Here is a 140808-nt window from a genome sequence, read left to right as displayed (position 1 = left end):
ACCCTGTAGCGGGTAAATATAAGGTTAAAAATATGCCGCTTTTGCTGGAATATAGTACATTTTCTTAACTATTTTATATAACATGCACAACTGAAAATTGTCGATTTTTTATTTACGACGTTCTTAAAAGGAGTGAGCGACTTGTTCACAGGATTCGACCTAACATACAAATTAAAGAGTTTCTGCTCAATAAAAGGCTTCTTTCATCTCAACAATATGTCTCTAGTGAAATTCTAGTGATTCAAGTATAATTTTTCGAAATTGGATCACATACATATATAGAGCTTTCGAGAATTTGAGTAGTGTGGTTGTCGATCATGGGTAGAAATGGTGAATGTAACACGTGTGTAAAGTGATCACTTAAGCCAGCCTATGACGGTCGTAAGCTCCGTAAATGACCAGAGTTCCATATTGTTCTTAACCTATGTCGACATGTCAAAAGCTATATGATATTTATATAAATAGTAAATCTTCTAGTGGAACGGAAGGTCTGCTGATGGCAGTCAACAGTTCGCCTTCTCCTGAGGAGTTTTACGTGGTTTCCTCCCAGCAATGAGCAAATGCTGAGAAGTTCCTGTTCCTCCACACTAGATTATCCCTCCTTTTCCCAACACAGATTCAAATAAAAACATATTTATTAAGTTAGAATAAACAAAAATCCACTTTATGATCTACAAACCTTGTACATAATAGCAAAAGTAAAGAGCAAAACCCTTATCCGCACCCCAATGGTGCATAGGGCACTGCGTCATATAAACGCAGCGTTATCTTGATCGTTTACACATGAAGGAAAGGTGTTCAACCCTCCGCTTCAGGTACCAGCCAGTCCAGGTTAATATTGAATAAATATTCTTCAAACCCTTATCCGCACCCCAATGGTGCATAGGGCACTGCATCATATGAACGCAGTGTTATCTTGATCGTTAACACATGAAGGAAAGGTGATCAACCCTCCGCTTCAGGTACCAGTCCAGGGTAATATTGAATAAATATTACAGTGAAAAAATCACTCATATTTATTTGACCCCCTTTGGGAATCGAACCCAGGACCTCCAGAACGATTACATACATAATAGTACATAATAAGCAAGGTTAATAATAAATGCAATTTCCATCTAAAAAAGGAAACAAATGAGAATTAGTGATTAGTCACATTTTCTTATTTTGTTTTTACCTTATGTTTTTTATATTTTCTCATTTGTTATATTTTCTCATTTGTTATATTTTCTCATTTGTTATATTTTGTCATTTGTTATATTTTCTCATTTTTTATATTTTCTCTTTTGTTTATTTTAAATATGCTTCTAACCTAATGTTTTTCTAATTTATTTCTTTTAAACATGCTTCTTGTGCCTATTTATCATACCTGTTTATTGTTTTTATATTTTGCCATATATTAGTATTAGTTTTGGTTATTTAAAAAAATCATTTTTTTTTTGCTTTATTATTCGTGTTCCAGTCTTGTTAACCTTAATCCCATGTCCCAAAATGAGAAATAGAAACTACTCATCAGGAATATTATATGTATATATGACTTATGTATATAAAATGTTTTGAAATAAATAAAATAAATAAAAAGAAAATATATCTAATCAGTAACACAAATATATAAATAAAATAATAATAATAAAACCCTTATCCGCACCCCAATGGTGCATAGGGCACTGCTTTATGTGAACACAGTGTTATCTTGATCGTTTACACACGAAGGAAAGGTGATCAGCCCTCCGCTTTAGGTACCAGTCCAGGGTAATATTCAATAAATATTACAGTGAAAAAATCACTTATATTTATTCGACCCCCCTGGGAATCGAACCCGGGACCTCCAAAACGGTAGCCGAGCGTGCTGACCATTACACTATGGAGGCAGACAAACATATAACAAAATCAGTAACACAAATATATAACAAAGTATTTTTTCAGTTCATTAATTTTGAATCCAAGATATAACAATGTAAAATATAAAGGTTCTGATCCAATTAATGGTCAATGGAGTATGGAGTACTGTTCTCTTGTCGTCTTCGTTATATTGTGCAAGGCGTGGGTCCAGTTGGCGATGGGCCAACGTCATTTTCTGTTGTTGCACACATTTCAATTTGGCGCGCTTTTACCCGTCTCCCGAATAGGAATCAACAAAACGTGTAAACAATTTATTATGTCTTCATTGTCTTAAGGCTTAGATCTCAAATCATAGCAAACTTTCAAATTCAGAATGCGAACGGCAGCGTTAAGAGCCGCCAGTGTCTCTGTGGTCGTGTATCGATTTAAAAAGATATATCGCTCACTCCTTTCAAGAACGTCATAAATCAAAAATCATCATTTTTCAGTTGTGCATGTTTTCGGAATGCCCAGAAAATGTACTATATCCCAGCAAAAGAGGCATATTTTTAACTTAATATTTACCCGCTACAGGGCAGAAAGTGTTGTTTTTGCATTTTGAAGAAAAGGCATTGTTTAATTATTTTTTGAAATATACTAAATATTTTTCAACTGGAGAAAAAACCTTCAGGTTTTACCTAAAAAGATTTGTTGCACAATAAAAAGTTTAATAAGTGGCTTAATATTTATTGTTAATACATTGTGTTATATTTTTAAACTTTAAAAACATTCTCCTGAAAAATCAAGTTTTTTGATTTATGACGTTCTTGAAAGGAGTGAGCGATATCTACATATATTGGAATGACTTTTTTTGTACTGAAAAAACATTTTTATAATTTTTTTAAACTGCTTACCTTTCAATAATTCTTTTCATTTCAAATCTATATAATTATTTCGAAGAAAAACTTATTTTTTTAATGCAAAAACAGCGTTTTAAGAAAAAAAATTTTTACGTAAAATGTTAGCTGAATTTAAACAAAATTAAGTTGCGACTTTACATTACCTCAGCACGGACGATGAATACTTTCTACGTTACTTGTATATCTCAGGATTCAAGGAAGATTAATTTATTCCTAACCATCACATTTACTAATTTATTTTCATTTGGTGAAAAAAAAGATAGTTTATATTTTTAACCACCTGCTACCATTTATAATTTCGTGAACAGTTTTAACTGTTCATGGTCACTTTCAAGATTCAAAGAGGTCAAAAAACTTTTGAAAGTCTTGGCTTGCAACTGATAGTAGTACTTTAAGCTTTCAATCAGCATCTTATGAACATTATATGATCTTTACAACATTTTGAGGGTGTCCGAATACTTGTTCACAAATCTGGATTTCCACTTAGGAGTTATTTTTTACATTTTTAACATCTCAACATAGATGATGAAGAATATGGACGTCTGGGAATGTACAGGGCTTACTACCTTTCATAGGCTGGTTAAGTGATCACTTTACACAAGTGCAACGTTCACCAATACTCTTCGTGATTGACAACCATGGGTAGAATTGGTGAATGTTGCACGTGTGTCGTTGTCAATTCGTAGTACGTTTTTTTTTGCATTTTTGGACTAAGTAGATTCTACCTAGTCCAAAAATGCAAAAAAAAGTACTACAAAAAAATGTCCCTTACTGTGTTTTAAGTTTGGACAGCCGAAATGTCAATCATGGTGAATTGGTAAATGTTTCACGTGTGTAAAGTGATCACTTAAGCAGGTTGTAAGCTCTGTAACCGCCCATACTTCCATATTCTTCTTCATCTATGTTGAGATGTCAAAAATTTTATGATCTTTATGAAAATAGTAAATTATAAGTTTTAATTTTTTTTAATGGCAGATAAATTACAAACATATCACAACACTGTGTTCTTTTAAAATATCCTTCATGAATATGTGAACTAAAATAATTGTAAACATGTATGGCGCCTGTGGGATAAGACATGTCCATTATGTTACTTTTATTGTAGACAAAAGTAGCGACAACAACATTTACTATTTTAATTTTGGCAAGTTCTCAAAACATCCAAGACGTTATTATTTTATTTACAATATTTTGAGTGCGTCCAAATACCTGTTTGTATCCAAATCTGGATTATCTCCAATTACAGGAGTTATTTTTCAAAATATTTTTTGACATCTCATCAATGATGAAGAAGAATATGGAAGTCTGGGCATTTACGGAGGTGACGACCGTCATAGGCGGGTTTAAGTAATCACTTTACACACGTGTAACATTCACCAATTCTACCCATTATTGACGACCACACTACTCAAATTCTTGGAAGTTCTATATATATGAACCAATCTTGAAACATTATTTTTGAATCACTAGAACTTCTCTAGAGATATCTATTGGTGAGATGAAAAGAAGCTTTTTACTAAGCAGAAACTCTTTTATTAGTATGTGAAGTCCGAATCGTGGATTATAATCACACACATGAGAAACGCCAGAAAATATCATTTAATTTTTTATTATTTAAGCTTATAATTTGACCAGATAATTTATTTACAACATTTGAGTGTGTCAACATTTTTTGACATCTCATCAAAGATGAGATATCAAAAAATAATATGAAAATAACTCCTGTCATTGGAGATAATCCAGATTTTGTGAACAAGTATTTGGACACACTCAAATGTTGCACATATTTTAATATTTAACAAAACTTGTATTTTTTATTTATCTTGCATTGGAAATTTTAAAAGAATAAATAATTTTTTAATACAATTTTTTTAAATGAAAAATAAAGATGAAATTGGTGAATTATAATTTCATTTAATTTAATGCGCTTTACTTTACTGTTTAGTGCAAGTTACTCGTTTTGAATCGTACCGCCATATTTTTTGTTACACTTTTGTGAATTCCCTTCGCTGTGTTCATCTATGACGTCACAGTCCTACGTTAATAGTAGTCAGCGGTGCGAAACCTTTTCAAGGAAATTAAATCATATCAAAAAGTATATACAACAGCTGACAAAAAACATAATAAAATCGATATTGCACAAACATGGGAAGACATGGATAGTAAATTGGTTTATTTAATACATAATTTTTGACCTCAACAAAGACGAAGAAGAATATGGAAGCCTGGACATTTACAGGGCTTACGACCGTTTTAGGCCGGTTTGAGTGATCACTTTACACACGTGTAATAATTCACCAATTCTGTGATTTTTTTCACTCTTACAATATATTTATTCAAGATTACCCTGGACTGGTACCTGAATCGGAGGGCTGATCACCTTTCCTTCGTGTGTTAACGATCAAGATAACACCACGTCAATACCATGCAGTGCCCTATGTACCATTGAGTTAGGATAAGGGTTAGAAGAAAAAAAAGAAAAGAAGTTTTTTTTACTATGAATCTTGAAAGAACCCAATTTTGATGTTTGCCTCAAAGGTTTTTTTTATTTAATTTTTATTTTTAATAAGAGATCCACCTGGCCGCCTTATGTGTTTTGTCAGTGGAGCTCTTTTTAGCATCGATGTACGTCACAGCTAACCACTGCTTTTGCTACGAGGCAACCACATACTAGTTATAAGTCATAAAGTTTATATTCGGCGAGATCTTCTTTATCTTTAAACCCTCATCCGCACCGGATGGTGCATAGGGTACTACATCATATAAACGCAGTGTTATCTTGATCGCTAACACATACCTTCCGCTTCAGGTTCCAGTTCAGGTTAATATTGAATAAATATTACAGTGAAAAATCACTTATATTTATTTGATCCCCCCTTTTGGGAATCGAACCCGAGACCTCCAGTACGGTAGCCGAACTTGCTGACCAATACACTACCTAGGCGGACAATCGTTGAGTTCATACTCGTAACATCTTTCCTCCATTAATTTTCCCTCTCCTCCTGCCCTAAACTCCATTTTTTTCTTTGCCATCCTTAATATCATCATTTGTAATATATGTTTTTTTAAATATCAATTTGTAATTTATGTTTTTTTAATGTTCAAGTACTATCCACCCTCTGATTGCATACAACTATATATGGTATCAAACGTTTTGATCAATATCAATAGTCTGTTTTTGGTTGGTTGGAAAATATTGCTTTTTAGCAATTATCCCGCCAATGTACTTATTTCTCACATGTACATGAAGTTTAAAAAACAAAAGCATTATTTGTTGTTTTTAAACCAATGGTTGAGGATTAGTGTCGTAAAGTATCGAGCGAAAGTTAAAGAACGAAGATAGGGGATGTTTCACAGTGTTTCCCCTTCGCATCTCCCTAAACCTCGACCTAGTGTAGCTGCCTTCCCAGACGCAAGGGAGGGGACCTCACCTTGGCACAAATAAGGCGGATCGAACATCCGAATGGTTCTATTAATAATTCATTCTCCCTTATCAGCAACCCTTTTCTTACAGGTATTAATAATCGCAATAATAGTAAGTATTTATCAAAGTCCTGCTTATTTTTAATTATCATTTATTATTTTATTATTATATTTTTTTACAATACGTTATACAATAGTTTGATATAATATTTTAGATTTTTTGGATGAACGCTTCACTAAGGATAGCCCATGATAGTCCATGACGAGACGATCTTTTACATTATTTTTGAAAACATAAGAGTATATATATATATATATATATATATATATATATATATATATATATATATATATATATATATATATATATATATATATATATATATATATATATATATATATATATATATATATATATATATATATATATATATATATATATATATATATAAAGATAATACTAGAAATGCAACACGAAACAAAGTAAATTGAAAAAAACAAAATTAGAAAAAATTATATGAACAAATAACTGTCCGCTGTTTGCTGTCTCTTATAGGATAGCCCATGATAGTCCATGACGAGACGATCTTTTACATTATTTTTGAAAACATAAGAGTATATATATATATATATATATATATATATATATATATATATATATATATATATATATATATATATATATATATATATATATATACATATATATATATATATATATATATATATATATATATATATATACATATATATATATATACATATATAATATATATATATATATATATATATATATATAAATATATATATATATATATATATATATATATATATATATATATATATATATATATATAAATATATACATATATATATATATATATATATATATATATATATATATATATATATGTATGTATATATATATATATATATATATATATATATATATATATATATATATATATATATATATATATACATATATATATATATGTATATATATATATATATATATATATATATATATATATATATATATATATATATATATATATATATATATATATATATATATATATATATATATATATATATATATATATATATATATATATATATATATATATATATATATATATATATATATATATATATATATATATATATATATATATATATATATATATATATATATATATATATATATATATATATATATATATATATATATATATATATATATATATATATATATATATAAAGATAATACTAGAAATGCAACACGAAACAAAGTAAATTGAAAAAAACAAAATTAGAAAAAATTATATGAACAAATTACGTCTGCTGTTTGCTGTCTCTTATACTTTGTAATAATGGCTTACTTGGGTAGATGCTCGACTGTGAAACTGACGCGCGGGATCGATTTCTGTCAATTACAAACGTGAAAATTATCAAAAGTATTAATTAAAAATAGTAACCGGTTACATGACGCTTAAGTTTGGTTTATTAGGAATGAATGTAAGAGACATTCAACAATAAATTACTACTCCGTAAACAAAGCCTGGCGGGTGCGGGGTGCAGGGAAGTAAGTGCACTTGACTTTTTCGGAGAAGGGCGTCGCGTGGACGAATGTTTAGTTATCTAGGGTTAAACATAAATACGTATTCCAAATTTACTGCCATGATTCAGAGGAATTCGATAAACGTCCAATTGATGTATATTGGGAAAACATTCAGTACTTCATGACGGTAGTTCTTTTGGCTCCTTGCCAATTAATTTACCATAACTTATGTAAACAATATAATCAACGTCGATCTTCTATTTTAAATATCCGAGTTAAATAAATTTTAAAATATAAATTTTTTTCCACGTAGCGAAAAAGATATGAAAACTCTTTTTAGTTTTCAGATTTATGTGGAAATATGAAGACATGAAAACCTTATGCTTGTAATTATAAAACTGATATACCTGAATTAAAAAATAAATTAATATGTTTATATTTATATATATATATATATATAATATATATATATATATATATATATATATATATATATATATATATATATACATATATTTATATATATATATATATATATATATATATATATATATATATATATATATATATATATATATATATATATATATATATATATATATATATATATATATATATATATATATATATATATATATATATATATATATATATATATATATATATATATATATATATATATATATATATATATATATATATATATATATATATATATATATATATATATATATATATATATATATATATATATATATATATATATATATATATATATATATATATATATATATATATATATATATATATATATATATATATTATCACTCTTTGAGTGTGTCCTTGTACTTGTTCACAATTTTGGATTATCTCCAATTAATAGTTATTTTTTAAATTTAATTTGGACACAATCAAAATGTTTCAATAAATTAACTGGTCAAATTATAAGCTAAAAAAAATTGAAATGGATGTTTTCTAGCGTTTCTCATGTATGTGATTATAATCCAGGATTCGGACCTCACATACAAATGAAAGAGTTTCTGCTCAGTAAAAAGCTTATTATATCTCACCTAGTCTGTAGTGAAATTGCTTCGTTTTTGAACAATATATATAGAAGTACCAAGAATTTGTGTAGTGTGGTTGTCAATCATGGGTAGAATTGGTGGATGTTACACGTGTGTAAAGTGATTACTAAAACCAGCTTATGACGGTCGTAATCCCTGTAAATGCCTAGAATTCCATATTATTCTTCATCTATGTTGAGATGTCAAAAAATAATATTATTTCTTTCAACAGCCAAGAATGTCTGAAAACTTATCGTCTAGAGGAAAATTGTTATGAAGTATTTTGTACACTATGAGCTTCAGTAAATACATCCACGCCAATGTAATAAGTTTTACTGTTTACTATATGTTCATAGCTTATTTATAGCCAAATTACGAAATGCTGTACCAAATTCAGGTCAGATAGACTCCGAAAATAGTAAATGTAGACAGGAGTAGATCTAATACCATTATGATTTCTTGTTCTGATCGTTTTGGCATACAGCATCCACACACTCAGTCAATAATAACTTTATTAGGTGTATTCTATGAACGTTTTTAACAAGTATTGTCAACATAGCGAAAAACAAATTAGAAAGTGGATTTTTTTAATATATGGTATAGACACATATATCGTGGTCGTACAGGAGAAAGTGACCAAGTGCATTTGTTTACAAAAACGTGATTATTGACTATTTTATATTATACTAGCTTAATATTGCCCTGAAAAATCCCAAAGCGATTTTAAATGTGGAAGTATAATAGACTTGTTAAATATGACTAACTGCATTGATGTTTATTTTCTTGCCAAACAAAAGTGACTTAAATGGCCCTGCTGTACTTTTTATATTTTGTTAGTTGGTCACTTTCTCCTGTACGACTACGATATATTCATATTATTTTTTGACATCTTATCAAAGATGAAGAAGAATATGGAAGTCTGGGCATTTACGAGGCTGGCGACCGTCATAGGCTGGTTTAAGTGACCACTTTACACACGTGTAACATTCGCCTGTTCTACCCATTATTGACAACCATACTACTCAAATTCTTGGAAGTTCTATATATATGAACCAATTTTGAAACATTATTTTTGAATCACTAGAACTTCACGAGAGACATCTATTGGTGAGATGAAAAGAAGCTTTTTATTGAGCAGAAACTCTTTTATTAGTATGTGAGGTCCGAATCCAGGATTATAATCACACACATTAGAAACGCCTGAAAATATCATTTTCATTTTTATCATTTAAGCTTATAATTTGATCAGATAATTTATTTACAACATTTTGAGTGTATCCAAATACTTGTTCACAAACTCTGGATTATCTCCAATTACAGATAATTCTGCAATTGGAGATGATCCAGATTTTGTGAAAAAGTATTTGGACACACTCAAAAGGTTGTACATATATATTCCTTATAGAGAATACTGTATTATTGTTTTAAAATATCACTTAAGTACTGAACACTCCTTGAAGATGACCCCTACGATGCAAGAGGAATCTCTGGCGCGGAGGTTGGAGTCAACAACCAAACAATGTACCAGTATAAAGCATAAATCATACTATCTTTACTCTATGGAATGTTGAGTTTAATTTAATAATTGAGTACAAAAATAAAACATATAAGACCATTGTTCTCATCAGGTAACAAAATAACGAAGTAACCTGTTGATGAGAACATCTGTGGTCGAAACCTTGCATTATTTATGTTAAAAACCAATATTATCGCGTTGTATATCATTTGAGCCAATTTTAGTCTTGGATTTATATATTTTTTCTTCTTATTTTTTCATTTTAATTTTTGTATGCATCTTTGTTAAATAAAAATGGTTGCTTATTGTAACCGGATGGTATGTTACGCATATTATTAATAGAGGGAGTTTGTAGGTAGGTACTCATTCTAGACCAGATACCTTGTGCTTTGATTCAGCATATTAAAAACTGAATTCTTCTATATCTTTTATACCTATACTACACCAGCAGGGGGGCCTTCCGTATATACAGAAAAGCAGTGCCTATCCTAACTTACCCGCGTGACATATAAAAGCGCAACCAATACCTTCCCTACCTCATTAAGTACAGTGTGTGTAGTGTGTGTAGTACCTACCAGCTTACCTTACTACCTACCTCTACTGCCTACCCTAATTAATTCACTGTGCACGCCACTGTATACCAGCACAGCAAATGAGCCTCTTTATCAGTCATATTTCAATAATTATCTATATTAAAATGTATATATATATATTAACTACATACTGTAAGATAGGTAATTATCAAGTACCACCAAGCATCAGAGCGACTGGTCTCGTGAAATTTCGATACAGGTTTTTCCCATTGTTATTACAACCGAATGTGTCAACGTAATGCTAACGCATTTTGCAGAATTCAGCAACAACTTCAAGTCCACTTTTATTGTACCGTTAAATAATTCATATAGTTCTGCCAACATTTCGGACCGAAATAGCCCTGCTACGAGTCGCCCGCGTTTGCCAAATTGGGCCGACTCCGGAATTTTTCGCTTGTTTATCTGTCAGTGTGCCAATTTCCCGGCAAAAACTTCGGGGCTGGCGCTCTGACGTCAGTAAAAAGGATGTTTACGCGGGAAAATGGCAGCGTCTCGCGTCAAACAAAACTTATGATCCACAAAGGTGCTTTGAGATTATTTACGGCAGTTTTCACTCTTTTAATAGTAAGTTTAACGTATTCAAGAAGGGGGGATTTTACATTTCCATTTGAATCAAGGTTCAAGCATTCATTTGCGCGTAATTATAACGAGAGTTTACGTCAGAGGCGGGGAATCAACAGGGTGGCGCAAAATTAATCACCCTATCAGATGATGTTGTAATTTTTGCAATTGGCGTCGTACGTCATATTTGACACTTGTAAACTAAACAGCTGCAGTATACAAACATATTGATGAAACAAATGTGTATCAAAACTGGCGCCAAGTAAAATTTTCTACAACTCGAAACCATTTTTTTATTGAGTAAAAGAATTATTCAAAAACAAAGTTTTATTTAAGTATTTTTTTTTGTAAACTGCAGTTGTCTAATTCATAAATGTCAAATACGATTGATGTACGATACCATTTGTAAAAATTATAACATCTTCAGATAGGGTGACTAATTTTCCGCCACTCTGTATTGCATTAAGGCGAGAAGCTTTGTATTGCAGAAGGTCCGTGAATGTGACGTTTTACTGAATCTAAGAATAAATTCTTTTATGTTAATTAAAACTCACGAATTTCTTTTGAAATTCATTGTAATTTGCTTTGCTTTATAAGCGTTGTATCAAAATATTTAATTAACTTTAGCATTTTAAAGCCATATTAATTCAATTTAATGATCAAGGGCTATACTTCAAAACATTATATGTATTCCAAGTCTATTGCTTAGAAACACATATTGTTATAGAATTTTTAAAACACGTAACCCACGGTTATCTTTCATGTGGTAAGTTTAAAATCAATTGATAATTGTAGAGTTAAATAATTATTATGTTTGATTGTAAAATAAAGCTTTAAGAAAAATAAACACATTACGACTTATTTAACCAAGATCAAGAAAAGTAACAGTCACGTCGCAAATCTTTGTGAACTGCGTTCTTTGTGAATCGTAATACAATTTTATTAACAATAAAAACTAAAATTAAAATTGTCATTATAAACATAACAAGAACGATAACGATTCCAAGATTCTTAAAATAAAGCTGAATCCATTACCAAGGCCAACCTTTTTCCTCGACATTTCGAATGGACTTGTCGTTATGTCACTAAAATACAACAGCTGTTGTTTGGAATATCGTATTTTTTCCAAGACCCGCTGTATTTATTTTTGATCTTTGCTTCGTTAAAATATTATAAATCCCGATATTTTTATTTTTGTTCCGCAGTCGAAATATAAATGTAAAATATAGAAGGCTTTGAAACCAATAGCCATTTTTTAATGTGTAAGAAAGGGCATCTCTATACATTAAAATAAGGCAGACGTTGAAAAAATATTTAGGTAATATTTTTATAACTTAGAATAAACTTAATATTGACCGTTTTCGAAGGAAACACCTTCTTCCTAATGACTAATTAATACGAAAAATTATCTACTTTGCAACAACAAGAAAACATTTGTCATTTAACCGGGCATTTTATGTGCAGGTACAGCGAAAATAAAAACATTTTGTAAGTAATGTAACGGAAACTTACAAATTAGGGCTTCAAAACTATATCTTAATGTTATTTAATCCATCTATTAATGTTTTAGTGGTGAAAAGTGCAATTTCAACCAAAATGGATTTGTTTTTCAGCAATTTTTGGTACACAGGTACCAGTTTTATTAACAATACATGGTGAGTCATTGTTTATTACAATATAATGACGTCAAACGATGAGTTCTTATTTATTTTTTATTAAATCGAATAAACGTCTCCACTAACCTTCCAGCGGACGCGCTGTCGTAAAATTTACGACAAATTCTCCATATCGCTTCCTCCACTCCTACCACTTAGTTGCAAGCATTGAGTTCCGAGCTATTCGAGGGTCACTATCTCTCTAAATTAACCCTTCACTGCATAGAGTATCAAATTTGTTACATACCCAAAAGTTAGTGTTAAAACGTTCTTTAATAATATAAGCAACCATTCTTTGTTGTTACTGATTAGATACATTCATAACTCACGTATATAGTTCATAATTTAGCCAAAAGACGCGCTATGAACGCCAAAATAATAACTTCGCTTGTCTCTCGAAGACGAACTGTCAATGCAGTCATGCAGTCATGCAAAAAAAAAAGTCACGCAGGGTTAAAGACGTAGGTACCTGGTGTACTTAGAAGTTGTCGTTATTCATTGATATTTGGAAATTTCTGTTGAGCTTAAATTTAAAGAAACGCTCCTTGAAGCGTTAGTTTGTTAAATAACTCGAAAATTACGATTAAATTTTCCAGCATACAGGTAACATCGTTAACAAATAACCTTCCTGGTACATATGGCTTTAAACTTACTTTTTTTCTAATGACTGTGGCATCCAGTTTTCGATTCGATATTGTTTTTACCAAGTAGAAGTATAGTTTAGTTTAGTGTTAACTTCCGTATGGAATCTCAGCCTTGATCATTTTGTATTAATAAATCAACACAAAATAAATACAAGCATGAAAAAATGTACTTTTTGAGGTCCTTGGATGGCTCCAAAGAGTGCGATTTTTTTCCAAATGACAGCAGATTCTCTAAAACAAAGCGTGCTTTACCTAACTGGCGTGAACGATATTTTAGGAAAAAAAATCTCGTATTCTTTATTACCCACCATATGTGCACTATACACAGTATTTATCTTATCGAATATATGTTCACCCTTGTGTAGTATGAATTTATTTTTAAAAATACATATTTTATCGCTCCCCGATTAGATTCATCGCAGGCGTAATACTTCACATGTGTGTTAAGTAGGTACTTACGTCGCGTTATTTTGTTTTTAATTATAAATTAGTGTGATACATGAGGTAGTAGCTAATCCATCAACAGATTACAACAAATTATTTAACTGTGGTCACAATGGAATTAATATAAAAAATTAGATCATTCATTGTACTGCGCTTTGTAACTGAGTTAAAAAATCGGTTAATTATGTAAATATTTAACCGATTTTTTTACTCAGTTATTTTAACACTGTTTTCAGTGGGTTCAAATTTTTGGATTCATAAATTCAGGATTTATCTACATTTAGGAGTTTTTCATAATATGTATGTATGTTAATTACAGTATGCAAAATATTTCAGGAAATCACAGAATTTCACGAAGGTTCCTGATAATAAAAACTTACTAATTTAAACCAAAGTTGTCCCCAAAGAAGCAGCACAATTAAGATCTGTTTTGTATTGTTAAAAATATTAATAACTTTGTGGTATGGTAATATAACACTCTCCTTATCATTCATCGTTCACTTCGTGTTTTACCGCTTAGAAAAACACTACATCCTGACTACCGGTTTCAGAATAATCATTCCATCATCAGTCTAGATTTGAACTGATGATGGAATGATTATTCCGAAACTAGTAGTCATGGAGTAGTGATTTTTAAAAAAAGTGGTATTACACAAATTGAACGATGAATGATAAGGAGAGTGTTATTTCACGTAAGATCTTTTCAATTGAATAATAAATATAACTTCCAAAATTCTAATATTGTGGTTTTCAAACATGGGTAAAATGGTGGTTTAAGACATGGTAGTTTAAGTGATCACTCAAATCACCCTGTGGTGATAGGTCGTAAGTTTTTTAAATGACCAGACGTCGATATTCTTCTTCAATCTATATTGAAATATCAATGGAAAAAATTGGAATAGTGTTTAAATTCATATATATATTTGTTTATTTATTTATTTAAACTTTATGCACAGAAAACAAATATGTACATTGGCGGGCTTATTGCTAAAAATCAATATCTTCCAACGAATCAAAAACAGACAAGTTATATTGATCATTACGTTTAATACCTCATATAGCTGTTTGCAATCAGAGGGTAAATAGTGCTTGAACAAAAAAAACATAAATTACAAATTAATGCTGTGTTAATTAAGCAACTATATACTGTTTTAATTATTATTATTATTTTTTAAATATTTATGAAAATTACAAATTGATGATAATAAGGAAGGCAAAGGAAAAAGGGAGTTTAGGGAAGGAGGTAGAGGGAAAAGCTAAGGGATGAGGTTTGATGGACAATTAGGATTTTAATGATAGATAGTAATGTCTCAGAAGTTCACCATGTATGACGTATTTTACATTCAGGAATCAGGAAGTTAATATAATTTGATTAAAAAGCAGAACACGATGTAGACCATGTTGATCACTGGAAATAGAAACGGAAATACAAAATTAATATACTTAGCTCGGCTCGAATAAAGGTCACACATGAATGAATGTCTCTATAGAAGAATACTAATTTCCATAGCGTTATAATATTGTTTATTCATTTACCTTTTAATTCTTACCATTTACTTTGCTATATTATATAAAGCAGAGAGAATACAGGTAATGGTGCTTTGAGCAGAGTGATCGCAAATAAAAAATATATCCATGGAAGACGAACTGGCTGTTCACAACAAAGTGCTGGTACCGACACTGATGTATGTAAGCAAGTCATGGAACTGGCAAAGGAACGGTGAAATCAGAGTTAACCCTGTTGAAATACGCTCCATCAGTAATATGTGTGAAAATCATTGTATGACTGAATTAAAAACGAAGATATAAGAAAATAATGTAAGGCTGAACTAGGGATAATTGTAAAGATTAAGAAGTTCTTTAAGGTGGTATGGACATGTGGAGTAATTGGATATGACTAAAAAAATACATATATGGTGAATGGGAGAACAGAACGAGGACGGTAAAAAAGATTTGGCACGATCACATCAATCAGAACCTAAAATCTGGTGATGTCAAAAGTCTGCGTATTCGGAGGGCATGTATGACTAGATGTATGAATGTAAAGGAAGCGAGGAGCGTATGTCAGGACAGAAGAGTGTGGCGTTCCACCCTCTCTGCCTACCTTTGCGGGGAAACAGCGTGATGGTAATAGTAGTAACCCTTTAGTAAAACCTGTGGGCTGTAATCTTGCCAACCAACTATCTACATATCAAGACTGGTCAAATATTGTATTCTAAATTTAAGACGTGATAATCAATTTTTCCAAATATGGTTTTAAAAAAAAGGTAATTGAAAGGTAAGGTATTATTTTCATCTCAACCTTTCAAATCTCAAATATTGATGTTATAAGATCTGATTAGATTTTTAAGGTCATATGGCCGCACGAAAATAGAAAAGGTAATAAAAGCTTTATTACGTTGTACAATCTGAAAGACGGAAATGGAGAGTTTAAAAATGCCCTTATAAATATTTTCTAGTACTTATAATTCGGGGTTAAATAAAACTAAAAATAGAGTAGTTTGTTTGATGTCTATAACTTAAAGTACTTGTTTATATTAACTGCTGATTAAAAATCTATCACTCTAATACTTAAGTAATTTAAAGAAAAATATATAGTTGGCATGAATACAATAACAATTAAGTTTTTTTTTTAAATAAAAGAAAAAGGTTTCATAGAATATAATCAACTTAGGCATCTCTCCAAAAGCTATCAGTGTTTACTTTTGTGTCCTTTTCTATATGTGTAGTACCTGTGATAAATACTACAGAATTTATTTTTTATTTGCCTCCGTGAGTGGTACTCGTAGTAAGTGAGTTCAAACCAATTCTAGTATGATTAAATGTTTTAAAAAATACCATGAACTGAATACTCTAAGGAACATATCGCTCACTCCTTTCAAGAACGTCATAAATCAAAAATCGTCAATTTTCAATTGTGCATGTTTTCAGAATGCCCAGAAAATGTACTATATCCCAGCAAAAGAGGCATATTTTTAACTTAATATGTACCCGCTACAGGGCAGAAAGTGTTGTTTTTGCATTTTGAAGAAAAGGTATTGTTTAATTACTTTTTTAAATATACTAAATATTTTTAAAATGGAGAAAAAACCTTCAGGTTTTACCTAAATAGATCTGTTGCACAGTAAAAAGTTCAATAAGTGACTTGATAGTTATTTTTAATACTTCGTATTATATTTTAATATTTAAAAACGTTCTCCTGAAAAATCAAATTTTTTGATTTATGACGTTCTTGAAAGGAGTGAGCGATATCTGGTAAGAGTCTACGAGGTAAGACAGATATGCGAGATCCAAGACTATTAGGTGGGGAAGACAACGAAGAAGACAATGTTATGCACATGCGAAAGAATGGAACCATCCAGACTCCCGCACATCGCACCTCGCGACCAATCCCAAGGCAGAAGACTCCCGGGCAGTCCGCCAAAGAGATGGATTGACAGCCGGGAATCAACATCGCAGGAGGCTAATCCCTCTTAAAAACTGGTAACAAGGCTTACGCCAAGCAGAAGAAGAAGAAGAAGGAATAAATAAAAATAAGAAACTGCTCCTACATCCTTTATCGTCCCAAGAACAAACTAAAAAAAATAGACATATCTTCACATACTTATTGGAAATGATGCCAGTTGCATCGTAACACGTGTCACAATAGATTTTTAGAAATAGTGGTATTTATCGAGTAAAACTTATATTATAAATGGATATATTACCAGGGTTTTTTTCATGTAACGCGGTGGAACGGCGTTCCGGCACCTTATTCCACGGATAATTTTTATTTTTTATTTTACATGATAAGAAAAGTTGCTTTAAATATTATTTAGCTGATATTTTAATATTTTTTATTATTATTATTTATTTGTTTTAGTGAAAAGCTTGATATGAAGCGTGTTCCGTGACCTTTTTTGTTTAAAAAAAGCCCTGCATATTACCACAAAGTGAGTGTCGAATCAATTTTCATTCCAATTCCATCATGACAGTTGTGTGTTATGTTGCAATCGTGATTTTCAATGTTGACATCACTATTGACCCGTGTCCTATTTTCGAAATGAACTTCTGAGAAGGGGAGATTGTATTTTGGGGGAATGCGGGAATCGAGGTCTTCCCTCAAGGTAATTCCACGAATCCACGGTCATAACCGCTCGTAATACTGGATCCAATGGAAATAATAAATTTTAGATTATTTTTATAATGCGCGACCTTCGCAGTGCCAGTGCAGCGTTTAACATTAAGATATCAACATTAAATCTCGAAAATTAATTAACTAAATTAATTGAAAGAAATATGTACCTGCGTTATAAGTTATGTTTTCAGTATAACTATGTTACTACAGACCTATACATGTATAAACACCAGTGGCTCTGAACCTTTTTAAAGTCAAGGATCACTTTTGATCATAAGGAATATGCGCGGTACACCAAAACTAAAGATTTAAAAAAATCACACAAAGATAACTTTTGTAAAAAATAAAACTGATTATTTTTATATATTTTCATTAATGTTTTTCGCAGATACTTTATGGCACATTTTATAAACTTTATAAAATTAAACAACTTTGTTTAACCACTTTTTTATTTTTAAAAGTGGTCAAAACAAAGTTGTTTGATTTTATAAATTTTTATACAAATTCGTTAAAATATTTCAATAATAAAAAAATAAATAAAACACAAATACTCAAGTGATACTTTTTGCGGCGAAAATTATTTAATGTGACACCTGAACTTGTCGGTTTTTAAAAATTTCAGCGATAAAAGCTCTAATATTTGATACTCTCATGACTGCATCCAAATTGCTAAGCCTTCGCGTATCTTTGTTTTAATATTGGTTAATGTCGAGAAACCAAAAATGAGGTTGAAAACTGTAATAAAATTTTCAGTGCCCTTGTGAGTATTCGTCTAGAAAATACACAATGCATCCAAAGTTATTTCTGAAAAATTTATTTTTGTGTCTCTGGTGGAATGAATTCTGTATTTGCGAATATCCCCTTTTAAGGGAAATATCTAGGAGTGATGTATATTTGATCGCAAGACATACGTGGAGGAACATACTGTGAAGGATAAAACTGTTTTAATTGAAAGGAAATGAAGGAAAATAAAAACAGAAATTACTATTTGCAAACTCTTGAAAGTTGGACAAGCATTGATAATTTATATAGTCCCTTGAGGTATAAATATATAAAACCTAACATTACTTCATTAAAGTAATCACAGAAGTTGGAAGCGATACATTCATTGGATCCAGTGTGAAGTGTATAAAATATAATTTTCTCATGACGCAATAACTTGAATCGCTACTAATAATGCTGACGTTAGTTGTAATAATGGAATCAGCACTGGATTGAAACTTTTCACTTCGCGCTTGTAATTATTACTTTACCTATTCCTTTGATACTTGATTACCATGTATTCAACAGAAATATAATAAAAATATGGAAAAATTCGTTTATTCAAGACTTTATCATTATCTGCTCACGTAGTGGAGTGGTTAGCTCGTTCGATAACCATATAATTCTATGGAAGGTTAAATCAAAAATTTTCAGACGTTTTTCTAACTTACGTTTTATTTAATATCCACCCTGAAAAAATACTTAGAGTACTGAACTGATCACCTTGTCTGCATTTATTTATTTATTTTATTTTTATTTTAATGTAATCACATCTCGATGAAATGCCATATGTACCATTTGATGCATAATAGATAGAGGAAGGGAAATACTAGAAATTAATGAAATGACCTATCTTGTCATAGGTAGATACTGTTAAAAAAAATATCAATCAAAAGTTTACCACCTACCTATATATAATGAAAAATAATTCATTATTTATTTGTTGAAACTCTACTTAAGTATTTAGAAATCAGTATTTAGTATTTAGAAATAAATAAAAACATTCGGAAAATGTCCAATCGGCAAAATATCCTTCGGCCAAATTTTCAAACACGTTTTCCTTCTGTTTTGTATTATTAGATACGTTTCACTACCATCCATGTCGATATAAATAAAATATTTTCATGACACCATTATAACACAAATCAATACCCCTTGCACCAATTGGTGTCGATACGGAGAATAAGTACTTTTTATTTACACCGTTTATTGATTTTTAAGTAAATGAAGTGTACGCTTACAACGCTTTCTGGATGAGTCTTCTTCTTCTTTATGTGCCATGTCAGTTCCCCCTGGGTCGACTACTACTTAAGAGTATGTGTTCCTTTTTTGGGCAGCTGAGGCAGCTCTAAACAGCGCCTCAACTGTTCTGATCCCCGTCCAATATCTAGGAGATCTGCCTTCTGACCACACCTCACAGACATTATATTTTGCCTTTTATGATTCTGGATTAGTACATCCTTTTATTACTTCGTTTCAGACTAAATTGAAGCATCCATCGTCTGAGCTGATGTTAATAACTTTCATCATCGTTTCATTCAAAATGCATTCCATATCATCAATTATAAAAACACCAATAACTACGTCCTACGTATCTCAAACAACATCCGGTTTTATCTACTTTTTTATTATTTCATAAGCGATGCATTTTTATCATAGGTTTTACTATAGTAGGTTACTTATCTGCATAATTAATCATTTTTACCATATAAATTTATAGCACTTAAGATTGTGACCAAAATATGAAAAACATGTTAATCATATATAAACAATAATTGCATTCTATTAATATCTTTTATCGCTGGAGTTGTTTTATTACGTTTATGTATTTTTTATTATTATTTTCATTTATATTTATCGTGATATCGCCCAGGTAGGAAGGGATTCGAAAATAGAAACTGACAGAGTCCGCGACGCTAACCACGGGACAAAAACCAGTCTCAAATTCTTAAGAAAAAACAACCTGAAAAGCGCAAATAAATTTGAATAAATTCTTTCCCCAAGAATCGTACGGCTTACGGCGAAAGGAGTGCAAGACATTAAATAAATGGGTAGAACTACTTAATGTCGTTTATTTTTATTTTTAATTATTTAATAAAAAATCTAAACGTTTTTCTTATTCTTCTTCGTCTTTAGCCTTCTGTCCTCCACTGCTAGATAATGGCCTCTTCCTCTAACATTACTAACGTTTTTTTTTTTAAAGTAAAAAGTAAAAAAGAAAATGCCTCAAAAATGCCCCAAAGTAAATGCCTCAAAAATTAATAATAATATAACAAAAATATAATTGTCAAGGTAGTATAGAAATCTTGCTTGGGAAAAATCATTTGAAGCCGTGGAATATATCAATATACATACTTATGTATACACAAACAAATGATTAGCGTTCTTTCAACGGAAACTTAGAAAAAAAAGTTTAGTAAAATTTTCAATTTACTAAATTGATAATTCGAAAACGTTGTAAGTGATATTTTCGGTTGTAAATTAGTAAATATGAACTAACAAACGTAGGTACATCAAATAAAAGTAACTTTTTTTTCGTAGTTTAATCCATATAGGAGTCACTGATCGCTCCACTATTTTGCATTTATGCCTGTCGTTAAATTTTTTTATCACTCTCCATTTACGATGGGCCACGATGTTTTTATAATGCTCTACGGAAATGCAGATGGCTTATTTATTGTTACTTTAATCATAATGTCATAAAAAGCTATAATTATTAAATATTAGTGCTATAAAAAACAGTAGATACAAATTAAATTTCAACGCGTTTAACGAACTTTCACATAGTGTCCATTTACAAAAAAATATCATTTCCTGTACGCAAAATAAAAATATAAAAGTATACGGATGAATTTCTAAAAATGACACAACTTTTCATTTTTCACTTTTTTATATTTTTTACCGGAGAGACATTCATCACTATCCTGTAAAATTACAATTGGTCGACTTATAACATTTTGAAAATACATACAACACTCAATCATTTTTGAAGACGAATCATTTCAACTCGTGACCTTGGTCATTTAAATGAAAAGGTTTCAATACTATAAATTAACGCTTGATAGTAATTTATTGTTCGCCAAATCTGGATATATCTGGCGTTCACCAGTTGGCCAATTAAATCCTGTAAAATGCCAAATGCAAAATAATAAAATGAAACGAAATGCTCAAAAATATTCATCCCATTAAATGAAAAGTCATTCCATACTAGGAATACCATGAAATAGTTTAAATATTAATTTTACCCTAACGTCTTTTTTTATGATCAACCCAGGAAACGTTTCCGCCAGATGTCATGAGATGTATCGATCATTTTCGAAGTTTCTAAGTAAGTTTCGAAGTAGTATTAATCTGAAATCGGAAATGTGAATAATTGATTATAAAACTATTTTTAAAACAACAATAAGCTTAAAACGTATTTTTACGACATTTGGTTGACGTAAGGCGGAATATTCGATACCCAGTAACTTAATTTTCTTTTAACCCAGGTAACATTTAACGTAATAGATTTTTTTCTTAAAACACCATTTTTCTATTAAAAAAATAATTTTTTGTTCGAAATAAATATATGATTTTGAAAATAAAAGAGTTATTAAAAGGTTGCATGAACGTGGAAGAGGCGAAGAATGTTTGCAAGGACAGAGTGGTGTGGCGCTCTATTCACTCTGCCTACCCCTGCGGGGAAGCGGCGTGATGGTTAGTTAGTTAGTTAGTTTTAAAAGGTAAGGAGTTCAAAAAAAATTATAAAAATGTTTTTTAATATGTATCCTTAAAAAAAACATCGTGTTGTTATTTCATTGTATAAAATGCATTTCCATCAAGAAATGTCACTACAAAACTAAAATCTTTATGTTTAAAATTACTATAATTTCTTGTAATAATTCATGAGTGAAAATTCTAGGTAAAAACAGCCGAACACGTTGCATTTTTAAAATACCCCGCATGCAAACGATGCACCTGAGAATATTGAGTTTACCTCAACTCGTTTCGATCTATATTTTATTATTATTATAATTAATAATAAAGCAGCGGGAGTAACGATCTATTGTTTCAACAAAACCGAAGTAAGGTTATTGATTTCATTTCATAATTCATAACATAAGCATGAACGACAATTGAATGTCAGCAGTAAACAGTCGTATTTTGTATTATAATCACCATTGCATGATGTCAGCAGTCTTTTGAAGACGTAGCCAATCTAAAAACAAATTAATTGAACATGTTCAGTAGAGTGAAACGTCGCCATAAGTAACATAATGTCGGTACCTACATTTTTTATTCATGTTGGATAAAGAATCAATCACGTATTTTGCTGATTATGCTAGCAGATTGTTTACAAATGCAAAATTAAATAAATGCTATTTCAAACGTGTACACACCTTAAACACACCTACACATTAACTGTTTACATTGAGAACATTTTGAGTGTGTCCAAATACTTGTTCACAAATCTGGATAACCTCCAATTATAGGAGTTATTTTTCGTATTATTTTTTGACATCTCATCAAAGATGAAGAATAATTTAGAAGTCTGGGCATTCACGTGGCATTTTTTGTTACACTAGTGTAAAATGATCACTTAAACTAGCCTATGACGGTCGTCAGCCCAGTAAATGCCCATACTTCCATATTCTTCTTCATCTTTGATGAGATGTAGAAAAATAATCGTTGTACTGGTTAATATGGCTAAATCCCATTACCAAATTGCCATTGAACACATTTTCAATTACCGGTAATTTCCGTAAATTATTTTTCTAACTTGCTAACTAACCTTAACCCCCCGCAGGATTAGGCAGAGAGGATTGAGCGCCACACCAATCTGTCTTTGCAAACATTCTTCGCCTCTTCCACATTCATGCATCTCCTCATACATACCCGCCGATTATTTCGATCCCTAACCTGACCGCTTTCGAGTATTTGACATACCTGATCGTGACAAGTTTCTCAGTCTCCCTGTGCGTATGATTTATCACATCTTAATTTATTAAATGATCATATTTTTCAACTAGGTATTATATGATGATCTTGGTAGAAAGTATGATGAAAAACCGTTATGTTGTATGGTTCATTTACATACATTATTTTTTTTATCTGTCGTAATAACAAAGCGCGCACGCGACATTTTTATCGGAAATCGGAACTATGTTTTACTGCTTATGGTTTCCGTTTTATGACATACATATTTATGTTGTGATTTTTCTATAGTTCAAATATAACTTGAAAAATTACCTACTCAAATATGTTTATTAGTGCTTATTTTTTATTCAATCAATATTTTTAATGATTTGATAATGTCATTTTCTAGTCATTTTATATGGTTATTATTGACCATGACCATATGTATTTATATACTGTAAACCCCCACGAGGTTGAGATAGGTACCGCTTTATCGGAGGGAACGTTATAAGGGGTAATTTTTTTAAATTGTATTTTTACGTTTTAACTAGCGGAAATTACTGAAATGAGTTATTTAAAATTAATATGAATTTAAAAATTAACCCCCTTATAATGTTCCCTCCGATAACGCGGTACATATCTTAATGTTATAGGGGGGTTTACTGTACACTCTAAGGTACACTTCCGACCACAAGTATTTGTAGGGTATTTATAAAATATCCTTATTTATTATTATATTTAATTTTGAGCTATTGAAATATTTTTAATAAATTGTTATCCATGTTATGCATTTCAGAGTCACACCCTTAATAGTTGAAAATAACCCCAATATGTTGAGAGTTAGTTATAACACGACCTACGAAAATTTAAAAATAATATTTTTTTAAAATTATAATTATTACTTTTTATTTATGAAGTATTTTTCTGGATTTTTAAATCATCAATCAATGATCCCCGATTGCATTACATCAGTTGCATTCAGATGGAAATCCCCAGGTTGATGAATCAAAGCTTCCATGATGCATCTTCGCTAAATCTGGCGTTTCGCCAGCCAGACAATTCGACATTGACGTCTCAGACTTTAAATGGCCGTGAAAAATTATCTTTCATGACTGAAAAAAATGCTCCTAAAATTATATCGCATGGCGTCTCTCGATACAAATCAACTCGCATATTGTGCACTATTTCTGCACATGCGCCGTGCGTCAATTGTTGTGGAAAATTCCTATCGCTCGGAAATGTTCTGGACTCTTCTCGCGCGCGCCGGTCCCCAGCCCTTTTGCTATGCCCATCCCGCTCTTTCACGAGCTTTGGTTATCGACGTAGCTAACAAAATTGGTTCGTGTATAACAACTCGTACTCTTTGTTAAATTATAATAGTACCTACTTTATTTAAAATTGTGCCTTTTAGGTTGGTACCGCGTTAAAATTGGAGATTTTTTTCCCCTATTAAACTGAGAATATTGGAATGGGGCACGTTTCAATACTAGTCTTGAAAAGTTACTAGAGATAGAGGGTGACCTCTCTTTCGCTCGCAGGCGTTTTATTCAATTTATCCGCTTTTGCGCTGTTGGCGGTCGCTGCCATGATGAGGGTTTTCTCTGTCTTGTGCCGTGGGCTTGGTCTCTATCCCTTTCGTTCTTGCATGAGAGGTTTATTGACCCACTGGGAGCAGAAAACCGGTTTGTTTAGGTTACGTGGGTTACGCATTGGTTCTCGTGTGCCTGACCTCGTCTACTACAGGACCTATGACATTACAAATGTCACGTGCGAAAATTTTCGTACTTCCTGATTTGATAAACCTTTTCCACGTGAATCATTTTTTAACAACACCTTAAACATAATATGTATTGAAATACCATATTTTTGTCAATGTTTTGTAACATTTATTTATTTCAAAGACCAAGTTCACCTCTTTAGAATTAGGTACATATTTCCTTTAACAAGGACCGAGGAAAACTAGGTATTGCGAACACTTAAAAGTGGTCAAGTCAGGAGTCGGAATAATCGGTGGGTATGTACGAGGAAATGCGTGAATGTGGAAGAGGCGAAGATTGTTTGTAAAGACATATTAATGTGGCTTTTATCCTCTCTGCCTACCCCTTCGGAGAAGCGGCGTGATAGTAAGATTCATAAATGAAATAAGTAAATTTCTTTTATTTACCTACTTTATATTTTTTTAATCATATTAAATTTGAAAGATGGTATCAAATAGCGGAAGAAGGTAATTGAAACTAAAATATAAATTATTACTTTATAAAATAAATTAAGGTAAAAACGGTATTGAATAAAAAATGGTATTGTACTGTATTAAGCTTATTTTTTGTGAGCTTATTTATTATACTCTTTCGCAGCGATCTGCGCCGGGGGTGTAACTCAGTGGTAGAGTGTCTGCTTCGCATGCTGAAAGTCCTGGGTTCAAATCCCAGCTCCTCCAAAGCGTTTTTTTTTACTATTTGTAACTAAAAAGTTTTTATAAAAATTAAGGATTAAATTTTAATAAAATTCATATTTTTGTTTCTAAAACTAGGATAATTCGAAATGATTAATATATGCAAGGTAATGATTACCAATTTATATTTAAAACAATATTGCCGTATTATAAAAATCTTATTTTATTAACAAAATAGTATTTATTACAATGTATTTTTTAATATATATAAGATACATCGCTCACTCCTTTCAAGAACGTCATAAATTAAAAAACTTGATTTTTCAGGAGATCGTTTTTAAAGTTTAAACATATAACACAATGCATGAAAAATAAATATCAAGCCACTTATTGAACTTTTTACTGTGCAACAAATCTTTTTAGGTAAAACCTGAAGGTTTTTTCCATATTTGAAAAATATTTACTACATTTAAAAATATAATTAAACAATACCTTTTCTTCAAAATGCAAAAACAACACTTTCTGCCCTGTAGCGGGTAAATATAAGGTTAAAAATATGCCTCTTTTGTTGGGATAAAGTACATTTTCTGGGCATTCCGAAAACATGCACAACTGAAAATTGACGATTTTTGATTTGTGACGTTCTTGAAAGGAGTGAGCGATATTATTACCAGCCGGTGTGTATACAAAAAATATGACACAATTTATGGTAAACATCAAAATTATATGAAACCGTGTTATACGAGGCCCAAGTGAATATTTTTTAAAATTCAGTCTTGAATGGTTTGATGATTCGTCTTTCGTCCCTCGATTACTTGATTGTTCGTGCGTCAGTCGTGACTATTTTCATCGACATTGATTGATTAAAAACAAGAGTAAATTGTTCGAAATGAACGTTTACCATCATAGCTCGTCGTTCATCATAAGTCTGAATTGAGAAGTCATACATACACTTCGCTCGCGGTTATTGGACATACGAACTAAACAAGTGATTCGTTACACGAAACCAGACATTTCCAGTTGGAACCACTTTAGTATTAAGTATCACAAGCTAGCTACCCCTATTAGGTTTTATTGATTTCTAACGACCAACATACGCACTTGCAATAAATATCTAGACAATATAAAATAAATTGTAGATATACCTACCTATGAATGCATAATACATATTTCACACTATATAAGCATATCGTGGTCGTGAAAATGACCAACTAACAAAACGTAAAATGTTCAGGAGGGCCATTTAAGTCACTTTTGCTTAGCAAGAAAATAAACATCAATGCAGTCAAATAGGCAAAGTGAACAAGTGCAGTTTTTGTAAAAATTTCACTTGTTCACTTTCTCCTGTATGACTACGATATATGTATTTTAATATCAATAGCTTTAAACATAAACAGGGGTTGTATTATAAACGCGTTTAACAACGTAGTGTAGATAAATTTGTTTACAACATTTTGAGTGTCTCCAAATACTCCTACCTCACATACTAATAAAAGTGTTTCTGCTCAATAAAAAGCTTCTTTTCATCTCACCAATAGATGTCTCTAGTGAAGTTCTAGTGATTCAAGAACAATGTTTCAAAATTGGTTAAAATATACAGAACTTCCAAGAATTTGAGTGGTGTGGTTGTCAATACTGGGTAGAATTGGTGAATGTTACACGTGTGTAAAGTGATCACTTAAACCAGCCTATGACGGTTGTCAGCCCCGTAAATGCCTAGACTTCCATATTCTTCTTCATCTTTGATGAGATGTCAAAAAATAATACATATAAATTTATGTTATTTATTGTTTCGGCATTCATCTTGTGGTATAAATAGTTGGAAGCATCTGAAGCTTTCTAAACTATTTATAACAAAATTACTCAAGTGATTAAAAACATATTTTTTGTAATTTATTGAAGATAAATTTAACTTTACGGTAGAAAATAACTTTTCATTAAAAAAATCATAAACTCACGATTTTATTTTTATTTTTACTAACTTTAATAAAAAGTATATACTTACAGTACAACCCCCTATAACGTTAAGATAAGTACCGCATTATCAGAGGAAATGTTATAAGTGGTTTAATTTAAAAAAAATATTTTTACTTTTTAACCATCGGAAAAGACTGAAATGAGTATTTTAAAATTGAAATACAATTTTAAAACATTAACCCCCTACAACGTACCTATCTCAACGTTATAAGTGGGTTTACTGTATTTGGTTTTCTTTTATGAAAAATAAAAAAAATATATAATACTAACCCAGGATACTATATACTGGATGAAATGAGGAGATGAGCTGACAATAAATAATATAATACCACATAAAAGATAAAAAAAACCGAATCCTGGAACGAGAGTTTTTCCAGACTGTATGCTTCATTAACAGACTATATAAATATACGTAGATGATAGTCAATAGTTACATATTATAGTCTGCATATGAATATAAGATTTATTTTAAGTAATAATTTTTAAATAAAACAGATTTTTTGAGTCTACTAAGTTATATTTTATTTAAAAACAATACATAAAAATTAATATTGTGACAAATTTTTCGCCTAGTTATGGCATTTTTAAACGAATGTGAAGATTAAATGGACTGACGGTCCTTATGTAGCTATACAATTCTAGGGTAGTTTTTTTAAGCAGTAATAATTTATGGGAGACAACTTAGTAGACTCAAAAAATCTGTGCTTGATTTAAAAATTAATACATAAATTAAAATGGAGTTCTACAAATTAAACGCCAAATCAATAAATATAATATATAAGATTTATGTTACAAATACTCTGGAGACCTTCCAAACCCCTTTAAATGAATCATAATAGAGTTCAAATAATCAATGGAGTTGGTCCCGTGACAATTTTGGCAACAACATATTGCTGTTGAATATTACGCTATACGTTATTATGTACATCATACATCACTAATTATATTGTATTAAAAGAAGTATATTACGACCGTTATAGTTGACAAGTAATTTATTATTGCCAATATCGATAGCACGTGCAGTTTTATGACGACATTAGATTTTTCTTTTTTTATACTCAGATTGAAACACAGGACAGCAAAGTAAATACATGACTTTCATTAATTTATTTGGTAGTCACTTTGTAGTAAATACATCCATTTTTTAATTGAGTTTTACTAAGTAAATACCACTATTTTTAAAAATCCATTCTGACACGTGTTTCGATGCATTCCGCATCATTTTCTTCTTCTTCAAACCCCTATTTGCACCCGATGGTGCATAGGGCACTGCGTCATATAAACGCAGTGTTATCTTGATCGTTAACACATGAAGGAAAGGTGATCAGCCTTTCGCTTCAGGTACCAGTACAGGGGAATATTGGGTAAATATTAGAGTGAAAAAATCACTTATATTTAATTGGTCAGCACGCCCGCATCATTTTAAAACACCAATATTTATTAAAAAATATAATATAAATAATAAAAATAAATACATTGCAGTTATATATTGTGCAAAATTTTAAGCAAAATATTTTTTCATTTATTGTATGGATGAAAATCTTTACTTATATTGGAACACAAGACAGTAAAAAAATACAGAAATTAAAATTTGGCTTGTATAATCATAACGATATTTTTTCGACAATTATTATTTGTGTTTACCACATGCGTGATATATTGTGCATTATCTGTTAGTTATCTATGTAATTTATTTTACCATACCATACATAATGATACGTTATGTGTTGCGTTATCATTATCATCAAGCTGTATTTTTTTCCTTCGTTTGAAAATAATAATGTTCCTTAGTAATGATATGTTCCACTTTTTTACAATGGTTTGCCAAATATTGCATTTTTTTAAGAAGCGAGTATTAAAAACATAGTATTTATTTCAATTTTAGTAGATAATAAGGTATCTCATATTTTCAATACCATTAAATCGAAGACCGAATGGATATTTCATGTAGTCAACAGAGTACAGAATACATGGTATTTTTAATTACAGTCGATTCATAGTCAGTCAAAACTACGTACCGTAATTTTTTTTAGTACTTGGTTACACTATTACCATGAAGGCCCAACATTTGCAACTCAATTCTCTCCAAATCCAGGTAACATTTTAAGTAATTGATTTTTTCTCAAAACACCATTTTTGCATTGAAATAAATAAGTTCTTCGAAATAATTATATGGGTTTGAAAAGAAAAGAGATATTAAAAAGCAAGGAGTTAAAAAATATATTTTTTGACATCTCATCAAAGATGAAGAAGAATATGGAAGTCTGTGCAATAACGGGGCTGACGACCGTCATAGGCTGGTCGTCCGCCCCGTAAATGCCCAGACTTCCATATTCTTGTCATCTTTGATGAGATGTCAAAAAATAATATGAAAATAACTCCTGTAATTGGAGGTAATCCAGGTTTTGTGAACAAGTATTTCGACACACTCAAAATGTTGTAAGTTATAAAAAATATATATCCTTAAAAAAAAAATACATTAATTAAATAATCGGGTGTCAACAGACATGTGACCTCTCCGGTGATCTCCACTCAAGATTTTAAATGAAATTTACAGCGTATTTTAAATTGCAGTCGATACAAAATCCATACTGTGAAACTACACTAACGTCACTAATGTTAAGTGTATGTTATCAGTAAAACTGGTCATACATATTTCCATGATCTCGGATTACTCGGTTTGTATTTGTGCTTCATGGTGCACATAAATCGATACTACGAGTATAATAGTGAAGAAAACCACTCCAGGCAAGCGCATTGCACACAGCACACGTTACACTCACATTATGTACGTAGTACATGCATGAGAGCACATATCGCTCACTCCTTTCAACAACGTCAAATATCAAAAATCGTCAATTTTCAGTTGTGCATGTTTTCGGAATACCCAGAAAATGTACTATATCCCAGCAAAAGCGGCATATTTTTAATTTAATATTTACCCACTACAGGGCAAAAAAAGTTGTTTTTGTATTTTGAACAAAAGGTATTGTTCAATTATTTTTTAAATATACTAAATATTTTTCAACTGGAGAAAAAACATTCAGGTTTTACCCAAAAAGATCTGTGGCACAGTAAAAAGTTTAATAAGTGGCTTGATATTTATTTTGAATACATTTTACTATGTTTTTAAACTTTAAAAACGATCTCCTGAAAAATCAAGTTTTTTTAAATATGACGTTGTTGAAAGGAGTAAGCGATATGAGTAGTCCACTTGCAAACCACGTCATGTTACAATTTTTTTTAGCAAATGGCACCAATTGGTAGAAGATTGAATCTTCTATCAATTTGAGCTTTCTTGAGAGATTTTTGAAAGTGAAATGTCGATCGGCATACGAGTGTTGCAAGAGTATTGATTTTTCTATTCCATTTATTTCCTAACGAGTTTTGGCAAATTATTTTAAAAATAGACGTTAATATTTTAAATCTTCTACCTACTGCCGCCATGGCTTAAAAACTTAATTTTTAACATAATTTGGTTTGCAAGTGGACTACTCATATTATGTGTTAGTAAGGCTGAGATTACATTTTACTAGTTTTATGTTTTGTTCCCAGATAACCTTATCATAAAGGTATAGGATAAACGTATTCAATGGAATTACGTGATTCAGACAGTTATATTTTGATACGTTCATTGTATGATTGTGATACTGCGATTATCATTATGATACAGGCGCTTATTATCGCACCTTGAACATGTTTAGTTGCCACAATTAATGATATAAAAATATGTATATTCATTAAAAATCTTTAACGATATTTTTATCACATGTAAACCCAGTAGCCTAATTTCTAAACCTAGGAAAAAAATTAATTTGTGGCTATTTTTTAAAACTTAATATGGATATTCGATTTTCCTCCACAGTAATAACCATAAAAGGTTATATTTTTCATTCATTTTATGATTTTAAACTTGTCATTGATTTTAATTTTTTTTAGATTTCAAGATTATAATGCTTTAATATTAAACTATTGTTAGTGATTTATATGCCCAACTTACACAAGCTTGTAAAAGTACAGGTATGCAGCCCCAAATGCCTTGGTCATTCTCGCTACTCCTCTTTCCCTCGTCTTAATGAGTAATACCTACTATGTTTCCTCCATTTTTATAGTATTTTTTTTGTATTCTGTTTTGATATGGTACACAAGACTGATGCCTGCATATAATTACAGGTGAAGAAAAACATAGTGTTTCAATAAAATATAGAATTTATACAAAAAAAGTATGTAAAAAAAACAGTTTCATGTGTCCGGTACAAAGCAATTGTTTTTCTTAAAATTTTAAAACAAGCAGTAAGTACTCAAATATTAAATGAAGGGTGATGTATTTTTCACATCATCCTCATAATTTTTCTATTAAGTAAACTGCACACAAGTCTCTAAAATAGAGACTTTATGTGTTATCAATAAAAATAAAAATAGAATAATAAAGAAAATACATATTTTTACCGCTAAATTATTATTTTTAAAGACTAATATCATTATTATTAAAAGAAAACGTTGAATTAGTATACCGCGCAATAAATTGTTGGTTGTAGGATAAAATATGAAGAAATAAATACGTTATTAGGATAATTTACCCAAGACCTACGATTACGTTTTATTGTGCAAGGTCTGGAATCCATACAACTTTTAATGATTCATGTTATGTATTGTAAATTCCGCAATAATGACATTATTATAATATTTAGAAGTTATTATCATAAACACATTATTTAATGTAGATAGTGTCATTAATCGCGTGTATTAAAGTATTGTTTTTCAAAATAATTAAGGGAAAACAGATTCGTGTGCTTAAAATCAATGTAAACGCAGTTTATACAAAATCCATTTCTAAAATAAAATTATAAATTTTGTTACTTAAAACCTTTACCATAACTTGTAATGTAATTATTATTATAATACAATACTTAAACTCGTTGCCTTGTTGTGTATATAACATAGAATTTTGTCTAGCCTTACACCAGTCTGATGATGTCGATTACGGAGAAACCCGGTCGCCGATCTAATAAAATCAATGAGGAAAAAACTACATAGTTCAAAATAATAATAATAAATTTATATAGCGCCATTTTCGTCAAATACAACATTTTGAGTGTGACCAAATACTCAAATTTATCTCACCAATAGATGTCTCTAGTGAAAATTCCAATGATTCAAGTGCAATGTTTCAAAATTGGATCATACATATAGAACTTCCAAGAATTTGAGTAGTGTGGTTGTCAATCATGGGTAGAATTGGTGAATGTTACACATGTGTAAAGTGATCACTTAAACCAGTCTTTGCCGGTCGTAAGCCCCGCAAATGCCCAGACTTTCACATTCTTCTTCGTCTATGTTGAGATGTCAAAAGACTACATAGTTGTTATTATATTCTACAATATAAACGCAGTTCTTTTCGACTATGGTAAGACTATGGAGTAACTATCTTTTAAACTGCATGGTGGACGGTGATTGCTTCCATCAATTAGCACTGTGAGAATAGAACAAAGCGCTACATTGTAATATTTAACATACCTACTTGTTGGAAATATAAAACAGATGCCATAAAAATGTTATAAAATCATCGTGAAAGAATGCAATGAAAAATTCTTTGGAGAACATGATTATACTTTAAATTTACCTTGAGAAATATTTGGCTGGTTATAATAATATTTACTTTTATTTTATTTATTTTAATGAGCTTGAGCGTATTTGTAATGGTATATACATATCGCATATATATATATATATATATATATATATATATATATATATATATATATATATATATATATATATATATATATATATATATATATATATATATATATATATATATATATATATATATATATATATATATATATATATATATATATATATATATATATATATATATATATATATATATATATATATACATATAAATATATATTTATATGGCAGTTTATATAAATAATTCCACAGATTTTTTGAGAAAAATATTCCATCAATTGATATGTCGAGTCTCGTTGAATAAATTCCACATTTTATGAATAAGACTAATCATTTCAACAAACTAAATCTTTATTTATTAATAAACCTTTGGAAAAGGGAAAAATATGCAGAATACGTATCAATTATTTATGTTCCAGCTATTTTGCATTAAAATGCATTATCAAACATATGATAACGCCCTCGAGAAAGCGAAACAACAAATTTCAGTAGAATCTTAAATCGTCTTTTGATTTATATATATTAAAACAATTTTAATAATAAGTCTATCATATTTCATAGAGAACAATATTCAATTAACTTGACATTGGCAAAAGCAATGTATTTCATGTGCAACGCCATTCTATATTAAAAAATATATATTAATTCAAAAAGATTATGGAGTTGTTATTTGTGCTGGGTAGAGCTATTTCTATAACATTATGTAGACAAGCAAACATTACGTATCTCTTGAACCATTTTTATAATTCATATTATCTTTGTACCTTTATGTCATATCGCTCACTCCTTTCAAGAACGTCATAAATCAAAAATCGACAATTTTGGGTTGTGCGTGTTTTCGGAATGCCCAGAAAATCTACATTATCCCAGCAAAAGCGGCATATTTTTAACTTAATATTTACCCGCTGCAGGGCAGAAAGTGTCATTTTTGCATTTTGAAGAAAAGGTATTGTTTAATAATTTTTTTAAATAAACTAAATATTTTTCAAATGCAGAAAAAACCTTCAGGTTTTACTTTAAAAGATCTGTTGCACAGTAAAAAGTTCAATAAGTGGCTTGATATTTATTTTTAATACATTGTATTATATTTTTAAACGTTAAAAACGTTCTCCTGAAAAATTAAGTTTTTTGATTTATGACGTTCTTGAAAGGAGTGAGCGATATGGTAATCATTAAAATTAAAATATATATTTCTTCTGTAAAAGAATGTTTAAATGTTGCACATTTAATTACGCTTTAAAAGTTTAGCGAGTACACAAAACAAAGATATAAATTATTGGTGTGATGTTTTAGTATTATAGTTACAGGAAGAATGAGTCGAACTTCCTGAACATACACAAAGAACCACGTGAAAATCACTTTCACAAAGGTACGAGAATACTTCACGTGTACAATTAAGGATATTCCTGGTACCACGTTCTGTCTTCCTCGCTCTTGCATTATTTTACATCGAATGAGAGATGAATAAGAAAGATATGAAACAAAATTAGCGAGGCTAAAACGGTCTGAAACACCGCCGCGACGTACCTACCATACATTACGTTTTTATATCATGTAAAACTACTTAATTTTGACAAGTAATCAGAAATAAATACAGTTTTCCCGGGATAATTTTAAAACTCCTGCGGGCATTTTGGCACGCTTCCGTGGAGACAAGACAAACCGGGATACGAAGGAGACTTACAATGTAAACAGAAAAGAGGGGAGAGTTTCTATGCCAAAATCGTTGGCTAACTACGAAATCGCAAAACATGCCTACGTGACACGACACAGGGGATTCGGAACAACATAGGACAGTACGTACTGTTGCGCACATTAGGTCATTCGTGTACCAAAATTGGACTATGTATGAGTAATGGTTGTCATTACGATGCAGGTGATTGGTCGAACGCCTATTCAACTACATAGTTGAAGCTAATGATAATAATAATAATAAATTTGGATAATTTATGTAGCGCCATTTTCGTAAAATACGTCTTCAAGGACGCTTCACTGTGATTTAATTAAGGAAAAGGAGATGGTGGAAATGATTTTGCAAACAAATTCGTATAAACGCAACATTCTTTTGATCCATTAGTTACGTGAAAAATATACATTTCTAGTATAATATAATTACGTTTGTTTGAAATACTTGAATGTGGTTAGGTCAAGAATAATCACCGAGTATGTATGAGGAAATGCATGTATGAAAGAGGCGAAGATCGTTTGCAAATACAGATTGATGTGGCGTTCTATTCTCTCCGGGCAGCCGACACCCTGGAGACAGTTTGGAGATACGGTATAAGAAGAATACCACGACAATTCGATGTGGTTCGATGCATCCTTTGAGTGCATATAGAAGAAGAAAGATGTTTATCACTTGTGCGTAAATCTAAAAATACTGTAAATGCATTATTTAAAAAAAAATGTTGTGGAAAAATACCATATTTTCGTAATATTGATTCCGTAAATCGTTAGCAGCTAAATGACCTCCCTTTATAATAGCTTAATCATATTTCCGCTCGTAAACCCGACAATCCGAGCCACAGGCAAAGTGCAAGAAACCAGATATATCTGGTTTCTGCATCTCATCTAATAATAATATCTCATTATTATTCATTACTGAGATTACAGGTTAAAATCGGATGTAACAGGGTGATGCAAAATGAATCACCCTATCGAAAGATGCTGTATTTTGCAAATGGCGTAATACGTCAATCATATTTGACATTTGTGAACTAGACAGCTGCAGTGTATAAACATATTGATAAAACGGGCACAAATGTGTATCAACACTGGCGGCAGCCACTTGACGGATATCACCTTTTCCAGTGTACAGAAAAAAATTACAAGGTCCAAATAAGGATTTCCATTGCTTAAAATATTTTTTTTTATTTAGTAAAAAAATAATTCAAAATCGAAATCGGATAATTAATTTTTGCCACACTAAATTTGTTTATATACTGCAGCTGTTCAATTTACAAATATCAAATATCGTCCTTATACAGGTGAAAATGACCACATGCATTTTTTACAAAAACGTGATTATTGACTATGTATTTGACATCTTACTAGCCTGGAAAAAATCTCAAAGCGATTTTAAACTTGGAAGTTTCATATTTAGACTTGTTAAAAACGACTAACTGCATTGATGACAAAAGTGTAAAAACGGTTAAATGGTCGTCCTGAACATTTTAAGTTTTGTTAATTGGTCACTTTCTCCTGTACGACTACGAAATGATTGACGTACGATACCATTTGAAAAAATTATAACATCTTCCGATAGGGTGATTAATTTTGTGCCATCCTGTAGTATGCAGTACTTGGGTAAGCACCTGTATGTGTATTATATAACTTTACCGTGACCAGAGATATGGAAAACCTCATGTTTATGAATTCAAATATAAAATAGATGAATATCTAATACTTACATATTCCATTTTTAAACAAATTGAATCGAAAATATGGATTGCCGATATTAATCCAATACGAATGCAAGATGATATATAACATCATTAGAAATAATCGGAGCCCTTCCGCCGCCGTAGTTTGGTGGTTAGCGAATTTGCTTCCGTTCTGGAGGTCTTGTATTCGATTTCCAGGGCGATCAAATAAACGCAAGAACATATTGTTGTCATTATACTACATATTTAAAAACACCCTGATCTCGAAGAGCTGGACTGATCACCTTGCCTTCATGTGTTATGATGATTGATACGATGCAGTGCCCTATGGACCATTGGGTGCGAATAAGGGTAAAAATAATAATAGTTACTATTTTGGATAATTTATACAGCACTATTTTTGTAAAATACTTAAGAATAATGTATTTATGAGCTAGAATTTTAATTAAATAAATATGATATTCAAATGAATATTACTATCAAACACTGTTTATTTTTTAGACTCCATTAGGAGCTCACGACCTTTATCAAGGTAGCTAATCGCGCTTTATAGAATATGTAGCTCCATAATAATTAATCATTATGATTATTGTTTACACCTTGAGACATTTTATTTATTTCACATCTATTCATATTTTTCTATATCCGCATAATATATATTATTACCACAGTGCTATTCAACCCTCAACCCTATATGACTCTCATCAACTGTTGTCCTTGTTTTGTTATTTTCAGTATGAAGGGGAAAACTCGATAAGAGTAGAAAAACCTAAAGAAAATAATATCATCAAACAGGCTCTTGTATACTACTGCCATCTATTGTCGAGTAGCAAAACAACTTTAGGTATAATTATTGAAAAAAATCATGGTCAAGTTGTGTTCTGTAATAAAAATATCGTATGAAATTTAAAAAATACATACGAATATCAATCGTTAAAAAAAATCATTTATGATTTTCAATAGTAAGTTTATTTAATACTTTGCCGTCCGCACGTCTAATTGGGATTTTAATGACTTCTCAATCCTGTCCCTCTATTTTCACGAAATTACAAGTATTTTAATAAATGTAAGATTAAATAAATGTAATGAACGATAATGCGATTCCACAAAATTTACACATTAATGTTGTTGTATTTTTTGTTTTTGGAACATGCATGGCACCTTCTTCCTGTTGTTTGTCGTTATCGGAAATTTGTATTAGCTGGTGTATGTTGCTTTAGCTTCCCGGAAAGTCTATTGGTTGAATCGTGATTGGAAGCTCGCGATTTAGTAGCGACCTCCGAGTTCTCTCCAGTAGCAGGTAAATGAACCTTTATCCAAGATTCGCATATTTTCAATAAAAAAGAGACTCCATTGAGATTTGCGTATAAAGCGCAATTGAACAGGCATAACGCCATTTTTTTTAGGACGATACTGACGCGGTGTCACCGACATTTCATTTTAATTCATGACACCAACGTGGTGGCGCTGGACATATCAATATGATTTTTTTTATCGATGATATATATTTTTATACTAAACATTGCGTGAAGCCCGCACCATCCGGTATGGTCTAGTGGCTAGGATACCTGGCTCTCACCCAGGAGGCTCGGGTTCGATTCCCGGTACCGGAATTTTTTTTATGATTTATTCTTAATACATTTTTTTCATGACATTTAATTTTTCAGCAAATATGCCGTTCTTTAAGTCATGTAACATTATAACCATTGTAGGACAAGTCCATATTTTTGTTAAAATTTCAGTTGCTAGTAAAATAGTTATTGCCGATTTTTCTTTTTAGAGTTTTCGATGTTTTTGATTATTCCAAAAATATGCGAGTACGTATATTATAAAATAACCTAAAATGAATCATTCGCGTCCTTAGTTTAAATAATGTAGGTGACATATTGTCACCATATTGGACATATTGTGCACCCAAATTTGCTTTATTCATGCCCGAAAGCAAAAAGACAGGTCCCACCGAGATTTGAACTCGGATCGCTGGATTCAGAGTCCAGAGTGCTAACCATTACACCATGGAACCGCGGCGGCGTTTTGCCAAATATTGATATAAGAATACAAAATCTACTTTTATAATAATATATTTTTCCTCTAAACTTTTATCAACAACCTATCTAATTATCACCATGAAAATGTAGCTTTCTTATTTTTTTTACAATATTTGAAAAAGAAAATTTAAGTTAAATAAAAATCTTACTGACATCTATGAATGAAACTGAAAAAATCAAGTCAAAGCTACTTCAAAGTAAACTATGTCGCCTTTTATCTGTACTTCGCGTTGTGCAAGATGTATAGTTACTATTTTTGTCGATAGGTAGTGATGCTATGCATCTTTGACCTCTTGTAGGTAACCTATGGCGGATTGCTCAATATTTCCGAAAAATCATTGCTGAAAATTAGCATATGCATAAATTAATGTACTGTAGAAAGACACAGAAGCATTAAAAATAAAAGATAGTCGCACCGTTGCCTTTACAGTTGTCACCACATTCATTCTCGGAATTCACTGTTCGTCCTCGGATTTTCATGGTATCACTATACCATTGATATCATCCCTAAGCTGGCAATACTGAAGAAATCCTGTTGGCCTCGTTCCATTTGACGAGAACAATTTGAAATCTGTAACTGCAATTTTTTAAATCTAAATCTACATTAATTTGGCAAGACAGGTTAGGGAAAGAAAAAAAAGTAGTGTTATATTATACTGTATACAACCGTACCTTAGTAATCTGTACGACTGTTTTAACTGGTACGGGTATGCAATCCAGAGTGACCTCTAGCCATTGTTGTTATTATCCTTTACCCATCCTGTGGCACTCACTATTCCTCCTCCATATCTTCCAATATAGCAAATATAAAGGGTATAACTTCTTTTTGTCTGAATCTGGATCGAGTTAACACCGGGTAGATTCGATGTAGTGCCCTACGCACCACTTAGGTGCCGATATGGGTCAAATTATTTATTTATATAATAATGTGTTTAAATTATACATTATGATTACGTACGGATTGAGTATATGGGTAATAAATAAAATATATCAAAAAAGTTTGCTCTAAAATAAATTAGAAATGCAATGTCAGTTTTCTTATTACATTGAAAGCAAGAAGTTATCAAGTTTATCGCTTATTCATGACTTTGCGATTTATGACAATATCAACTCGCTACACGACACACTGTCATCACTCGATCAATGGCCACGTGTCGTGTCGTGTGGTAACTCCCCAGTTAGCGGCTAAACACGTGTAGTGTAAACTAGACTGAGTGCCAAATGATACAGTACACTCCCGATTTTCCGGAATGGATGGTGAAAAAATTCCCGTATAATCGATTTCCCGGTTAATAATATGAGAAAAAAATATAAAGAAATTAAATTTGTGCGCTGTGCGCGCATATGTATATACCCAGGGGCGTGCCTTCCATGAAGGCAAAAAAGCAGTGCCTATCCCAATTTCCACGCGTGATATATAAAAACGCTACCAGCACTTACTCTACCTTACTAAGTAGTAGCAGTTTACCTTACTACCTACCTCTACTGCCTATCCATGCCTACCCTAATTTATGTACACTATGTTTGCCTCCATAGTGTAATGGTCAGCACGCTTGGCTACCGCTCTGGAGGTCCCGGGTTCGATTCCCAGGGGGGATCAAATAAATAAAAGTTAATTTTTCACTCTTATATGTATTCAATATTACCCTGGGCTGGTACCTGAGCGGAGGGCTGATCACGTTTCTTTCATGTGTTAATGATCAATATAACACTGCGTTTATATGATGTAGTGCCCTATGCACCATTGTGGTGCGGATAAGGGTTTACATATATATATATATATATATATATATATATATATATATATATATATATATATATATATATTTATATATATATATATATATATATATATAATATTTTTTAACTAATTACGAGCCCTGTATCCATTAAATACTGATTGGCTTACTTTTAACGCAACGTTAAACAGTATTGTAAATAACTTACCTTCCTCCTTTGTTACTTCACACCTCTGCTCAATTGTTACTCCCCCTCGCACGAAATGCCAAAAGCTCCATAAAATTGCAATTTCCATACAATAAGTACAATGTAATCACTTGGCCCACTACTTTCACGCCAGTTTGCCCCATTACGTAGTGGCCTCCTGTTCCCCCCATTTTTATTTTAGTAGGTATCATCCTAATGTAATAAAAAATTCCATCCAAACGTGAAATACATGTGTAATTAAGAATAAAAAAATAAACATGTGTAAAGTTAAATAAAATAAGTGTCAAGTTGATTTTTTTCCTTAAATCTTAAAAAATACTATAGAGGTTTACTTTAAATAGTTTATTAGTCCATGGACGTAGAGTAAAATTAAAATTACAGCTGTTTATTTCACAGGTTAAAAAAAACGAATGAGGTATGTGCTTCATTTTTTCAGAAAATATCATTTATTTCTAAAGTTCCTTAATATTACATTGACCAATATATTACATTTATATTCGAATATTTACATTACATAGTAAATTCTTTACCATTTGGTATTTGTACATCTCTAACTCTTATCCGCACCCAATGGTGCATAGGGCACTGCATCGTAGTGGCGCAGTGTTATCTTGATCGTTAATTGCATGAAGGCAAGGTGATCAGCCCTACGCTTCTTGTACCAGTCCAGGGTGATATTAAATAAATATGAGAGTGAAAATCGGCCATATTTATTTTGACCCTCCTGGGAATCGAACCCGGGACCTCCAGCACGGTAGCCAAACGCGCTGACCACTGCGCTACGGAGGTGGACAATAATATTTGTAAATAAGTATATTAAATTATCCACCATTTTTTTGGAACAGAATGTTGGGTTGGCTAGAATTAATTCCTGACAATATACCTCAAGGGTATAATGGTGTAAAGGTAGACATACATAAAAAAAGAGAAGAATTTTAAAAATAGGTAGGTACATAAGTGTGAATTATTAGTATATGGACAGTTTTTTTTTATAAGTACTTCCCTGTGTATGAAAAAAACTCATTCGAATGGTTGGTGGTTCAGTTTGAATTAAATTACGTAGAGCCACGTGACCTCGTTTGACCAATTAGCAATCGAGGGGTGGAGTTGGAGATTACCCGCACAACGCGCCCGAATAAAGGCGGGAATAATCGCTTCAATTGGAGCCAAATTCAAATACCGGATTACGATCGATTACAAATTAATTGGCCGAAGGGCGGGAAAATCCGGCGGATGAATTAGAAATGTGTTATAAAAGACATGTAAATGCAGATCTATTGTCATTCAGAAGGATCAATATGGTGAAATTGCTTACCGTAGATTTGAAGTACAGTGAAACCTCTCATAACGAGGATAATTCATTCCAGAATCTTACTCGTTAAGAAACATTTTTTTTAGGACTTCAGCGCCAGTCGAAACTTTTTTTTTTGTTTTGACTGGCGCGTCCTAGCTCACAAGTTAATGTCACGAAAAAGGGACTTGATCTTTCTCTATAACTCGTTATGCGAAATGTCGCTCCTTAAGGAAGCAACTTTTTTTGCTCGTTATGCGAATTAATCGTTATGAGAGGTGCTCGTTATGAGAAGTTCCACTAAAGTTTAAAAAAAAAATCCTTAATCAATATATTCTAAATGTACAAAAAATATGGTGAATCTGCCGCCAACGACCATACCATGTTGAATGCACCGGTTCTCGTCCGATCACCGAAGTTAAGCAACATTGGGCGCGGTCAGTACTTGGATGGGTGACCGCTTGGGAACACCGCGTGCCGTTGGCCTTCTCTTTTTTGCCATTTTTAAAGCATTCTCAACATCTTCTGCCTTTATTCTATCTATAGAATGCTTTGCATTTTGTTGTTGTTCTATTCTTATATTATTTTTGAAGAAAATCTTTATATATGGCTCCATCTTCCAAGGCCCATCGCCAACGATCGTACCATGTTGAATGCGGTTCTCGTCCGATCACCGAAGTTAAAAGCAACATTGGGAGCGGTCAGTATTTGGATGGGTGACCTCTTGGGAACACCGCCTGCCGTTGGCTATCCTTCTTTTTTTTTTTCACAGACTGGGTTGAGGATACTTATTGGTCTTTATAGAATTTCTAATGTTAAGACCCAACATGAATTGAGTCACAACTTAATTTTCTCTTAATCCATGTAACATTTTAAGTAATTGATTTTTTTCATAAAACACCGTTTTTGCAAATATTTCTTCGAAATATGTACTTATAAGTTATTATAATTGTTTCGAAACAAATTGAAAGGCAACCAGTTAAAATAAAATTAAAAAATATATTTTTCTACATATATTCGAAAAAAACAAAAATATACAGTATACATTAAAAAAACGGACGTAAATATACATGGAACCTGGTGATCTTCGGTGGAATGAAAGTTTTTTTTGTTGTTTTGTTTTGTTTTTTAACTTTTTTAGTATTATATTTTTTGTTGTATAAATAATTAATCGGTTCATTTGAAAGTTCTTAAAAGTCTTCTTTACTTATAAAATATTTGATGAAATACTAACGACGATAGTTACTGATCCTCCAGTCAAAAACGTTCTGGCCTGATACATAGAGAAATGATTTTCAAATTACGATTTTATATTTTCACATTTATTTTGTTTTCTATTTCTTAATCGCCGTCTTCATATTAAAACAACATTATTCGCTGGATACAGAATAATACAGCCCCATTGCTAGTAGCTAGTACCTATTACGTGCCGTTGACTTAAGGATGGGTTAGGGTGAGGTGACGCAGGTGGCTATACCCCGAGCCCGAGTACTCTGGGAGCATTGGGAGGTCTAACCAGAAGGGACAGCAATCATTTCCCGACCAATAAAAGCCACCCATATTACATGTTCTCCGGGTAGATTTTCCAATTTTCACAAGGAAATGTTTTACAATGACAAGGTACTAAAAACAGTTTTTAGATTAAATTTATACAAAGTTTAAACAAAATAGTGTTTCTAGTGGAACATTAGAAAACGTAGTGTGTATGTATTCTAATATTTGTATATTTTGACTTCTAAAATTATCAGAACAATAAATCAAGTTTATATTTAAAAAATATTCAATCGTGATATGTACAGTAAAACCCCATATAACACTGAAAAAGGTACCGGGTTATCGTAGGGAATGTTATAGGAGATTAATGTTTACAATTGTATTTTTACATTTTAGTCAGCGGAAATGACTGAAATGAGTCAGTATTAAATTAAAATACAATCTAAAAACGTTCCCTCCGATAACGCGGTACCCATCTTAACGTTATGCGAGGGTTTACTGTATATTATATGAATAAAGTTACATTTTAATTATAAAATAGAAAATCACAAAGTTAGTGCTTCAAATAAAGTATATACAAATAATTATATATTTTTTCTTTCTTATAATATGTACCAACATCAGTTAGTAACACGCACACTGCCTGCACGCAAATTATGTTGATTTATGGCTTTCAAAACTCATGATTGAATTTACGACCAATTATGTAAAATTTTAATGTTGTACATTGGAAAACAATTTTCAATCATACTAATTTCAAAGTTAGACACGAAAATTACTGTAAAAATAATCTGTAATCATAGAACTATAAATAGTAAATAAATGAACAGATTAAAATACTCTAAGAAGATAAATGCTGCATATATTTTGCAAAGTGAAAAATAACCTTTAATAAAAATCTTATCTGATATTTGATTATAGAAAGAATACAATATAATTGTAATATTATTATTATTAACTTTAAAATTACAGCACAAAATTTCAGCTTTATTTTTAAATATGGGCATTTAAGTTAAGATTATAATTTGAGGTACCTATCTGTCAGCTAGTAGTAAAATGAAATTAAAAAATAAATCACCCTAAATATATGATGTACATATTTTTTATTACTTCATCAATATTTTCTTCTTCTAACCCTTATCCGCACCCAATGGTACATAGGGCACTATATCGTATTGACCCAGTGTTATATTAATCGTGACTTACATGAACGCAATGTGATCACCCCAGCGCTTCAGGGACCAGGGTTATATTAAGTAAATATTAAAGTGTTAAATCACTAATATTTATTTTTACCCTTCCCCTAGGAATCGAACCCGAGACCTCCAGCACGGCAGCTATACGTGCTAACCATTACATCATGGAGGCGGGAATATTTTTTTTATATACAAAAATTATGGTCATCTTTTCGCCAACGACCATACCACGTTGAATGCACCGGTTCTCGTCCGATCACCGAAGTTAAGCATCATTGGGCGCGGTCAGTACTTGGATGGGTGACCGCTTGGGAACACCGCGTGCCGTTGGCCCTCATACTTTTTGGATTTTTTTCTTTCTTTTACATATTATGTAGAGGATAGCTATTGGTATTTACAGAATTTCTATTAATTTCATTTGTTTGTTTTTTTTTCAATTCATAAATCAGTTCAATTTTTTTGGACTTTGTTCAAAATGCGTAACAGACTGGTAAAGAGGATGGTAATTGGTTACTTGGTTAGTTTTTTTATGTATCGTAATAAAAATGTAAAATAATTTTTTTCTGAAAACATTTCATATAATCCGTTTAAATAAACATCATTTTATTTTTCTTACATATTTATTCTTTACAAAAAGTATTCATTATAACAAAAACATTACACTGCATCGAGATAAACAATTATCAGGTTTTATACAAATAATTTGTAAAATTTACACTTGTAATAAAAACAATAATAAATGTAAAAACCATTCAGGGTATAGAATTGAGCCTTTATTCGAAAATTTGTTTTTCATATTTCAAAAATTGTATATTGTGTACTTACTTGAAATGTGAGTGGACCAATGCTTATTTTTACTTTTTTTCTTGAGGATGAAACAGACCGCTAATTACAACAAAAATAAACTGAAAATAATTTTTAGTAGATTTTATTAAAGGAATAAAAATTAATTATAATTTATACACATATTTTTGAAAACCTACAGTTTAAAATTAATATCCTACTAATATTATCTACAGTTTAGTTTTTATAAATGACTAGATGCACATATTATAAAGAAGATAACAGAATAATGGTTCGAGAATGCATTACGAGAATGCATTATATCAATTTATGTTTTTAACCAAACATGTTCGAAGTATGTGAAAAAATAAAAAAAATCCATTAATAAATATCAATAAATTTCAAGCTTTAAAAACAATGCAAGAATTCTAAATAATAAAATAAATTAGTTACGGTGATACTTAATTTTTAACATTTCGCGTTGATACTCGATTTCAAGCCTCGTTCAATCATTACAATATTTTTCGAGACCCCGTCGGAGAATTTTGATATTAACTGTCCGGAAAAGGGGGTTTCTGCTAAAATATGTTAAGTTTTGAAGACATTCAGGATCTAGCTATAATTCTTTTCAGGTTTTCAGGATTCGTACTCCTCTGTTTTTTAGATTTTTAGGAACCTTCAGTACCTTAAAATGTGCAATTTTTAAATATTACCAAATTTTAAAATTTTGTCACTATCCTCCAAAAATAATATTTATCGTTTTTCGACTAAATATCGTGACATATCGCGTGTCATCAGGACATTATTACCAATAACGATAACTTGTCGACGAATTGCATCCTCAATTTATTTTTATGCGCTTTAATCTACGTGATTTATTTCTAAACAAGGTTTGAAGTTTCGTTTGATTTTATCTACATTTGTTTATTTGTTTTATTTATTTTTATATTACTAAATTAAAATAAAATATTAAAACTTTACAAGCGTATAAATGAATTGGGTGACCAATCCAATGTGTGTGAAGAATAAGTGATAATGAAAAATATACCCATGACAGTGTGGTTGTCGATGGGTAGATGGCCTACAGGGGTTACGACCGTCACAGGCTGGTTTAAGGGATCACTTTACACACGTGTAAATTCACTAATTCTACCCATGATGACAACCACACTACTCAAATTCTTGAAACTTCTTAATGTATTGATCGAACTCGTAACACAGCATGCGCAAGAAGGGATAAATTGTAAATGCGAATTTTCTTGAATGTTTTTCGCAGATACTTTGTGGCACATTTTATAAACTTTATAAAATAAAAATAAAACTTTGTTTTTAACCACTATTGTATTTGCTGTGCATTGCTCAATAAAAGCGACATTCAGGAGTTTTTTTTAATCACATGTTTTTAAAATTCTTTTTCATATGGTGTACGGAGTGCTTGGAAGTTTTTGGCATCGTAAGGGAAGGGTAATTAACTATAACCTAGCTATGAGTATTTCAATGTTTTAGAATTAGTACATAAACCCCGATGATGACAAGGTTCTTGTCGAAACTGGTTGGAAAAGGTGTACCAATAAAAAGTGGTTAAAAACAAAGTTTATTTTATTTTATGAAGTTTGTAAATGAGAACACTTATTTTTACACCTTGAGTAAAACAAGTGTTCCATTTACAATTTAATCATGTCTTACCAGAAAATGAATGCCGAAATACTAAATAAAACGCAAGAAAGAATATGGAAGTATGGGCAGTTACACTATTAATACCCCTTAGCTACGCGTCCAGGACGTGGTTCAGATACGCTATGTAGCAGATCGCCAGCCTGAGGATCTCTATCTTGGAGAGCTTCTTGTCCGGCGGCAGTGTGGGCAGCAGCCTGCGCAGCTCGCAGAACGCGGCGTTGAAGGCCTCCACGCGGACGCGCTCCCTGCACGCGTGCGCGGTGCGGTACTTCTGGGTGGCGCGACGCCGCCGCCGGCGCTCCTCGCGCGACAGCGCCCCGGCGTCAGCGTTTCTGAAAGAAAATAAGCTTTTTCATACTATCCAAGTAATATGATGTTTGGTACTAAATACCAAAGACAAGACTCGATGTTTTTCATAGCTCCAAAACTATTTAATTCATTCCACAAAGACTATATCGTACTCGTACAGGAGAAAGTGACCAACTGACAAAACGTAAAATGTTCAGGAGGGCCATTTAAGTCACTTTTGCTTGGCAATAAAATAAACATCAACGCAGTTAGTCATTTTTAACAATTCAATATATTATACTTTCAAGTTAAAAATCCTTTTGGATTTTTTCAGGACAATATTAAGCTAGTAAGATATCAAATAGTCAATGATCACATTTTTGTAAGAAATGCACTTGGTCACTTTCTCCTGTGTGACTACGATATGATAGACATTAATTACCTAAGTTTTTTTTCAATTTAAAATTTTGCTTAAATCATTTATTTAAATAAAAATCGGATCCAAATACTTTCTTCTTTTAAACGTATAACTCATATAGTACATATTTGCTAACTTTTTTCATTTTCATCATGTTGATATTTTGTTTTCTGATTAAATCAAATCATTGAAGTTTATATTAGCACTTTTAATCTAATTTTATTTCTGATATCTATCGTATTCTTGACCATTTTTGTTATAACCAAAAATAAAATGTATACCCACACACAGGCCATCCCTTTGTGGGATATTTTTTTGTACGTAATTATAGTATATTGTGAAATGCAAAATAATTTAAAATAAAGAAAAAAATGAATGTGCAATGAAGCGTTTGACAGTCGGACGCTCTGATGCTTAATGGAATAGACTTACGTCAATATTGTAGATGTCACAACAACTACAATATTGACAACATTTTGAGTGTGTCCAAATACTTGAATATAAATCTGGACTATCTCAAATTATAGGAGTTATTTTTCATATTGTTTTTTTTTAAACACAGCAGATAAAGAATAATATGGAAGTCTGGGCGTTTACCGGGCTTACGACCGTCATAGGCTGGTTTAAGTCATCCCTATGTGGAGTCAGGGCTTAAGCGATTACTTTATACACTTGTGTAACGTTTATCATTTTGCCTATTATTGCACATATATATTGGATTAATTCTTGAAACCTGTATATATGCTATGGTTGTGGAACCTTTCACATGTCGATACGGTTTTCAATATATTTAGTTTAATTATTACTTAAATTAAGTAGTATTTTCCGGCTAAGCTCATGAATTTGAATGTTAGATTATTTTAGTTTTTAAATAAATTTAATTTTTTCATATTTTCGTTGCATTTTTGTCTTTTCCTTGTTGTGTTTTAAATGAAAAATGAGATTTGTATGAATATTTAAAAAGAGTTGGTATTTGGCATTTATGTAAAATATTATATTTCGCGATCATATCACAAATGTATGTAGTAGGTACCTACTGTACAGGAGTGTGATTTGAAGTTTAGTTTTCCATGTCTACTTTTAAGAAAGACCTATTTAGAATATTTTTATAACCGAATAGTTCTAATCTCCTCTGCTGCTCCACTGTTCCTCATTTGAAATTTAGCACAGTAAAAATATTGAAGTAGGTATTTATGTTTTGTTCGCCTCCGTAGTGTAATGGTCAGCACGCTTGGCTACCGTTCTGGAGGTCCCGGGTTCGATTCCCAGGGGGGGTAAAATAAATATAAGTGATTTTTATACTGTAGTATTTATTCAATATTACCCTGGACTGGTACCTGAAGCGGAGGGCTGATCACCTTTCCTTCATGTGTAAACGATTGAGATAACACTGCGTTTATATGAAGCAGTGCCCTATGCACAATTGGGGTGCGGATAAGGGTTTTTATTATTATTTATGTTTATTTTTATGATTACAGAGATTGTTGTGTATGTAAAATAAATTTATGTAATTACATAAATTTATTTTCAAATATAATTTTGTCATGGTTAGTAATATAATTAATCGATGGGTAATTCATTTTACAAACGTTGCGTGACTCGAAATAATTATTTTCATTTGTCGTATAAAGTGAATGATTAGAGATTTTGTCATTTTAAAAATAAAATGCGCCTTGTAAATTTTGATTTAGAGGTGATATTTTTCAAAGGAAAACCTGTCTTGTTTAATTCATAAATAAAAAAAAATTATCATATTAAATTTTATTATGAATATAAAACAACAATAAATAAATAAAAGTAATTAAAATATAATAATAGTAATATCACATGAAGAAATCAGTTTGAAAATTATACGTAAGATTTTAATTCAGGAATTAAAGGAAGTGTAGCGGGCAGGATCAAAGCGGAAAGTCTTCCCCATTACGAGTCCTGCTTCCGAATGTGCCGGTTATCAGTATGTGGAGAAGGTTTGGAGTCCTTCATGAAGTGACAAGTCCTGCGAACCTTCAGGAACCCCTGTCCCTGCGAGTTTAGAGGCCTCCTCCAATACACGGTCTGCAGTGCGTTTCCCGCGGACACTAGGCGGGTTTCACTCTTTATCGTGGCCCTTTCTGTATCCATTCTGATCTATTCAGATACAACACCAGGAAGAAGAGATACTAGTTTTTCTGTCTTGGCTCTATGTCTTCCCAAAAAGTATTGAATGACTTTTTAATATATATCAGGAGTTTGCGTCACTCCTGTTTAAATGGTTTACTCTGGCTTCACTATGAGTCCTTATCCAATGTGAATACTGTTAAGATTCTTTTAATTACACCACTAATTACGATTTACACCACTTTGCCAAATTTGCTCAGTGGCTCTTGGATATGCAGAAACAGGTAAGATTCTTTTAATTACACCACTACGCACAATTTATACTACTTTATCAAATCTTCTCAGTGGGTTTTTGGATATGCAGAAACAGTAAAGATTCTTTTAATTACACCACTACGCACAATTTATACTACTTTATCAAATCTTCTCAGTGGGTTTTTGGATATGCAGAAACAGTAAAGATTCTTTTAATTACACCACTACGCACAATTTATACTACTTTATCAAATCTTCTCAGTGGGTTTTTGGATATGCAGAAACAGTAAAGATTCTTTTAATTACACCACTACGCACAATTTATACTACTTTATCAAATCTTCTCAGTGGGTTTTTGGATATGCAGAAACAGTAAAGATTCTTTTAATTACACCACTACGCACAATTTATACTACTTTATCAAATCTTCTCAGTGGGTTTTTGGATATGCAGAAACAGTAAAGATTCTTTTAATTACACCACTACGCACAATTTATACTACTTTATCAAATCTTCTCAGTGGGTTTTTGGATATGCAGAAACAGTAAAGATTCTTTTAATTACACCACTACGCACAATTTATACTACTTTATCAAATCTTCTCAGTGGGTTTTTGGATATGCAGAAACAGTAAAGATTCTTTTAATTACACCACTACGCACAATTTATACTACTTTATCAAATCTTCTCAGTGGGTTTTTGGATATGCAGAAACAGTAAAGATTCTTTTAATTACACCACTACGCACAATTTATACTACTTTATCAAATCTTCTCAGTGGGTTTTTGGATATGCAGAAACAGTAAAGATTCTTTTAATTACACCACTACGCACAATTTATACTACTTTATCAAATCTTCTCAGTGGGTTTTTGGATATGCAGAAACAGTAAAGATTCTTTTAATTACACCACTACGCACAATTTATACTGCTTTACCAAATTTACTCAGTGGCTCTTGGATACGCAGAAGCAGTTTGTACCGCACTTGTGTTTTTCTGTAGACTGTGGAGTCTTAACACTTGTGTAGAAAGAGAAACTCAATAGCGTTCAGCAAACGATATAGAGGTTGAAAATGCTCAGTGCGCAAAGCGGTTGTTACTATCGTATCAATGACTGGATACTTCCACGCTGACTTCTTAGATTCTCGACCAATAACGGATATACTGTCTTTTATAAGTTTACTTCATCACTTCCCAATATAAATTTTGTATATAACACCAATTTATATCACTTCTAGTACTCAGTATACTGCATTTATTAAAAAAATAATGAAGAGAAAACTTTGATTGAAATATTAAAAAAAGTTGTAAGTTTTAACAATTATACTATAAGTGATACTGATTGTACTACGACTCAACTATAAATGGATGATTATGTTTGTAAGTTCTAATTTATATTTGATTTGATTGTGATCTCTTATCATACTCGTTATTAATATAATCGATTTCTTCGAGTCATCTACTATTTATAACTTGAAAAACCCGTGGTATTTTATAACAATTATGATTAATTTATTTTTTCCATAAATATAGTAACCTGCCTTTATTCGTTCGAAGGGTAGAAGTAATTTTTTGAAGATTTTTTAATGTTTTCTATTATTATTATTATTTTTACATTAAATGAAACGTAATCTTTATCGATGCCGACCAAAATATGGATGATTTTATTATCTCCGTGTAAGTCGCGATTATTTTATCCCGGGACTTTTATTCAAGCACTTCATATTAACTAAGGTAATACAAAAGATTTTATAAAAAAAAATTACTTAAAAATGGTACCACAAAGTGACTGGTGAATCAATTAATTATGAAAATAAATGTAATATTTTATTCTCTTAATGGGATAGCCTTCCTCAATAGTGTAGTTGTTAGCTCATTTGATAACCATAATGGAAGACACGGGTTCAACTACTAGGGGGGTGAAAATAAAAAAAAGGTGATTTGATAGACTAGTGCCTATAATGACTGATCACCTAGCCTTCATATAACATATTATCAAATGAATATCGAATCCATTTGATGCAGTGCCCTATACACCATTGGATGCGTATAGGTTAAATAGTAATAGTAAGAAGATATAATATATTTTTGTTTTGTTTTGTATGCAATGTATGGTAAATACTGCTTTTAGGACTTTCCCATGAATCACATTACAGCAAACAAACATATTAATTGATGGAATTTCTCTATCGCTATGTATTTTAAGCAACAATTTTCCATTTTCAAGTGTTGATTATTATCGACTCAAGTACTGTAGATTGATGATATGAATGAAGTGATACTACTCGGAAATAACGTATTGCATAATTACAGTTCATATATATATATAATATATATATATATATATATATATATATATATATATATATATATATATATATATATATATATATATATATATTTATATATATATATATAAATATATATATATATATATATATATATATATATATATATAAATATATATATATAACATATATATATATATATATATATATATATATATATATATATATATATATATATAATTTATGTATAAATATATATATATATATATATATATATATATATATATATATATATATATATATATATATATATATATATATATATATATATATATATATATATATATATATATATATATATATATATAACATATATATATATATATATATATATATATATATATATATATATATATATATAATATATGTTTAAATATATATATATATATATATATATATATATATATATATATATATATATATAACATATATATATATATATATATATATATATATATATATATATAATATATGTTTAATATATATATATATATATATATATATATATATATATATATATATATATATATATATATATATATATATATATATATATATATAGTCATAAATTTTGAACAAAGATTTAGACACATTTAAAATGTGATATTTCAAAGTGCTTAGCGAATTTAGTTAATAATTAAGTGAGTTTACGGTATATAAATAAATAAATTAATCAATTACCTGAAAACATGATTATTAGTTTATATTAAGTTGCTTAAAACTTGACCAGTCAATAATTGTGAACAAAGATTTAGACACATTTACAATGTGATATTTCAAAGTGCTTAACGAAGTTAATAATTCAATAAGTTTAGTTTAGATAAATAAATAAATGAATTGTTTTTTTTGTTAGTTGGAGCAAAATATATTTTTTTCCGCGACGCCAGTTTCGGGCGTCCACCCACCCAACTTCACCACGACGCCGACGCTTTGGTGAAAAATACATAACAAATTTATTTTTAAAAGCTCGAATTTGTCGATCTGTGTTTTACGTTACTGAGAAGGGTCGATATATACGATGTACGAGTATACCTGTGCAGGTAGGAACTGTCACGATATTTATGAGAAACGCAGGACATAAGTTATAGGGAAGGAAAGAAAGCGTGACAGGTGATTTCGGGATATTGAAAATATCAAGAAATATTTTACGAAAATACTAGCATCGTCGCCAGCTGCTCCGACTTTATGTATAAATCGTTCGTGTTCTTCTTTCTTTCTTGCAAATTTATAAAACATATCTCTAATTTCACTTATTTTTTTTAAATTAAACTCACAATTCTTTTAACCATGTTTATATAATGTTTTATTTTTATTATTACATTGTATTTTGCATAGTGTTCATTCATTCATTCATTCATTCATCTTCTTCTCCAACCTTTATACACACTGAATTTTTTATCACTATTCGTTAAGTCTCAACTTAATTTTCTCTAAATCCAAGTAACATTTTACGTAATTCATATTTTTTAATACACCGTTTTTACATCGAAAAATATTTTTTCATTGAAATAATTATACAGTTTTGAAAAGAAAAGAGATATTAAAAATTCAGGAATTTTTTTTTCTTCTATATACCATATGTTTATTCTAAAAAACAAAAATATATCCAATATACATTCTTAAAAACTCGGACGTAAACAAACATATGACTTTTCCAGTGGTTTACGTTGGAATAATTTCTGTGTTTGCGAATATTCCCTTAATGATTATTTATATGTCTGATCAAGTCTTATCAGGTGCAAATATTAGCGCGTCATTATTTGACAAACCATGTCACCTCCCCTCCGGGCGGGGCAACTTTTTTAACTTTCGGGAATACATGTAATCCATTTTGTATATTAAAAACATTGATAACTTTGTGGTATGGTAGTAAAACATCTAAGGTGCCTTAATAATAATTTTTCAGAATTTGCTAATCATATATATTATACCTGAGGCCCATAATTTTGATAAATCTTTGTTTAGATAATCTAGAAAATTTTGAAATAAGTAAAGGAATAAAAAAAGTACCCATTAAATTTAACCAACTAAATTTAACTTCATCCACTTTAAAAAATATTCCCATTGTGATTCATTTGTCTTTGTTCTCTCTTTCAAAATTTTATTTTTATACATATCGCTCACTCCTTTCAAGAACGTCATAAAAAAAAAAAACTAGATTTTTCAGGAGAACGTTTTTAAAGTTTAAAAATATATCACAATAGTATTAAAAATATAGTATTAAAAATAAATATCAAGATACTTTCTAGGTAAAACCATCTCTTTAGGTAAAACCTGAAGGTTTTTTCTGCATTTGAAAAGTGTTTAGTATATTTAAAAAAATAATTAAACAATACATTTTCTTCAAAATGCAAAAACAACATTTTCTGCCCTGTAGCGGGTAAATGTTGAGTTAAAAATATGCCTCTTTTGCTAGGATATAGTACATTTTCTGGGCATTCCGAAAACATGCATAACTGAAAATTAACGATTTTTAATTTATGGCGTTCTTGAAAGGATTGAGCGATATGTGTGTCGTAATAATTTTATTTTGTTGATCTGATGACCGAATGATTTTCCGAAACCGGTAGTCACGAATTGTTTATAAAAGTGGTATTACACAAAGTGAACAATTGATGGTAAGGAGAGTGTTTTGTACATGTAATTAGTATATTTGCATATATGTATAGTATGTATATACATATTACAAAAAAAAAAACAGGTCGGACTCAGGTTTAAAAAAATAATATTAAAATAATTACCTCCTCCTGGCTTGCAGGGCCGGCTGGGGCGGGGGCGCGCGCTGCATGCCTCCCCCGCCCGCCCCCTCCAGCAGCCCCGTGCCGCCCCCCCACTCCACCCCCTCCCCCTGCCCCGAGCCCACCTCCCTTAAATCACCCCCACCGACTAAACCCTTGACATTGGCAACACTGCAGTCTATCAATTCTTATTATATTTTAGTATACGAGAATTTAGTCTATTTTCGCTTTCAGTTAAATCAAACAAATCATTTTATCATTTATAGAATGCATTTTGTAAAACACAAAGTCATTAATTTTTTTTAAATTGTACCAATTGACTTTTCACTTTAGCACTCATAAAATATAATTCGGAAAAATATTTTTTCGCCAGTGTTTAGTTTCGGACAACTCCAGATCTGTAATAAAATAAAACAGTATGCTTTAATCGACATAAACTTTTTGAACAAACAGCTAGTACAAGGATTATTAATATATTTTAATATTTATGGCATCTACTTTATGGTTAAATTGATTTAAAAAAAATAATAATAATATAAAAGGAAAATTTCAATTATATTCCCATAAGAATTCAATTGTTTACTTCAGGGCCTTTTTTAATTTTATATATATATATATATATGTATATATATATAATACATATATAAGTTAAATTGAAATTTGTTTGCATTACAATTAAAATTTGAACAATACTGGAATCTTAATGATAATTATTCCGTTCAATGTAAAAATTAAAAAAAAAAAACCCCTAGTAAACTATTGAATTCTTATGGGAATAATCGAATTAATGATAATACTTTCGATTTGGAAAAATAACAAAATAATTCGATAAACCGGGAATACATTTGTTTACAATATTGGCAATATTTCCCTCATCTTTTGATATTTTATTCACCCTGAGGGTAGCCGACGTCCCACGGGACCCACTAAATAACCCACCCTCTGTACAATGACATGCCCCTCTGTATGTTTTCACACTTGTCAATATTGTAGCGAAAGTGTTATTAATAAAAGATCGACTTTTTATGATCGTACAATTGTCGGGAATAAATTACAAAAAAGAAAAAAATATTTATATTCGTTCATTCATTACTGAGATTGCTTTTTACTTAAGAAATTTATAAAATGGCAATTATTAATAAAATATCTATTTTTATGATCGTACAATTGTCGGGAATAAATTACAAACACAAAAATATATATATTTATTTATTTGGGCATTACTGATATGGTGTTTTACTAAAGAAATTTATAAAATGGCAATTATTAATAAAATATAGATTTTTACATACAACTAAAAATGTTGCATATAAGTAATTGAGATGTTGCGAATGATTTGCGTAGTATTTTGTTATATAATGTAGAAAAACTAGATGATTACTTTTTCATTTTTAGTTTTAGTTTTACTTGTTAAATACCACTATTTTACAAGATTTCAAATAGTGGTATTTATCAAGTAAAACTTAAAATTAAAAATAGATATATAATATATTACCACAAAGTGACTGCCGAATCGAATACTGAGATTACCTTTTCATCTCGGATGCAAGTATGAAAAGATATATTTTATTAGTATTATTTCAAAAAGAATCCGCGTTTTTGTATATTGTACTCGTAATAACAAATGATGAAAACACTATACGTAGGAAAAACGACAAATAAATACAAGTAAAACAAAATCAACGCATACTCGATTCTTAAGGGGTCAAAATAATTATTAGTGATTTTTTCCACTTTTAAATTTATTTTATGGTTTCCCGGATTGATACTTGAAGCGCAGTACTGATTATCTTGCATTCGTGAGATGAATTATCATGTCAACACAGTGCCTTATGCACCGTTGGGTGCGGATAAGGGTGCGGTGTAGGAAGAATAATGTTTTTTTTCAAATCACACGATTTGGGATATTGACGTGTGTACTATGCAGTTAGATGTGTCTACCCTATAAACGAGTACCTACAATCTAGTCAAATTATAATCATTTACCATGCATAGAAAAAATACACAATAATAGCATTTATGCGCAAGGGTTGTTTATGACTTAACTCTACATTTATAAACAATATAACCACCTGTTTAATCAAAAAGGGGTGAAATAAATTAAACGCCCTCTCGAATCTCGGGGGATGCTTAATACTCTGGGAATAAGCCGCAGCGAATGGGTTGAGTTAAGGGTGAAATTTGGCGTGACTGGGTGGATATTATATTAATTGTATTAAACAGATATTGGAACAAAACTGAAACATTGGTTGGTCGTCAGATTTGCGATAGAAGGGTGAACTTTGGAAGAAAAAATAATCATTTTAATTTTTTGTTGTTCTAAAAAAATATATTTTTAAAATTATTATTATTTATTGCTGCTTACATTTTAATCAAGGAAAAAAATTGGGTAAAGTTAGATTTGATTAAGATTTTTTGACATCTCAACATAGATGAAGAAGAATACGGAAGTCTGGGTATTTACTGGGCTTATGACCTGTCATGGCCTAGTTAAGTGGTCGCTTAACTCACGTGCAACATTCACCATTCTACCCATGATTGACAACCACACTACTGAAATTTCTAGAAAACTTCTGGATATATTATTAATCTCACGACAGAGTACACATGAGTTCACAACAGCTATCCATATTGGATTGAGAAAGCTTTTATTAAGCAGAGACCTTTTAATTTGGATGTTTGCACGATCCGAACCCTGGATTATTTTTAAATACTGGGAAAAGCTTGAAAAAATGAATTGAAAAAAAAGTTGTAAAAAATGATCTAAATCATTCTATTAATCGAAAAAAATCTTTACATCAGCAATTCTACGTTTATTGGATAAGAAATCAGTACTATCTGGAAATGTGTGAATTTAAATGCAATACACAACTGCCAAATCAAAGAAGAAGGGTGAGGTTTTTCAATATTTAATGACGTAGACCACATTTGATGTTTTACTACAGTAGGGTTGCGATTACTTCCGATATATATTGGGCGTCGGTATATCGATGTTGACAGTGGTGACGCGACGTCCGTGATCCAACGATTAAGAAAAGGTCCCAATATTTATTCGAAATAATTAATTACTTGGAAATTTCTGAAATATTCTAAAGATGTAACTTAAAAAATGTTTTTTTAAAAATTACCAAGAAAATTTGTGAAAAAAAATGTCTCTGAAGTGGATTTAATAAAATTTATATTGATAAGTGCTTTTCGTGTTTTCGCTTTCATATTGTTAATTATGTTTTAACGTTTATTTTTGTTTTCAATTGTTTCCTATTTTAAATAAAATATTCTATTCTTCAATTTCCTTCTTTTTGTCTGTTTTACTTTTAACTTGCTTTTTTGCCTAAACCCCAGTAATTTTTTTCTCTCTCTGTCTTGATTTTTCATTAAACTTGGTATTTTAAGATGTTTTTAAAACTTTATACCATATTGTGCATTTTAAAACGGTAAAATTACTGGCGGTTTTCGGTGAAATTGACAATATTTACGTGACTCTAATTTTCCATCAATTGCCTTCAATGAAAAGTTGCAAATTACAATGACGTCAATTGCCTCTAAAAAAATCAATGGGTCGTATCAAAGAACAAAAATGATGTTTAAATACTTAAAATAAAATACAATTTGGCTGATCGCCTTCGAGGCGAGTCAGTAGCTTGCTTGGGTCAGCCCTAAATTGAGAAATCGCTGACTAAAATCACGCACGATTGACGATTTATTGAGAGTGTGTAGAGTTTTTCATAAGAGCCAAAGGTCTCATGAATGATTCAGAATGAAGTGTTTTATTGGAAGGTATGTATGAATAAGCTAACTTAAGAAGAACATGTGTAGAGGTATCTGTTGTTTTGCTCTGACTGACAGAATTTTTATGAAGATGAATGAATGAAAAACAAAAATCATAAAACCCTTCAAGATATATCAACATCATTTCCTCAAAATCAGTTAAAAATCTATTTTTTTGTTGGTTATACTGAAAGTAATTTTATGAAGATCAATGAATGAAAAAAAAAACATACATACCTTATAGATATATCAATGCTCTTCAAAACCACTTAACACAATTAAAACCAAATTATTTTATCAAGTTTAGATCGTATCTACAATATACGTATCATAAAATCATATTCATTTTTAATTATATACCTATTTGATACTATTTATATGAGATTGATAATGTTTAGATAAAATTGCGATGTGTTTTAAAGATGTGGTGAATGATGGTTCCGCGTGTCATATCAGATGACTACTGGTAGAGAATATATCCAGCATCCCCAATATTTATATGTCGGAAAATCATCCCTTCCAATTTAGGGGAGGTTCGCTTTCGGTTTGTCGAGATAAACATACAGTATGTTTATTTTTATTTTTATAAAACGTCATCAAATCATATGCAAGAGTAAATTTTTATTAAATTATGTGAAGATATATGGAATGAAAAATTAATTGACACAAGTGACAGAAGTTAAGTATTTTTATTTTTATTTTATTTTTTAAAGGGAATCATTTTCATGCTATTTTTGTGAGCCTAAGCGGCTCATTATTAGAAAAAGGTATCAAATTGTGGTAGAGTGGGTTCGAGAAACTCTGACTTAAGAGTCCGCGACACTAATCACGGGACCACAACCCAACACATTTATTTGACTTTATTAATTATTATTTTTAATTCACATTAGCAGGTTACATTAAAAAAAGAAACTCATTGAAACGACTGCACTGTTTACATTTTTTGACATCTCAACATAGATGAAAAAGAATATGGAAGATTGGGTAATTACAGTGTTTATGATCTATCAAAGGCTGGTTAAGTGATCACTTAATAGTGATCACTTAACATTTTACACACGTGCGATATTCAACATTCTTCCCATGATTGACATATAACCACACTACTGAATTTTTTGAAACTCCTAAATATATCATAAATCTTATGACGCTGTACATATGAGTTCAAAAGAGCCATCTTTGTTGTATTGAGAAAGCTTTTATTTAGCAGAGACCGTTTTTTGGATATTTATGCAAGATCCACGCAAAATAACTCATAAATTTAGAAAACCCAGATTTGTGAACAAGTATTTGGAAACACTTAAAATGTTGACTGGACTATTGTCATATTTTTATGACTTCACAGGACTAGTGCATATTAGCAGTGGCTTTTCCAACTTGCACATATTTGTACGAGTACGAGTTTGAAACCTCGAGCACTATTGGCACTTTATTTCTTTTTGTTTTTAATTAACAGTGTCCACTGTTCCTCCTCTATTTCCTTTTCCATCTATCAGTAATGTCCTTCACCCTGAGCTCTTTCATTTACGTCGTCTATAATCAACAAATGTGTAAATTCTTAACACAGGACTGCCAACTCTACTTTTAAACCATATAATTAACTTTATATGTAGATTAAAAATACACCCTGTATGATTTCTTCTGTTCTATTGTGTTCAACGATGCTGTGATTCTACAGGACACGCCTATTTTCTCGTTCACCCTATGGGAGGTGTTCATCCGAAGCCACTCCTACCGATCGTTATTAGAGTAGGCACCACTTGACCAAAAAAACTTAATTAAAACTATGTATTTTGGCGAAAATACCAATATTCGAAGGTAACCACATAATAAGGTACCTTAGTAAGCAATAAGGGAGATTTATTTCATGTGTAATACGTACCTACTTGAGGAAAACTTACAGGAAAATTTAACAATAAATATCGTCTTCCTAGTTTTAGACTATTTAAAAGTGGTAATTCTAGATATACGGTTTTGAAATTTCTTTTATTTTTCCATGGATATACACATTTTGTGTTTAAAAAAATTATACTCAAATTAGTGTTTAATTTATTTAATTAAATTATAAAAATGGAATTCTACAAAATAAACAAGTCAAGTCCAAGTCGATAAATATATTTCTACTCGTTCGATTCATTTTTATTGTCTAGGCAGGTACTATGTAGGAATATATCTATATCTATGTAGCAATTTGAAAAAAAAACATTGAAAAACTCTCATTACTCTAATATGTATATTATGCAATTTTGCATTGTTTTAGATTTTAATAATTAATAATTAAAAATGATAAACATGAAAGATACCTTAAAGAATAAAAAAGAAAAGCTATTTTAAATATATTTAATTTGTACATATAAGCTTGGTTCCCACTTATCAATACAGATAAGGATCCACCATAATGTAGTTCTTGACTAAAATAGCAATTCATTTCCAACCCCAAACTTTTTATCATGCAACGAAGTCGTAGATACTCAACAGCCTATGAAATATTAACATCGATTTAACGAGTTTTCTTTGTCATTTTCTTTTACCTTCGGGGGGTGGGAAACTCTGGAGTAGAACCCTGAACTTCCTGTTAAGGATGTTATTTTCCTTTATATCGTGTATCCATAGTTTCAGTCCTGTTTAGCCGATATATATCTGCTCAAATCCAGACGGGAATTTCATGAAATTTTCCGAAGTTTAGTTTTTCATTTAGTAAGGCCATTTGCAGTCGCTCGGTTATTGAACTGTTTTCACGCGTGCATTTTATGAACATACCCCGATTATTTAAAAACCGAACTTTTTTGAGATCAAACGCAAGAAAAAATATTCATTTTCAACTGTCAAATTTGTATTGCAGTATTCATATTTCTTTTAAAAAACTTACTTGCTATATTTCTTTTGTGTGATTCTTTCTTATAAACCTACGAATTCTTTTGTTACCATTGAAGTGTTATTAATAACAGACCTTTTCAGTGATAAAATAATAAAAAGTTGATTGAAATCTTGTGTTTTCAAAATGTCCTACAATTTTCGTGCCGGTCAGGTAAGTTTTTAAATGTCCATTAATTGAATTTTTCTTTTATATTATTATAATATCAGCTTTTTCTTTGAGTCGAAGCAGATTAGGTGTCGAATCTAGAGCCTCTAAACCAAAGTCCACGGCACTAACTAAGGGACCACAACCCGATGTGAGAAAGTCAACTCTTTTTTCGTCATCTTTACCTTATTGACACTTGTCAAATATACTTTCTTAACCATTCTCTCAGTCATACTTCCGTTACTTTCTGATTTTTTCACATTCCACACATTGGTCCAATGTCCAGGCCTTAGACTCTAAGGGCTTGCAATTCAAAAAAGGATAGTTAAAATTGATCAAAAGTACAGGGCATAAAAACCACTCTTGTAAAAATGTATTCTTCTAATCCTTATCCGCACCAAATGATACGCATAGGTCACTGCATCGTATTTATGCTGTGTTCCAATAATCGTAAATTACTTAAAGATGATCAGACCTGCGATTCAGGTACCAGCTAGGGTTATATTCAATAAATATTGCTAACCAACTAACCGTCACGCCGCTCCCGCAAGGACATGTAGAGAATTCTCTCACGACACACTTATCTCTCTTTGCAAAACAATTTTCGCCTCTTCCACATTTATGCATCTACTCATACATACTCGCTGATTATTCCACCTCCTGACCTGACCACTTTCAAGTATTCGAAATACTTGATCATGTCAAGTTTTTAAAATAAATATAAAAGTGAAAAATCACCCGATGAATGAAATGACTCCCTGGGAATCAAACCTGGGACATTCAACATAGTAGCGAAACGCGCTAACCTATACGCTGCGGAGGAAGACAAAAAATGTATTCTCTTTTAAACAATATTTTTTTATTTATTTATTTGAGTATTTGGCTCAGTAAGGAATACATTAAAAACACAGTCACATAAATATACTCACGTATAACCATTTTTTCTTGTTATTTTAATTATTTATCTGTAGTATATTTTGTCCGCCTCGTACCTCGTACCTCGTGGCTTTGTACCGTTCTGGAGGTCCCGGGTTCGATTCCCAAGGGGGTAAAATAAATATAAGTGATTTTTTCACTGTCATATTTTTTCAATATTACCCTGGACTGGTACCTGAAGCGGAGGGCTGATCACCTTGCCTTCATGTGTAAACGATCAAGATAACACTGTGTTTATATGACGCAGTGCCCTATGCACCATTGGGGTGTAGATAAGGGTTTTATTATTATTATTAGTATATTTTCAGTTATTTGGCGATCAGATAACAATAGGTCGATCAAATACAGTGCCCTACGCACTATTAAGTGTGGATAGGGGTCAGAAGAAGAATATATTGTAATAAATTGCAACCTGTTTTTAATTGTTCAAACCCGTCAATGTTCCCCATCATTTGTGTAATCCTCTCAAAAAACGTACTGTGAGTTCAACAAAAGGAATACAACACTTGTTGTATTATTGCACAGAAAGAGGGCTCTTTTTATTTTATTATTTGTAAATAATAAATTCCCTTAAGCCCTCTGCAGTGGCGGCATGTGGCCCTAACCAAAATGATAAAACCAACGAAAAAAGTTATTACATTCTTCATTTAAGTTCAGATTTAAGTATTTAAACAAACACGCGATCTCGTATACGTACAATAGGTATTTTAAAAATATATCAAGGTTTTATTCAATGATGATACCTTATATTTCTTATGTTTAAACTTGATCAAAAATAATTGGTTATTGATCGGAATATTATGAAGCTTCAAAAGGGTAAAAGTTTATATCAAAGAAGTTGATTTATTCAGTTCAGTTCTGAATAAAAAGTATTTATTTTTCTTTAAAAATACATGTATTCAATTTTGTATACCGTTTTATATTTATTTTATAATAATATTATGATTATATTTTTTTAATGTTTATTGTGAAAAAGTTACAAGTGTAAAATTTATTGTTTTAAAAATAATTAAACGAACAAAAAAACATCTGCGGTTTTTATTATATGGAAATTTTACTGAAATGAAATATTTATACGTATCGTGAGAATACACACATTTAACATAATTTTTTACCATTTTTATTTGGGAATTTTTTCTAACATGTTTCTACAAATATCCTGTCTTCTTCAGGGACGGATAGTTTATCGTATACTAGTTACACTGTACCTCTTGAAAAAAGAGACATAACTCTTTTGCTTGGAGAAGGAGTTCCACTAAATATTTATTTATTTTATTTAATGAAGGATTTAAGTCTTTTTTTAAACTGATAAAATAGAATTTAATTAAAATTTCGGGCATTGCACGTATGTCAAATAAATAAATAAAAATACATTGATATGTGTATAAAAAAATAATAAGTGAAAATTATATTTTATCATAAGATTTAATTCAAAATAAAATTAAATACCGAAACAATAAATAAAAAAATAATCATAGTAAGTATACATAAGCGTGTATAAATTAATTTTATATTTATATTTAACTGTTATTTCACGTGAAAAAGACCTGAAGTATACGTAATATATTATATTCGATTACGTTTTATATATCGTAGTTGTAAAGGAGAAAGTGACCAACTAACAAAACGTAAAATGTTCAGGAGGGTCATTTAAGTCACTCTTGCATGGCAAAAAATAAACATCTATGCAGTTAGTCATTTTTAACAAGTCAATATATTATTATACTTCCAACTTTAAAATACTTAGGGATTTTTTTCAGGGCAATATTAAGCTAGTACTATATCAAATAGTCGGTCACTTTCTCCTGTATGACTACGATATGTAAGGTTATGGTAAATAGTTAGAGCCGCCACTGCCTTGTATATTTTTTTGTAGGTAGCAAAATGACGCGACCCTTCAATGTACGATTGATAAAAAATATAACTTTACCCAAACAATACTACAAGGATTAGTGATACTCATAAATCACGGGCTGGTGTCATAACACATACAACTACAGCGCACAGCAGACAGTGATTATGTCGTTTTGCTATAGATATGACATATTTGCGACCATTAGCAGCGAAGGTTTGTAAACATGCTATAATCCAGGATTATACTACACATTAAGGGGATATTCGCAAAGACAGAACTCATTCGCCGGCCAACCGCCGAATAGGTAACATGTCTTTCCACGCCCGAAAAAATATTTTGAAATATATTTTTTTAACTCCTTACCTTTCAATAATTCTTTTCTTTTCAAAACCATTTAATTATTTCGAGGAAAAACAAAAACTATTTTTTAAGAAAAAAATCAATTACGTTAAACGTTACCTGGATTTAGAGAGAATTAAGTTGCGACTTAACGAATAGTGGGCCTTAACGTGTGTACGAAACATACAATGCTAATAGTTTCTACGGTAAAACTTTTGACTTAAATATATTAATAGATTTATATTATCCACTGACACTTCGTGATGGAATTGCATTTTTAATTTATTATTAGATTAAAACCAATATTTTTAGCTTTTCCACTTTTTTATTTGACCAGCGACCGGGTTTCGTCGTTACCGACATCATCAGACTGGTCTGATGATGTCGGTAACGACGAAACCCAGTCGCTGGTCAAATAAAAAAGTGGAAAAGCTAAAAATATTGGTTTTAATCTAATAATAAATTAAATATATTAAATACCACGACCAGATCGATCAGAACCTAAAACTCGGTAGTGTCAAAAATCTACGTAATCGGAGGGCATGACTAGATGTATGGATGTGAAGGAAGCTAGGAGTGTATGTCACGAAAGACGAGTGTGGCGTTTCATCCTCTTTGTCTACGTCTGCAGGGAAACGGCGTGATGGTAGTAGTAGTACATTTGCCTTATGGGGCGTATAAAATGATCACTTAACCGGCCTATGATAGGACATAAGCCCTGTTTACTCAATACGACCATATTCATTTTCATCTATGTTGAGATGTAAAAAATATAAAAATAACTCGTAAGTGGAGAAACCCAGATTTGTGAACAAGTATTTGGACACACTCAAAATGTTGTGGATCTGCATACCCTTTGCAATTTATTTTGTTTCGTACTGTTTAAATTCTCCGATGAAGAGAATTGCGTATCTGGCAGATGTTGGAACAATGTTGATAGTTCCAGGTTATACCGTATTGCAGTTCCATTGATTGTCGAGTGGACTTGAGAGTTCTCTTTACACTTGCTGTGTTTCGGGCCTTACAAACAGGATTACAGGATTAAGGGTGAAATATGGCTAAATGGGAACATCCCACCGTGCCCTATACATCCCCAGTCCTCAGTCTACGAAGGGTAGATCATATATATGTATTCTAGTCCCTACTTGTAAACTTGGTGTAATATATTTAAATATTATACATTAAAACAACTGTTTGATTAAAAAAATATATTACGATGTTTTACATTCAAAATAATTTTCTATAACTAAAGATAAACAATACTTAATCTAAAATAAATTCACATTTATCAATGGTAAATAAACGTTTTAATGTGTGATATTATTGCACATGGTATATTAACATTTTTTACAATTTCTGCTTAATACTATCTAATAATTTTAGTTGCGCTGAGCCTCTCCATAAAAGAGACAGCTCTTTGCTTGGAGAGGGACTTTTTTCTTCTTTTTTTGTTGGTGACATGACATTACAAAAAAATATTACTGGGGAACATATTTTTTTATGCGATGCGAGTTATCATGTTTAGTTTTTTTTTATTGTATAGTCTGTATATGTTTATAGTGTTCGTTAAGTTTCTTTTTTCGAGAGTTTGTGTCTTTTATATTTTTAATTTGTAAAGAAAGGCTATTGAATTTTTATTCCTAATTAGATGTAATTTTGTTGGCACTGTTTTGTGTTGCATTTGGGTGTTTTAAAATTTTAATATAAATTAAAAATCGCGGGGCTAAAAGAATCGCAGAACAAAAGTGAAATTGGGCAGGTCGTGTGGCACGTATGTCTGAAGATAGTTGGACGAAGGAGGTGCTTGACTGGAGGCTTAGAAAAGGATGCAGAAGCGTGGGTAGGCCCCAGACAGGGCTTACGACCTGTCATTGCTTTACACACTGCATAACTCATCATTCTAACCATGACTGAACAAACATTAACAATCGTAGTATAACTTTGGTTTTTCCAAATTGTTGTTATTTTTTACATAATAAAAAAACCCCATTTATTTCGTCGTTACCGACATCATGGGACAAGTGATGTCAATAACGACGAAACCCGGTCACTGGTCAAAAAAATTAAAGTATTTGTGGAGGTCCTCACCAAAAAGTTACATTTGCAATACTCCACAAAAAATCCTTTAAATGCAAATCTGTTTTGTTTACTGTATTCTATCAAAATCTTAATTAAAGTTGCTACAAAACGTGACCAATCCTGTGTTAAACCAATATGAAATCATTAAATCGCACCAAAACGTAACAATTTTACAAGCTAGAATTCCTGATTGCTTAAAATCATTTATAATGGAAATGTAACGTTTTGGTGAGGACCCCCACAGTTGTTGTTTTAATATATAAAACGCAGTTCCACCAAGAAATGTCAGTTCAAAATATAAAAAACAAGGGATCAATTCTTTCAGTTTAATTGATTCAATAGTCGAGTGTTGTATTTTATTGACTGATCCCTAACACGAATCAATTATTTAGATATTTTACTTATTTCAATACTCGTATTGTTTGACATTACAATGGGACATTTGCAAATTGAAACGAACCGCGGAATTGCAACGTGCGTGTCTGTCGGCAATAATATCTCGTTCGTTGTTCGCCGCTAGCGATCTACTCAAAAATGATTTCTATGACAATCGAAAAACAATGCTGTCGCGTGCCCTGGGTAGGTTGTCTTTTAGGTCCGTCCGATCACGAACCGGGCACCGTTCGTCCTGACGCCAGCCCATTCTAGGCTTGAAGGACATTCAGGGCAAATTTTTAACCCAACCGTATTATCATGAAAGATAGTTTTAAGGGCATCTCGACTTGATATGAAACATGTATCATTCTTCATTCTTCCCCTTTTTTATGAAAGTCGTAGCATCCCAAGCTTTACGACCTGGCATTTGGCTGACTTTAGCGATCACTCCATACACTTGTGTAATGTTCACCATTCTTCCCATTATTGAACAAAATAAGAATGATACGTGTTTTATATCGAGTTGAGACACCTTTAAAATTGACATCTCATCCGTAGGACGAATAAACCAGTATCTGACATAGTAATAATATTAATATTGTTAAGGGTAGTTTTCCCTACTTCTGACCCTTGTGCGGTTCTGACGCTTATCATCAGACTGGTGATGTCAGTAATGACGAAATACAGTCACAGGTCAAATGAAATATAAAAATGAAAAAACCATATGCATAGTTGTTATATAAAATTCAAATCCACCAAGAAATGTCAGTTAAAAAACTTATTTTTGTCTGATCATAGATCATTTAAAATATTGATAACAATCCCTCACATATGGAGGTCCTCACCAAAAAGTTACATTTCAAATATTGCACAAAAAATCATTTAAATGCAAATCTGTTCTGTTTGCTGTATACTAACGAAATCTTAATTAAAGTTGCGATAAAACGTGACCAATCCGGTGTTAAACCAACATGAAATCATTAAATCGCACCAAAGCGTAACAATTTTACAATCTAGAATTCCTGATTACTTAAAATCATTTATAATGGAAATGTAACGTTTTGGTGAGAACCTCCACAGATGTAAAATCCAGAATTTGAGTTCAAAGATTTAGACATATTTAAAATACTGTAATGCGTCTGACCTATAAATAAAATCGAAATAATGTTATAATTAATTCTTCCAAAAATAGATCCGTACCGACGGCGCTTGGTCTAATTCACAACCAGGTTTTTTAATCCATTTAGATATGTCAAGTCACTTTTGTACCTGCGTCTCTCCCCTATTTTACAATAATGGTTCGCCAAAATAATGATAGTCATGGGGATGTTCTGGAAAACGGGTGCCTGGTGATGTAAGGGTACCAAAATCACAAACGCAGCCTTGTTGACGGCCGGAAAAAGTAGCAGACACGCGCAGAAATGTCAAATTATACATAAGAGAGATTGAGAACACCCGTATAATGTTTATCTTCCTTTTTACGATTGTCTCGTTTCACCCCCGGCGAGCGTGTCATCGTGAACAAATTCGATTATTATTATTTGTACATCGGCACGCAAAGGAGATATACAGTTGTGTTAAATGGAAGGTCGTGCTGCCGCTATTTGAGATTTTGGATATAATTCGATAGGCTTATTAAGATACATGTATCGTTAATTACGTAACGTAATTACTACCGAATAAATCCGGCAGAATCACGCAGAAAGTTTTCCGGCTTGTAACTTTACACCGTACGTTAGAGAGGCGTCGCGGCACCGCGCTCGCTGTATATTTCAATCTGCTTTTGTGGAACCCTAATATTCATTGTGAAAACTTTATTTATTCATAATTTAATTGTTTTTTTTAAGGCTGAGATCTCAAACGTTTAAATGCAATCTACTGCGCCAGAATTTAAACGACTTACCGTGCTCAATTTCTTAAAATAATATACGTGGGTATACAAGCAAAAAACGTTAACTGTAAAATATGACATTTTGACTTAATGATGCATATTATGAAATTTTCAACGTTCTATAAACTGTAAAAATAAACTAAGTAGTTTGAAATGTCATATATATGTGGTTTTAAAAGTATATTTAACTTTAAGTTTAATAGCGAGTATTTTATGCAGAATAATCCCTGTTCTTTAAAAGCTTTAAAGAACAGGGATTATTCAAACAGGGATTTTAGAGTGAACGTTTTTTGATAGTTACCCACGATATATTGGAATTTTAACTATTTTAAAATACAAATTGAAAAAACACCACCCTTTACCTTTCGATAACTCTTTTCTTTTCAAAACCATATATTTATTTCGAAGAAAATCTTATTTTTTCTTGTTTTGTTGAAATTCTGATTCACGTTTGAAAAAAAGGGCCCCAACAAAGAGCCACAGAATAGCCTAACAATAGTTTTCAACTTGATAATTATTTTTGCCTCCTGGACGAATGTCTTCATAATCATTCGGCATTTTAGGGTGTGACAGGAGCTTTTTAGTTACAGCAGCGTACGCTGCGGCGGTTAGTGTTGTAATCAAGAATAATCACGCGACACGTGGCTAAAGGGTTGTTTCCACCCCTTACCCCTAGTTCACTCTCAATAAAAATATTCAATATTCTGACGCCGTGGTTTGATACACATGGGGACAATAAATAATTTATTCTCGTGATTAGTTGCAATAATAATAATTATTTTATGCGCACGTGGGAAGAAGCTACGAAGTGAACGAGTTTGAAAGTCTTAGTGTTTTAGAAACTTTACAAAAAGTACATATTTAATATAAGATTTTGAATGTATCACACTTCAGTGTGTTGTATTCAAGACAATGAAATGCATGAGGTCTCTACATGAAATAAAATTGTCTTTTCTGATATATACATACGTGGAGTTGGCAAAGGTAGGATGAAAGTAGACTGAATGTAATAAAAATGTGTTCTCTCAGACGAATGTGCATCAAAAGTTGTATGATATTCGGATGGTGATTGATATAAGGAAAGAATGGAGGGCATAATAAGATAAGCATTATCGATAAAATTAAGAAAGGTGTGGTGAGATGGTTTGGGTATGTGAATCGAATGAGTGAAGAAAGAATACACATTTAATAAGTAATAGAAGGAGATATATATATATATATATATATATATATATATATATATATATATATATATATATATATATATATATATATGTATATATATATATATATATATTTATTTATATATATATATATATTTATATATATATATATATATATATATATATATATATATATATATATATATATATATATATATATATATATATATATATATATATATATATATATATATATATATATATATATATATATATATATATATATATATATATATATATATATATATATATATATATATATATATATATATATATATATATGTAATAAAATAACTAGGTACCTACCTATACATTTTATTAAGTACTTACAAATAGTACCTACACAAAACAGTTCTACCACCAGATGTCGCATGCGTCGCTCAGAATAAAACAAAAGACTTCCGATAATATTATTAACTGTCAGAATCAGATAGATAGATAGATAGATAGATATAAAAATTATTATAAAGATAAATTAAGAATAAACTTTAATTACAAAGCAACACATTGTTTATTTTATTATTATACACCCACTTTACATATTATTTACACTTTTCAAAAGGAAAATATTACCACGTTATAAAACGACAATTTTGTTAATTGGAAATGGATTATGAAACATTAGATGTATTAAAACAATTACTACAATATGTTCGGAGTGAGAGAGAAAAATTAGAAGATGATCAAAGAAAACGATTAGAAGATAATCAAAGAAGACGTGGAAATCTAAGAACTAGTGATAAAATTAAAGATAAAAGTCCATGTAAGATTTGTGAAAATTTAAATAAGGGAACTCGATATCACTCTGAAGAAACAGTGCTTGAAAAATGAAAATAAAAATAAAGTAGAAAAAACTTCTACGAAAGATAAAATAAAATTTACTCCAGGAAAGAAGAATTTAGAAGTAGATTGTCTAAGCAGGAATCCAGTATTAAAATCGAATGAAAATGCAGATGAACAATTAAAAGTTGTAAATTTGGTTAAATTAGAAGATATTTTAAAAGATCAGAATAAAAATGAAGACATACAAATAACACAGAAACAGTGCTTGAAAAATGAAAATAAAAATAAAGTAGAAAAAACTTCTACGAAAGATGAAATAAAATATACTCCAGGAAAGAAGAATTTAGAAGTAGATTGTCTAAGCAGGAATCCAGTATTAAAATCGAATGAAAATGCAGATGAACAATTAAAAGTTGTAAATTTGGTTAAATTAGAAGATATTTTAAAAGATCAGAATAAAAATGAAGATATACAAATAACACAGAAACAGTGCTTGAAAATTGAAAATAAAAATAAAGTAGAAAAAACTTCTACGAAAGATAAAACAAAATATACTCCAGGAAAGAAGAATTTAGAAGTAGATTGTCTAAGCAGGAATCCAGTTTTAGAATCGAATGAAAATGCAGATGAACAATTAAAAGTTGTACATTTGGTTATATTAGAAGATACTTTAAGAGATCTGAATAAAAATGAAGGAATTCAAAAGAAAAAAACAAATGGATTGAAAAAAACTGTGTCTACTTTAAAAGGGTCAAGAAAAAAAAATACAAAAAAAAGAAAGAAAAAAAAGAACGGAAAAAAGAAAAAAAAAGAAAGAAAAAAAAGAACCGAAAAAAAGAAAAAAAAAGAAAGAAAGGAAAAAAAAAAACTTTATCATATCACTAAACTTATACCAGTCCCTTCACTACAAGAAGATGATCCGGAGGACGAGTGAAAATTTTACTATGAATTTTCATTCCCAAGGGGGGAGATGTAATAAAATAACTAGGTACCTACCTATACATTTTATTAAGTACTTACAAATAGTACCTACACAAAACAGTTCTACCACCAGATGTCGCATGCGTCGCTCAGAATAAAACAAAAGCATTCCGATAATATTATTAACTGTCAGAATCAGATAGATAGATAGATAGATAGATATAAAAATTATTATAAAGATAAATTAAGAATAAACTTTAATTACAAAGCAACACATTGTTTATTTTATTATAATACACCCACTTTACATATTATTTACACTTTTCAAAAGGAAAATATTACCACGTTATATATATATATATATATATATATATATATATATATATATATATATATATATATATATATATATATATATATATATATATATATATATATATATATATATATAAATATATATATATATATATTTACAGGGTTTACGACCTGACATTACTTACCATTATTTCCATAATTGAAAATCCATATATATATATATATATATAACGTGGTAATATTTTCCTTTTGAAAAGTGTAAATAATATGTAAAGTGGGTGTATTATAATAAAATAAACAATGTGTTGCTTTGTAATTAAAGTTTATTCTTAATTTATCTTTATAATAATTTTTATATCTATCTATCTATCTATCTATCTGATTCTGACAGTTAATAATATTATCGGAATGCTTTTGTTTTATTCTGAGCGACGCATGCGACATCTGGTGGTAGAACTGTTTTGTGTAGGTACTATTTGTAAGTACTTAATAAAATGTATAGGTAGGTACCTAGTTATTTTATTACATCTCCCCCCCTTGGGAATGAAAAATAGTTTTGCCTCTGAAATCTATTAGCATTTTCAGCCGAAACAGTTTTCAGCATTGACGGACTTTTGCTCGCAGTTTAAAAGGAGACCTTTCACAGGAAGGTTGCGTATTTTGCTGAATTTTTACTATCGAAAACTGGTGAATATCGCGTCGAGTTGAGGTTTATATTTTTGATATTTTAGTTAATTTTTATTTTTAAATAAAGAGAAATATTTGTGTTTTCATTATTTACACAAATATTTCCATTTCATACATTTTCGTGAACCTAAGCGGCTCATTATTAGAAATAGGTTACCAAATTGTGGAAGAGTGGGTTCGAACCGAGAAACTTAAGAGTCTGCGACAGTAACCATGGGACCACAACCCGACACTATCTTAACTTGATATCATAACTTTTTAACGGTTGGGTATTAGAGTAATGTATTTTATATTACAACAGTATTGTTAATTTTGTGGTATGGTAATATAACACTCTCCTTATCATTCATAGTACACTTTGTGTAATACCACTTAAAAAAACACTACTTCGTGACTACCGATTTCGGAATAATAATTTTATCATCAGGTTAAACATAGACTCTACTTAAATGTAGAATTTTACTCAAATGGAGAGTCTCCATTTATGATAGAACGATTATTCCCAAGCAGATAGTGATGAAGTAGTTTATTTATTTTATTTTTTATATGGTATTCAAAGTGAAAGATGAATGATAATGAGAGTGTTTTAATAGAGTAGTGGGTAATTTTTTGATATGGTTACCACTGTAACTTTTCGACTTAATTAAGTGGATTTTAAATCTTCTTATTTTTAATACTAAATTTAAACTATTTTTGTATTATTCGTAATTATGAAATGATTTGAGTGTGTCCATAAACTTTTCTTTCCAAATGCTGGATTTCAGCCCACACAGAGATTGTCATCAAGATAGTGAATGTTATCTCCTCACAGGTGAAGAAGTTATTGAGATGGGTATACGGAAACATGAACCAGACAATAATGATGGGTCGTAATCCCTGTACGTTTTCACAAATTTCCATATTCTCATTTTTATAACTTCCTCGTCTATTTTGATATTGCTATTTTGGGCAATATATATAGAAATAATTGTATAATGAAATATGTTCGTAATGATTAAATATGTACCGTGTATTTCCTCAGTGGGTTTTCTCACAACTATTTATTCTTTTAACCCTTATCAGCACCAAATAGTGCATAGGGCACTGCATCGTATCAACGCAGTGTTACAATAAATTTAAATTACTTGAAGGCAAGATGATCAGTCCTGCGGCTTAGGTACCAGTCTAGGGTATAATGTTGAATAAATATTAGATTGAACAAAATTGATAACTTTTTGACCCCCTGGGAGTCGAACCCAGGACATTCAGCATGGTAATCAAACGCGCTTACCACTGCGTTATGTAGGCGTACAAAAATCACATTAATATCTCGAAATTATGCAAGCTTGTTGGAGTACTCCAACATATTGTTCACTCCTTTCAACAACGTCATGTATGAAAAATCGTCAATTTTCAGTTGTGCATGTTTTCGGAATGCTCAGAAAATGTATTATATCCCAGTAAAAGAGGCATATTTTTAACTTAATATTTACCCGCTACAGGGCAGAAAGTGTTGTTTTGATGAAAAGGTATTGCATAATTATTTTTTTAAATATACTAAATATTTTTCGAATGGAGAAAAAACATTCAGGTTTTACCTAAAAAGATATGTTGCAAAGTAAAAAGTTCAATAAGTGGCTTGATATTTATATTTTTAATACATTTTATCATATTTTTAAACTTTAAGAACGATCTCCTGAAAAACCTTTTTTTATTATATATTACGTTGTTGAAAGGAGTGAGCAATATGCAAAAGATGCAACTATTCCCCATATATTTCATCTCCCATATAATAATGTTCTTCATCTTGAGCTACTTAACGTAGGTTATCTATCTTCAAATATATTCCAATTTAATATTTAAAAAATCTGGAGCGCAGGACTGATCACCTTGCTTACTTAAAAATGGACGATTCATCAAATTGATAATTATTTAATATTGATTTTCAATTCAGTACGAGCGTCCATTCGCTCCGAAGAGTCTCCGCAACTGGGAAGTGGCCCGCTGGTTCCCCCAGCGGCCGCGAGCGCCCCCCTCGGGCCCCACCAAGTTCCTGAGCGACGAGCAGGGCCGCCTGCTGCCGCAGGCCCCCCGGAACGGGGCCCCCGCCTGGAGACACTACCCTACGGCGTGGGACTACCCGGACAACATAACCAGAGAACAGGGTATCTACAATATAATATTTCTCGAACTTAAAGGACAGGGTCTTCCATACTCCGCAAATATGCAGTGCCAGCTCACTAATCCGAACGCCCCAATATTTTTTTTTGAATTACCTAACGTCCAAGTGACTGAAATCTAGCTACGGCTTATGCAACACTTATCATGACCCTACTCAGGCTTCAACTTTTTAAGTTTTATAGCGTATAAAGTGCATGTTGATCTTCGGGTCGACCAAAAATCGCATGTGTTAGACATTTTGTGTAGTTTTGAGTGAGTAAATGGTATTATGGTGGTGAAGGGTGGTATTGTTTGCACGCTGTGGTAGTGATTGTCCTGATGAAGAGACGGGCACGTCTCGAAACCGGTAGACATAAAAATCTCGGTGAGTGGTTATATACTAATATTATTAACATTTTTGTAAAAAAATAAATTAGTAAAAATGACTAACCACAAAATAAATGCTTTAAATATGAATAAAATTGAGAATATTTTATAGCGTATGCCTACTCGTGAGTGGATTTACTCTTTATGTTTAACCACCCTACACATACGAACGTACGTGATACGCGCGGTTTTTCTTCACCATTCCGCGCTAACACGTATGACCTACGCGCGCGAGAAAAGATACAAGTTCCAAAAATATTTAATGCGTACCGGATACACTGACAATTTTTTGTCAGGTTTCATACCTGACAATATTTTGTGACAACAAACGTTGTGATTTTTTGCTTGTTTATAAAAATATGCCTGAAAATAACCCGAAGGTAGGGTGGTTAAAGTAACTATGATTTCATGGAATTCATTACTGAATATTCTAGGCAAAAACACTCGTTACGCTCCCTAATCCGAACGACGCCAGTTTAAAAAATTCACCTTATGAAACCGTGAAAGCTTGACTACTCGAAAACATCACCAGAGAACAGAGCATCTAAATATTTCTCGAATTGAAAGAATCCGGTCTTCCATAGTGCGCAAATATGCAGTGCTAGCTTGCTAATCCGAACGCTCTGTAATCCGAAACGCGCTGCAATCCGAACGATGCCAGTTTAAAAAATCCGTCTTCTATTATTTCTATAATTCATTCATACTGACATTGACTTTAAACGGTGTAAAGGGCACTGCATCATATATTTATTTATTTAAACTTCATGTACAGAAAATAAATGAGTACATTGGGGGGCTTATTGCTAAAAAGCAATATCTTCCAACCAACCAAAAACAGACTAGTGATATTGATCAAAACGTATTGATACCATATATATATATATATATATATATATATATATATATATATATATATATATATATATATATATATATATATATATATATATTGCGGGTCTGAACGATTCGAAGTTTACGAATCGAGGGTTACACTGACGACATGTCTTCAGCATAATTTTAAATATTTTTTTTTACAATTTAATTTATTTTATTTTATTATTAATTATATAATGGTATGTATATTTCAGCTTGTGAATTGAGTAAGGAGCCGCCACCGGGACGCTATCTAGACTGGTTACCCAAGTCTACCGATAATTTAGTGAAAAATGATGGAATAACGGACATAATTCAACTAAAATCCGCTCAGGTAACATTAATTTCTTTACTCATAATTAGCTTAAGTACCACCAATATGAAATTAGTTCCTCACATTGCAAATCATAATTTTAGAGCATCAAAAAGTTTGGTTTTTACTGAAAAGGAAAACCACAGAGAATAAATAATTTATTAGACAGATTGTCAAAACAGAGTAACGACTGATTTTTAGCATAACGATTTTTTCAAACGGCTTATCATGTCATTTGGTTTGATGGCTGTCAATGTTTGATATATTCAGAGAATAAAATGTGAAATTTTCATCCATTATTGGTCATGAATTGAAAAAGGGTACGCAAATGATCACACTATTTTCGCAATAATACTCAGGGTTAAACATATTTTGAGATCGTTAAAAATGTATAAACTCAATTATGATATTTAATGGAAACTCTCATAAAATAAAAGTCTTAGTTATGCATAAAGTTTTGTAAATCTTGGCAGTCATGGGTATTGAGCATAATTGCGATTATATTTTATTTAGACTAGTTTTCCCAGTTCTCTGTTAACATTTTCCATAAATGAAACTCATAATTTTACAATAGTCTTCCTTTAATTGAGTCCGTTACCCCACAATTTTTCACAAGTCCATTAGTAAAACGAAATCAACTACTACTACCATCACGCCGTTTCCCCGCAGGGGTAGGCAGAGAGGATGGAACGCCACACTCTTCTGTCCTGACATACACTCCTCGCCTCCTTCACATCCATACATCTAGTCATACATGCCCTCCGATTACGCAGACTTTTGACACCGCCAGATTTTAGGTTCTGATTGATCTGATCGTGCCTAGTCTTTTTCGGTCGTCCACGTTCTGTTTTCCCTCTCACATTCTCCACATATATTTTCTTAGTCATTCTCTCGCTATCCATTCGCTCCACATGTCCATACCACCGCAAAGAGCAAACGAAAACAAGATCATGCTAAAGTAGATATAACCAAATTACTAAATACTCATAGCACACAAGAAACTCATATTACCGTAGAACGGGGCTACTTGAGCTTTGATGTGTTACTTGAGCCCAGTACAAAAAAAAATTTAGATCGTGGTATCGATCGAAGTACCGTGACAATAAGTGTCACAGGTGACAGGTCAGGGAAACAATGAATCATGTCGATACGTTCATTATTATAGACCAAATACAAATTTATTTATTTTTGTACTGGGCTCAAGTAACACATCAAAGTTCAAGTAGCCCCGTTCTACGGTACTAAATACTCATGGTTCAAAAGCCAAATATCATTCTATAAGTAGTTTATTGTATTTTTTTTTTGCTACCAATTTAGCACCGTTATGACACTTTTTAATTTTCTTTATTTTGTTGCAGAACTCATGAATGATAATTATAAAAATACATTTATTTTTTTGGATTTAGTTTTGTACACAAGTTACACCAAAATAAAGTGCGATAAAAATATTATTTTGCAGTTTTATTTAATATTTTGCTAAGCATGCTTATCAATCACATTACAAATTATTATTTGGTACATTTAGGATTAAGGTTCGGCATACATATACCTGGCAGGTAAGAAATATTTTTTACTCATTTGGTAAGTGCACCGATTTATTCTGTTACATTTGGTATTTTAAAATAAGCGAGCTAAATGTCTGGAGAGTAAAATTTTAATGTTAAATTTGATACTTTTTACACAGGAAATAAAAAAGAATGAAAATGATAAGGAATATCAAGCGGGTTGTTTGACTGATCCGAAAAAGAAAGTTGATATTCCTCCGCTGTTTTCCAAAGAGAAAGCTCTCGAAGAGTTAACGGATGAGATTGAAAAAGAAGAAGAATTAACAAGAATTAATGTTATAGAAAATAGCAAAATGCGTGACAAAGTGTATAATTCCTCTCTTGATGATAGTAAAGAGTGTATGCCAATACCTACGGTCGATGCAATAACTGGATTCCATTATGCGCGCAAAATGCACATGGATAATCTTCTACACCATCCTTTACCAGATGCAATGGCGGCGAAACATAATCGAAAACATCTTAAGGAGCCCGGAAAAGATATAGACATCAAGCCGTATTCGTCAGGATGGAAGGGATCGTTCCCCGAAGAACATCGCCCTGTGACAAGCGGGGGAATGGCGATGCATAGCAAGCACGACTTGGATCGTATTCTCTTGATCAGACCCGCAACGTCCGGAGGCGAACAAAAGATTACTATTAAGAATACTACTCCCATGGACCTCGCCATTTGCTGGGACTATAGGGCGAAAGATCCTCGAGACGAACCCAAGAGGCCTAAACGTATAGATGGCTCGAATGGTTCCAAGGCACCGGCCGTGTTCGCCATGGTACATTCCCCAAATCAGGATCCGATAACAGAGACTGGAAGATCCAACGCTATATTTTCACACAACGCTATATCAGATAGCTCGGAGAGTGACAGAGTTGTGCCGTGTTTCGATAAAGATATGTCGAAATACAGAAGGAAGGAAGCGTGCGATGTACCAAAATGTGAAGACCATTCCAGGTATGAGAAACAAAGATCTCCTAGTGTCGGTCATAACTCTAGTAAAAGGGAAAATAAAAACTGTGATTCTGGTAAAAAAGAAGGAAGGGCCCAGAGTGAAAAAAGGATTAAGAGTGGATCGTGTGACGGTATTCACGGCTGTGGAACTCCAGAAAGGAGGTCATCACGCAGCTCTAGGCAGTCGAAAAAAAGTGAAAGTGCAGAAAATCAAAGACCAATTAAAAATGCCTGGACTGAAACATCACATTCTAAAAACAATGGGAAAGAAAATATTACCGAAGCAAGTTATAAACAACACAATAAAAGCTATATAAACCCTAAGATTCTAGATGAACTCAATAACAATGGCAGCTCTATAGAATCTTTTAAGAAGAACCAATTATGTCAGAGTTCTCTAAAAACTTCAAAAATGAGTTCCGAAAAATCTAAAGACACTATTTCTTGCAGCAGCCAGGAATACATGAAATCGGTTCCAAAAAGCAGCAAAAATTATCGTCCTTGCGTAGCATGCGACGAAACAAATCACGATAAAGATCAGTGTTTTAGCGATCACAAAAAAACAGATTACAAGATGGCTTTCAAAGCTGGAAATCCAAATTCAACGAGTTCCGATGGCAAGAATGGTGAAATTTCAAGTAGTAATACCAAGGCATCGTTCAGGATACCAAAGATGAGAGATCCCTATAGTAAGAAGTCTTATGCGATACCGACATTAGCTCCTCCATTCAGTAGGTGGAGAGATACTACTGGTTATCCGGAACATTGGAGGCTTGCGAGCGTGTACCAACATGCCTATAAGAATCCCGAAGCGAGGAGGCATCCGTTCCTGCCGGCAGTTTACCGATAAATCATTAAAGAATGTATTAAATTGGGATAAGAATAATGAATTCCATGAATGGAATAATCAACATAACACAAACAGACCCGGATGGAAGACATTACTACCAAAAAGTGACAGTAGGTATTCTTTACTATATGTTTGTGCCAAATTGACAATGAAAACATAATTTTTAAAATATTTTCATGTTTTTTATAGATGAAAAATTGTAAACCTCATAATAGATGTGATATATGTAATTTGTCCACACGGTTATGTTACCTCTAGATTCAATAGATGAAATGTAAGATAAAATAATGAAAATAAACATATAAACTGTTTTTTAAGCATTTTATTGACACAAAATACATAATAATGAGTCATTTGTAGATGTAGGATGTTAGACATGAATTTTTATATAAATTCCATTTTGAGTGTTAATGTGAACATTACATACCATGTTTATGATGTAGTTTTCACATCTATCTTCCCTATCCTTACCTGTAGATGAGCTTCTAAAACAGAGGTGGGTTGTTCCTTGAAAAAGAACAATCTAAACTGATAACATGGTATATTGTAGATTTATATTATCCACTGACACTTCGTGATGGAATTGCATTTTTAATTTATTATTAGATTAAAACCAATATTTTTAGCTTTTCCACTTTTTTTATTTTTTTTATTTGACCAGCGACCGGGTTTCGTCGTTACCGACATCATCAGACCAGTCTGATGATGTCGGTAACGACGAAACCCGGTCGCTGGTCAAATAAAAAAGTGGAAAAGCTAAAAATATTGGTTTTAATCTAATAATAAATTTAAAAAAAATGGTATATTGTCTTTGTAAAATTTTGTAAATTATTATGACCATTTATTTCCTACTTTCAAATGAACCGATGTTACACAAATATATATATATATATATATATATATATATATATATATATATATATAAATATAATATAATGTATATACACCTGGGTCTCTTTTTATGTGATAGATACGTTCCACGGGGAGTCGCTTAAAACAAAGTTTATAATAAAATCATTAAAATAAAAACAGAAGAGCTTTTTCCTTAATTAAATATCCATATATGGGTAATCGTTTTTGAGATAAATCTTCAATCCAAATTATAAGTCCTTTTTCTTTATTTTCCAATAAAGTACATATCTCTTGAATACAATGTAAGATTTGAGCTTAACTTTGTGCCAGTGACACAATCACACTTTAACGGATGTGATCTCCACTAGTCTAAATTTTAGATTTTTTTTATGTGAATTTGTATAAAAAAGACTTGAACTACATACAAAAATAAGGGATGGGTTCAATTAAGGTGGAGACTGACCAGAGCATTTCGTCGTAACGTAACACGTTACAATGCGAGCATTCAGGCAGTCAGTACACCGAGCCGAGCGCTCCATCCATAGTTTCGGACGCTCGGTGAAGCTTGCCGCGAGCGATGTTATGACGTAATGTTACGACGAAATGCTCTGGTCAGTCTCCACCTTTACATTTGAAAATCGCATAAAAACAGATCCAAGTGTACATTTGTAAAGATTATTTAAGACTAAAAACGCTCAATGGAATTTATATAACAATACTACGCTATCTTTAGATGGTTGATGTTCATTAAACCATTATTGGTATGACAAGTCAACGTGTAATTAAACAATTTTCCCATAGCTCCAGTCTCGTCTGATCTGTACAAGATCATCCTCGGTTGCTTCTTCTCCAAAACCTTTTAGGATACACAAAGGATCTTAGTGTCCAGTGGTTCAAGGAAGCAATCTGCCATATTCAATAAAGAATGTACTCTTTCTTATATTGTCCCAAGCCTTGCTGCAGTATTGCAGCCATGTGCGTTCAGTCAGCTGGACATTGGTAAGTTGGTTTCTGGTGACGCCAAACACTTGCCATCTCAACCTTTTGGCCAACTCTTCTATTGTAGGGTGACCCCTATATACGCCATTATTTTCTGTAAATATACAAACATATTCATTCATTCATTTATTTAACTATATTCTCTCCTTATGAATTTCTTATGGATTCTCTCATGATGGATTCCACAAACTGATTCTAGGCTCTTGCATCCTTCAGTCAGTTTTGCGTCCCGAAGTTTAGACGAGAACTGCTGACAAATTGTCAGCAGTGGCTTCTAGGTGGCAGGAACCTGATGCCTTGTAAAAGACGCAAGCTTGATTAAGACTCTCGGGAGGGATGCAAAGTATACGGCCTAGCCAAACTATACTACTTTTTCTTGATGACAGCCGTGACTATGGGTTGCTACGTCCTACGCCATATTTCTTCATTCCTCAATAATAACATAATACATGTTAATTTGGATTATCATCCCATTTTCTCCTTGCCAAAATAAAATAAATAAAGTAAACCAAAATAGTTTATTGCTAATATAGATATGTTAGAATGTATTTTTGTTTATACATGTAATAATTTTTTTAAAACTTTATAAAATAAAACAATTTGGTTGTTAACCACTTTTTAAATGTGTATATGTATTATGCCAGAAATCACAATAGAATAAAAAAATAATAATGAAGGCTGAGAAATGGTTTTTATTGTATTTATCCGCTTGTATCGAAATTGAACAATATCAGCATGCCCTTCATAAGGACTATTTTCCAATTTCACATGGTATAAATAAAGTAAAAACTTTACATATCTCAACCAGATATAAATATTATAAAAAAGACTTGCCATTATTGTCATCTACAGAAGGCAGGAGAAATAGGTTAACCGGATTCCCACACCTCTTGGCATTTAAATTGTGGAACAGTCCATTTATAGAGATTGAATCGTCGTTGGAATCATGGTCATACATGTACATTCCACTTTCAATATGCATCTTCGACTTATGGAATGCTTTTCTGTACAAGTCCTGCATCATACTGACGGACGTCGGTTTGAAATCTTCAGCAGTGCATTTGTTTTGAAGAAATAGTAAGTGCGGATAGTATTCTCTGTGGACTTGCGAATCTCCAGAGTCAGATAGAGAAGTGGAAGAATTAGAACTCGGATGATTGGAAGTCGGGTTCAGATTAGAAGCAGCTGGAACTGCGGGTTTCACCATTTCCGCTGACTGGATAAACCTACAATTATGAATATAACATGAGATACATATTAAAAAAGATTGAGAATATTTTTAGCAAGCATGGCAAGCAAATTTAAAAAAAAGATGTATGTAAAAAGACACCATTCCTCGTAAAATATAGATGAAAATGATTTAAAACATTAGTAGAATTCTCTGAAATATATGAATGTATAGCTGAAATTATAACTTTATTGTGTATTCTATCTGACGACCACTAAAGCAGTAATAGCAATTAAATTATATTTGAGAAAGGCACATAAAGAGCTATATAAATAAGTGATAATATTAGTAGTATTGAGAACATTTAGTAGGTTTTGCATTCTACTATAGTGGTCTATCAGTCTCCGTGGTGCAATGGTTAGCGCGTTTAGCTACCATGCTGGAGGTGCACCATTGGGTACGGATAAGGGTTAGAAGAGGAATATAGTGATCTATAGATCTATATATTATATGCATGACTAGTGGCAGGATTATAGAGACATAATAAAATTTTTTTGGGTACATGGAATAAATAATACTGAAATTTTGAGAAATATTTAATACTGAAATAATGTATATATATAATGAGTGGAGACTGTTAATATCGAGGTTCATGCAAATCATATGAATTTATGAAATACATAGTTGAATAGATAAAAGAAATTGGCTTTGTTTTGTCTTATATAACTGCAAGACCCTTGATAACAGGGTCAAGTTTATTTCAATATTAATGATAAAATTTATATAAAAATTCAAATGAGAGTTTCAATTTGGGATGTTTATTTGAAAATATTTAACATGAAATTTGAATTGAATTTTGAATTTTAACATTTTCAATAACAATTTACAATTAAAATGCAAACAAATAGGAATAACTTTTTTTAAATCCTGAAAATTATGATGCATCATACATATCGTAGTTGTACAGGAGAAAGTGACCAACTAACAAAACGTAAAATGTTCAGAGGGCCATTTAAGTCACTTTTGCTTTGCAAGAAAATAAACATCAATGCAGTTAGTCCTTTTTAACAAGTCAATATATTATACTTCCAAGTTTAAAATCCTTTGGGATTTTTTCAGGGTAATATTAAGCTAGTGAGATATCAAATAGTCAATGATCACGTTTTAGTAAAAAATTCACTTGGTCACTTTCTCCTGCATGACTACGATATAATGAAATATTTTGTAAACATTTAAAACTGTCAGGGGTTAAAATATACTATCTGCGAATACTCGGGAATATCATATATTAAATTCAGAAAAAAATACCTCAACATATTGACATCAGTGAACCAATCTTGGACCAGTATAACAACATGACAGACGGCGAGGAGCAGAGCCGCCGCCTCCAAGCCGGCTCCTCCTCCCGCAGGCCGGCCCCCCCCTGGGGCCCCCACAGGCCCCCCTGGCCTGGATAACCCGCACCCCCCTGATGCAGCAGTGTCCAGGAATATCACTCGAGAGTCGGACACGTAAATATCAATGCCTAGTAGGAACAAGATTATTAGAAACAAATAAAACTATCGAAATTTTGTCACTTTTTGGCAGAAGATTAACCCTAGTAATCGGGACATTCGTAAAATTTACGACGATTATCCAATCTGTAGGGAGCACCGGGGCAACACATGCAAAGAATGTACTACCAACTAGGACATATCTTAGTTTTTTTACCAATATTTGATGTTTGTATTTTATATAAAGTTTTAAAAAAACATATTGCACGAATTTGACGTTTGTAGTAAACGTTTTTGGTAAAATGTGAGTTTTTCTTATCGTAGTATATTTTACGTCAATCACTTAAGCCAGCTAAATGTTTAAACGTAAGCTCTGGATTGCTCAGACTTCCATCTTCCCTTTATAAAAAAATGACATGCTTAGCCTCAGTTGAGATACCTATAATATATATCTAGATATATCATCGTATCATCATGTCATCCGTAGGGTGAAAAATCTAGTATTTGATAAATATATTGAAGTCTGATAACGGAATAAATAAAAATAAAAAATCACTATTTTGAGTGACTTTACTGGAGTGACAAGATAAAAGATGTATTTTGTAAAAATATATTGTGTATTATGCTGATTTTTAGCAGAATTACAAGCAGGATTAATAAATCATAAATCCCCTACTACAAGATTTACGTAGATGAATCCCTCTATGGTTGCATAAATTTACAGAAAGAAATTACCTGTAGTACACTGGTCTCCTCTCTCTATCTGGTCCATATTTTGGCATTTGAATACCATTGCATCATCCAAAGATATGTCGTCCTTTTTAGTCGAGGTCTCTAGATGAAGAGATTTCAAATCGTCATCTAGAGATTTGTATCCGGAGGCTTCCGTGTGACTAAACTGAGAATTATCCAATTCTCCCGCATTATTATGAGTTTCATCAATGTGGGATTTTAGGATTCTTTCGCCAATGTTGGATACGTCGTGACTGTGCGCTAGTATACTAAGAATTGTGGATTTTCCAACACCTTGAGAACCTACAATATACACAAAAATTATTATGATATACAGTGGGAACACATTTCGGACGGGTGTTTTTTACGCCTGCGGACCACTGGCGACGGGATTCGATAATTATGTACATATAGTTGAGACCTTAACAAAGAGTAAATAATATTCATATAAAAACAATAAATAATTCCTTCTATTCTGAATTTCAAATGAGGCCAGCGCAGAAAGTAAAAATAGCCTTCCCGTCCTTATCAATCGACCGAACGAGTAGAAATACCTTTCCTGTCCGAAGTGTATTAGCTTTGAGTTATACATTATTGAAGGAGTGAAGCAGACCACGGGATTAGGCGAAGTTTGTAAGATATGAAGTTAACATACCTATTACTCCAACAACTAGGAATCCTGTGTTAGTATCTTGTAAATATTCAGCCACAGTCGGATTAAATTCATGATTTTCATCAATCAACTTCATCGGGTGTGGCATAGGAGTGGGAGGAATTAGCAAGTTTACTTCTGGAACTAAAACAGCAAATTAAAATAACTGATTAACAACAGACAAAAATGCCGCAGAAGTTCTGCCTACGGGCTGGTATCTGGGTATGGATACCAAAGGATTTAAAACTGAGGTGATAATTTTTAGGTCAAGTCTGCCATATGCAAAATTAATTTAATTGTGACTTAATGACATTTAATATGTACCAATATGTACATACTCAATTGATACTAGACGGTAATATCTTCATACTTGAATAAAATAATTTCTTTAACAATTCACGCTGTTATTTTCTATATCTTCAAATAAGACAAACAACAAAAAGGTTATTGAGATTGGACCAATATTCAAAATTAAATATGGACTTTATTTCTGGTATTAGCCCCCTTTACTTTAATATTTTATGCATTCCAAATCTTAAGGTGAAGTTAATATTACAGACCTTCAGTTGGAAAGAAGGAAGGGAAAGGAAGCTATGAGAAATACATTTTAAACACCATGACCAATTGAAAATTTATATTTCTTGGATTTACCTATCTATTGAAAGGAATCAAACCCGCAATGCCAGTTTTGCGGTTTGTTTATAACCAATTATGCCAGGAGAGAGGATTGTGTTAAAAAAAACAGAATTTTTTCTGGATGGACAAATGTTTTAAAATCTCAATCATCAATTTTCATTTTCCTCTTACACGTATATGTGTCATTGTAAATATGGGAAGAATTTTTGGGTTGTTAGAACAGCATTATTCATAATGGTGACATGTTCCGACCAGGCGTGGCAACCCTATACAAAGGGCATATCCATTTTTATTCTATTTTATGGCACTTATTGCTCAGTTTTTAAAAATTTACCATTTTGGTAAATACCACTAATTGCTTATTAAATTGAATTTTAGCACGTGTTTCGATGCACTCAGCGACTTTATGAAACGCCGTGTTTGATAATGACGACCCCCCTTGTTTCCGGCTCTGTCTGACTTTTCACGACCAACCTTTTTGGCACGCGAGACCCTTCTGGCAGTTACACTACTGCAAACAAAGCTTGGTGAATCATTGAAGCATGCAAGCTTCTCACCACAATAAGGTGATGGTCAAGAGGGGAAAATGAACCAATGGCATAAAAAGGGAAGAAATATATATTTTTTAAACTTCTTACCTAGAAAAAAAATCCTTTAACCACCCTCATTAATTCCTCTCCTTTCCTTCTCTTTCCCTGCTAAATCTATTATTTTATATCGTACCCTTGTTTTAAATCTCTGAATGTTTTTTTATAGTTTTATAACATAAATATGAAAATTGTTTAATTGGCTTTTTTTTAACGAAACTATTTTTGTTAATGTAATGTAATGTTTATTATTGTTAATGTAACAATTGTTTATTATATCATTTTTTTATATGTAAGCTGTACTCGGCTGTCTAAACTTAAAACACAGTAAGGGACATTTTTTTGTAGTACGTTTTTTTTGCATTTTTGGACTAAGTAGAATCTACTTAGTCCAAAAATGCAAAAAAATGTCCCTTACTGTGTTTTAAGTTTGGACAGCCGTACTATTCCCGAATAAATAAAATAAAAATAAATAAATAAATATTACCCGGTGGTTTTTTCTTGTCTTTGTGTTCATTCTGTGCTATCTTGGTGGGGTGAATGATCTGTGTTTCGATTTCGACATCTGTTTCGCTGTTCTTTTTGGGACTATGCGGTCGCACGGTGTCCGCCTCCTTGGTGGCCGATGGCTCCCGCGCCTTGATGAGTATCACCGGCTGCTTCTCCTTCTCCGCTAACACGACTCTCTCCCTCTGCAGCTTGTCTCTTTCCAACTCCCTGTCATTCTTCACCATAATTATAGGCCGCCGAAGAGTGGGCTCTTTTTCCTGTCAATGAATTTTACTTTTATAGAGATTTCAAAAGACTGAGGTTTCAGATATGACGGCAAAATCTTTAAAAAATAGGAAAGTGATTGTACTAATACTAAGGTAGAGTAATATTTGTTTTCTTAAAATTCTCACTCGAAGGGTTATTTTACATTGGTAAATTAATTAGTTTCATTGTTCTTTATTTACCTTCGGAGAAGGAAAAAACTTTTTCTTTCCTCTATTTTTATCGTATTCCGACATTTTTTGTTCGTATCTTGATTTTTTTAATTAAAAAAATTAATTAATCTTGATAAACAACGCAAGTATAAAATGATTACATGTCAAACACAAAGCTACTTTTAAAATATCTCCCAAAACGTCAAAATTTTGACATGAGTTCGTGTCTTAGTGTTGACATTATATAAAGCATTTTTTTCCCATTTTCAGTTTTTAATTGCTTGGATTCGTCCGATTCGTCATTAGACAGTCATCCATCGTGAATTTTCTAAACATGCAAAAACCAATAAAAAATAAAAATTATGATTTTGGAGAGATTTTTATTTCAATTATTGCATTTTAGATAGATAAGTTGCTATTGCTATGATAATTTTCTCATGACAAATATATTTAACGAACTAACTAACCATCACGCTGCTTTCCCGCAGGGGTAGGCAGAGAGAATCGAACGTCACACCACTCTGTCTTTGCAAACGTTCTTCGCTACTTCCACATTCATGCATCTCCTCATACATACCCGACAATTATTACGACTCCTGACCCGGCTGCTTTCAAATATTTGACATGCTTGATTGTGCCAAGTTTTCCTCAGTCTTCCTCTGCTTCTTTTTCCAACTACACTCGCCTCATAAATTTGTTTAACCGTCCTTTCTTCACCCATACGTTCCACATGTCCAAACCATCTCAACACACCTTTCTTAATTTTATTGATAATGCTTGTCTCAGCCTTGAATTATTTCCTTATTTCATCATTCAAACATCTATCGAATATCGTTTTGCCACACATTCGTCTGAGGGATCACATTTCGACTGCATTCAGTCTGCTTTTATCCTTCTTTTGCCAACTCCATGCTTCGGTTTCATACATGAGGGTTGAAACCAGGACTCCGTTAATTATATTTGTCCGCCCGGACAAGTATATCGAAAAGTAAAAAAATTAAGTTTTCAAATATTGTATGGATAAATTGAGGTGTGAGTAAGTAAAAATATCGACGCGTTCATCCAGAAAATAATTATGAGGTATATAATAAATATAAAGCATGACTTTATTTTTTTATAAGTGGGCGAAGAAGAGAAAATGTGAAATTCTTTCTTTCGATTCATGTCGTTGATTATTATTTGGTTGATTACAACTTCGGAGCTAGGTAGGGTCGAGTAGGATATTTTGGCAAATGTATTTATTTATGGTATTTCGCCCATCATGTTATATATGGCAATACTAAAATGTATATATATTTATATTGTTATTTGTCACTATTGTCATTCACGTTGTAGGTTTCGGTATTTTGTCGAAATATGGCGCATTTTACTACATTTAGATTGCAAATATTATTGCAGTGTTGGTTTCTATATATTTGTTATGTTTCTGGCAGTTCTGAAACTTGCGTGAAAAAAGGTCCATGTCGGTGTGAATACGAAAATGGTACAGCTGTCGATCTAACAAATTCTAACGACAATAGTTTTTATACAACATCCACTTCTATTCCTAAAAATGACGGCAGTTGGGATATGCTATTTTACTTTTTCCACCCCTGTAGTGCTGCTAAATTATCAACTAACGACTCTAGTACAAACAAGTGCACATCTTCATCGGTAAGACTACATTATTTATGACGTAAAACTACCTACACACATAAGAAAATAATCCTTTGTCGCTTAAGATGACTAATACTTTTAATAAAATTTATTGATTTCTTTAAAAAAAAATAATATTCCCATAGTTACACTTTACTCTACATATTTACATTTGTTTAACATCAGCCATGAACTTGAGTTTCAATGTTATGAGCAATGGTTATATGCTTAAAGTTCTGAGGCAGTTAGAAAAAATGCATTCAGATGTAATTATTTGGTTGGTTGGAAGATATTGCTTTTTAACAATAAGCCTGCCATTGTACTTATTTATTTTCTGTACATGAAGTTTAAATAAATAAATTATCATTGTCGCCTACTTTGTAAATTTCTCTCTAAAAAGTTGCCTAACATGCAGTATTGCTTAACGTTACAGAATACCAATTTGATGTTAACTAATAGAGTAAACCCTCCTATAACTTTGAGATAGGAACTGTGTTATCGGAGGGAACATTATAAGGGGTTAATGTTTTTGTCCGCCTCCGTAGTGTAATGGTCAGCACGCTCGGCTACCGTTCTGGAGGTCCTGGGTTCGATTCCCAGGGGGGTCAAATAAATATATGTGATTTTTTCACTGTTATATTTATTCTTTGTTACCCTGGTCTGGTACCTGAAGCGGAGGGCTGATCACCTTGCCTTCATTTGTAAAATGATCAAGATAACACTGCGTTTGTACGAAGCAGTGCCCTATGCACCATTGGGGTGCGGATAAGGGTTTTATTATATTATTATTATTAATGTTTTAAATTGTATTTCTACATTTCAACCAGCGGAAATGACTAAAATTACTCATTTAAAATTAAAATACAATTTAAAAACATTTACTCCATATAAAGTTCCCTACGATAACGCGTACCTATCTCAGCTTTATAGGGGGGGGTTTACTGTAGTAATAATTTTAATAAAAATTTATTCAACTTCTACAAAAACTGTTGATTTTTATGAACGTAAAAGTTTCAAGTTTTCTATTTTCTCAGTTTCATTTGATTGTATTAATATTTTAATGTTTCAAATAAATATTTTAGTATTTAATATAAATAGAAGTACTAACTAATGGAGTTTTTTGTCTTCAGATCTGCAAACGAAGAATTCAAATGAAAATTAATGCGAATAATACATACACTGCGGAAGATGGTGGTTACGAAGACATGGGTGCAATTGAGTCTGTAAAATTTCTGTCTGGTGAATCGGGAAATTCAATTGTCTATGATAAACTAGGAAACTTGTAAGTGGACTGCATATCGTAGTCATACAGGAGAAAGCGACCAAGTGCATTTTTTACAAAAACATGATCATTGACTATTTGATATCTTACTAGCTTAATATTGCCCTGAAAAAATCCCAAAGGATTTTAAACTTGGAAGTATAATATATTGACTTGTTGAAAATGACTAACTGCATTGATGTTTATTTTCTTGCCAAGCAAAAGTGATTTGAATGGCCCTCCTGAACATATTACGTTTTGTCAGTTGGTCACTTTCTCCTGTACGACTACGATATATAAACACTAGAATCACAGCCACACTTATATTTACTATTCCTCTCGCGTTTGTTTACGTTAAAAGTATGTGAGTTTATCACAATTTTGTTTCGCGATCGAAGTCACATCCTTGGAGGACCACTACTGGACTCCGAGAAGGTGCAGCTCCTATCTCTTATCTCATGAAGCTCCTATCACTTGATGAGATACATGACTCACAACGGTCTTGAGAGTGAGCTTTGTCACAATAGACATTATATCGACGGCCCCTACGTAAAGTACTCTATCTGCAAATCTGTTACTTTACAGGAGAGAGCTTAGAAGATTTTTTCAACATATTTTTTTTATTATTAATTAACGGTTTTATCTGAAATTCTAAACTAGTATTATACATTAAAAAACACGAAAAAATAATGTATTAAATCATTTTTAAAGTTTATGTTTTGTCGTTAATTAAGTAGTTAGCGTTTTAGAAGTTCAGTTCATTTCGAAAATTCGATGTAGATAGTGTCTTATACGCCTGAAAACTAGGCATTATTTATTTTTTATATTTTTTTGTTTGTTTATATTTGTAGATAACGGTCAGTTGATAATATACACCAAATATCTCAAAATTGATAAAAATGTAGTTAGAGCACTTTACGTAGGGCACGTCGATATGGTCACAGTGACATAAGAGATGCAAAATCCCTTGACCTCTTATATAAAAAAATGTTAGTTTGACGTGAAGCATAGACTGATTGAGCCACTTCAGATATCAATTCAATTGACCCCCCTACTCTTGGTTATTTTCCAGGAAAAAGGTAAAAAAAATAATTTTTTCCTTGAGTTATGAAAATAATGTCTGTTGTATTCATACCTGATAAAATTTTGCCATAATAGGTGCATTTAGGATGGGTTTATTTGCTTTTGTAATTTAAAAGGTTGCAAACCATTGTAAATAATGTAAGCTGTTATTTTTTTGTATATTATTTTTTTACTTACAGAAAACTTACTACAGTACTTAAGTTACATGAAAGAATAAGATTCAGAACTATTTTTTAGTGTGATAAATTAAAAAAACATGGAATGCACTCACATTAGTCAGGACAATATTAGTTTTCGCCGAGTTTCTCACCTAATTTTTTCCTATGTTTACCGTTTTTGCATATCTGGTACGCATGAAATATTTTTGGAACAGATATTTTTTATCGTACGCGTACGTGATTCGGATTAGTGCGTAATGGTGCAGAAAAAATGCACATATCACTTACGCTCCTGTGTCTAAAGGTGGGGACTGATCGGAGCATTTTGTCGTAACGTAACGTCGTAACGTTGGATGGAATGCTCACACCGACTATGGATGGAATGCTCGGCTTGCTGTACTGACTATATATACGAATGTTCGCATTGTTACGTGTTACGTTATGACAAAATGGCTCCGGTCAGTCACCACCATAAGGCATTTAAGATATTGCTACATTATTTCACAGTCTTACTTTTAATTCTTATGTCGATTTATTTATTTTCAGAAAAACTGTGATTTTATTAGAGTGCGTGAGCGTTGGAAATAGTTTGGTGATTACAGATCCCAGTCCCGATGTTACGGTGAGGATATTTTGCTTATACCCTATTCCATTTTTAAATTATTTAACTTTTATGCTTATTTACATAGGGACAAAAATCTCACTAGATGCGCCTAAAGCGGAGACCAAACAAAAAAAACTAATCATATAAAGAATGGTCCATAACGGATCTTCATGTGGGTTTTTTTTTACTTTTATGAAGCTTAATTTATGGATGCAGATCTGTAATACATATATAGATAAAGGAATTATCGTAGAAAAGTTCAGACTCAAATACAGTGATAATAATAAAAATTAAAATGTTCAGGTTAGTTTGATAAGTCTTAATCACAGGGTGACTATGGTTTTAAGTTTTCTAATTAAGTATTTCATATTTTTATTCCCAGGTAAATGAGAGATAATTGACTGTTCTCATTTTTGATACATGTTGTAATTCCAGCATGTATTATATGTATAAATGATGACAACATGTTTTGTTTATGTATTATAGTTGCTGACTTTCTATTCCCCGAAAGCGTGTGCGTTTGGTGGCGGTGCCACCCACCATTCCCTCGGCACCACTCTGCTGATAATCGTGTTTGTTCTTACCCTTGTGTACCTGATAGTCGGATGTCTAGTGAAGCGCTTCCTCATGGGAGCGCAGGGTATTGAGGTCATCCCAAACCTTAGCTTCTGGCGAGAGCTGCCAGGTCTTGTCAAGGTAAAAATTATATTTTTATATTAGCACCTTACTTCGTTCTGTGCCGGCGGGAAATTTGATCCAACCGAACCTGCGTTTAGCGGATTTATAAGTAGTAGAACTAATGCCATCTATTGAGTAAATCAAAACATGTGTTCACTCAAAAATAAATTTGTTACTTGAAAGGATGTATCAAATTTCTATGCCAGCGTGTTAACAGTCGTTAAGGTATTAAAATAATGAATATTTCTGGGAGTGGGGAATCTTGTAAGTCAAGTATGAACACGGCTGTGATACTTTACAATTTGTTTACTTACGGGGCGATGCCTAAGCTTGCTATCTATTAATGGTCCGATATTGGAATGCTTGATATCAGAGAATCCTACTCAAGACATCTGTTGTAATATCCCGGGAATGTGGGATCTTACGAGGGTTAGCATGAACTTTGAAATTCATCAAATAGTTTGTTTACAGAGTGTTGTGGTTAGCTTACTATCTAGTTGTGGTTCAAAGCCAGAAGGTTCATTCTCTCTTGTATCATGCCCTTACATTTTCATATGAAATTCTCTATGATTGTACTGCTAGGATATTTATTATAAAACTAACTAACTAACTTACCATCACGCCGCTTCCCCGCAGGGGTAGGCAGAGAGAATAGAACGCCACACCACTCTGTCTTTGCAAACATTCTTCGCCTCTTCCTCGTTCATGCGTCTCCTCATACATACCCGCCGATTGTTACGACTCCTAACCTGACCACCTAACCTAACCTAATCTGACCACTTTCAAGTATTTGGCATACCTGATCGTGCCATGTTTTTCTCGGTCTTCCTCTGCTCCTTTTCCCAATTACATTCGCCTCGTAAATTTGTTTAACCGTTCTTTCCTCACTCATTCATATATTTATTATTTTGAATTGATTTAAACTACTGAAGGGAAACACCGCACATTAGCTTGTCTATGGAAAATATGTGATTATTTTGCCTAATTTGCTAATTCATAATTCTAAATATTTTTAAAATTAACTAACAAGCTTTTAATGTATATGAAAATTTTTGCCAGCAACCTGATCCAATTTTGTTTTAGGATGGTATTGCATTCGTCGCAAATGGTTTCAAGCCGCCTCCGCAGGGGTCCTCTAGTGCAGGCCCCGGTCCCAGCCCTAACCCAAACAGCTACGACAGCATATAACGACGTTCTTCATAACTGAACTGCGTTCCTAGCTATCTGATAAAGGCTGTTTACTGTAATGCAAGGATAATAGTGTATCTTTGAATGAATGACTGATTTAAGGCTAGATTTTCATTCATACTGTGAATATTTGAGTCGGGAAATTTACAGATAACCTAATTCCATCAGAGTATATTCTGTGATTGCGTGTTCACTTAATATTTTTATGTAAATTGTTAAAAAAATATATATTACAGTACTTATGTGCAATATTTTTTTTTCTATTTGTGGACCTTATCTACACAGAGCACGTATCACATGGAGTGTTAACTTGGCCATTGATTAAATTAAGGCAAGCTGCGCTAAAGGTACTAGTCCAGGGAAAAATAAAAATTACAGTGAAAATAAGTCACTTACATTTATTTTTATCCCACTGGGAATTTGACCCATGGCCTCATGCACAGTAGCCAAATACGCTAACAAGTACTCCATTGAGAGGTCAATAAAATATTTTAGACTCTTAACATGTCGACTGTACTGCTTAAGGGGGATCATAACGTAGTATGTTTATACACGTGTATTTCTCTCACCATAAACTCTCACTGTGAATGATATAGGTATTTATAAAATTACATTCAAGAAGATGCACTACAAATTATCGTAAATAGAATTTAATTAATGTGTTACAATCTAAAACATCATTTTATTTTTAAAGCAATTTACACTATAAATATCAATAACTTTTACAGAAAAAACAAATAGACAACATTTTGAGTGTGTCCAAATACTTGTTCTTAAATTAGAAGCTTAAATAATAAAAATGAAAATGGTATTTTCTGGCGTTTCTCATGTGTGTGATTATAATCCAGGATTCGGACCTCACATAATAATATATAAGAGTTTCTGCTTAATAATAAGCTTCTTAACATCTCACCAATAGATGTCTCTAGTGATTCAAGAACAAGGTTTCTAAAGTGGTTCATATATATAGAACTTCCAAGAATTTGAGTAGTGTGGTTGTCAATAATGGGTAGAATTGGTGAATGTTACACGTGTGTAAAGTGATCACTTAAACCAGCCTATGACGGTCGTCAGCCCCGTAAATGCCCAGACTTCCATATTCTTCTTCATCTTTGATGAGATGTCAAAAATAATAGGTTTTTAACAGTGGTACGTTTATGAAATTTGGTTAATGATAGTGTAATTTTTTTGGATCTAATTTTTTGGCTATTATCATTCGTACATAGAGTTTATTTGTAGAAATTACTATGTTGGGATGGCACTTCAGACTAAAACTAGTTTAAAAATGTACAGCGGTCAGTTGTCACTTTCATAATCTACTTATACGGAGTTAGGTTGTTTCTTAACCTCCCGATTGAACTTGTGTATAATGTAAAACCTTTCATATGTATATTCAAATAATTTTGTTTGTAATAATAAAAATATAGCTAAGATTGCTTTTTTAATATGTTTATTTCATATCCCCACTTTAAGACTATGACGATTTATCAAAAAGTAACTGCACAATAAACTAGTGACTTTATTTCTCCCTATTAATATTATTTAAAGATTTTTACAAGATGATATGTAAAAATCTTTAAATAATATTAATAGGGTCTCCATGTTTTTACATTTCCGAGTTGTTATAATCTAAAAGAGTAGCTGGGAACGTACCTACCAACAGATATAAATTTCTGTTTGTTTATTTGATAAAAATAAGGTCTAAAATATACAACAAGTGTTTCGTTTGAGTGGCTATTGGTAGTTGGGTATTCACACAACTGCGAACATGGTATTTCGGGTTCAATTCTCGCAATTGTAAAATAAATTCAAAGATTCGTTTTTAGTCGGTCTGGGTATTGTGATGTATATCTTAATATACAACAAGTGTTTCGTTTGAGTGGCTATTGGTAGTTGGGTATTCACACAACTGCGAACATGGTATTTCGGGTTCAATTCTCGCAATTGTAAAATAAATTCAAAGATTCGTTTTCAGTCGGTCTGGGTATTGTGATGTATATTTCATACTTTCTTTCCATATCATTTCTCTCCCACCTTATGAACAGGCTCTAAAAACAATATTTTAATTGATACCAACATGTCTATTAGTTTGTACATTTTACAGATGAAACAAATGAAATTTTATAAATTGACCGTAACTAAAAGTAAAAATATAAATAACTATCATTGAATTATATTATGTATACCCATTTCTGTATTATTCTCTGAGTAGTTGGGAAACCGCTTTTAGCAACAGTGACGTGTCCCAATATATTGAGACAAGTGGGGATCCTTAACTAACGTTGATCAAAATGTCACATTGTCGAAAAATGTTGTTTGGAACCTTAAACCTTTGATATAAGGCATAAATATGTATATTTTTTTAACACAGTACACACCTTGGGAAATTGGTATAATTTAATACACATGGCATTATTTCATTGCACACTACTTGGTAAAGTTTGTCTTGTTTTGTTATATTTATCAGTTGTTTGCACAATATTTTTTTGTATAATATAGTTTTAATTGATATTGTGTATTTTTTTTTCACTAAACTAATCTACTATTACAGGAGTAATGTACTAATTTTGTTAATGCTATAAAAACTGCCAAATCTAAATTATACAACATTTTCTTTACATAAAATAGAAATCTAAAATGCATAACGCCGTGAATTCATTATTTGTTTTATAAAAAATAACCGGTGTTAATAAATTACTGATTCTGGTTTTATTTTTGTTGTTAAAATATGTAAAACTTTGAAACTGGCATTTTTGTAATTACAGTCGATTTTTTGTACATATCTGATTTCTGGAATATGTATGAATCTCAAAATTCACAAAAGAGAAGCGATGTTAAAACAAAAACATACAAAAAACATTGACAAGTGTTAGTAAAATATTTCTTTTTTTATATTGGTGATTTTTTGTTTGTTTATTAATACTTGCCTTTTTATCCTTGATAGAGTTCTGTAACACGTTGTATCTTTTTCTATTGCCCTTCATATTAGAGATATATACTTTCCACTGGGGTCATATTCTTCCATAATGATTATAAACTTATCATGGTAAATGGAGGCTTTTTTCACATTCTTAATTACGAAGCCTTAATAATTATTAATAACAGTTTTGTGATGTAAAAAACCTGCATTGCTTGTATAAATAAATGCTTTGCCTTAAAATTACTGATTTTATTTGAAGATGGTTTCTGATCTCTCTGTACCTAATTGATTGAGTGTAAATACATGACAACATTGACTTTCGAACCCCGTAATCTAAATTGGTATATATTTTTGAGTTAATTATCATATATATTTTTTGAAGACAGTAGTAATCTGTATTTTTTTTTTTGAGTAACAGAAACTAAAAAGTAATATATATTTACTCTACTTTCGTTTCATTGATATTAATTTTTAAAAATTACTAACTGAAATAATTCATAAATGTATACTGTAATGATTAAGAAATTTCAAAAAACAAAAATGCCCTTGAGGGCATATTGAACATATGTTATGTTAGAACATATCGTGGGTATACTGGCAAAAAACTTTAACTCTAAAATCCCTGTTTTTTTAAGCTTTTAGCCTGAATAAATTACCCGCTATTAAACTCAAAGTTGAATTTACTTTTGAAATCACATAAATATGACTTTTCAAACTACTTACTGTATTTTGCCAGTTTATAGAATGTTGAAAACTTAATAATATGCATCTTTAAGTCAAAATTGCATATTTTCAAGTTAACGTTTAACTATTTTCGAGTTGCCAGTACACCCATGATAATATGGATGTACAAAAATTAGTGTTAAGTCATAATTATTTACATAATAATAAATTATATTTATTCTGTCTGTTGATGACCGAAGTAGTACACTAAAACGAAATGTGTCTTAAATAGTTTCACCATTTATCAAATCTTCAAATGAAAAATCATACTCATTTTCGGATATGTTAATTTGTTTTTAAACTCTGAAAGGTTTACTGACCAAACTTCTTTATTTGTTGTACCATTATTATCAAACATTACATATTTATACCCTAGTCTTTTCTATTTATAAAATCAAATTGCGATACCATATAAACTGATCAAAATGTAACATAATCACGTGTTGGGTTGTGGTCCCGTGGTTAATGTCGCAGACTCTCGAGATAAAGTTTCTCGGTTCGAACCCACTCTACCACAGTTTGATACCTATTTCTAATAATGAGCCGCTAAGGCTCACAGAAATAGTATGAAATTTGAGTATTTTTGTAAGTAATAAAAACACAAATATTTATCTTTTTAATTAAAAAAAAAATGTTATTGTTATTTTCTCGCTCAATTCACTTTGGAAGCCCCTGATATAACGCAGTAAGGTCACGGATACATTATGTTATGTATGTCATTACCACAACATCGTAGTAATTTAGACACTGAATGTTGCGCTTCAGTGAATCCACTATTATGTATGTGATTATATAAATCTTAGGATGATTTCATGAAAATATACGTAAACATAATTATACAAGGCACCAAAAAAGTTGCGTCACCTCCCTGATGAACGGTGGGTTTTCAAATATTGTACCAGTTTATAATTTATTTCCTGTACAAATATCAATTGTAATTTTTGCTTCAATTGATAGTTGACATGTTGTTTCTTAATAGAAAAGTTAAGATTTCATTACGTCATTATTGAATTGATATTTATGAACATACCAAAAATAACAGCCAAAATTTTCATAATGATATTGGGCTTCAATTTAGCCCGACACGGATCATTTTTGTCTATGGATTAATTTCCCACTTACATAATGATATTACTATTAAAGTGGTCATTTTTCTCCTTTTTCGTAAATTCAGAACCCTTAGGTTGAAATATTTTTATATTTGCGTTTCTAAGGTGCTAAGTGTAACAATTTTGTAATGTTCTCTGGTATTATCTGAAAACGAGAAAAAAATACATCGCAAATGACCGTCGCGCAAGATGATCTGCGTGCTGCTGTCGTTGTAAACATGTTATGATATGGGCGTATACTTACAAAGCACGCCACACGCGCAAAAACGTTTGTGTAGTGTTGATTTTATTCCCGATTTTATTCACAAATTATGTATTTCCATCGCTGAGAATGAATAATTTTATATTATAATACTTTCATGTAATACATAATTATATTACGGAGGAATACAAAAATTCTGGATCCGTATCAATTATATTTTATATTGATATTCTCATTTGAAAAGTCGAGTTGTAGTAAATACATATCACCGGGAGGGGAAGGTTAAATAATATACAAATTTAACATGTAAAATACAAATGAACACCAATAAAACACAATAATGGTTTAATTTTAATGTTTTCCTTCAAGTTGTTAAAATTTCACTACCATTATAAAAATATGTCTCATTGAAATAAAGATTTTTTAGATATTATAAATTTAAATATGTACTTAGTGAGCGATATAATAATAAATCAAATAAAAGTATTTTATTGAAATCTCATTTTATACTGTTATAGAGACCAACAAGTGTGAAAGTAAGGATATCAGTAATGTTTTTAAACAGTTCGACATCATTTGATTAATTTTTTCCTCAATTTAAGGCTCATTTTTCATGGTTCCATTTCATTTTTGCATACACATTTGTGAAACTATCACTATGCTGGAAAAGTAACATTATTTTCATAATATATTTTTATATTGATAGAAATATGGTAATATTTGAACACTGCACCGATCTCATGTTGTTTTCATGTGATATATACATATACATTTTACTTTCTTTGAATATATAATTCACTTTATAATAAATTATTAAGTAAATATGAATTTGGTGATGATAAAAAATGAATTTAAAACATAATAAAATTGCCAAATAAAAAACCTTCCTCTGATTTTTATACAATATAATTAATGTGTAATGTGTTTCATAATAAGCTTGAAAAATGTAGACATACCCGAAAATATTTGTTGAAATATTAAAATCTTTTGAGCAGTGTAATTCTATTCTATGTTTAGTAATAAACTCATGAATTCATAAATGGCATATTTCTGACTATGTAATAAAATGTCATAAAGTTTTCAATGAACAAAAGCATATTTTTGTATAATATAAATACTTACCTTGATGTTATTTTGTCTAATAAAGATCAATATGTAATTATAATGTTTTAAATAAATACACAGTGTTCACAAATGTACTTTATTATTATCATGTATATCTATATCCAAGTACAGTGGAACCTCTCATAACGACAATTTTTTTTTCTCCCTTAATGAGTGATATTTCGCATAACGAGTTACAGAGAAAGGGCTAGTCCCTTTTTCACAACATTCACTTGTGAGCCAGTACTTCCACGCCAGTGCATTAGTCTGTGTTTAGCACTTGTTACCCAATGACATGGGACTGGGGGTAGATAGCAACGATATTGAAGAGCTTGTGAAAGAGCACAGTTAAGAGCTGACCACTGAAGAGCTTATGGAGTTACACCGTGTTTCACAGCAAGAAATAATGGAGAAGAGCTTGTTTACGGAGGAGTTTGAGTAGCAGTGCAACAATCTTCCAGCATAATAAGAAAAATGCTGAAAGTACGGGAAACTATTGTATCGTACATTAAGAAACATCACCCTTATAAGAAGGTCGCTATTCGTGCTACAAATTTATTAAATGATAATACGTCACACATTTTTGTCAAATTTTGAAGCGTCTGCAAAAACAAATGTCTTTAGCCAGTTTTCTCATTAAAAAAGATAATTATTTGTCACCAATTTATACTTTTATTTAGCTTTTTTTGTTCAAATCAAAATTTTAATTGTAAATTACAGTCCTTAACATTTATAAGTAATTTCATTTGAATAAACTTTAAAGAAAAATATAGAAAATTGGGAATTCTTTTGGCATGGAACGCATTATCCTATTTTACATTGACTTATATGAGAAAAAATGTTTAGCCTAACGAGTAAGATTCTGGAACGAATTATGCTCGCTATGAGAGGTTCCACTGTAGTTCATATTCAAATATTTTTTTATGGATACCTAGTCTTTTTATCTGTTAATATGTAACATGAGACATGTTTGGAGTAACATTTTCTATACATATAACCTATTCATACAGAAGGTGCCGAGTCGACATACATTTCCAAGACCAGGCCTCTCCATAGAGGCATTAATGTGAGACACAATTTTTTTTAGCTTGATGTCTTATTTTACACAGAATTCCCATTAGGTGTTCAGATGAGATGCGCAACAGGGTCACTATAGTTTCCAAGATTTATGGTGCTTTTCAGTTAAGGGCGTAAGTTTGTGTTGACTGTGGCTCCATCTTTGATTCAACAGGAAGGTTTGTGTGTTTGTAGCACTATACTGTTCTGTTTTTAACCACCCTACCTTCGGGTTATTTTCAGGCATATTTTTTATTGACAAGCAAAAAAATCACAACGTTTATTGTCACAAAATATTGTCTGGTATGAAATCTGTCAAAAATTTGTCTGTATTTATTTGAATCAAATCTAATTTTTATACTGATCATGTAAAAATTACTAATGATCCTGATCATTTTATAGCTCAATATTGACTACCAATGTTTAGATACAATACTTAATGTCCTTCTTTGATGTTCTTATTTGTGAATGAATGTGAGTGAATGGTTATAACCAGTGTGAAAATTGTATTATTACGAGCGTTTTTCTCTTATGACTTCTTCCACTTCTTCTTCACTGATTTCTGAATTTGACTGAAAAGTAATTATAAATTATTATAAAATTAAGTATTTTATTTCTGTCATTAAAATGTTAATGGAATTTTAAATTACCTCTTGACTATCTCTAGTTGCTATACAAGAAAATAAAGCCACGGCTACTTCACAGCCCTCTTCATTATCTTCAATATCTTGCACTAAAATCAATGAAATATATATTTTGAAAAACAATTATAAGATAACATCAATAGCTTTACTCTGGCTATATTTTGGACATTAAAATTAGTTAAATAAATATAATTTTCATGTCTTAAGACAGCAGCAGGCACCTCAGTGGTTGGAGCGCTATATGCAGCGCAGTCAAGGGATAAATGGAGAAGGGTCATTGCTTCGACAAAGGTCACAACCCTCGGCTATGAAAAATAAGAGCAAGAAGAAGAATATTTAATAGTGAGGTTTGCTGCCTAGCTCAGAAATATATTGTAGACTCCCGAATTCCCAGGATAGAATCATATGTAATTTCAATTCACAAAGAGACTGAATTAATTTTTTTTATGAAAAATTGGAAGCCGTTTTTACCTTCTTCTTCACAGTACTCCATTATTTCTGTCACTTTCTGCATTATTTTGGGTTGTGATTCAAATAAATTGGTGGCCATTGTTCTTCCTCCTTCAGAGCTGTATCTTCCTTCCGGAGTCATCTATAAAATTGGTCTTTAGTGATATTGGAAATATATTAAATTCTTCCAAATCAATACTTATGTTTTTTTTTTAAAGAGATCTGGGTGTAAAACAGAAATAAACGAGAAAAGATTTTGCATATTTGGGAAGTATGTTTTCTAGGCATGGAAAGATTGATAAAGATATATTTATATAAAGGAGGATGAATGCTAGGAACAGAAATGGTGCACTGAAATCAGTTGTGGCACACAAAAGCTTAACGGTGAAAGTTAAACTGGCAGTGCACAATGTAGTCCTGGTACCGCTCATTATGTGCGGGAGAGGAGAATGGGGTTGACAAAAGGATAAAAGTAGACTGAATGCAGTCAAAATGCGATCACTCTGATGAATGTGCAGCAAAACGATGTATGATAGATGTTCGAATGGTGAAACAAGGAAAGTATTAGAGATGCGCCGAGTACAAGTTTTACTTATTTTGATGTTTGCCAAACTGAGTACTTGCCCGAATAACTCGGTTCAATTAATCAAATGCTTTTGCCCACTTTACTGGACCCCAGATTCAGAATGAGATTTGTTAACCTGTTAACCGGGGAGTTAACTTTTTAATTACGTAACACACAACAGGCGCGAACTCTTTCACTAGGACGTGTCAGTACGTCACGCCCGGTGGACGTAAGTTCATATTATTTATTCCTAAAATATATGAAAAGACTGTGAAATATATATATTTTTTGCTTATTTATATATAAATCACAAAGGAAAATACAAAATAACAAACAAATAGAAAATAATTCATGTCAAAACATGTATGGATGACTAATTACCTTGGTTGTTCGAAAATATAGGTCCTGCCCGCTCCAGGGCGCAACATATATTTACCGGACGTATTCATATGTCCTACCCGTTGCCGATATTGTTTACGTTCAACGTATTTATACGTCCCGCTCGGTTAACAGGTTAATACAGAGAAATGCAAGTGATTAGGAAGATTCTATTTTTGGAATCCATTGAAAGAAGCGACTTTGTAGAGAGTGCCAGCAGCAGTGAAGAAAACAAATCTAATTTTAACCTTTACCAATTGAGACAAGATGCTCATACATCATTTTGGAATAAAAGTGTAGACTTAAAATTCAATTGGTTATTTATTATAGCCAAGTCTCTCTTTCAAATTTTATTTTTGTAATGTCAGACCGTAATAATTTCACTTTGGTCTACATTTGTACTGATGATGGAATGATTATTCCGACACCGATAGTCACAAAGTAGTGTTTTATAAAGTGGCATTACACAAAGTGAACGATGATAAGGATAGTGTTATATTACCATACCACAAAGTTAACAATACTTTTAATAGATAAAAGAAATTAAGTTACCCATTAATATCAAAAGTGTTTATAAATGATCACCCGGGTGTTAAGGTGCGCGGTAGTAAGAAAGATTATTTATAATATACAGTTTACAATTTGAATTCATTGTGTATACAGGCGGATCTCATCTTTCGCACATTCGACTTTCGCACAATTTGCTATTTTGCACATTTAAAGAAAAACTTTATTGGCAATAATGCCATTCTGAACCCTTGACTAATGAATTTCTAATGAACTGACAAGAGAATGAAAATAATATTTAAATGGAAAGTGAGAAAGAAGAACCTGAAGAAGTCATCAAGAGCTTAACAATAAAGAATATGAACGAAGCTTTTACACATCTCGAGACATTTAAAAAAAATTATGGAAGAATGTGATCCCAACGGAGAACGCATATCTCAAGTGCGTAGGGCGATCCATAATAGTACTTCATGTTATCGAACTCGAAGAAGAAAAAAAAATATAACTAACTTCTGTCCGCCTCCGTAGTGTAATGGTCAGCATGCTCGGCTAAGGTTCTGGAGGTCCCGGGTTCGATTCCCAAGGGGGGTAAAATAAATATAAGTAATTTTTTCACTGTAATATTTATTCAATATTACCCTGGACTGAAGCGGAGGGCTGATCACCTTTTCTTCATGTGAAACGATCAAGATAACACTGCGTTTATATGACACAGTGCCCTATGAACCATTGGGTGCGGATGGGGGTTTTGTTATTATTATTATTAACTTCTGACAAGTTTATTAAGAAAATATCATTTTTATTGAACACGTATGTACTTAGTTGGTCATTTTTGATAAATATAAATTTTAAAGTACAATTTAAGATGTTTTTTTTTATTATTTTTTTTACATCCCTCTACTTTCACACACATTTTCAGGAAAAATCATGTGCGAAAGTTGAGGTGACCTCAACCTCAACCTCAATATACAATCTGACGACATTGTCGCTGTGGGGGGTAAAAACTGGCTGCAAGCAGCAACCGACCGGAGGAAATGGAAAGAAGGGGAAGAGGCCTATATCCAGTAGTCAGAGGGCTCATAAAGAAGAAAGAAGAAGAATATACAATGAACTACTTACAATTTTAATTTTCTTATACATGCAGGCGAGCAGGCATTTTCCTTCTCTTGTTTCAGGGGGCTTATACCCCTGAATATATTCTATATCTTTATCAGAAACATTTATCAGTTCCATGCACTCTCTACCTACTATGTTAATAGGGGATGGGCTGTAATTTTCCTCAGTGTCCTAAACAAAAACATGATTACTTTTTTGACATCTCAACGCTGAACGCTCAACGCTCAACGATGAAGAAAAATATGGATATCTAAGTATTTATAGGTCTTATGACATGTCATAAGCTGGTTAAGTGATCACTTTACACGTGTGCAACATTCACCATTCCACCCATGATTGAAAACCACACTACTCAAATTTTTGGAACTCCCTATCATTAATCTCATGACAATGTACATATGAGTTCACAATAGTCTTCTACATATGTTGGATTGAAAAAGCTTTTATTTAGCAGAGACCCTCTTATTGCATGTGTGTTAGGTACTTGACCAGCCTATGCCTAGTCATAAGCCCTATAAATACCTAGACTTCGTTATTGAGATGCTTAAAAAAACTCCCAAGCGGAGAAAACCCAGATTTGTGAACAAGTATTTGGACACACTCAAAATGTTGTGAAAGATAACTTTTTATAATATTAAATTCAATAAAGTATTCTACGTCTATTTGTGTTTAAATGTCAAAAAATTAAGATAGATGTTAAAAAAAAAAACAAATTGATTACTCAAAAGATTAAAATGTTTTTTTTTTATTGGATGTCTTGTGTATAGATAATTCATTATCCATAATGAGAGACTAATATTTTTCTAGGATAAGTAATTAGTAGGTTGGCGGTTCTGGTTAATTTTAATTTAATTGACAAAATATTATTTACATACCTGAGCAAAAGTGCTCTCACTCAATACAAATAGTATAAAAAGCAGGATTACAAAGTATTTTCCCATCGTTACTGCAATAAATTATTGCAAAATATAGGTACAAAGTAATTAACTATTTTCACTTCTATTTCAATCACTTGTGAATGCTCTTTTAAATAGCATAGTTAGTTTATTTTGGTTTTTATGTCAATGTATGCATTGGTGTAGGGTATATTTCTCCTTTTGATTTTATTCTTAATGTGATATTAAAAATAAAAAATAAAAACATGATAAAATCACAAAAGTAATAATGATTAACCACTTTTGTTAACCAAACTTTAAAAGAATTAATACTATTTGATTTCTGTTCAATGTTATTATTCCAATAGTAGTCAAATTCATGTCTCTCATTTGGGCGATAAGGCCATCACCTAAACAGCAATCTGTGTGTAAAAGTCAATAAAAACATATAGGAAACTCAGGTAAACTCATGGTGGGAAACGATATTGTTAACCCGTATATCTATGAATATGTCTACATTAATAATTTAGCCATATGTGAATTGTTTTAATGATGATACCTCTAGCCATATATGCCCTTTTGTAAGGAAGACTTTTGAGACAACCAGAATTCAGGTTCTGATTGATTTGGTTGTGCCAAGTATTTCTTGGATGTTTTCACTCCGCTCTCCCATTAACATTTACCAAATATACTGTCTTAGTCGTTCTCTCATCATGTATTCACTCCACATGTCTAAATCTCCTATAAGAGGGTTTATTAATTATTTTAACTACATACCCCTAAATCAGCTTTTCTTAGATGTCAATCAATACACTGTATGAAGGATAAGTTCTGTTTGAAGAAAATGATAATAATTTGAGTATCCTGTTTAAAAAAATAGAGTTTAAACAGCCAAATCAAGCATTTATCTTTAGTAGTTAGATAGCAGACACATTTTGGTATTGTTGCGTGAGTCAAGATGTTAACATGCCTATCTTAGAGGAAGGCATGGGTTGTAAATCCTTTATGATTAATTGGTTACATTGTAATTTTATACATACTTATTACAAAGTTATTTTATGATCCATAAAGTCGCATTGTGATGTGGAGATGACAACGATGGCGAAACTGGAATGAGCATGTCAACAGAATGTCAGAAGACAGACTTCCACATATCACCCTTTAAGGAAACTTGGAAGAACTTAGACCCCTGGCAGACCTCCAAAAAGGTGGAGAGATAGCTGGCAGTCAACTTCCCAAGAGCGACAGGCGGCGGCACAGACAGATCCTGAGGATCTATAAAAAGAAGAAGAATATAAAATCTCAATGATAGTGCTTAAAAAATTGTATTATTTTTTTAAAATGGTAAATTTATGTACACCACTGGATTGGATAGAGGAACTAGGCTTAATTTGTGGGGACATATTTTCTTTTGATTCAATTTGAATCAGTCTGATGTCTGATATGCATAATGTGAATATGGGATAATAGCAGCATAGATTTGTTTTCTATTGTAGAAGTGTGGAGTGTTGTATATCGCGCTGTACAATAATTACTTCTGATTTAAACAAATATGTTTCCAGATTAACCATCTATTATCAGACGTTATAATACGATCAGCGGGGAATCCTAATAATTAATAATGTAATAAAACACATTCATATATCGCTCACTCCTTTCAACAACGTCAAATATAAAAAAAACTTGATTTTTCAGGAGATCGTTTTTAATATATATCGAATATATATATATAGATCGAAAAATAAATATCAAGTCATTTGTTGAAATAATAAAAAATATATATATATATATATACAATATATATATATATATATATATATATATATATATATATATATATATATATATATATATATATATATATATATATATATATATATATATATATTTATATATATATATATATATATATATATATATATATATATATATTGTATATATATATATATATATATATATATATATATGTATATATATATATATATATATATATATATATATATACATATATATATATATATATATATATATATATATATATATATATATATATATATATATATATATATATATATATAATATATATATACATATATATATATATATAATTATATATATACATATATATATATATATATATATATATATATATATATATATATATATATATATATATATATATATATATATATATATATATATATATAAATATATATATTTATATATATATATATATATATATATATATATATATATATATATATATATATATATATATATATATATATATATATATATATATATATATATATATATATATATATATATATATATATATATATATATATATATATATATATATATATATATATATATATATATATATATATATATATATTTATATATATATATATATATATATATATATATATATATATATATATATATATATATATATAGATAATTGAATAGAAACTCAATCGTAAATAAGAGTAATAACAATTAAAAGTAATGAAATAAAAATAAAAAAAATCAGAAGTAAAAATACAAAGTGAAATTTAACTAAGCTACTATGATATTTATGATGAATAAACCAATTTTTTGTTTTTGTTGGATGATTTTTTTAAAATTATCAGATCATTCATTTCAAGTCCTGATGCCCTTAAGGTGATTAACTATAATATTAGATTATCAAGTCAGATTACCAAGAAAAGAAATGTTTGCGTCAAATCAACCAATATCAGCAATTAAAATGCCATCGCCGTTATATAGAACCAGCATTAACACACCTTTCAATGTATTTCTTAATCTTTAAATTCCTAGAAATCATACGACTTAGTGATTCCTAGAATTGATATTGTGCCTGATCAAGCATTTATCCGGACAATAGTCCAGATTATAACGGGTTTTAAAATAAAAATTATTTTTATCTATTTTGTGTATATACACGCAAAAAAGAAAGAAAAAAATAAAATCTATTTTTACAATATTGTTATTTCAGTGTCCGCTGACAACAGAGAAGGAGATCTTTTGTTTGTAAATAAAAATAGTACTTGACACTGGCAGAAACATCTTTTCACTGGGTGACTGCCAAATAGTTTAATTTTTTTTTTTTATAAATTTAATAGTTTAATTTTTTTTTATAATTTTAAAAAGGAATAACCCGCTAAGCCTCTATTAGAGGCTTGTCTGCAGGTAGGATAGTAAGTAAAGGGAAGGTAAATGTGAAAAATACATCACAAACACCCAGACCGATTGAAAATAAATCTTTCTTGAATTTATTTTGCACCTTTGCACGCCAGTTTCGCAGTCGAGTGTCCACCCAACTACGCCACAGCGCCTGTCAACTCTTGATCATTTACCCATTCCTTTATTTTGCCTTTGGTCCATATTTTTGTTTGCTCTTTTACTAACTTCTCTTATTTGTTTATTTATTTATTTATTTCATTTCATAGATACATAGATACATATTTATTTCATAGATACATTTACTATATCGCTCACTCCTTTCAAGAACGTCATAAATCAAAAATCGTCAATTTTCAGTTGTGCATGTTTTCGGAATGCACAGAAAATCTACTATATTCCAGCAAAAGAGGCGTATTTTAAACTTAATATTTACCCGCTACAGGGCAGAAAGTGTCGTTTTTGCATTTTTAAGAAAATGTATTGTTTAGTTCTTTTTTTAAATAAACTAAATATTTTTCAAATGGAGAAAAAAATCTTCAGGTTTTACCTTAAAAGATCTGTTGCACAGTTAAAAGTTCAATAAGTGGCTTGATATTTATTTTTCATACGTTGTATTATATTTTTAAAGTTTAAAAACGTTCTCCTGAAAAATCAAGTTTTTTGATTTATGACGTTCTTGAAAGGAGTGAGCGATATGTATTACGGCTCTTTAGGCATGTCCTGTGTTGAGCCGAAATACTAACATGTTAATACAATTTTTTTTATTTATTTTATTTTATTGTTATTTATTTGTTTTTAATTATTAGATTATATACATTACCAAAAGATACAGTAATAATTTACAGTATAAAGGTTTTAGAATAAAATAATTACACCTGGACTTTAATTAAATCACTTTCTACCTTGTCCCTTCTTATAACTTAAACCAGTGCTCTGCAACTTTTTCTCACCTACGACACACTAAAATTTTTCCTAGTATTCCGCGGCACATCAAAAGCTAAAGTATATGGACCATTAAAAAAATATTTAATGGTAGTAATTAATACCCGTCTCCGTAGTGTAATGGTCAGCACGCTCAGCTAATGTTCTGGAAGTCCCGGGTTCGATTTCCAGGGGGGGGGTTGAATAAATATAAATGATTTTTTCTGTCCAATATTTATTCAATACTACCCAGGCCTTGTACTCGAAGCGGAGGGCTAATCACCTTTCCTTCATGTGTTAACCATCAAAATAACACTGCGTTTATATGATGCAATGCCCTATGCACCATTGGGGTGCGGATAAGGGTTGAGAGTGAGGGAATTATTATATCCTACATTTTGAAAAACAGACAATATTATGGAAAATAATTTGTCATCGTGTTTTAAATACATATTGAAAAATTGTAAAATGTCATATAATTATTTCACAATGAATTTGATCGCGGCACACTTGTATCCGGCTCACTTAAACAACCTATGACAGGGTCGTAAGCCCTGTAAATAGCCAGACATCCATCTTCTTCGTCTTTGTTGAGATGTCAAAATGTAAAAAAATAACTCTGACAAATGTAGATTTGTGTAGGAGGATTTGGACACACTCAAAATTTTGTCAATCAATATAATTGTTTATAAAAGTTAAAAGTAGAACTAATATTTTGTTGAAGATTTATTGGTTATTTTATTATAATACAAAACTATACAATGACTAAACAATATTTGAGGTATGTACGATATATTGTAAAATATATTTTTACACGAACGGTTTTTAATCGATTACTTTTATCAATTGATAAATTTTATTAAAACGGCTTTGGAGACGGACAATTTTTTTGAGAAGGGAAGTGGGTATTTACAAGGCTTTCGATCAGTCATTGGCTGGTTTAAGAAATATTTATACATTATTTACTTCCCATGGTTAAACATCTATATTACTTTCATTTTGGAAACTTGTATAAATATATCGTACATAACGAGCAACTTAATTACATAAGTATAATATCTTCACTTAACACTCCCTTATATTATTTATTGATTCAGCATAATTTTGTGGAATGACATGTTAATTATTTTTAAAAAGTCACTTGTATAATACCACTTAATGAGTTTTATTTCATTACACACGACTAGTTTTGAAAACTTACAGGAGTTTTCGAAACTAGTCATGAAATAAAACTCATTAATTGGTATTGTACAAGTGTTTAGTTAAAAAATAATAATAATAGCACTCCTTTATTTGTATTTTAAATAAAGTGTGAGTGTGTGTGTGCGTATGTATATATATATATATATATATATATATATATATATATATATATATATATATACACGTCCGCCTCCGTAGTGTAATGGTCAGCATGCTCGGCTACCGTTCTGGAGGTCCTGGGTTCGATTCCCAGGGGGGTTTAATAAATATAAGTGAATTTTCACAGTATTATTTATTCAATATTACACTGGACTGGTACCTGAAGTGGAGGGCTGAATACCTTTCCTTTTTGTGTAAACGAACGAGATAACACTGCGTTTATGCACCATTGGGGTGCGGTAAGGGTTTATATATATATATATATATATATATATATATATATATATATATATATATATATATATATATATATATATATATATATATATTTATATTTGTATATATATATATATATATATATATATATATATATATATATATATATATGTATATACATATAAATTGGCAGTTATTTATGTAAAGAAAATATCGTTATTTGTATGAACAATTTATTTTTATTGAAATTAATTACAGCATAAATAATAATTGAGTTACAACCTTCGAAGCAGGGTAAATCATTATTAAAAGAGAAAAAAAAACAATAAAAAATTTAATCTAAATATTTCTTCTATTTTGTTGAAGGTTGTATATGAAATATTTTAAGGATGTGTATCTTCTTCCTTCTCTTCATTTTCTAATCATCATTTTCATATCCCAGCTGTAATGAAGAAAAAAATCAGATTTTTGATAAGTATATATTTATACACAAGAAGGAAGTTACTTACAAAAGAAAATTATTGCACGTAATAAGAAGTAAAAAAAAAACAAAAAAACTTGTATTGTGCCAAGGAAAGAAAATTCTTCAATTGGTACTAACAACTTTAAAATACCTATTAATAAAATCGTATTAATTAGTTGATATTATTAAAGTCATTTGAAATTACTTTACACACCATTTTTACCCGGTAAGGAAAACTTGGCATGATAAAGTTTTTCAAATACTTTAAAATGGAGTTCTACAAATTAAACGTCAAATCAATAAATTACTAATAAAACTAATCCCACTAACAGACATACTCATATTTTGAATTCAAATGTAAAAAGTGTAAATAAAAAATAAATCGGCACTGGTGAGAACACTCAGAAGGGAGAAAAGCGATTAAAAAAAAAGAAGTCAGCTCATATTCATGAGCGCAAAAATTACGTTAAATCCTAGCAAATATGAATGCATCCTTTATTATAAGCAATCCTACCTTTACCGCTTCTACTATAGGTACACATTTTGATTAATTAATTTGTGTCGTACTGAAGTTCTCGAAAGAGCTAGATCACACAGAGAAGTCTTGTCGACTGTCAAGGTTCGGAAGATTTCATATCCGGGTCACGTATTTCGTGCAGAGAAATACTACATTCTTCAAATCATCATGATGGAAAAGATAGGACGAGCTAGCAGACAGACATCGCGGCTTCAGAACATCCGCCACTGGACTGGGATAAGAGCAGTAGAGGAGTGATCGCCAACATTGGGGGGGAGGGGACCTGACAAGGCACACGAAGAAGAAGAAGAATTTGGATTTATTACCTCTTTGGCCTTTTCCATGGCACATCCATGGACTTCAGCGGCCCTTTCACAACCTTTTACGTCATCTTTCACTGCGTTAACTGCAAAAAAGCAAAGCCATAAAAACAACTGAGCAATTTATATTAAAACACGTAAAAAAATACATAGCACAAAATTGGGCAAAATTGGGCAAAAAAGACACCGCTTTGAATCGATACGATGTCCTATGCACTATTCAATCGTGATTAAATGATCATTTACATTTACACAAAGACAGGGTGATCAGCCCTGCGCTCATAGTTCGTGAATATAGTTCACCATTAGTATATTGAAAAGGAAATAGAAAAAGCAGAATAGTTGCACTGGTTTGGGCAATTAGGGTTGCATATCTGCACTTGTAATAGTTTGTGTAAGTGTACACTGCTGTATGTACCAATCTTTTGACAAAAAAATAAATATATATTATATGTAGGTACTTATTAATAAACGACAAATCGCAACTTAATTTTCTTAAAACCCAGGTAACATTTGACGTTATTGATTTTTGTGTTTAAAATACCGTTTTTGTATTAAAAAAACAAGTTTTTCGGAAATAGATAAATAATTTTGAAAAAATAGTTTTATTGGAAGGTGAGGAGTTAAAAATACATTAAAAAAATATTATAATTGTTATTAAATACATTTTTTCAATAATATTATTAAGTTATTAGTTTTAAAAGTTATTAATAAGTCACATTCGATATATATTCTTTAAAAAAATGTCCGCGAAAATACGCCCGACTTCTAGCTCAGCCTTCCGCGTTTCTAATTTGAAGATTGCGAGTTCCCCCTTAATATATTTTTATTAAGTAGAAATTTAACGCAGATGCGTACTTACTTCTGTCTTTGCAAGCATTTATATATATTTTTGTCTTTTCAATTTTATCGGGTTTGTCCGCAAACTTTTCTTCGGCAAGTTTCATGTTCTTGACTTCATCGAAGTTTCCCTCACTGTCCAACTGAAAAAATGACATAGGCTTAGGTATTTTGGTCGGTTGGAAGATATCGATTCTTAGCAGTAAGCCCACCCAGTACATTGAGTACATTAATTAATAAATAAATATTGAAAAATCGTATAGGTACTCATATGCATATTTTTCATTTTTTCATGACGTAAATACTGATGTAAAATAATCTGAGGTTCGGATCTTGCATACATCCAAATCATCCGTCTCTGTTAAATAAAAGCTTTCTCAAAACGACCATAAATGACTGTAGTGAACTCAGAAGGGAAGCGTTATAAGATTAATGATGTGTATAAGAGTTTTTTGAAAAAAAAATAGTTTGGTTGTCAATCATGGGTAGAGTGGTGAATGTTGCACGTGTGTAAATTGATCACTTAACCAGTCGATGATAGGTCATAAGCCATGTAAATATCCAAATCTTCCATATTCTTCTTCATCTATGTCGAGATGTCAAAAATAAAACAGGTTTCAATATTGTGTTTTTTTGGCAATTTGTCGTAAGAAGGATGATGATATATTTGAATAATAGAAATTGAATGATGTAATGGTGTTGATCTATTTAAATTTCTGATCAAACCTGATTAACCCTTTCCGTTCCCCCAAAATTAAAATAAAAAATCTAGGTAGAGAGTAATATTCCAATTAGAAAAAAAAATTATGTCCTCTGCTACACATACTGTTGTAATAGATACGAGTGTAAAAAATGTAAGCTTAGAATTAAAAAAAATAATACTAATGATGAAAATAATATCGAATAACATCCGACATGGGACCTAAGAGTAAAAAATCGATGTCGAATGAGATTCTACATTGGACCAGTAAGGATTAAGTCTCTTTTATACGTATATATTTATAATAGAGTCTCACCACTCCGACGGTTTTGAAGATACAAGCAATCATGCACTTGGCTTCGGGTGTTGTTAGGTTTTCTTTGTTCATGAGAAGTTTGACATCGTCGTCAGAAGCGCCAGCCTCCTCTTTGCAAGTCTTACCAATTTGCATCATCTTCTCCTTGTCAATGAATCCCACCTAAAACCAAAGAAAACGCAGAAATTGTTACGTTAGGTTAGGGTTATGTGAGGTTATATTAGGTCATGATATATTATATTAGGAGTGATTATTTTAATAACCGCAATGGGCTAGTCTATTTTATTCTTGAGACGAACAACCAAAATTTAATAAAAATAAGTTTTTTCCTATAATTAATTGATTAAGTATGAGTATTTTAATATTTAAATCATCCCATTATAAAGGGTAGAAATTTTAACGCAATACCAAACGGACCTTGTATTTTATTGACCTGACGTACCTACTTTATGTGGATTTGAATCGCTCGATACGATATCTGAAGGCTTCGCCACGGGAAATTTATTTCCTTTGTTTTTTCGTAGTAGCCTGAATATTCATAATTTAATAATTAGAGCATAAAAATGAGGATCGTTAAAAATATTGGAATCTAGCCCGTTAAACATATGTAAATCTATCTGACATTTGGAATATGAATGAACTTAAAAAAAAACTTTAGACGTTTTTTAAAGCATAATTTTACTAGAAAGATTTAATGTTTTCATTTGAATATAAAATGCATATATCATTTAAATGATAGCAAGCGTCACAGTGCCAGTGCCCCATTTGATCAATTAAATTTTTCGGTACATTTTCGATTGCTTGGGCTTCAATTGATTGACATCTTCGATTTCGTGTTTCATGTATGTATTTATTAAATTTAATGTGTATCTTAAAACCTTTGATATTTTATTTAAATATCAATGAAGTCTGCATTTGAAAAATACACTGCTGTGCGCAGTTAGTGCAAAAATTACAAAATTAATATCATTGAACATTTTTCTCATATATCTGGATAAAACAAAACTAATTAAGTAATATTATAATAGTCATTAAAACTAAAACAACAATACTCGTAAGTGAATAATTATGTCAACCCATGGTTATAATAAACAATAAAAGTTGTAATCCAAATTTAATTACGGAAAAACACACTATTGCTGTATTCAATTTACGTTATTCCAAGAATTATCTCCATTGATGTGTACATCCGATTTATTTAGTCGAACATTGGCGTTAGATTAGGATTATTAAAATGGGTATATTATTTATGAAAAAGTAAATCATAATATTGCAGTACAGCGTGGTTCAGTGCTGTAAGAGTATACTTGTAGGTATACAGGCCAATTTTTAAAACACGTCTAACGATGATTTTAAACCTAACGCTTTTTTTCATTTCAAATTCACCTTCGTCCTGCTATTTTATAGTCCGCTTATGATAGTTGCGAGAATAAAACTGCTATTTTCTATATCTTGTCTGATAAATGAGACCTGTTCGTGATTTTCCCTTTCCATCCTTATTACTGCACACAACACACTACCTAAGATTACTCCCTGGAAAATTTTCCAGCATTGTAAGGGATGCAACGTCAATTTTACATAAAGTTTGTTTTGTTATGTAATGTTTATATTAGTTAATTTGACAATGCAATTAATAAAATAAAAAGCAATAATCGCGAATGTTATGACACAACCTCTGAGGTCAATCTATAAAAGCACTGAAAATTCGTAAATTCGTCCTCTGCGATTTTGAAGTAGGATTACAAAGTCGAAAACTCGACGCCAGCACTATAATAACAAGTAAAGCGCATCGCTATACTGTTATCATCGATGCTAGTATACATATTAAGGTTTTAACATTTTACTACAATGTTAACCCATTAACGTTCCTCTCCCAAATACTATTGTATTTGGGAGAGGAACACATTATGTGCTTTTCTGCCTTTGTAACCAGTATTGTCGTATTGTAGTAAGTAAATGAGCAGGGATTTCCGAAGGCCAGTAGCATTGTGATTGATTGTGATTCATCTATATGGCCACGATAATAAAGTCATTGGGATTGTGTTCAAATTTCCAGTTGCCTTTTTTGTAGATCTAATTCTATGTGACCGTCGAATGTTTACATATTAATTTGTTGACGTCTGATCGTCAATGGCATTGCAATTACATTGTAGTCTTATTAAAAAAATCATGCAATACCGTATTATTATAATTTTTTAGTTTGATTATTATATGAACTTGATACCAAATAGATAATGGTGAATGAGATGATGGTGGACATTTAAAATTCAACTCAATAAAACTTAAAATCATAATTTAATTCAGTAAAAACTGCATCCTGAAATCTATTAAGACTTGGTTCGAAATCGCTTCAAATTTATATAGTGGTTATATTAAAAAAAAAACAAATATTCTTCTTCTTTGGACCGTTCTGCGCATCATTGGTGCATAGGGCACTGCATCGTATCGACGAAGTGTTATCGTGAATTGCATGAAGCCGTGGTGATTGCACTTGCCGATTTCTTAGGGGGGTGTTTAGGATCTGTCTATTGGCTTGGTTACTCTACTTAAATTATGTATATTGGATGAAAAAGTTGAAAGGTACAGGCGCACCTAACGTTATACTCCCTTTTGTACGCTCACTATTCGGCTGTCCAAATTTAAAACACAGTAAGGGACATTTTTTTTGTAGTAGGTTTTTTTTGCATTTTTGGACTAAGTAGAGTCTACTTAGTCCATAAATGCAAAAAAAAACTACTACAAAAAATGTCCCTTACTGTGTATTAAATTTGGACAGAGGTATTATGTAAAATGTAATTTCTATTCCTGCGCCTTTGAGGTAGTATTTTATGAAAATGGCGCCATATAAATTATCCAAAACTAAATTATCATTATAACAGTAATCTATCTCATTTTCTGCTAGAAGTACACCCAACACGTGTTTATCAATTGAACCTTGAAAGACAACATAATTACGTGAATTATAAATTATACGCAAACTATAATAATAAAAAAATTGTTATTTTAAATAGAATATTACGTTATCGTTGCAATATTAAAGTACTTGTAAGATTCTGATGAGAATTTTACATTCATTTTCCTATGAACACACACATACATCTTTATGTAAGTTCAAAAGTTGTAGATATACTGAAAAAAATAATTGGAACAAAGTACGTTGTAATTCTTATTGTTTCTTTTATTTTTTATTCTCGCATTGAAGGATTCACATCACGATTGTAAATTGATGAAAAACATTTAAAAAAAATGTAAATTAATAAAAATATTAAGATAATGTTAAACATGTAACGTCAAAAAAACATAATGCCTACTAATACTGTGTCTTGGTAGCACATATTAAATTTACAATATTTTGAGTGTGTCCAAATACTTGTTCACAAATCTGGATTAGTTGAGGAATGTTACACGTGTGTGAAGTGATCATTTAAACCAGCCTATGACGGTCGTCAGCCCCGTAAATGCCCAGACTTCCATATTCTTCTTTATCTTTGATGAGATGTCAAAAAATAATATCATATTATATTTACTTGGTTTTACTTATATATGAAAGAACGTTTTATGGATTTAAAAAAAGGGTAATAAGGGTAAACAAGCTACACGGATACGGATAAAATATTAAAAATATATCCAAAATTCGGGGTAAGCTGTAATAAAATATAAAAAGGAAAACACGGAACAACTAACTATCTTTACGAGACTTTTTCTTTACACTTTGCCATTTGATTAATTAAGTTATGATTATAAATATTCGAGATATTCTCACCGCAGACTGAATGACGAGGGTCGCACAGACGAAGAGGAGTGTTAGTTTATTCATCTTGATAGGTTTCCTTTGGCACAGGTTAGTGTTGGAAGATGCTGATGGCTAACAGTTGTGTAACGAACTGATAAATCACGGGTACCATCACCATATTATATATATAGTTACATATAGGAAATCCAGCTATTGTCAACGCACCACTGCATACACAGGGCTAGATCAAAAACATGGCAATACAAGTGGCGTAGGGTGCATTTGGGAAAACGATTGAAATTAAGTTTTAACTTGACTCGTGTGTTTTTACAAATAAAATGAAGTAATATAATTTATATTTGAAGCACTAACATTGTGATTTTACATTTTATATTTAAAATGTAACTTTGTTTTAAAATCACTATAAATATTTTATTATAACTTAATTATAATGTCTACCGGTTTCCAAGCTAAACGTTTTTTTTTTTATCAAGACTGAAAAATAATATAATATTAATCAGTCTTGATAAAGAAGCGGTTAGCTTCGAAACCGGTAGACATTATAATTAAGTTAAAATAAAATATTTGTGGTGATTTTAAAACAAAGCTACATTTTAATTGTAAAATGAAATAAATTTTAAAATACCCAGTTATATGTATAATTACCAATGTTATGTGTAAGCAGTAGATTATTTTGTGCTAGTATTTTTTTTTGCCCTGTTGTCAATTTCATTTATTTTCAAATCGTTTTATTACCCCACTATGATTCCATTTCTTCATTTTACTTTGGAAACTATTAGACTATTGTTTCGAATAAATGTTCACCCAGAATTCTATTTCCTCTTTAACAGTTTTATAAAAAAAAAATCACACAAAAATGTCATCATTTACTTCGGGAGTTCATAGTCCCGATAAACTGCGATTCATGCAGTTTTTATCGGGTACTTAAATTAAGTTTAAGTAAAGTTTTATATGTCTGCCTCCGTAGTGTAATGGTCAGCACGCTTGGCTACCGTTCTGGAGGTCCCAGGTTTGATTCCCAAGGGGGGTAAAATAAATAAAAGTGATTTTTTCACTGTCATATTTATTCAATATTACCCTGGACTGGTACCTGAAGCGGAGGGCTGATCACCTTTCCTTCATGTATAAACGATCAAGATAACACTGCGTTTATATGACGCACTGCCCTATGCACCATTGGGGTGCGGATAAGGGTTTTATTTTATATATTTAAAGTTTTATAACGACAAATACAGATAGATAAGATTAACATTTAATATCGAAATGAAAAAAAAAGTATTAAAAATTAAATTAAAAATAAACGAAGTATCATGGAATAAGATAAGAATATTTAAACTACCCTGGAATTGGAAACTTCCTTGTCTTATATCTGATGAATTTATTTAATATATGTTTTCCTATTATTGCTTAAAGATTAATTTAAAATACTAGAACAGCAAAAACATAAAGACAATCAAACCTACAGTATTAAAAAAAATCCGTAACTTTTTTATTGAAAAATTTAGAGTACCTACTTTAAATTTAAAAATACCTCTGGTAGTACATACTCGTATTAATTTTTTTTATAAAATGTGCTTGATGGTTTTCAAATTGATTTCTCGTAGGAACGCCACTGAAGTTTGACAAAATATCATCAGCCACGTAAGGTGTAATTATTTTATACAACAAAATAGCGCAATTATATTTTATTTAGCCAGAACAAATTACTTTGTTCGGTAATATTTATATTTGTACCCGCCGTGTCAAGGAGAGTCATGACAGTAAATAAATATACCCATATGGATTTTACATAGATTTTATCTCCGACGCTTTGTCCGACAAATTCAGAGAAAAATGCTTAATAATTATTAGCTACCTCTGCTAGAATTATTATTTATTTGCTTTTAATGTAAACTGATGTCTTTTTAATTAATGATGTGATATGAATATGATAATATATGGGTGTTATTTTTAAGTAGATACATAGTATTTTTTTTACAAAGCAGAGTAGTTGTCCTAAATACAATTTAAATACCTTCAGAGTTAAAAAAAATCATTGTAGTGCATTTTTTGTATTCGTTGTATAGTGTTTAAATACCTTCTTTCGATTTCTGACTAATATTCGAGGTAAAATAAATTACTGCTCCTGAATATTAGCAGAAGTTTTGCATTTCAAATATTTTTGAAAAATATTTGCTTATTTGTTTATTTTAAATATGCTTCTAACTTTATGTTTTTCTCATTTATTTATTTTAAAAATGCTTCTTATGCCTATTTATTATACCTGTTTATTGTTTTTATATTTTGCCATGTATTAGTTTTGGTTATTTGAAAAAAATCTTTTTTGTAACTTTATTATTTGTGTTCCAGTCTAATCCCATATCCTAAAATGAGAAATAAAAATTACTCATCGGGAATATTATATATATGACTTATGTATGTACCTAATATGTTTTGAAAAATAAATAAATATATTTAAATAAATAATTTTTTATTCAACTGCTCAATTATTTAACTTTTTTATTTAACTTTTTTATTAACATTTTGAGTGTTTCCAAAGACTTCACAAATCTGGGTGTTACTGCTAACGGTACCGGAACACTTGTCATTGGGAAGACGAAAACGCGCAAATGAAGATAATCATTTATTTATTGAAAAATCACAAAGTTTAAAGAACATAGGGTCACAAATATATCAAAAATTACAAAACACAAGGGGCGAGAAGAACATAGAGACACCAATATAAAAACAGAGCGAACGCGGCGTATACACGTTTCGAATCTTATTTAATCTGAGCACACAAATATTTGTCCGCCACCCCTTAAATACTATTTTAAAGACGTTGCATGGGGTGGGGACAGTATATGTAACATTTAAAACTTACTGAACAGCGTCTCTTTGTTCTTCTCGCGTACATTTATTAATACTATTTTTAATACATAATTATTCTGTAAAATACACAGATTTTGGCCGAAACACTCCCCTCCGTGAAACCAATCGGTTTCACCAAACGGTTCCCTTACTTAAATACACTCGAGTATTATCGATAAAGATTTCAAAATATGTAGGTGACAGATAACACAAAAAATAGAAATCACATTATCATTAACAAAAATTTTAAAATAATGCCTTCCTTCACAAATAAGGGTCCGTATACACGATAAATCAACTTCAGGGAGGCTCTCTTCTCCGAATACTTGTAAAAAAATATATCTCCTGTTTCTAGAGCTAAATATGTGGATAAACAAAAGTCATAAATTATACTAATACTGATGGATATATCGAGACGTTTTAAATTTCGTCGCCAATTCTGACGTTTTCGTGGCTGACGTCGCCCTTTTTAGGGCTAAAGAAAACATACTTCACTTGAATTATAGGTCCAGTGTTATTTGACGCGCCACGTGTCACATGACACGTTATCTCCCCGATTCATAGAATAACAAACGAAACCCATTTCGCCCATTTAACTAAATGCAGGCCTCGTCAACCCAAGTTGATGGCCAGATGTGAAATAAAAGTACACATTGAAGCAACAAAAAATATGTGTAAAGTATAAACATTGTTATCAATTTTACCAATCAAAATTATTAATAAAGACACATAATCAAACAATATTACCAATTCTATTTTTAAACAAAACCAATTTTATCAATGGCTACTCAGTGTGAGATTTGAGTTTCGTTTCACCGTTATATATGCATTTTATGTAATTACAAAAACTTGATTGGTCTTGATAACCCAAACACGATTTAAAATACATTCCGATGAACCCGATCATACAAAAAATACATTCGTCTTACATGACCGCGGGCCGCAAGTTGGCCACCCTTGCTTTAAGGGATCTGTTATTTGTTTAAGTCAACATAAATCGTCATCACACTCTTAAATTTAGACCTTTTTTCTTATCTCTATATTATTTTAAAATATTATTGAAATACAATTCAGGATAAAAAAAATAAAAAAAAACTTTGCTTTTACTTTAAGGAAATTTATGAAGGTATTTATTGGTATAATACTTTGCCGAGTGGAATTTTTACCTACTTAAGTATCCTTTCCCATATTTCAATGAGGTTAATGGCACGCTGAGTAACTGATCGATATCATTTACAGTCATCTATATTTCGCACAGTTTTGTAATTCTATAATATGACTTTAAAACAAATTTTATACCGATTAACAAATACGACATTACTAAAATGACTTTACATAGTCGATCAAATTTTACAAGAGTAAACACGGTCAGCGCTTCTAGAGGCTGCCCGGATGACAGCAGCGGAAGTTGCCGCTCAAACAGCGGCGGCACATTTTTCTGCCCATTCAGTGGCAGCAAAGGTTGCGGCTCCATGGGCGGCCTTACACATTTATCCCCCGAGGGCGGCATTACAAAATGCGGCTCCGAGGTCGGCATTACACATTGCTCCCCCGAGGGCGGCATTAAACATTGCTCCCCCGAGGGCTGAATATCACATTGCGCCCCCGATGGGGGCATTACACTTTGCGGCCCCGATGACGGCACTACACATTGCTCCCCCGAGGGCGGCATTACAAAATGCGGCCCCGAGGTCAGCTTAACACATTGTGGCCCCATGGACGGCAATACAGGTTGCGGCCATGCGGGCGGCATTACACATTGCTCCCCCGAGGGCGGCATTAAACATTGCTCCCCCGAGGGCTGAATTACACATTGCGCCCCCGATGGGGGCATTACACTTTGCGGCCCCGATGACGGCACTACACATTGCTCCCCCGAGGGCGGCATTACAAAATGCGGCCCCGAGGTCAGCTTAACACATTGCGGCCCCAAGGACGGCAATACAGGCTGCGGCCATGCGGGCGGCATTACACATTGCTCCCCCGAGGGCGGCATTAAACATTGCTCCCCCGAGGGCTGAATTACACATTGCGCCCCCGATGGGGGCATTACACTTTGCGGCCCAGATGACGGCATTACACATTTCTTCCTCGAGGGCGGCATTACAAAATGCGGCCCCGAGGTCAGCTTAACACATTGCGGTCCCAAGGACGGCAATACAGGTTGCGGCCAGGAGGGCGGCATTATAAATTTCCGCCCCAGATCAGGCGGCACAAGTTGCTGCACACTTGCTGGCAGCACATAGTATTCAGACAGCACAGGTTGCCGCCCTAGCGGCGGCGAAGGCATCGGGACAGGTTCCCGCTCCGTTGGTGGCACCACAAGTTGCTGTCCACTCGGTGACAGCACAGGTTGCCGCCCTAGCGGCGGCGAAGGCAGTGGGACAAGTTCCCGCTCCATTTGTGGCGCCACAAGTTGCTGCCCACTCGGTGACAGCACAGGTTGCCGCCCTAGTGGCGGCGAAGGCAGCGGGACAGGTTCTCGCTCCATTGGTGGCGCCACAAGTTGCTGTCCACTCGGTGACAGCACAGGTTGCCGCCCTAGCGGCGGCGAAGGCAGCGGGATAAGTTCCCGCTCCAATGTTGGCGCCACAAGTTGCTGCCCATTCGCTGGCAGCAGCGGGTACTCAGACGGCAGCAGTAAATGGTTCACAGATGTCAGCGGCGAAGGTTTCACAGACTGCGGCGGGGACTGACCGGAGCTGCACTGATCCGCCCGTTGTAAAATTTGATGCAGGGCGGATCGTTCAGATTTTCTTGATGACGCTTTCATCAAAAGTTGACAGTGAAGTTCTTCCGCTTCCAATGCCTTTTCTTCTGCCGCCAGTCGTGCCTTTTCTGACGGTAGTTGCGACTTGTCAGCATCCGCCCTTTCTTTTGCGAGTCTTGCTCTCTGCCTCGCTATCCTCACTTTACCCGCAGAATACTCCATTCGCGCCTTCATGGACCACGTACTCCAACATATGCTGGTGGTCACTGAAGTAGTTCGATTGGCTTCCATAGTGTTCCAGATCCGGCTCGAAGGACCAATTTGTTACTGCTAACGGTACCGGAACACTTGTCATTGGGAAGACGAAAACGCGCAAATGAAGATAATCATTTATTTATTGAAAAATCACAAAGTTTAAAGAACATAGGGTCACAAATATATCAAAAATTACAAAACACAAGGGGCGAGAAGAACATAGAGACACCAATATAAAAACAGAGCGAACGCGGCGTATACACGTTTCGAATCTTATTTAATCTGAGCACACAAATATTTGTCCGCCACCCCTTAAATACTATTTTAAAGACGTTGCATGGGGTGGGGACAGTATATGTAACATTTAAAACTTACTGAACAGCGTCTCTTTGTTCTTCTCGCGTACATTTATTAATACTATTTTTAATACATAATTATTCTGTAAAATACACAGATTTTGGCCGAAACACTGGGTTTTTTCCACGTAGCTAGCTCCCACGCAGGTAGCTCCGAAAATAGCTCCTACGCGTAGGAGCTATTTTATACATTTTGAAGAAGAAGAATACAGAAGTCTGGATGTATTTACATGGTTAATGACCTGTAAAGGGTTGGTTAAGAGTGATCACTTTACACAAGTGCAACATTCACCATTCTACCCATGATTGACAACTATGTTCCTATTTTTTTTTGTGAAATCCTACATACATCATTATTCTCATGAAGCTGACTTCATAAGAGCCATCTATGTTGGATTGAGAAATCTTTTATTGAGGAGATCCTTTTTGGATGCATGTAAATTCGAATTCCGTATTATTTTTACATGCTGTGAAACGCCTCAAGACATGATTTTCAATGCAGCATATAATTTGCATGGGTACATGATGACTTAACCAGCCTATGACAAGTCATAAAAAAGCCCTGTAAATATCCAGACTTGCATATTCTTCTTCTTTTATATTTATGCCTATTAACACACTACATAGTACTAGTTATCTATTTGAGCGCAGATAAATCAGTTTAATTATATTTTAATTTGTAACCATATTTGACAAATTTTGAAGTTCAAATAGGTAGTAATTTGATGACCATAACCTACTAAAGCTTTGGTTTGTCACGGTACCTACATATTTACAATGCCTATTGTTGCTGTCAGTTATCCAGATTACAATTAATTTATCATAGTAGATAGGTACTAAGAAAATAATTTACGAATAATTGAAACTAAATTTAATAAAGTGATTAATTAATATCAAAACAAGAGGTACCACCCATTATTACTGTCAAAATAGTAATCATTTCTACGGTTATTGTTAGGTACTGAAATGGTGAAAAATGATTAGTTATCGCTACAACTTTGACTTTGGTTATTATAAATAAGTAGTAGTAGGTACATAGCTCTAAGCGAGTGACTGCTGTCTAGGATAGACAAATCTAGAATACCCTTGTCAGACTATGCGGGTATATTCACGATTGCAGCTATGTTCTATGCCACCGTGTCACTACATTTCTTACAGTTATAAAGATAAGATATTCTAGCTCTTTCTACGTAAACAGTTGTCCACCTTCGTAGTGAAGTAGTCAGCATTTCTGGCTACCGCTCTAGGGGTCTCGGGTTCTATTCACAGAGGGGTCAAAATAAATATATGTGATTTTCCACTTTCATGATTTTTCAATTTATTTCTGCATTGATATCAAAAGCACAAAGCTGAATGCCTTTCCTACATGCATTTGACGTCAAGATAACACTGCTTCTATTACTATACCGCACTCTATACACCGTTGGATGTGCATAAGAGTTAGAAGAAGAAGACAACTTTTGTTAAAATGGTTATTAGAATGCAAAAACAACGTTTAGTAAGTACACATGTACAATATATTTTGTAAACAAAATTTGGCAAAATATATTTTATTTATCTTGTGCTAAAAGATTTTTGTTAAATTAAAAAAAAATACTAGTCTAGTAGTGAAATTGACATTCCACAAAGGAAAAAAAACTTCTTAATTGTTGTAAGAACTACAAAATAAAAATGCTTGAGGAACAAACTTGGGTAGGTTCTGTAATTTAAAATAATGGCAGCACCAAACAAAAGCGCGGGATCCTTTCCCGCGCATCCAATAGTTTGTTTTGCGAGTGGAAAAGATTTAGAATTCGGAATCGAAACCGGAAAACGCCTAGCTACTCGCAAACAGACGTTTTTCATAATCTTTTTTTTAAATATTCCGAATCCCAAATATACATAAATATACAAGGTAAAATTTTCAGGCTTAATTTCGGAATAAATAGTTCCTAATCTGGGAATTGGCGGGAACGAAATCTAATTTGCACTAATTTGATACGAATTTTCCAAAAAAACACAAATGACGGCAATGATCCAACTTGTTGCTATGCAAAACTATAATGATATTATAGTGTTGTAATTTTTAAAGTTTTTTTTTGGAAGTACAATGAGAATCTATAAAAAAACTTTATCTGCGAACCTGCCTACGAAAAATCAATTGGAATATCATTCATAAAAATACCTAGAAAAATGCATATTTTTTATAATAGTTTATTGCTCCAGTATAGTTACATTAAGTATAATTAATTATTCATGGCTTTACTTAAAATAGATGCATAAACTGTATGAAATAACACTATGTAAACAATTTGAAATTATAATTATCATCCCTGGGTAAAATTCACTTTTGTTTCATTACAACATGGATGTAGAATGCTGGGTTTTTCACATCTTTCAATTCCTTGAAATCTCCGTAAGTTGTGATGTTTACATTTTTACCAAATGCCTCGTGCAGCATTTCTTTGAAGGTTTCGATTATGTGAGGATAGTAAGATAAACGGAATTCGCTGAAAATAAAATATCAAATTATTAGCTTATTTATTGATACAAAATGTTATCAGTTTCATATATCTTAAATATTAAGCTGTTTTTTATACTTATTTATTGTTTTTCTAATGAAAAATTCAGTTGATTACTTATCTACAATTCATTTTTATCCTTGGTGAAGCAAAATTTTATTGAAAGATCCTGAATCAAAGATCCTTTGAGCTAATCAGAAGGCACCGTATGTCTGCTTAGGAGATATGTACAATGTACAATCACCCTAAAACAGCCAATCAGAGATATTGATCCATTTCCTAACCTTTTTTAAAATATAATTTCATAAGTATTTTTCTTAAAAGTGAGACCTGGTAAATTTGTTTTAACGCATTCAAATTTATCATTATCTAGAATCCATTTTAATTATAATATTGCTTGTGTTATAATAAAGATAGTTGGAGATGGCACTTATTTAGTATAATGCTCAAAATTCTATGAACATATGTCTTCTTTTTCTGATTCCTTATCCACACTCGATGGTGGTGGCACTGTACTTTGCATAATTCCAAATATTACAGTGAAAAATCAGTAACATAAATTTATATTATTTATTGATTCGACATTAACTTTGTGGAATCATATGATGTTTATTTTTAGAAAATTAAAAACACTTGTATTATCCCACTTAATGTGTTATATTTCATTACACACAAAGAAATAAAACTTATTAAGTGTATAATGAAATAAAACTCATTAAGTGGTATAGTACAAGCGTTTAATTTAAAGAAAAACATTATTATTTTTTTTTTAAACCCTTATCCGCACCCAATGGTGCATAGGGCACTGCGTCATATAAACGCAGTGTTATCTTGATCATTTACACATGAAGGAAAGGTGATCAGCCCTCCGCTTCAGGTACCAGTCCAGGGTAATATTGAATAAATATTACAGTGAAAAAATCACTTATATTTATTTGACCCCCCCTGGTAATCGAACCCGGGACCTCCGGAACGAAAGAAAAATACTCAACATTAATATATTTTGACACCTCCCCCCGGGACCTCTAACCACCACACTACGCTCTAACCACTGCACCACGAAGGCGGGCACACACATAAGGAAATTAATAATATTTTATTATTAAAAAAAGATTCACCTTAAGCTCTTTTCCTTGTTGTTTGAGTCAGGATCTCCTTTTTCTGCTCCAGATGTATCGATAGTGTAATCTAAAGTTACCAAGCGGTTCTTTCCACATACCATCAGAACGGATGTCTTGATGTCTATTGTGTGCAAGCTCTGTAATTTATAAAAAAAACATTTGCTTCATACATATAATTATTAATAGATTTATAAAACAGTGTTATAAACAATGGTTTTTCAAATGGTTAAAAACATAATGCTAGTTGTAAAAGAAAAACACTTGTTTTTTACCACAGGTCATGTGTGTGGGTATACATCTTCTTTGTGGGATATTTTTTTATTATTTATATTTTATTCATATTTTTTTGTATTTGAATTTATGTCATGTTTGTATAATGCAAAAGAATTTCAAATAAAGAAAAAAAAAATTCAAGTGGTTAAAGACAAGTGTTTTTCTTTTACAACTTCATCATGTCTTTTTACAAAGTGAATGCTGAAACAATAAATAAAATAATGCCAGCTTATTGTGTGGCAGTTGGCTGATGGCTCACATCATGGCTCATATCAAATATTTCATTTGACTGACTAACTAATCACACCGCTTCCCCTCAGGAGTAGGCAGAGAGAATAGAATGCCGCACCACTCTGTTTTTGCAAACATTCTTCGCCTCTTCTATATTCACGCCTCTTGTCATGCATACACGTCGATTATTCTGACTCCTGATCTGACCGCTTTCCAGTATTTGACTTACTTGATAATGCCAACTTTTCTCAACTACGTTCGCCTTATAAATTTGTTTTACCGTTCTGTCCTCACTCATTCGTTCCACATGTCCAAACCACCTTAACAAATATTCACAATACCTTATATTTCAATCTTAATGTCTCATATTTAATTTTTTTATTTACAACATTTTGAGTGTGTCCAAATACAAATCCAAAATCTGGATTATCTCCAATTACAGGAGTTATTTTCACATTATTTTTTAACATCTCATCAAAGATATAAGAGTTTCTGCTTAATAAAAAGCTTCTTTACATCCCACCAATAGATGTCTCTAGTGAAGTTCTAGTGATTCAAGAACAAGGTTTCTAAATTGGTTCATATATATAGAACTTCCAAGAATTTGAGTAGTGTGGTTGTCAATAATGGGTAGAATTGGTGAATGTTACACGTGTGTAAAGTGATCACTTAAACCAGCCGATGACGGTCGTCAGCCCCGTAAATGCCCAGACTTCCATATTCTTCTTCATCTTTGATGAGATGTAAAAAAATATTTTTTTTATTAGTTGTGTTGTGTTGTGTTTTTATAAGTGTTTCAGTCAAATACACCAAAATTCTACAAGACTCTAAGAAGCATATCCGGCAAGAGTCTACGAGATAGAATAAGAAACCCCAGGATAAGGGACATATCGCTCACTCCTTTCAAGAACGTCATAAATCAAAAATCGTCAATTAGCAGTTGTGCATGTTTTCGGAATGCCCAGAAAATGTACTATATCCCAGCAAAAGCGGCATATTTTTAACTTAATATTTACCCGCTACAGGGCAGAAAGTGTTGTTTTTGCATTTTGAAGAAAATGTATTGTTTAATTATTTTTTTAAATAAACTAAATATTTTTTAAATGGAGAAAAAACCTTCAGGTTTTACCTTAAAAGATCTGTTGCACAGTAAAAAGTTCGATAAGTGGCTTGATATTTATTTTCAATACATTGTATTATATTTTTAAACTTTAAAAACATTCTCCTGAAAAATCAAGTTTTTTTATTTATGACGTTCTTAAAAGGAGTGAGCGATATGCCAGATCAAATATATCGTTAGGTGGGGAAGGCAACGAAGGAGACAATGGTATGTGCATGTGAGGAGAATGGAACCATCCAGACTCCCCCACATCGCACTCCACGGCGAACCCCAAGGTAGACGACTCCCGGGCAGATCACCAAAGAGATGGATCGACAGCTGGGATTCGACACCGTAGGAGGCTGATCTTTCTTAATAACAGGCCACAAGGTCAACACCAAGCAGAAGAAGACACCAAAATTATGTATACATATTAATACCACTGCGGAAAAAAAGTGATTCCTTTTTTGTTGTTTTATTGAATATTGCTTAAGTTTGCTTGTTGGTCCATCTAGTTTAATTTTAAAAAAAACGGTTGGTAGCCCTTGGCAAAAACATATTAACTGTTTTAGGACTTTAAAAAAAATAATTATTTATTAAATAATAAATATAAATATTCTCTTTCTTTTCAATTAAAATCGACTGAGCCACACTAACGCGTAGCCAGGTATTATAGCAAGTAAGTAATTAATTATTATCACAATATTAAAAAAAAATGCTGTCTACAGAGTGGCTTAATAAATACAATAATAAAGGCTATCACTATTTTTCCAGAATAAACCAGATAATTACAAAACAGAACTGATAAGAAGCCTTGCTTAAAATTTATAAATAAATAAAATTATAATGTGCAAAACAACATAATATTTTTGGTTGTCATGCTAAACTTTTTAGATTATAATCTGTATCACAAAAAAATCTGCAAACACATTATCATAAACCGGTTTTAACCAATATCCCACCAATAAACATATTCATAAAAATATTATTTATACTCGTTTCATGCTAATTATAACGTTAATGCTGTAATTTATTAGAAGATGACTGTCTGTTAAGGAATGAAGTATTTATTGATGATCTAATTATTGATAATCTCATCTACTTATATGCAATTGCCACAATAGCCAAAATTCCACATCCATCAAAATCACAACTAACATACGAAAGGAATCAAACTACAGTGCATATATTTCATTTCATACAAACCCTTATCTGCACCCGATGGTGCATAGGGCACTGCATCATATGAAAGCAATGTTATCTTTATGGTTAATACATGAAAGAAAGGAGATCAGCCCTCCCCTTCAGGTACCAGTACAGGGTAATATTGAATGAATATTATAGTGAAAAAATCAGTTATATTTACTTGAATCCCCTTGGGAATCGAACCCAGGACCTTCAATACGGTAGCCGAGCGTGCTGACCATTACACTACGTATACAAGTGTATAAATTGATCACTTAAGCCACTCAAATACCAGGCTGTGAGCCCTGGAATACTCAAAAACTCACTCTTTTCTAACAAAAAATATAGATACTTTTGTCTGAAGTTGAGACACCTATAACATGTATGAATTAAATCTCTGACAAATGAAATACATATATCCCTCTTTGAATAACACACCTAGCATATTTGTATATTAAAAGCATCGTTAACTGTGTGGTATGGTAATATTAAATCTCTGACAATTGAAATATGTCCCTATTTGAATAAAATTCCCAACAGATTTGTATTTTAAAAGCTTTGCTAACTTTGTGGTATGGTAATATAACACTCTCATTATCATTCGTCGTTCACTTTGAGTACATTTGAGTACATTGATAGTCTTTGTCACTTTGTGAACATTGATAGTTTACATTTGACCAGCTGATGGAATGGTTAGCAGTGTTTTTAAGTGGTTTTACACAAAGTGAACGATGAATGATAAGGAGAGTGCTATATTAATATATTACTAGTCTATCACTTTGTGTATATTGACAGTTTACATTCGACCTGATTATAGAATGGTTATTCGGTAACCGGTAGTTATGAAGCAGTGTTTTTAAGCGGTATTACACAAAGTGAACGATGAATGATAAGGAGAGTGTTATTCCTGTCATCTATCCAATTTTATAATTATTTCTAAACATTCTTAAGTGAAAAACAGATTATTCTTACGTTATAATAAATGCTCTTTTGTGGTGTTGAGCCGCTTTCCGTAATGGAGTCAAAGTTCCTGTGGTCTATTATGAGAAGTCCGCCTGGTTTAATGCACTTCTCAAAGTTGGCTAATGCCTGACGTTGCTCCCTCTGGTCTCCGTAGGAATCCAAAAGATGAGCAAAGGAGTTTCCTAAGCAGATTACAGCATCGAATCCCCCATTCAGCAGGTGTTTTATGTCATTATATAGTGTCACCCAGTTGGCTTCCTCGATAACTGAAATAAAACAATGTTGTGAATTCATATGTACTGTGTCATGAGATTAATGATATATCTAGTCTTTGAAATTCTGAAATTATCCGGAACATTGGTCTGTATGTTCCCGATAGTTACCTAAGACAGCTTCGACATAGATTGTTTCACATTCCTATACACAGGACCAACCTGCCGATGGTTATGCCTGTAGGAAGAGCTACCGCTATGTTGAACAATATCTCATTGGATATTGATCTGTTCCATGTGTCTGAAGGAATTTTCCGAAGCGGGATTCTTCTACACCTTTAGCAATAGTTCTTGCATATATTTTATTTTAATGTATTTTTAATGTATGCGGTTTAAATTATTTATAGTTTGTAATGTATACATTAATTAATATAAATAAATTGATTTCAAATTGAATTGAAATCTAAGAGTACTGTATATTTTTTGTAAGTACCTACCCCATTGGTCGAATGTGGGGTCTTTGCGACGGTTCCACCTGGACTTCAGTGCATATTTTAACATTTTATCTGAAGCATCTACCGATGTGACATCAAAACCAGCTTCTAATAGCATAATGGAGTCGACCCTGTCAAAAAAAGGTAATTATATTTTTTAACAATTTATTATTTCCTTGTTCTTTAGTTGTGTTTTATGTCTAGGACTGATTCCATCATACATCAACTAGTCTAGTGGTGTTGGGTTTATCGTTCAAATTATAAGTATATTAAAAAAAATAAGTAAATGATACCTTTTCTTCAAAATGCAAAAACAACACTTTCTGCCCTGTAGAGGGTAAATCTTAAGTTAAAAATATGCCACTTTTGCTGGGATATAGTATATTTTTTAGGCATTCCGAAAACATACTCAACTGAAAATTGTCAATTTTTGATATATGACGTTGTTGAAAGGAGTAACCGATATTATAATTAATTTATAAAGGTTAGTTTATTTATTTAGGTTTAAAAAAATGAGTAACCCGCAAAGCCTCTATTTTAGAGTCTTGTTTGCAGATAGGAAAGTAACGATAGAGAAGGTAAATGTAAAAGTTACATCACAAATACCCAGACCAATTAAAAATAAATATTTCTTGAATTCATTTTGCAATTGGCGGGAATCGAACCCGCAACGCCAGTTTCACAGTCCTAACTACTCCACGGTGACTGCTGTATATGTTTTGTCTAATTTATTACAAATCTAGGAGAAAAAAAACATTCAAGGATCGGTTTTTGTTTGGTGCTATGACTGATAAAATTCCAAATTTAATTTAAAAAAAAAAAAAAAAAAAAAAACATTTCGTAGTCATACAGGAGAAAGTGACCAAGTGCATTTTTTTTTTTACAAAAATGTGATCATTGACTATTTGATATCTTACTAGCTTAATATTGTCCTGAAAAAAATCCCAAAGGATTTTAAACTTGGAAGTATGATATATTGATTTATTTAAAATGACTAACTGCATTAATGTTTATTTTCTTGGCAAGCATAAGTGACTACGATTTGTATAGTAAAAATTCTTACCCAGTTCCACAAGCAATGTCTAAAATTCTATGGCAGCCCCTCTCTTTCAATAGGCCTACCAAGAAGTTCTTGTAATTTTGTGTTCTGGAATTCCTATCCCCCATGAATACTTTCCAGACCTTGGCAGCTCTGCCATCGGCGTATTGGTCAGCAACTCCAGCCGCAGAAATGCCGTGAGATCTGCTATAGAACACCGTGTCCGCCATTTTCTAACTATGTTTTAGACTTAATTAAAATTGACTAGAAACTGTCTTCGCAACACTAAGGGGAAGACTGAATATTAGCCGTGGAGATCTGGTTTAAATACAAGCAAAATAAATTACATCATCTCCTTTAACAAATGGTTTTCTTTTACTATAAATGATAATAAAATGTGCCATCCGTCTGTCTAACACTGCATACATGTATAAATTCAGTGCCGTAGATGTAGTTTTATTTTTAAGTGTCTTAAGGGGATACAACACAAACACAGAATTTAATCACCAGGCCGACAGCCGGAGAGGTTACACGTCTCTTCATGCCCGATTTTTTTTAAAGAATGTATATTGGATATTTTGTTTTTTTTGGAATATATATGGAAAAAAAAATTAAAACTACTTTCTTTTCAATTCCGTATAATTATATTGAAGAAAAACTTATTTTTTCAATTAAAAAACGGTGTTTTAAGAAAAAATAAATCACGTTGAATGTTACCTGGATTTAGAAAAAATTTAATTGAGACTTAACGAATACTGGGCCTTAAACGAGGTGAAGCTTGTATTTTTTTATGAAGGGAATATGGAAGTCTGAGCATTGATAGGGCTTACGACCTGGCACTGGCTGGCTAGAGTGACGTTTTCTGCCCATTATTGTATTGCATCAATCTTAAAATGTTGTATATATGCAGTACTGTAACAATTGCATTTGAATAGTAGTTGGAACTAACAGATGGTCCTGTCATCTATTGTGAACTAACAAATCGCTCACTCCTTTCAAGAACGTCATAAATCAAAATTTGTCAATTTCCAGTTGTGCATGTTTTCGGAATGCCTTGAAAATTTACTATATCCCAGCAGAAGCGGCATATTTTTAACTTAATATTTACCCGCCACAGGGCAAAAAGTGTTGTTTTTGCATTTCGAAGAAAAGGTATTGTTTAATTATTTTTTTAAATAAATGGAGAAAAAACCTTCAGGTTTTACTTAAAAAGATCTGTTGCACAGTAAAAAGTTCAGTAAGTGGCTTGATATTTATTTTTAATACATTATATTATATTTTTAAACTTTAAAAATGTTCTCCTGAAAAATCGAGTTCTTTGATTTATGACGTTCTTGAAAGGAGTGAGCGAAATGACAACACTAATGATCAAATACTTTTTATTCAAATAATATATTAAAAAATATCTAATAAAATATTATAGGAAATAGAAAATGTTGCATAATTGCCTATGTCATAAGTAACTAACTAACTAACCATCACACCGCTTCTCCGCAGGGTTAGGTAGAGAGAATAGAATGCCAAGCGAATTTGACTTTGCAAATAATCTTCGCATTTTCCACATTCATGCATCTCCTCATACATACCCGCTGATTATTTTGACTCCTGACCTGACTACTTTGAAGTATTGGAAACACTTGATCATGCCAAGTTTTCCTCTGCCTTTATTACAAACCATATTCGCCTTATAAATTTGTTTTACTATTCTTTCTCCATTCATTCCATTCACATGTACACACACCAAACCATCTCAACACACCTTTCTTAATTTTATCGATAATGCTTGTTTTACTTGTCTTGTATTCTTTTGCCCAAAAATATCGAACCCTCTTCTAGTAAAACAAAAAACCTGTTGACAACAGTCAACAGTCCGGCTTCTCCTGAGGAGTTTTACGTGGATTTGTCCTAGCAATGAGCAAATGCCAAAAAGTTCCTGATTGGCCCACACTAGATTATCCTTCCTGTTCCCAACACAGATTAAAATACAACTTTAATGTTTTAGCTAGATGAAACACAAATCTAGATAATGATCAATACCATAAACCTTGTACACAATAAGCAAAGGTAAATAATAAATGCAACTCCCATATATAAAGTCATCTTTTTAAGAAATGATTGAAAAATATGATACCGGCTACCACTGGTGAAATATAAGCAATATAATTTTTTATTATATGACGACTTTTGGGTCAGTATGATAAACCATGTTCACAAGCAAAGAAAGTAAATTTGTCCACAGGCTTCCTGTAACAACACTTATACTCATACTTGTATTATCACAATAATTGTGTCTATAGTTATTATGACGGATTTATTTTCATTCATTATCATTTTAATGAATACTGTTTAAAACATTTTATAATCTGTAAAAAGTGTGCAGTGTATTAACAACACAAACAAATAAATTGCATTAGCAAAACAAAAAAAATAAAGTGACGGAGAGCATAAAATTTGTTCAATTTATTTATAAAGGAAGTAAACAATAAACAAAGTGGTTGTGAAAAAAGACGATATTAAACGTAGTTGATACAATAATAATGAAGTGAGTTATCAGGGGTGGAGTTACAGAGGTAACGTATTAAGTACGCAGCGTAGATAAGTTTAACTTTACTTATATTCAGATAAAAAAAATACTTATTTTTTTTCAGTAATATTAACTTCTTGACAATACTGATCGAAAAACTGTTTTTAAATGGCATATTCGTTACAAATAGTTGTATGGAAGTAAAGTTAAAATTATATTGAAAACACAGCTCATGTAACAATACCAGCCCTGAAAATATTATTTTCTTCTTTTAAACTACTATTCGCACCTAAATGGTGCATAGGGCACCGCATCGGATTGATAAGGTATTAATTTGATCATTGATTACATGAAGGAATGATTAGTCCTGCTCTTCAGATTATTGGTAAAGGAGTGGAATTTATTTGGGAATTAATAATTATTAGTTTTCAATTTCATACGGAGGTTAACGTTTCAATTATGTAGATAAGTTATACTTTATTTCTATTTGTTGAAAAATAAATATTCATTTATTTATTTTCGATACCATTTGCTTCCTTTTAATACTGAATGAAAACTTATCTCAAAATACCAAAGTGATAATAAATAAAGTTAAAGTTATCTAGATTCTAGACTACGTACTTAACACATTAACTTTTTATTGTTATCAGACTTGATAGATTCCAGATATACTACATGAAAAACTCCTACGATGGAGAACAACGTTAAATTGTCAAATTTGTCATTGTTTGTTAATTCTCTAGCTTTATTTGTATTTTGTATGTCTATTATAACCATCATAATATAAGTACACTTATCACTTTCCAACAGATTTTACCTGATACATAAAATAGCAAGGTTTATATGCAAAGAGTTCAAGCAATGTTGTGGAAATAATTACCGAGTTCAAGTCATTTTCTGCATATACATTTTAGATAAAACAATCATGGCGCATTATTCTTATCTTTATTGTATATTCAAAACAAAATTCAAATTTATCAAACTAATGATATTATATGTTTTTCATTTAATTAACATTGTTTTTTAAGAAGTTTATACATTGACCCTGATAACACTGTGATAAGCAGTTATCTTTAAAGGGTTACATGAAGCTGTTACTGTGCCGGAAGATACAGAATCTTAGACAAAATATTTTCGCAAGATCTCGATAAAGTTTTTTGCGACTTGACGCAATGTCTTACGCACTGATATCATCAAAATAAGAATATGCATATCATATATCAAGGATGCCAACCGAAGAGAAAAAAAAATGTATTGGTATTTTGAAGTATATGGTGTTGACCTGTTACTTATTGCGCCATTGCCAATTTGACGGTGTTGCAACATGAAAGAAAAATATTTTATGTATTTCAAACTGTATTCGAATCTATAAAATAACAACACAATCTCAAATAAGAAAAAAATACAAAATTTAATTATTTTGTATGCACATCTCGCTCACTCCTTTCATGAATGTCATAAATAAAAAATTGTCCATTTTCAGTTGTGCATGTTTTCGGTATGCAAGAAAAAGGCATATTTTTAACTTAATATTTACCCGCTACAGGGCAGAAAGTGTTGTTTTTCCATTTTGAAGAAATCATATGTTTAATTATTTTTTTTAATAATACTTAATATTTTTCAAATGGAGAAAAAAACCTTCAGGTTTGACCTAAAAAGATCTGTTGCAAAGTAAAAAGTTCAATAAGTGGCTAGTAATTTACTTTTAAAACATTATATTATATTTTTAAACTTTAAAAACGTTCTCATGAAAAATCAAGTTTTTTGATTTATGACGTTCTTGAAAGGAGTGAGCTATATCAGCTAATAATAATAATTTATTTTGAATACGAATGTAATATTTCACTTGATGTAAGCAAATATTTCAATTAATACTATTTTTAGGTATCCATAAGCAGCACGAATTTGTAAATTACTATGTAAATATTGAAAAATAAATAGGAATCAAGTTGTGGCAGAGTGGAAGTAAAGCCTAGAGTCTCTGAAACTCAATCAAACCATTACTTGACTGATATATAAAAAATATATATATTTGTAATATTTTATATTATTTTTGTTCATAAAGGATTTAAACATCCATGCTTTAATGATAAGAAAAGCTAATAATCAAGTGTGACGTCATTGGTTGTTTTGAAGTTGATAACTGAATTTAAATTGAATTATTAATACAATATTTTGAATTTCCATAATACAAAGAGAACCTTTAAAATATTTTAACCAAAAAAAAAAAAATAATAAAACCCTTATCCGCACCCCAATGGTGCATAGGGCACTGCGTCATATAAAAGCAGTGTTATCTTGATCGTTTACACATGAAGGAAAGGTGATCAGCCCTCCGCTTCAGGTACCAGTCCAGGGTAATATTGAATAAATATGACAGTGAAAAAATCACTTATATTTATTTTACCCCCCTTGGGAATCGAGCCCAGGACCTCCAGAATGGTAGCCGAGCGTGCTGACCAATACACTACGGAGGCGGACAAAAGGAATATGTTAAATTCTACATTAATTCTGGATGAAAATAGCCCAAATATTTTTTTGTTTCTATGGTTACTGAGTGATCGCGTTAATATTGACGACTCCTTGCTAAGAGAAAAACAAGGCATAAAAAATTTATCTCAAATGGTATTATGAAATATCTGTAATAGAAATCTGAGCTAATTTAAATATAACCTAATATCCTAATAACTACTAATATAAGAGTTTCTGCTTAGTAAAAAGCTTCTTTACATTTCACCAATAGATGTCTCTAGTGAAGTTCTAGTGATTCATGAACAAGGTTTCTAAATTGGTTCATATATATAGAACTTCCAAGAATTTGAG

General features: G+C 31.6%; 7 protein-coding genes and 5 non-coding genes across 12 annotated transcripts; 7 read left to right on the top strand and 5 right to left on the bottom strand.

The window, feature by feature from the left end:
• The first annotated feature begins 26342 nt into the window (after window positions 1–26342).
• Window positions 26343–26414, top strand: TRNAA-CGC (transfer RNA alanine (anticodon CGC)). Its single transcript has one exon. It is a non-coding gene; the product is annotated as a tRNA-Ala (tRNA).
• A 12553-nt stretch (window positions 26415–38967) lies between these two features.
• On the top strand, window positions 38968–39039 carry TRNAE-CUC (transfer RNA glutamic acid (anticodon CUC)). The gene has a single exon. It is a non-coding gene; the product is annotated as a tRNA-Glu (tRNA).
• Window positions 39040–39377: 338 nt separating this feature from the next.
• TRNAQ-CUG (transfer RNA glutamine (anticodon CUG)) lies at window positions 39378–39449 on the bottom strand. Its single transcript has one exon. It is a non-coding gene; the product is annotated as a tRNA-Gln (tRNA).
• A 3630-nt stretch (window positions 39450–43079) lies between these two features.
• On the top strand, window positions 43080–43198 carry LOC148310506 (5S ribosomal RNA). The gene has a single exon (XR_015837388.1). It is a non-coding gene; the product is annotated as a 5S ribosomal RNA (ribosomal RNA).
• A 2418-nt stretch (window positions 43199–45616) lies between these two features.
• LOC148310505 (5S ribosomal RNA) lies at window positions 45617–45735 on the top strand. Its single transcript, XR_015837389.1, has one exon. It is a non-coding gene; the product is annotated as a 5S ribosomal RNA (ribosomal RNA).
• A 1257-nt stretch (window positions 45736–46992) lies between these two features.
• On the bottom strand, window positions 46993–56169 carry HLH4C (Helix loop helix protein 4C). Its single transcript, XM_088258322.1, has 3 exons — window positions 56161–56169; window positions 56010–56116; window positions 46993–48194 (listed from the first exon to the last, which is right to left on the bottom strand). The coding sequence occupies exons 1-3, from the start codon at window positions 56167–56169 to the stop codon at window positions 47954–47956; spliced, it is 357 nt and encodes a 118-aa protein (XP_088114448.1). The 3' UTR covers window positions 46993–47953.
• Window positions 56170–62573: 6404 nt separating this feature from the next.
• On the top strand, window positions 62574–79395 carry LOC148310503 (protein Flattop). The gene is made up of 4 exons (XM_088258337.1): window positions 62574–62802; window positions 76134–76344; window positions 77815–77933; window positions 79271–79395. The coding sequence occupies exons 1-4, from the start codon at window positions 62776–62778 to the stop codon at window positions 79277–79279; spliced, it is 366 nt and encodes a 121-aa protein (XP_088114463.1). The 5' UTR covers window positions 62574–62775; the 3' UTR covers window positions 79280–79395.
• A 44-nt stretch (window positions 79396–79439) lies between these two features.
• Window positions 79440–81470, top strand: LOC148310502 (uncharacterized). The gene has a single exon (XM_088258303.1). It carries the CDS (start codon window positions 79570–79572, stop codon window positions 81271–81273), a length of 1704 nt encoding a protein of 567 aa, XP_088114429.1. The 5' UTR covers window positions 79440–79569; the 3' UTR covers window positions 81274–81470.
• A 1408-nt stretch (window positions 81471–82878) lies between these two features.
• On the bottom strand, window positions 82879–89538 carry LOC148310501 (nonsense-mediated mRNA decay factor SMG9). The gene is made up of 7 exons (XM_088258307.1): window positions 89349–89538; window positions 88880–89159; window positions 87173–87313; window positions 86521–86820; window positions 85601–85817; window positions 83959–84350; window positions 82879–83218 (listed from the first exon to the last, which is right to left on the bottom strand). Exons 1-7 carry the CDS (start codon window positions 89400–89402, stop codon window positions 83019–83021), a joined length of 1584 nt encoding a protein of 527 aa, XP_088114433.1. The 5' UTR covers window positions 89403–89538; the 3' UTR covers window positions 82879–83018.
• Window positions 89539–90631: 1093 nt separating this feature from the next.
• LOC148310500 (uncharacterized) lies at window positions 90632–98007 on the top strand. Its single transcript, XM_088258263.1, has 6 exons — window positions 90632–90971; window positions 92084–92235; window positions 94002–94077; window positions 94546–94755; window positions 95821–97750; window positions 97901–98007. Exons 1-5 carry the CDS (start codon window positions 90675–90677, stop codon window positions 95923–95925), a joined length of 840 nt encoding a protein of 279 aa, XP_088114389.1. The 5' UTR covers window positions 90632–90674; the 3' UTR covers window positions 95926–97750; window positions 97901–98007.
• Window positions 98008–113481: 15474 nt separating this feature from the next.
• Window positions 113482–120331, bottom strand: LOC148310499 (general odorant-binding protein 28a-like). The gene is made up of 5 exons (XM_088258311.1): window positions 120182–120331; window positions 116419–116580; window positions 115425–115545; window positions 114569–114648; window positions 113482–113704 (listed from the first exon to the last, which is right to left on the bottom strand). The coding sequence occupies exons 1-5, from the start codon at window positions 120233–120235 to the stop codon at window positions 113681–113683; spliced, it is 441 nt and encodes a 146-aa protein (XP_088114437.1). The 5' UTR covers window positions 120236–120331; the 3' UTR covers window positions 113482–113680.
• An 8302-nt stretch (window positions 120332–128633) lies between these two features.
• LOC148310498 (glycine N-methyltransferase-like) lies at window positions 128634–135760 on the bottom strand. The gene is made up of 5 exons (XM_088258261.1): window positions 135486–135760; window positions 134426–134553; window positions 133726–133982; window positions 129963–130102; window positions 128634–128832 (listed from the first exon to the last, which is right to left on the bottom strand). Exons 1-5 carry the CDS (start codon window positions 135689–135691, stop codon window positions 128667–128669), a joined length of 897 nt encoding a protein of 298 aa, XP_088114387.1. The 5' UTR covers window positions 135692–135760; the 3' UTR covers window positions 128634–128666.
• Between the last annotated feature and the right edge of the window lie 5048 nt (window positions 135761–140808).

Source organism: Brachycentrus maculatus, unplaced genomic scaffold (genome assembly GCF_059751285.1).
Source record: "Brachycentrus maculatus isolate JH-2025_06_01 unplaced genomic scaffold, ASM5975128v1 h1tg000092l, whole genome shotgun sequence".
Classification (NCBI taxonomy): Eukaryota; Metazoa; Arthropoda; class Insecta; order Trichoptera; family Brachycentridae; genus Brachycentrus; species Brachycentrus maculatus.
Note: the sequence above shows the minus strand (reverse complement) of the source record. Positions and strands in the feature narration are given on the sequence as shown.

Coding starts and splice junctions, on each gene's coding strand:
- HLH4C (XM_088258322.1), bottom strand. Junction 48,195..56,009: donor GCCCTGCAAGCCAGGAGGAG/GTAATTATTTTA, acceptor ATTTTCTTTCAG/AAACGCTGACGCCGGGGCGC.
- LOC148310498 (XM_088258261.1), bottom strand. CDS start 135,691: ATGGCGGACACGGTGTTCTATAGCAGATCTCACGGCATTTCTGCGGCT. Junction 134,554..135,485: donor GACATTGCTTGTGGAACTGG/GTAAGAATTTTT, acceptor TTTTTTTGACAG/GGTCGACTCCATTATGCTAT. Junction 133,983..134,425: donor CCCCACATTCGACCAATGGG/GTAGGTACTTAC, acceptor GTTTTATTTCAG/TTATCGAGGAAGCCAACTGG.
- LOC148310501 (XM_088258307.1), bottom strand. CDS start 89,402: ATGTCGGAATACGATAAAAATAGAGGAAAGAAAAAGTTTTTTCCTTCT. Junction 89,160..89,348: donor AGTTTTTTCCTTCTCCGAAG/GTAAATAAAGAA, acceptor ATTCATTGACAG/GAAAAAGAGCCCACTCTTCG. Junction 85,818..86,520: donor AGGAGACCAGTGTACTACAG/GTAATTTCTTTC, acceptor TGTTCCTACTAG/GCATTGATATTTACGTGTCC.
- LOC148310500 (XM_088258263.1), top strand. CDS start 90,675: ATGGCGCATTTTACTACATTTAGATTGCAAATATTATTGCAGTGTTGG. Junction 92,236..94,001: donor TATGATAAACTAGGAAACTT/GTAAGTGGACTG, acceptor ATTTATTTTCAG/AAAAACTGTGATTTTATTAG. Junction 94,078..94,545: donor ATCCCAGTCCCGATGTTACG/GTGAGGATATTT, acceptor TATGTATTATAG/TTGCTGACTTTCTATTCCCC.
- LOC148310499 (XM_088258311.1), bottom strand. CDS start 120,235: ATGAATAAACTAACACTCCTCTTCGTCTGTGCGACCCTCGTCATTCAG. Junction 115,546..116,418: donor TCTTCAAAACCGTCGGAGTG/GTGAGACTCTAT, acceptor TCATTTTTTCAG/TTGGACAGTGAGGGAAACTT. Junction 113,705..114,568: donor CCATGGAAAAGGCCAAAGAG/GTAATAAATCCA, acceptor TCTTCATTACAG/CTGGGATATGAAAATGATGA.
- LOC148310503 (XM_088258337.1), top strand. CDS start 62,776: ATGTCCTACAATTTTCGTGCCGGTCAG. Junction 62,803..76,133: donor ACAATTTTCGTGCCGGTCAG/GTAAGTTTTTAA, acceptor TTTTCAATTCAG/TACGAGCGTCCATTCGCTCC. Junction 76,345..77,814: donor CAACATAACCAGAGAACAGG/GTATCTACAATA, acceptor TGTATATTTCAG/CTTGTGAATTGAGTAAGGAG.
- LOC148310502 (XM_088258303.1), top strand. CDS start 79,570: ATGTTAAATTTGATACTTTTTACACAGGAAATAAAAAAGAATGAAAAT.